This window comes from Amphibalanus amphitrite, unplaced genomic scaffold (assembly GCF_019059575.1).
Source record: "Amphibalanus amphitrite isolate SeventyFive unplaced genomic scaffold, NRLGWU_Aamphi_draft 000765F_arrow, whole genome shotgun sequence".
NCBI lineage: Eukaryota > Metazoa > Arthropoda > Thecostraca > Balanomorpha > Balanidae > Amphibalanus > Amphibalanus amphitrite.
The window spans coordinates 1-126,272 of record NW_024882259.1 but is presented as its reverse complement, the minus strand read 5'-3'; the positions used below and the strand labels follow the sequence as shown (position 1 = coordinate 126,272).

Here is a 126,272-nt window from a genome sequence, read left to right as displayed (position 1 = left end):
GGCCTGGATCACCTGAGTGATTCATCGGAAGCACCGCACCCTGGAAATCCCCGTATCAGGTACTGGAATATCGTCCAGGTCATTCCACGCAGGAAATACCGCGTGGATCACAGGATATTCATGAACTACTGTGGGCACACAGCGAACACAGATTATGTCACTGATTGCCCTGCGTGAGATATGACGGGAGTGGCAGAACATGTGGCCTGACTAACACAGCTCTGGAAGGCGTGCCAGTCCAAAAAAAAAGATCCGATAGGGTCATTTTATCAATCCACATGGTAAGTCGCGAATAAATTAAGTAATCACAAATCACAATGTGCAGCTTTGCATTGATCGACAATCCTCCTCAAATATTGCTCCAGGTTTTCAAGCCCAATAATCCACCACAGTAGGCAAATGAAAGAACAAATACAAATTTATTACTAAGCAATATCACAATCGCTCTTCTCGCGATCAAATATGCTCCTGCTGTGTAAATGCCACTACTTTTTCTGATTGTATGTGCCAAATATGTATCATTTATCCATCCCAGGCCTAAGTTTCGTCCTGTATCGGTGATCTTTTTGCGGTAAAACAGATCGGGATGCCGATAATATCTCAACCAGTCGCGAATTTACGGGACGTCCACACTGCCCGCTGGCCGCGGCCTACCACCTGCCAGATTGCATATCAAGTTGGTCGATAGTATGACAGATTCTGCAGCCGTACGCATAATTTTACTGAAGAGCACTTGAGTGGCATATTAATCACAAAATGTGTGATAAACACTTTAATGTGAAACCATGAGCTATGTAATATATACTGAAATTGCAACACGTTCATGACCATTTAGCCATCGGGTACCTATGTGCACTACCCGTTCATGAACCTATGTAATTTCTATGTCCCCTGAGGTCAGCACACTTTTTATGGAGAGAAGAAACTTTCAACTACGCAGTAGTCGGCCTTTGTTGTTTTTATACCTGTACAGGTAAGCTCAGGGACAGGGTATATTGGGTAAGCTTCTGTTTATAGCTAAAGAACTCTACAGCGATAAACAACTACAATGTTCAATTTACACAAACTGGTTACGCCAGGCTAAAAAGTCCCAACTGGGCTAAAAACCAGCTATAGATTGAACTACTTGCTGCCTACCTTCGGTTAAGCGAAAAACTACATCGCTTACCAGGTAGGTGTGCGTTTTTTTTTTTAGATTTGCGTAACATTCATGTATTTTGTCTCATCTCATTTCTTCCTCTGTAGAGAATGGAATTACCTCCTCCGCTTGTTAAAATGGGCCGACATTGTTAAGCTACCCTTTAGAAAACTTGACAAAGCATCTGAAGATGAACTTGAGAGCCAGCTCGCGAAGGTGACTCTTCAGCGTCCCAAGGTGTGGTGACAACGGCCGAGCGGCGGCGAGGCAGACAGGGGAGGCGCGGCATCCCGTCACCTCCCGATAATTCCAGGCGGCCGCGACGGGGATCGGCGAGCCAACCCACCAGGTCAGAGGTTATCTGTGGCACACGGCATGCATATTAACGGCCGGGTCTCCGGTGACGTCACAAAGATGAGCTCAGCGCCGCGCTGTGATTGGTCGGCGCGGTTCCGGGAGGCGCTCCTCGGCTGCGGCCTTGGGTCGGCCTTGGCTGTTCATAGGACTGACGGTTGGAGGTGACGTCACGGAATTGGAGTGCCCGCGGCGCCCGCGCTGGTCGGATCGACGGTGACTAACCTGCCTGCACCCGGGGGGTGTGAGGGGTGACGGCTGCACCCTCCCAGACACCCTTATCAGACAATGGCTGCTGAGGTGCCTCCTGTCTAGCAGATGCCGAGACCCACAACTAGATAGGGGCTCATTGTCCGGGTCCAGGTGACATCACGAGACTTTAGACCACTGATGTTACCTGGACGTATGATATTTCCTTGGATTGGCTTCCAGTCGCCAGACGTCATTCCAGTAGGGAAGCATGTTTTCAGATCTAAAGCACATTTGAGCAGAGCGAAATTTTCTTTGTCACCTGAATAATAAACAATACTAAATGAACCAGCAACCGAAAGGAAGCTTAAGACTAGGCACATAGAAGGAATCATACCCTCCCTTGCTGAAGCGTTTGCTTCGATCATCGCGGTCAGTCTTGAATTTGAACCCAAGCCTATGGTCTCAGCTAAAAGTTCCATCACCAAATTACGCAGGTTGTAAAATCCTGCGCCTTGTATGCTTCACCGAATTATGTGAAATTAGCATAGACATACTAATCAAGGAAGTGTTCAGTGTACATTCCTTCCACACAAAATCCACAGTCCGTCGCAGCATCAAAGGCAGCGAACGGCCCAGCCAGCCAACAAAGATGCCACGTTGGGCCGCCAACGGAAAACTGCTATTCACCCGTCCATACTACGCGACCTTGGCTCACGGCCGTCTGTTGATGACGTCAGAGGGACGTCATCATATCCCCCATAGCCAGGTGGATATGGTGGAATACCAGTGAGTAATGCATCAACTCAAACTCTTTGATGTTGTCATGAGGGCAAAATTACAGTCATTCATATCAATCATCTTGAATAAAAAGAATGAGGAACGAATGAGAAACGTTCAATCAAAAGGCATGTATCGAGCCGTGATGTGTTAGTTTTCTAATTCCTAGTTTTGGCCCTAAATGAGCGGAGCTTCACAAAAAAGCTCCGTCGGAATAAACGGTAAAAGAGCAAACAAAAGGCCCACAAGTTACATAAAATTCAGTCGAAGGGATGATCTCTAATCTGCGAAACAATGTCTCGCTAAGCAATTATCATGTGGCTCAGAATAGATATATGTACAATACATAATACCTATATAACTGATTCGAACCCGTAAGAACCCCCCCCCCCCTAGCCGTTGCAAAGGCTCTACTACATGACATGGCCACACATTGCATTGACTTTGAGGCAGACTTATCGCGGTTCCATAACTATTTATCTGAACATACCTACCATTTATCTCGCCACTAACGCAGAAGCACATACTAAAAGGCAGGCACTTCAGACAGATCACAAATCCGCTGATTTCAGCCAGACATGAGGTGGTATATGATGTCATAACTAGGTAACCAGGCACTGAAAGCAAGCCAAAATTGGAGTGGCAGTTTGTCCGAAGGATAAACACGAAGTCATACTAATTTTTAGCCCAATCTTAAACGTTTTCGAGATATTCACGAAAAAACTTTAGACGGTTTGCATTTTGAGCCCCCCCCCCCCTGGAGCCGACGAGGGGTCAAGTGACTGGTATAGGTATATGAATCATTTCATAATCAATTTATCTACGAACCAGGTCAATCCCATATGGCTGACAGGGTTGTAGCTTTATACCGCATTCAACGATAACCTGTATGCTCGTCGTCTGACATTCAGATTCTGAATCAGAATCAACACCGGCGACAGCCATTGTCCATCGTCCAATCAGTACTAAAAATCCATTGTTGCCTGTTGGTTTCCAGACAAAAACAAAAACAGGATTAGTAAAAAATACCGAATATTACCCTGGCACTGATAGACTCAGATTTCAGCAAACAATATCATTCATTTACAGTGTCATTGAACCGCTAACCAGCGGCCACGAACACATCGAGAAGTTAAACCGTCCGACCAGTTTGTGACGGTGTGACGTTGAGATCAGATCAGGCGCCGCTATTAGCCGAGTTCAGAGCGGACCATCTCACGTCCGGCCGCCTCGGGCCATGACCTACAAATCCCACTCACACACACACAGACCCGACCGTCACGCCACGCGCCGTGGACGGCCGTCTATTGACGACACCGCTACGGCCCGCAGGGCGGCCGGCAGCCTTGCGAAATCGCCTCCGACCGGCCACCGCCCGCAGAACACACGTGGCGGCGCGGTGGCGGCGGCGGCGGCCTTGTCGTCAGGTCACTGGCCCGTCCCGGTGCGGTCGGCGCCGGTCGGCGGCGGCATGTCAGCGCGGTTCGCACCGTCAGCGGTCAGCAGCACATCAGAGAGCCACCACCGAGCCTCATTGCACGCCGGATTGTAGCGCTGATTAGATCGGGAGGCTTTTAGAGCTGGCGGCCGCCCCGCGGTGGGAGCTATCGGGCTGATGGACAACGGTATTTTCGCGTTCATCCTTGAAGGTCGTTCGCGATGTGGCGGTTGCCGGTTGGTTGAATGTGATAAGGATGGGATCAAGGTCGCAACTAGCAGACCGTTCACGACTGGTATCAGTTACATCCAATGTCAGCCGTTTCTGATGAATGTGGTGATATGAAGTCTCATGGCTGTTTACTGTTCAGTGTTCATCGGTTATCATCGTTGCATCGAGGCATGCATTTAAGATGGATCCAATGTCAATAAGGTCGAGTCCTATAGCAAACCTAATTCATAAACCACGCATAACCCGCCGGCATCACAATCAAACCCGGAAAGCCAAGCCCAAGGGACCCAAAGCTCGAAGTTCAGAAGTCCACCAGAGTCATCCTCTATCGGCCACGCGCGGCCGACTTCCAGATCCGCCGGCGGCGGGGAGCCCGCCGGACCAGCTCGTCCGCCACCGTGCCGTCCCGTGCCGGCACCGGCGCCGGCGCCGTCATATCCGGTGGCGGCGGCGGCCGGGCGGCAGGTGACGCCGCGCTGCGGTGGCCGCGGCCGCGGCCGGCGCGCCAGCTAACTGTCCACCGGTCCCGAGCGCGCCGTGAGAGACGACCCCTGCGGGCGCGAGACGGCCTTGCCAGGCTCGCGGACGCGCCGCGGGCCGCTAAAGAACTGCTGCCCACGAGAGCGTTGACCGGCGGAGCGGAAGGCGCCAGTGAAGCGCAGAGGGGAGCGAGCAGGAGGGTGGTAATGACAGGTCGTGAGTCATGTTAATGATGTAGAGTGGCAATGACTTGTGCGAGTTTTTATCGCAAATGGTGGCTGAACAAAGCTGCACCAAGGAGCTGTAATTCTGATGAGCGGGGGCATTGATGCCTTTATGAGAGCAGATCCATATGAAGTGCCCTGAACCTCAAAACCCCAGGAGCATGGCGTTTTGCATGAGTCTTGCACCTGAGGCATGAAGGGAACAAAAGCATGCCATTTTGCAAGGGCCTTGAAGCATAAAACTCACGCCAGCGGTCGGAGGGCTGGGATCATCATTCGGCGAAGGAGCTGCCGGGCGGAAAGAATGGGCCCATCGACCTTCAGGGCGCTGGACAAAGGTCGCCAAGAACTGTTGAACTCGGTGGCCTCCCGAGAAGGAAGGAAAAGAGCCAAGGACGTGCTCTCAATTGCTGCAATAAAACATGTAGAACCGAAGCATGAAGGCTATAGTATAGAGTCACACAAGGAGACGGGTCGAAGGTTCGATTAGCTAAGAAGATCACCGCTATCTGAAGTCGGTTAATCCTCGCAAAGAAGTCTGAATCATGCCCGATAAATTTGTAAATGCCGGCAGTGCTAAAATTCCAATCAGTCGTGGCCCTCCAGGCTACCGGTCACGCCGGTAACACCAGATCACTATCATTGTCGCGGGTAGCATAAAATGCGCCGTACACTGTCACATAAGAGCCCGGCTGACCGATAAAACGGTGACTTCATGTCACCGCCGACCGGTTCCGACAGAAAAGTTACTACCGCCGCCGCCGCTAAGAGAGCCGTCCGCTCGGCAGCTGAGGTATCCGTGGGGTCCGTTACTCCCGACACGTTATCCCATACCGGTGACACAAATTTAGAAATACTCGAACCGATATATGACATTCCTGTCAGAGCACACTGTCTAGCGCCGACCTAACATGCGTCAGTTCTGATCCTGTCCATTAGGACCGAATGCCATCCCCAGAAGCAGCCTTTCAGTGTTGCTGTGAACACTGGAGAGGTATGCAAATGGACTGGCTACGGATGACTGTACTAACTATTAAGTGTACATTTGCATCCCGTTACATTTACAAAGTATGCACTATGCATTATACAAGCACAGGAGATGAGCTCGAGACGACTGATGAGGGCTGCTTTTGATATGACATTCGTGAAATGATGAATCTAAACCCACATATTTTGTTTTAATTTGACAGCTAGCGAGCGACAATACAGAAAGTTGCATAATGAGACGTTAAAAAATTATCGAACTTTTTGTGCATGCCATCATACACAAAAAGAGATATTATTCATGCAACGGAGCACGGACGTGAGCAATGAGCAGCTCCGTTTAGCTCTGAAGCACGACTACGTATGATAGCGAGATGGTGGGACGGAGACTTCAATCCGGAGTTGGTGTCTATCCCGAGATCGGGTGACGCGCGGTAGCGAAGGCAGGAGACTTCTTTACTTTGTGTTCCGCCGGATAATGTGACAGAATGTGTGCAATGTCTCAGAGGCTGCCCAGCCTGGTCTTGTTTGCTATTGAGCCAGCAGAAATTGCACTGACGCTTCGCACAGCCTTCGTCGTGTTTTGCCACGAGTCATGATGTTAATGAAGCTATACCATGCACATTGCACATATCCGCGGTAGACATCCAACAACATATTAGCATAATGTCACCGGGGCGATCTTGTGCTCAGATATGCAAGCTATGAACTTTGCAAACCTCATCTTGCTTTCTCCTATCCGTCTGTTCGACTGACCCGGAGTTTTGATCCAGATGTTGAATTTCTTTACAGGAATGGCCGGTTTGGTCACAGGGTGTGAATTCTCTACATGAATCTGAGTCTTGGGCTGCATTCAGAGGAGCGTGCTCGTGTCAATAATTACAGGCCCAGCCCGCCACAGTGTTGGCAACTGGTTCTGTATCGGAGCCTCGTCGTACCCCGGAATGTTTCGCGACCTGACCCGGAAAGCCGGAGTGCTGGCAAACTTTCCGCTCCGTCACTGTCTCACGGGCGAACCGGCGGAAGCCGAGACCGGCTCGGGTCAGGAGAGCCACAACAATTTTTAGCAGCTACAGCACGACGACAGTCGGGGAGTGATCGCATTTCCTGCAGTCCGAGATTGACCTGGGATAGTGGATATGCCTTGGGAAGATAGACAGTGGATATGACTTTGATCGAGGTCCATCACCACATCAAAGCCGTTGCTGCTTGAGACTTGACAATTGCCCGTTGCCCACCGACGACGGTCGATAGGATCTGCGGAACACTCTGGCGTAATTTACTTTGAACTATGCTTGCTGCTCTATCTGAACTGTTGCACACGCCGCCTTAGGTGTCAGCTTCAATGGCCACCATCCAGGCAATTTTCTATTTGGAGCCACCGACGGACACGGGCTATTCCACTGTCTATTCTCCAGTCGCGGGTTCGACTCTTCTTGCTCCTATCACGTCGCCCTTCCTTCAGCCATTCTACAGTTCACCGGGGAACTGCGCGCGGCGCGCCCCGTCGGCGCCTCGGCTCGGCTCGTTTTACAGCCGGCGCCGTGCCATGGCGCTTCACAGAGCGACTATTTATGGCCGCAATAACCGGCGGGCCGGACGACCGCCCGCGGCCGGCGCAGTAACATTGTGGGACGACGAGGACGGCTCCATAACCACACTGCCATGCAGCAAATAAACCCCGAAACAAGCCGCGTCGGTAAACCAAATTGCCATGAGCAGATCTAATGAGCGTCGAGTCACGGAGGTTTGTCTTTTTGTCCCATCTTGTTCTTCTGCTGCGCCGCCCAGAAGGAAGCGCAGCAGGGGCAACGAACTCACAAAGCCTGGCCATCAACTCTGTGCGTGGTTCGAAGAAGAACACGGGAAGATTGAGAGGCCATTTCGAAAAACGACGCAGGAGTAATCTTATGAAATCATGTGTTGTTCAGAACTGTGAAGTGTGAAACCTGTATTTTCGTATAATCGTCTATGGATAGAGATTTTGGGAAGAGAGATGTTTACAACTGTGTACATATGTTGTCCAATGTGACAATGGCAAGTGGTTAGAGTGGACTTACTGTCAGTGGGCTATAGCTCCGGAATCACAATCAGGGTACCTATGCAGTACTCACCCTCCAAAGCAAACCAGTTGCTGAGCCAGCAGCCAAAACGGGAAACGTTTCTCACGGCACACTTGCACGTCCGTCCACAATTAGTGGATACCTCTAATGACGTCAAACTCGGAAGTAGCCCAATCGGCAGAATAGGTGACCGAGATCCGCCGACATCGGGGACCCCATTGTCCAAATACCCACAGTCCGGGTGCAGCCGCTCTTCCGACTGGCGCCGGCAAATGTCAGGGTGTTCGATATATTCCCGTTGTCTAGCCTGCAGATGCATATGCTCATTAAAACCGATCAGAGCATTCCGAAATCGGTTAATCGGCAGCAATCGGGGCGAGTTGAAAATGCGGACAGACCGGCCAGAGTACCGGTTTATCCCGACTCCGGGGACCGTTTCTCACGTGCGATCCGAGTGGACAGTGTCTGGGCATCGAAGGCGATCCGTTATTAACTCAGACACCGTGATTAGATAAGTGCAAAAGCCAAAAGGTCCGGTCTACCAGCCAGATATCCAAACAAACAGCACCATTAACCATTTACATGTAATATTTCATCGCTTCTTTCGCTTTTTCTTTTAACCTTTCAGTTTTCTGAAGTTCATAGTTCACATAGGTCTTTCCTCACGGTACTAAAATAGCCTACCAAATGCGCATCTAAATAAGGCTCAGCAATCAGCAGCTAGCAGTTCCACAGCCACTAAAGATAAATCCTAGTTTGTCGTCTGACACAGTAGGGGCCCATTGCCACGTCAAGGATACATATCGCATAATAATTCGATTTATGAATTAATATGCAAGCCCAAGTCAAGGGCGTTTACTTGCAAAACCGAACAAGGAAGTGGCCCCAAAGCAAGTGAAAAGTGGAAATCGTATTGTGATGCATGCTCCTTTCACACAAGCGCACATACTAGCGTATGACAGCGCAGTATTCAGACAAATTTCATTGATGTAACGGCGAGGAACTGAACAGCCTCAAATATTGGACAATTTAATAGCTTAGAAACGGAATCAACCGCTTAGACACCCACGCCACATATACTAGCCCTCACACTTACAGGGTGTCCCATAAGTAAACACCTTATATTTTTCACATTGTTGGCCACTTCTACCGTTTTGAGAACTGCGAGAAACATGGTACCGTTATTGGCATAAGCCTTAGTATACCTCGTGTCAGAGGCAACCTTTTCACCATATCGCAGGCCATTTCGGAGGTGGCCATATAGGGTCATCAACCCTTCGCCCATTTTCAATCGTAAGCAAGGTCCCAAGAAAGGCCCAATACAGGAAAAGTACGCCGACTACGGCGGATTGAGGTCGACTGAGGGTGGTAAGAGATAGAGATTGGTTGCAAGAAGTTTGATGTACTCGGGACCGTGGCTTATTTTTGGTGGAAATGGCATTCTTGGACAATTAATCTGGAAAAGCAAACAGCGATCCGGCCCGCCATCTGCGGTGGCGAGTGCCGTGAAAATCGTTTGCTCGGAGGCTAAACGAAGACAGTGAGCGAAAATTTTATAGGCGGTTATCGGGGAAGGGAAACAAGTCTAAAAGTAATCTGTACACAGCTTTCCGTGACATAAACGGATTTTGGAACCGTAATCTCATTGGGTTCATATGTAACCATAGCACACAGCCGCTATCCGGGTTCAGAAGTGGCCAATACCCTAATTTTCGACAAATTTTAAAGCGTGATTTTCTCACATTGTCTGGTCGTAAATTGATCAGACTGTATAAAATATCATCCAGAAAAATATTACTCATTCTGGCACAGATTGGTGGACTCCCAAAGTACACCGTTTTGTTTTGCTCCGTGAGACCGAACTTGTGCTGCGATTTTCATGTAAATGTTGACGAGTCTCCTGTCATATTCTTTGCTTGAAAATGCGTAAGTAAGATATCAGCTGAACGGGGAAAATGTGCGGAATCCATTGGTAACAATCGTGCATCAAAAAACTACCCACTCAGTTATTGTAAGCTAATTGTTGCACACTTGCACAAAGCAGAAGGGCTTGAGGATTTCAATATTTACATAGGCCTACCAAAAAACGCACAGCGTCTTCACATCGAGACAACATCCATAACATATACCGTACAATTGTGATTCATTTGCTGAAAAAATTAGGTCGGCATCACACTGCCGGCAAAAGTTATTGCAGTTCTAGTGACGCTAGGTCGCCTCCCGGCCGACCCCGGTCAGGTCGGCCGGGCGGCGGCCGTGCAGCTGACGTCTGTGCGGTTCGGCAGCTGACCAATCAGCTGCGAGAGAGGAGCGCGGTCCGTCTAACCGCCCCCGGCAGTTGCTTGTGCCGAGGGGTGCTCGACGCTCGTGTCGATTGCATTTATTGGTTGTCGATTGTCGATTGACTTGTGGGTATACTTTCAGGGCCTCGTTTCATAAAGCGAGTCCGTAACTTACGGCGGTTTTTGGTCTTGTATTGCAAGTGCATGTGAAGCGATGGTGTTAGTTTGAATCGTTGAATTTATTCATCTTCCAAGCAAGAACAGAAGGGAGAAGGGGAAATAGATTTATCGCTTCACATGCACTTGAAATACAAGACCAAAAACCGGCGTAAGTTACGGACTCGCTATATGAAACGATGCCCTGGTGACCAATAAATGTACGTCGTCTTAACTGAATGTAGTCTGATCAAATTCAATAAAGCAAAAAGACATCCAGCCAACAGAACATCGTAAGAATGTCCGATATGATTGATAACATTCATAGTTTTGGGGAGCAGCCATCGACCAGAATGAACCTAATTGGCTTTTGTATGTAACATTTGCATTGCTTTTGGAAAGTTTCAGTCAGATATCTTCAGAAATGGCAATGCTATCGGCTTTTGCATTTTACCGTAGTCGGTTAATCACAATTTTCGATATTGTTAAGGCAATTTCAGTACGTTCTTTACATCGAAAACCAAAACGAATAGCATCATCGTGTTCCAGAGCTCAAATTGCATCCGATGCACATCTTTTTTGTTGAGAATGTTCAACTTCAAAATTTGACCTTTTTGACCTCGCCGTGACCTGACCTTCATTTGTGGAATGAAAATAGTTTCGAATCGGACGACCCAGATGACATCATTTTTAGATGCTTTTGCCGAAATGGACCATTAAAGATGTGTCGCATGACCTTAAAAATGTATACATTTCCTTCCATGACTTTTTCCATGACCTTTTGTGACCCATGAGTCCATGACCTTTCCATGACCTTTTGTGGCAAAGTTAGGTTTCGTTTGTCAGCTATTCCTATCAGAAGCCGTTTGAATTTTTAGTATTGAACGAGTAGTTTCAAAGACAACAGGGAAGCTATGCAGAATCCCTTCCCGAGTCACCCACGTTATGGGATATACCAGTCATCCGCGGATTACAAGCAAAAATATTTTTTTTACGGCAATGATGTATCAGCATGGATGCTCATACGTTCCCATATGTGACCTTACGGTTGACTTCACATGCAATAAAAATTCCTTGGCAAAATGTCAACTGGTTAAGGAGTTATCGCATTTTGGCCACTTCCGAACTGAAATAGCGGCTGTGTGCATAGGTTCACTAACCAGGTTTAGCAGAAAATCAGCGGCATTTTCAGACTGCACGTTCTGCAACATGGTGAATATAGCAGACTTTATATGAATTTGAATAAGTTATTTGGAGTGATGAATCAGCCTGCAAAAGCCAGAAATCACTTCACTCGTAAATATATCGTAACACTTAGGCCGAATAACGTGATTAAGTGTCCTCTGTCCACGCAGTGAGGAACACATTCAATACTGATGGCCAGGGGCGCAATGCATCCTTCTGCATCCTTCTGCTCTCTCCTGGCCCACTGCCTAACAGCCCTTCCACTAAAGCGGCATGGGCTAAGGTTGCATGCAAAATTTCGTGAATTAGCAATTGTCAGACACTAAAAAAAAAGAAAAAAAGAGAAATTTCAGGTCATATATTACAAACTGGGAAACGGTTGAAATTCAACAATGCTTGGACTGAAGATCCCCAGAGAGTCGGACAATGTTTGTATCACAGACCCTGCGGCATCCCAGGCTGCCATCGACCCCACGAGCACAGACTCACGTGCGCAAGGCATGATATGAACCACTTCCACTCTAGTACCGATGCACACACATTACATAAACGGTCCCACCGTCTTTCGGGCACAATCTCTCACAACACGCCAGCCGCAACGAGACACAGATCATCACACATTCCAGTCGTTCACTTTACACATCGGAAACACCAGTGAATACAATGTGTGAGGCCTTCCTCGTCAAAATGTTCACGAGTTTCAGCATCAAGTCTGAATGTTTCACGAAGAGTCTCAGCCTGACCCCACAAGCCGGGAAACCCCCAGAACACCCCAGAACAGAATCTTACTTCCAAAACCGTACGGCACCGCACCTGTGATCTTGTTTTTGCTGGTGTATCTCAGCTAGCCTGGTCAGATACCCACGTGTGAAACTCAGCCTAGCGGGATATGCTGGATTGCGTCATGGAAAGCCAACACGGTCACTGTTCACCGAATTGAGCGGAGAGCAGCGCTGTATGTTAGTCTAACGGACTGCGGCGGGTGACGAAAGTGACGCGTGTGACGTCGTGTGACGCTGTTTGCCCTTAGTGACGTAACGTGATGAGATCATTGCACTGTGAAGCAGGGACACTGTCTTCGCGTCAGCCTTCAGACATCCAGCCTCGTCAAACTTCAACCATCCTCTCCACTCAACCCACCACAGCAGTATAAGAGTACCCGACCGACGCACAAACGACCCCGAGACGACCTGGGTGACATCACCACAGCTGGCACCGGCAGTCTCGGAGGCCAGGGGGCCACGACCTCTGACCACAGAGTGACAGTCCTATCCGGTGCACAGTTCAGTAGCCCGCCACGTCATCCTCCTGACAGTCCTGACTGACTCAGGCCTCATCTGGCCGGTGAAACACGCTTCACTAATGCGATATATCCTCCTAAATTGACCCGTACCGGACCTCGAGAATGCCCGAGAAGAGCGGCCGATGGCAGGCAGGACTTCCGCAAGGTGACGTGATGTCGGTGCTGAGTTATGACGTCACTGACAGGTGATAACGTCACATGTGAACAATGACGTCAGCGGTGAATAATGACGTCGCCGGTGAATGATGCCGTCACTGGTGAACTCTGATTTCACTACTGGCTGGTTGATAACGTTCTTGGTGGGTGAAATATGACGTCATGGGTGGGTGCACCACTTCTACCCAATGAATGAATGGTACCGCTTCTACACTGATGAATTTCAGCATGACTGAAGTACGGTGGGTGATGAGTGACGTCACGGGTGTCTGGCGACGTCACGGTTACCTGATGACGTCACTGGATGACCCACTCGACGTTGAGTCCTGCCGGGCCGATGTGGATTCGGTCCAGCATGCCGCCGTGGCTGCGACGGACCGTGTACAGGAACAGCAGTAGGGTGTGGAACAGGTTGTTACGGCCCTGGAACACGGGGGTAAACAAAGGTCACGGACGGGTCACGGTGTTAGACGGAGGTCAGCGTATGTTGGAGGTCGTAAGGGTCACACAAGACTAAAACGTAGGGAAAGAAGTAGGTTTGGCGTAAAAAACGGCTGATATAAGTTATAGTTATATATATAGTTATATATAACTATATATATATATATATATATATATATATATATAACTATTCACTGAACGTCACTGACCTCTGAGATCACGTCAATTGACCCAAGATACGGGTTTGGTTTTCGCTAAATGACTTTGCAAAAATGGCCACAGTGAATAACGTCACTGAGGCCATTTCACATTCAGTGAATAACGTCACTGAGGTATATAGTTATGTTATAGTTTATAGTTACTCTTAACATAGGGTCAATAAGGGCTTACAAGGAGCCATTTGACAAAATCACCTGATTCCAATTAGTTAGCCAGGATCACAGACTTGGGTCAACTTAACAAAGTCGCAAAGGTCAACAAACCCACCATTCTACCGAGGTGACACACACACACGTAGGTCACCATCGCCACCCGCCTAGCGACCGCAGAGGTTTAGGGGCCGGGCCGCGCTGACCGCAGCGACCGCTCAACGCAGCCTCGCTAAGCCCAGGATTACCGCACAACTAAGTGTGTGGACGGGGCAGACGTTGAACGGCAGACATTCTTCAGGAGTTCAGGCTGATCGAACACTTATTGCTGACGACAATTTAAGCCAAGTGAGCGCGGCGGCGCACCCATCAGTTGCAATATCACTGCTGTCCAACTTCTGACTGATAAATTAGCAACTGAACGATCATAAAACGGTTAGTTGTAATATTTTTACTGTTACGACGCTTGTACTAAAATACTAGATCTTGTAGCCTAACAACATACAAGTTTAAGTTTTCCATGGAGCGAATTCGGAATGCAATTTTCCGGTCGCACCCTCGCTCGTCAACTGAGCCCCCACCATCCGCTCCCGTCACCCTCCCACCCTCCACCTTCCATCAAACCCCACCCCCGCCCCTCCCTCAGTCCTCGTCCATGAGTCAGCCCCTCCCCCACCCTCCACACCTTGACCCATGACCCGCCAGCCCCACCCCTCACAACGGCCGAACACCAACCGCCCATAACTCCCCATTTCCACACCCGTAACCGCCGCGCCAGACGGGGCAATTCTGGGTAGGACAACAGCAATTACCATGTTGGTTTTTGAATGCTGAATAATTGATACAAATGTTCGTAAATTAGTGGGGGAGATAACAGCTTCGCTGGGTTTATTAGCAACTACCATGTTTCCCGGGAACAAATGATTCCATCTTTGTTTACAATTCTTGGTATTTACAGGATTAAATTCCTTTATATTTTGATCAAGATAGTTTTCTTCCATATGTCTGCCGGGCCCAAGTGCCAGTTTATTTGGGATACAGTAATATTTGAATCCCAATATGTGAAAATTGCCTATGACTATTTTAGTTTTCATTGTTCCAAACTTCATATCATTCTGTCGGTATGCATTCCCGCCATTTGCATCTCCCTCCCCCTGTTCTCCTTCCCCATCCCTCCCTCTCCCCGTCACCCACCTTGGCGAGCTCGACGATCTCGGTTCCGTCGATGAGACAGAAGCGCGGCGGTATGATCTCGGCCTGGTGGATGACCAGTCGGCCGGGACCCGTTACCGGCTTGTCGGGCGCGCTGCTCAGGTGCTCGCTGCTGAACGTCCGGCCGTCCGGGTGGGACGGGTGCGGCGGCAGCCGGCCGTCCAGGTAAGCGGCCACCATGTGCATCACAATCTGCCGATATTAACCGGGGGTAGGGGGTGAATCCGCCGAGGAATGGGACTCTGAATCGTATAATCTGACGGGGAATGTAGCGCTGGATTGTAAATAAGGGTTTATGAAATTCATGGAAATGCATTTTGATTGATAAGCATGAAATGTTAATTTTAATCGCATCAATGAATGACACATGTTTGCAACTAGTTATATACAGCTGATGCGCATTGAATAAACGTCTAATGTTATTTTACAAGGTGATTTTTTTTTTACTTGTTAAAAAATAATGAGGTCTAGTGGCATTAAAATACAAATATATATTGCAAGATTATATACAAGGATGACAAGCATTCTGGGGCATTTTGATTTCATGCAGACACGATGTGAAGGAACGTCCATCGTGTATTTTACTTGTGCTTGAAGTTGCCCCCTCTCTCACCAACACGAATCAGCCCGCCTGAGCAGGTGTTGAACAGCACTATGGACTCACATACCCATTAGGCGGACTGAAAAGGCTCCTATCACCCATTTTCAGCTCTGCCAGATATTTCCAATGTTTTCTTGTTATATCTGCCATAGCTGGGTCCAGAAACTAGAAGTATATTAAGGGCATGTCGAGGATTTCGATACTGGCGACCCTGGTGGTGTCTGATTCGTTGTTTTTCCTGCTCCCTGAAGACTGATTCTTCAGAGGCTGCACATACGCCAGATGAACCGTTTGGAGGTTATTTGACTACAAGCTTGTTCGTGCATTATTTAAAGTCTTTCTGGGGTGTCTCCTCGATGATCGTATGCTTCGAACTGCCTCAATGCTTCAAAATCATCGTTTTGTGCCGTTCCTTACTGAACGGCGATGGACCATGCGTGCCCGATTGGTGGGACATTTTCAGGCTCCATTGGGGCCGAGGCCTTCGGTTAAAAGGGACAAATGATGACACCATACAAAATGTCCCAGATTTATCTATCACGTGCATTGCTTTTTTGCACGCGATTTTTCGATTTAGGGGCCACCATTGACATTTACTTTTTAACAGTTTAAAAAAATCACCCTGTACAGTTTCAAAATGGAATTCAACAAGCTCAATTTTAAATCTAACTTAAATGTGTCACCGTATAGGTACAGGATACTGGCGTCCGTAGGCCAGCCCCGCCATTACCATACCAAATCGAACGATTCCACACACACTCCCTCCCCCACACTATCCGTGAACGAGTCTCATCTCCAGCAGGCCCACCGGCGTCCTCTATTATCCGGGCGCCCCTCAGAGGACGTCCCCGTCACTTACGGCCGAGTCGGTGGGCAGGTGTTCGTCCCAGTCCTTCCCTCTGAACGTACCGCCGCCGTTCCAACGGAACTCCTGCATACAGCCGCCGCGGCTCAGCTCTGAAACACGGGAGGGGAAGCGGGGCTGATGGCGTGTGCGGGGTTTTAGGGGAGTGGAGATACAGCTGGGTCTACAGCACCCAATGACTGGGTCAGTGGGGCTAGGAGAGACATAACGTGGCGTTGCGTGCCCTCATAGGGACCCAGACCATAACAGGTATCAGCATTCAGCTTAGCTGGCCGCTCAGAGACATAAACGCCTTATAAAGCATGCAACGCGGTATGCGGGAAGTCCGGCGACACTCCGACAGATTTAAATGAGAACGGTCAGTGTCCCGATGAACTAGAAGCAACTAGCGACAGTACAAAGTTGAACTCTAAATAGCGCAAACACGATCCTATGTCGCGCGGTAATGACTAATGCCGCACTCTGGTTGAAATGGAATGCCATTAAATCATAGCGTAACCAGTAGGCAGTAGTATCCGGTTATGTAATTGACATCAACGAAAAACCCCTGGCGTAATCCCCACAAACGCGCAAACAATTTTCATCCGATTCCCATTGCACAACAGAATACAACTGGAATACCGCACATAGTAACGTGTATTTAACCTATACTCCTGAGACCAGGTACTGGTACAGTACCCAGGAACTCACATCTGATCCTGTAAATCAGCCACTGAGTACATTTACCTCTAATCCAGTACAGTGTACACCAGGTACTCCTGTACCCGGCCCCTTACCTCTGATCCTGTAGACCAGGTACTCCTGGTACCCGGTCCCTTACCTCTGATCCTGTAGACCAGGTACTCCTGGTACCCGGTCCCTTACCTCTGATCCTGCATGACACCAGGTACTCCTGTATGTGCCCGGTTCCTTACCTCTGATCCTGTAGACCAGGTACTCCTGTACACGGCCCCTTACCTCTGATCTTGTAGACCAGGTACTGAGCACCGAGGAAACTACCTCTGACCCTGTATAGTGTACAGTACCCGGTCCCTTACCTCTGATCCTGTAGACCAGGTACTCCTGGTGGGTGGACACAGAGAGGAAGTGCAGCACGGCGTTTAGTGACGGCACGTCCTGTACCATCTGAGCCGTCTTCCTCAGCTTGTCCAGCCCGACCTCGCCTGTGAAAGACAACACAGTTATACCAAAATATTACAACACGTTCACTCGTAAACACGCGACATATAGCTGTGTAAGAAAATCCATCGCTTGTGCTTCTAATGAGGCCGCAATTGGCTCCCGTCTAATTTAACCCTCGCATGTGTAGGGGGGGGGTCGGATGGACCCCCCCATGGTTTTTCGCGAATAACTCGCGTAAAAAGCGGCCGATCGCGACGAAACTTTCAGTACCCTCGCATTGATCAATTTTACACCTACCCTGAAAATTTCATGACCCTGACCCAAATGACCTTTGACCTGTGACCTCTTTTCCGAGACCATGTTTGGCCGGAATCGCGATTTCGCGTATGTCGGCTCGCACTAGCCGCGTGTTTGCAAGCTTTTCGTGGTTTCAAACGTTCAAACATGTGATTTGATGTTGCTCCCGTGTGTGTCAAGGTCACCTGAAGGTCAGGTCAGGTCATTGACCTTTCGTGACCTCGGGTGACCTCGGGTCACTTTTTCGAGTTTTACATGTTTCTAGGCTAGTTTTTGGAGCTGAATTCGAATTTAGCAACCATTTGAACATTTACGAAGTAGTTTTGGTGACTTCGTAACATGTTACGAAGCTGTCAGAGGCGGTTGACACGTACTACGAATACCCGTCACGACACCTACTGGTTGACCTGACCTGACCTGACCCGACCTGGTCTAAATGCTTCAAGACATCATCTGTGATAAAAACTAACACGATATTCGTGATCAGCCCCCTGAAAAACCCCTTAGCAGCCACACTTTACGACTTTCTAACAGGTCTTGATTTTCCCGACTTTGGGTCATTGACCTGACCTGGAAGGTCAACCAATGACCTAGGACCTTAAAATTGGGTATCATCGGCTTCCTCTCGTCACGGGCAACACGCTCGTTTTTTCCGCGAAGCTCTAGCTCGATCAGGGGCCAAACGGCAAGGGGGGGGGTCCAACCGACCCCCCCCCCCCCCTACACATTAGAAGCTGGCAAACGCCGCACACATGCGAGGGTTAACGTCTGCTCACTAAATACTGGCGCTGCATCGCTGCAGAATCGATTGTTGTGGGATGTGGTTTGACAAAGCAACAGTCTCGCCCAGTTCGTCCTTGCTATGCACGGTGGATGTTTGCGTGAAAACGTCAGTATATCACATTATTTGCATTGTCGTAATTGACTTGAAAAGCGCGCAGCGGTAGAAATGTAACTGTATCAATAGTCATCAAAACGAACTCCTCCAAGACAGCATTTGTAACAAGTGGAATTCTGGAAGTTCAGTCAGGTGGATACGAGTATTTACTTAAAAGATGTACTTCAACATCCCAGTTGCTTGCTTTTCTGTGTTTACATCGTTCTGTCTGTACTTACACTAACAACCAGGCCAAACAAGGTTCGTGAGGCCGTCTGTGACATCGTTTCGTTAGATAATCACCAGCAAACACGGCTACTGCCGTTAACAACGCGTCTCCATGGGCACAGACATAAACAGCACGCTTCAACGGTACTGGGAGCACCGTTATAAGCAACAATTGATCGTGTAGCAAAAAAAAAGGACAGCTTATAGGTTGACTCATGATACAGCAATGTCGGGAATTGCTCAAGACACCTGCAGTTTCTCATTCGACAAGTATGCTGAAAAATGCTGGCTTCAAGGAGAGGACAAACTACGCAAAAATATCAACTGAAGATAGGCACCAGACGATACTTTACGGGGAAAAGTAAGCAACACTTGTCGGCTTCGGAGGTGTGGCAAATAACACTCAAAGGGTGTTCGACGTAGGCAACGAGACTGACGAAGAACATATCCAACCGCGGGTTTTCCCATAGCAAACTCCAGTCGGAATCATGTCTTCAAAAAGTTAGAACTTGGAATCAGGATTAGAAAAAATAGGCATGGTACAGCGGCCTCTGCAAACTGCGTGGTAGGTATTCTTTTTTTCTTTTTTGACAAAACCGAGAATAACGCGAATACTATGCTATCGGTCACTCGGAAATCGTAACAGCAAGATGCGCGAGACTCTGCACCCTAGATTGGCATTATCATCGTATTCCCTTTCCACCCAGTTTGGGAACAACACCCAAAAGTTTATATTTGCCCCCAAAACAAACTTTTGCATTTTGTTGCCACACAAGGCGTATACTTCGATTAGTGATAGACCCAACCGAAGGAGTAGAGCATAGCGCATCTATTTGCAGTGAGTTCCGACCGACTGATAACATAGCCTTTGAGTTACTACCGGTTTTATTGGAAAAAGAATACCTACCACGCAGTCTGCTGAGGACTGTACATCTGAGCGTTAAATACAATGGGCGCAACTATGCCCCCCCCCCATCCCCCCTACCCAGGCATGAACTCAGCCACGTTGTGGGTCTGTCTCCGACAGCTCGCGCCACCCCGCAGGGAAAGGTGGGGTACGTGGTACTCACCCAGAGAGTCTGTACCACCCCTAGGGGAGGGGATACTCGGTACTTACCGATCTGCACCTCCGAGAGTCCGTGTCGCCGCAGCGCCGCGTTTACCGAGTCAATCTCCTTCACCAGCCGCACGAAGATCGTCTGACACAGCCACTGAAACAGGTGAAAATAGTACATAAATCCTAGCAAACATTTACGATATGTGCACCGAAACTAGAAAAATATACGCATGCATCCACATGTCGAATTGAAAAGTGGAAAACGTAGACATGAGGTCCCCGTCCGACTCGCAGAAAGATCAGACGACTGCATAACAGACCGAAAAACTGCAAGTGCATATTCAGTGAACTACCGACCGCGGCTGCAGGGCTGATAATTCCTCAGCGTCACACAAAACAGACTTCAAACACCTCACACTACGGAATATGCACAGACTCCTTTTTACCGTACCGCCACTCCTGTAACATGCCAACGGACGGTACCACCGGCGCCATCTACTGGGCCGTTTGTGATGTATCACATCCAATCCCGACAGAGGGGTCAGCACGGTCCAGATGATTCATCACCTCAAACTAATTCATCGTGATTGCTGTGATGAAGCCGTTCATTGTTCACTGCATCCCTCGTATTTCCCCTTCGACTCTCCATTTCATCAAACTCCCCATCGGAACCGTACACGCGAGTACTCACAATTCTGATGTTCTCCGTCCACCTGAACAGCGTGTCATTGCTGACATCCAGTTTGAGCCAGACGGGGTCGAACCCGGAGCTCAGCGTGTTGTCCTTCTCCTTGTCACCGCCCGGGCCGTCCTCGGCCTCAGACGGACTGCGGATCGACAGCTGACGGGGGTGGAGGGGTTACAATGTCAGTACAGGACAGAGGCAGGTCCTAGTGACAGCACAGGAGAGGTCACAGTGATAGCAAAGGTCAGGCTACATAAGCGTCATAAAAAGACCGGCCCTCAATCGTAGCAAAAAGTCAATGACAGTGAAAACTGTGCCGCGTTAATTGAGATGTTGGTAAACGGACACTGCGGAACATAACTTACGTTCCTTGCCTATACCATCGCCCGTCACTAACATGTTAAGCAGGACGCATCATTACTCGTATTCCCACCTGATAGACGTGTTTCTGGGGCGAGTTGGTGAAGAAATCCGCCAGCGAGAAGCGACTCTGGTTCCAGAAACTGGCACTCTGGTTGACTGATGCATCCGCAGACGCGTTCACTGTGGAATAAATCGTAAAATGTTAGCAACAGATCATTATTGAAACAAGCAAAACAAAGAAACAATGCACAGCATCTCATACACCATATGAGCTGCACTTCCAAAACTGAAACCTCTACGCTCCCTCCCCTACTTATCTCTCGGAGTACTCACGGGCACTGTATTTGCGCTCCCTGTCCTCGTACTGGCTCATGTACTCGTGGAAGCTGTCCATGTCTGTGATCTCCACATTCGGCCGGTTGACCGGAGTGCTGACCCGCGGCAGACCTGACAGCGCGGGGCTCGAGGTGGCCCCCAGCGGACTCATGGGGGGCACCAGACCGCCCTGGCGACAGGAGCACAATGAATAGATGTCAAACTTGACAAACGATCATTATCACTCAAATTTATTCACATAAACACTAAGGTTTGAGATGAGTTCGTTGCCTAGCCTTCAAACCGGACAAATATGTCTACAACCACTCACGGCACCAGCGAGTCTCTCGTTCCTCCACTTATCACACTGCTCTCTAACCTCCTCGCACTCTTCCCTCCACATCCTCTCACTCTTATCCTCTCTCCTCCCTCTCCCCTGACCCTCCTCCCTCTTCCGCTGACTCTATTCCCTCTCCCCCCTCCCGCTCACCTGGCCGTAGGGCGAGCCGCGCTGCCCCCAGTGCCGGCTCGCCGACCGGTCCGGAGTGAACGCGTGGCTCACGGAGCCGTCCCGGTAGTCCCACGAGGAGGCAGAGGTGGAGAGCGCGTGGCTGCGGCCGGCGGACGCGTCGCTCAGCCAGCTGAGCGCCGAGAGGTTCATAGGCGTGGCCGCCGCACCACCACCGCCGCCCGAGCGGCTGGGGCGAGGGGTCGAGCCGATGGCGGGATCTGAGGGAGTGAGAAAAGGTGCCTCAGTGTATGGATATCAGTGTGGGTTACCAGTCCCACCCCTCGGCCATAGAAACCCGTACAAAAACCGATTGACGTGTAACAACTAGGTCCAGAAAGGGTTAAATCTCGCGCAGAAGTACGGCCCTCCAGCAAAAGAGTGGTTGGTTAGCCTATGTGCTTTTGGTGTAATAACTTTGAATGACAGAGACACTCATGTAAAATGACTCAATAGAAATGAGAAGATGGTTCGTGCACACACTTCGGCAATGGTTATCAACAGCCATTAGACGTATTCATCAATGCAGATCGCTTATTGTGATGTTGGCAACCAACCACTTAATGCCTGGAGGGCCGTTCCATTCCATTCCAGAATGTTTATTGCGCATCGACAACCTATAAGTAAAACGATCGGAAAATGAACATGAATAACAGAGATAAAGCAAAATAATATAAGAGTACTTCCAAATATGGGCTATCGATCGGCAATCTGAATGTCAGGTCACTGACACCCTCAGCCGACCTCGTGTCTGACTATGTTAAACGTCACCAAATCGATGTCATGTGCTTTACTGAGACATGGCTAAGAAAAGGTGAGCCAAATGTCCCCATAGCTAATTTAACGATAGCTGGCAGAGCTGACCGGGGACGCAAAGGTGGCGGTGTGGCCATTTACTGTCGCAGTGATCTGACTTTCAGTAAGATCACCGGCCCTAAAACGTCACAATCTGGGCGTCTTGAATTAATTTGGGTAAGCGTACAATGTAGACACAACCGGACATTGGTTGTTGGTTGTGTGTATAGACCACCTATATATGACTGTATAAAACAGGATCTCGAAGCACTAGAGCTCTCAGTCCAGACCTTGCTGTCGGAGGGCAAGCAAGTCGTTTTATGCGGAGACTTAAATTGTGATCTCTTGCGACCGAACCTCCCACATGTTCGACAACTACTAACACTCATTGGCAATACTGGACTGCATCAGTGTGTGCAACTGCCGACCCGTATTGCTAGTTCCTCATCGACTCTCATTGACATTGTTCTTGTAAGTGATTTTTCTTTTGTGACAGGGTGCACTTCCGAAGATTGTATCGTATCTGATCATAACTTAGTAATAGTCAAAATGAAAGTTAAGAGGAAAAAGTTGAAACCGTTCCCAATAACGTTCCGCAGATGGAAAAATATTGATTTCCGATCCTTCTGCAGAGACCTGCATGACGCGATACCCTGGGCCCCCGGGGTTGATGTTTCTGATCCCGGCGAGGGTTGGAAATGCTGGACAGAAGCAGTCATTCCAATCATTGATCGTCATGCTCCGTTTGTAACTGTCTCACTTAAGCACAAATCCGGATTTGGAATTTCAGCTGCCGCCAGGCAACTTATCCGCTTAACGACGGCCCAGTTACGTGTTTCGAGACGCACCAACGCTCAGTCCGATATCACCCTCTATAAGGATATGCGCCGTCAGGTTAAAAAAGTCATTTGCTTTGAACGACGAGCAAAATTTGAATCTAGTATCAGATCGCATAGGTCCAGCAGAGACACCTGGAATCTAATAAATGCAACGCTTGGCAAATCTAAAGTCGCCCAGCCATTGGATGAAAACACGGCACGTTCATTCAATGATTTCTTTTGCTCAGTAGGTGGAAACCTCGCTAGCAAAGTAAATATCAGTGCATGTGCAGGTGAGGTGTTTTTTGGTCCCCCAAGAGTATTATCAACTAGATTCGACCTTCGCCCAGCAACATTGGACGAATTACGCTTAGTTATTAGATCCTTAAAATCACACACGTCATGTGGGCCAGATAGACTCCCTGCTTTTTTATTCAAGTCTTTCTCTTCCAGGCTTCTTGGATCGCTTCTACGAGTGTTTAACTCATCCATTACCAGCGGTACTTTGCCATCCTGTTGGAAAATAGCGGAAGTAGTTCCCATTTACAAGGGAAAAGGTGACCCAAAGGAGGCGTCTAGCTTTAGACCTATATCCCTTTTAAGCGTCGCTTCCAAAATTCTCGAGAGACTTGTCTCTCTTCAGCTAAGTATGTACCTAGATGACTGCGATGTGTTGTCAGAAAATCAGTTTGGTTTCCGACCTCGCTATTCCGTCGAGCATGCCCTGATTGCATTGACGGAATCCATCAGGGCTTCTATTGATAAGGGGAACATTTGCATTCTGGTATCGCTAGATCTGAGCAAGGCGTTTGATTGTGTAGATCATCGTATATTGCTAGCAAAACTCTCGCACTATGGTATTGAACAACCATGGTTCAAAAACTATCTTTCTGGCAGGCGCCAGTATGTGAGGGGTTGTAATGATGCGAAGGGTGATGTGCTGTCAGGTGTTCCACAGGGAAGTGTGTTGGGCCCGATGTTGTTTAACTTGTACATGAATGATTTACCCACCGTTGCGTCTGAATCAGGATCAATAATTCAATACGCCGATGACACTCAGGTGATGGTTTCGGGACCACCAAACGAGCTAGATACTGTGATACGTCGCCTTCAGACCCTTCTTCAAAGGCTTGGGGTGTGGTTTTCCCGGAACCGCCTTTCTGTAAATGCTGCCAAATCACAAGTCACTGTTTTTGGCACTAGATGTGTTTTGAAAAAGATTAATTTGAAGAGTGTACATGTATTTGATACTGTGGTACAAGTTAAGCCGTCTCTAATTAGTTTGGGCGTTACTTTAGACAGCTGTCTTACGTGGAGTAGCCATATCGACACCGTGGTTGGCAAATGCATAGGCATGCTGATACGCCTGAGTCACTTACGTCACATTATGCCCTTGAAAACTATTGCACTGCTTGTTAATTCGTTAGTTCTTCCACATATCCGTTTCTGTGTTTCTGTATGGGGGAATTGTGGCTTGACACAGGGGAAAAGGATATCTAAAATTGTAAAATTTGCTCGGCGTATCACGGGTCGCGAGAGTGCGAATGTGGCATGGCGAAGAGACTTAGCCTTCGAACATGACATTGCTGTATTGAATATAATTCGTCAGTGTCTGCTTTTTCCGGAGATTACAACACCATTGATATCCTCACTCTTTATAACTAGAAGATCTGACCGTGAGACGAGACAGTCGGATAACCTAGATCTGGTTGCTCCGCGAACAGATTTTATGAAATATTCACTGTCATATCATGGCTCTAAATTGTGGAATAGTTTGCCCACTAGAATGAGGAATGCCTCAAAATTTGAACTGAAAAAGTACCTCCTAGCAAAAGCAAACACTGACAACTGATGATCACGTTTCACCCAATGTATGCGAATGTACTCGTATGTGCCCTGCAGTGTACAGTTAAACGTACCTACCAACCATCACTGTTTACCGCATGTGAATTGGCAATGTTCCACTGTAACGCCCACCCGATGATCGTGGTTAGTGGAATAAACGATATAATAATAATAATAATAATAAACATACAACGTAATGAAGGTAACGTAGCGTAATCAAACAAAACTACCACTGCCGCCGCCACGACAGGCCACCGACCCAACCCGCGCTGACGTCACTCAGCCCACCGGGGACGCCGCCCACAAAACTGAATGAGGTAGGTAAATTAATAGGTAAATCTGGCGAACGAAGCAAGAAATTTTGGAAATGCTGAGCCACCGCACGACAGTCCCCGCCGCCAAGATCGTCGCCATGCAAAAGAACACGTAATAACCGTGTAGTTGACATTTGACCAAAATTTTCGCCAAAAATTTGCAACATGTCCCGGTAAAGTTCCTCTCTCTGCAAATTATAGTTGGGACACGCGAGAATGAAATGATGAATATTTTCTGTTTCAAAGCCACAAGCACATTCAGGCCGTACACACAATAAATTCACCATTAGCCACATCAAGACTGAGTGAGCAGTGACCGTCCACCCACCATTCTGGGCGACCGTCAGCAGCCGCCGCTGGCCGTCCGTGAGGTTCAGCACGCTGTGCCCCAGCGCCGGGTACAGGTACCGGGTGAGATGCACGGCCAGATTCAGACAGGTAATCACCAGCACTGCCAGCTCGAGTTTACGGACCAGCGGCGGCGTGACGCCGAACAGGTCAGACACCAGCACGGAGCCGTAGTACCTGGTGCGGGGGAGGGAGGTCAGCGAAGGGGGGGGGGGGGGGTCAGGGGTGTGGAGAGGCACTCCAACTCACAGTTACACAGCTCTGAGGGGTGGGGAGAGTGTGACTTTGACCAACAACGCCCTGCAGTACACATTTCACCAATGCAGATAGTAACCAGCATGAAGCTTTTGACTTTTGTTGTATTGGTAGGCTGCTAGTGCGAAAATGGAGTCTGACAATCACAAAACAGAATGATCCATGATCAGGGTATGGTTCAATTTCAAACCCCTGTTTTAGTTATAGTTCACGTTGACCAGTATTTGCATTTACAATTTATTGTAATCTGCTCAGGCTGCCTCATCATTGCCTGTACAGTGAGCAACTGATCAGTATCAGCATTGAACCATATTTCCAAAGATAAATTTATAAATGAGAATAGCATAATTTCAATGAAAGATAGAATACAGACTGAACAATAACAACAGGTATGTGATGTGAATGAACTTACATTTCCAGAGCAACAAAGATGGCCAGGAATAGGTTCACCATGATCCAGAAGGCCGACTGTCTGGACAAGCTGCCCAGGCTCTTCCGCATTAGTGCCTCCGACACAAACGGATTCAGAACCGCCATTGCAGCTGCTCTATTCTGAGGAAAACAGAACAGTAAATTAATATCAGCAGTCAGCAATGACATCAGTAGTGAGATCAGCAATTAGTTTCAACACTACAACTCAAGTCATAATGTACAGTCTGTTGTTTGAATTACCCTTCACCTTCAGTCATTGTATCTTGTAGGTATACATTGGAGCAGTCATAACATTATTAAGGGTCTAAATGTAATATGATAAATGATGAAGCTAATGCTATTCTTTTAAAACTAGATCAGCAACTGCTGCACAAAAGGCCAGGATCAGGATTCATAAATTGAAATGATACACATGGCATGATCCTAAATGGTGCATACTGCATCTAGTCACCGTAAGGCAGGTTGCAAGAGCAGGCACACCGGTGGGCGGAATCTAAAAAAGGGTGCCTGGGGCGATTCGATCGTGCCACGTGCGAACCATCCACCCCCCGGGACTCGAAACACGCCACTGCACGTGCGCGTGACGTCATCAACACGATGCGAAAATATACTACCGTGTTTATTACGAGCGAGCGAGCGCAGCGAGAGAAGCGATTAGCGAAATCTTTTCAATATAACGGAAAAATCTCAGTATGAGCGGCCCAGCCCGGCCGGCCTGTAACGCTTTTGGGAGGCTTATATCTCAGCAACCGCTGGACCGATTGGCCTGCAGTCTTTTTTGCTGGGTAGCCTTATCCCTTCTACCCCGTAATTGACTACTTTTGACACATCTCAGTGACCGTCGTGGCACGTGCCACGTGAAAAGTCAAGGGTGTTCAGGCTATTTTGCAAAAGTAGTGATTTTGAGAGGCTCATATCTCAGCAGCCGCTTGGGTGATTGTCTTGCGGTAATTTGTATAGGGTAGCTGCATCCCTTCTACCAAAGCTCGGATACTCTTGATCTATATGAGTGACCCCCACTGCACGTGCAAAATGTGATTTACACAAGCCCCATTGGAAGTACCCTCTCGCCCTTCCGCACGTGCAGGGCTCACCATCTCGCTCGCTCGTTCTTATCCCAAAAGGTGTTTTACTGGTATCAATAAAAATAGCTATGATACGCCAGCTGATTTTATCCAGTTTGAGTTGTTAGTAAGGCACCATTGGAAGGGAGAGGACTTCTCAACAATCACTTGACTAATATGCCCTCCGGCGCCAGTTTCCAATTCTACCCACTGGTGTGGATAGCCTCAGGGGACAGGGGTTACATTGTTCAGGTTTAGTTGGGGAAACTAGGAGGCGAAGATCCACAAAAAATTGCTCGGTCAATAAATATACTTTTGACGACCATATATGGGCATAAATGCAGCCCTCGCTACTACGGGTGATAAACGGTATAACGTGCCGGTACTTGCGGTATCGCGTCCACTAATCAGAGAGAAAAGGCTTCCAAGTTCCAACACCATCCGTTTCAATTCGCCACATTTGCCAATCACTTTTTGACCTTGCATTTCAAGTTGCAACTCTGCGATTCAGAGCCACCAGTGCATCGTGCACTGAATGAGTGTTGGTGTAGGCCTTCTGTGGTTAAAAACACTCTTATGCCTCATTTTTTCATTTGAATGCTAGGATGCATGGAAAAGATGAAGTTTTCTGATTTCGTGACCATATATGGTCATTGCCCCGCCCACTGCAGCCATTCATTGGTTGCTAAAATTTTAGTTTGGTGCCTCATAGTTTCAGTCGGGGAAACTATGGTAAAATCTGCTATTTTTAGCAGTCTGCTATTTTTAACAGAAATCTGCTAAAAATGGGTACGCATGTGACGTCATCGTACCCAAATATAGCAGATTTGGCTACGGCCCCATACAAAAAGTACATACAAAAGCAGATCTGCACCCTAATTGAAGCAAATGCGCATCAAATGCCTGGCAGATTCATGATGAGAATAGTGCTGAGAACGTCCTCTGATATTTTTGTTCAGATCCGACTATTTTCAAATAATGAATTTGAAAATAGTCGGATGGATCTGAACAAATATAGCAGAGATCACTCTCAGCACTATTCTCATCATGAATCTGCCAGGCATTTGATGCGCATTTGCTTCAATTAGGGTGCAGATCTGCTTTTGTATGGGGCCGTACCCAAATCTGCTATATTTGGGTACGATGACGTCACATGCGTACCCATTTTTGGCAGATTTGTTAAAAATAGCAGACTGATAAAAATAGCAGATTTTACCATAGTTTCCCCAACTGGTTTCCCCAACTGGGTTGCCTTCAGTTTGATTTGAAGGTCTTCAGTTTGATCATATACCTTGATACATGGCTGATTTAAGTGATTAAATGAAAATCATGCAATTTTCATAAAATGTCGCATAACTGCCTACCTACCTATTTTTAGACTTTGACTTCCCTTTAAATTGCAGCGACAGAAAAGACTTTAAATACCTAAGCCAACAGTAACCCAAATGTTTGGTTGGTGCTTTACAACCACATCAACAGTGAACAGTAGGTACACTGAAAACTCAATTAAATTGTCAAAATACATGAAAACATGAACAGGATCTGAATTCTTCTGAAACCGAAAACTCGACGACGACGCTACAACCATAGGTACTTTTACTTGCTTTTACTATGACTTCATACAAAATTCAAAAGATTCAAAAAGTCAGAGAATGTGCGCCAGCTTTGTAAAAACCTCGTATAAAAAGGCTCAGCATTCTGCTACCAAATCGCAAAAAAAACATTGCGCTTGATAAAGGAAAACCGTTACTAATGTGAAGGAAAGTAGCATTGCAATAATATATTCATAACAATTAACAAAGTTCCGGCAGCAGCAGGTCCTGATTCTCCCGAGTTGAGTCATTGATCTGACCCGGGAAGGTCAACCAATGACCTAAGATCTTAACCCGTGAGTTGCTGGGGGGGGGGGGCGTTAAACACCCCCACTTTTTCGCTGGGCCATAGCTGGCCTGAACGGCGCGCCGCAGCCGCGCCAAATTTTGGGAAGGTACCTGTAGGGAATTGATTGAAGTGTATTGTGACAAAGTTTCAAAAAAAATCGGTCGGAAAATTTTTGAGATATCGAGGTTTCAGTGACGTCATGATTTCTGAGTTTCCGACCAAAAACGGCACATGTTCAAAAAATTATATAAAGTCACAGAATGGACATACAGACAAGCCGCAAATGCCATTAGACTGCCAATACCATAAACAATCAAGTGGCTATCTTCGATTATTGATGATCGTTCCGCATTTTCCAAAATCTTGAACTGAATCTTGGCAATTTCTCGTGACTACTTCACGCCAATGCACAGTGGGGATTTTTCCGATCTAGCGCCTATTAATTCAAAAAATATTTTTTGGATTTTTGTTTATTTTTTGTGTCAGTAGGGCTAAGAAATGTCTGAATTTTTCATATATGGCATTGTTTTATATGTATGTCCACAGCAAAACTAGGAAAAATGCGCCCAAAGTTCACACTCATGCGTGATTACTCAATGGGCTCAGCAAGGCCCGAAAGTATAGCTCAATTTCATTGTCCTGTCCTGTTGGTTTTAATCTTGCGAGGTCTTAAAGTTGCATATCGTCTGAAAGGCACCTTTATTAGGAATGGAATTGCAAACAGAAAGTATGCCACAACCTTACTAAGGTCACAAAAATGCCCTTTACAAAAAAAACCCTTACAGACACCATATTGAAGGAATGGTATTCTAAATAAATGTAGGAAATCAACAATGTTCTCCACACTTTTCCACTCCGAAATATATCCTATCGAATTCGCCACTTTCTTCTGCACAAGACAACGCCTAGTTTGGCTGCCGAAACTTGCCTGAACACGGAATATTCACATTAGAGTATCTTAACACCCCACTCGAGGAGCGCTAGGGCAAACAGCACGATATAGGTATGTTCCGGACATAGGCGAATAATTTTACTTTGTGATTTATATGATGCATATTTTCTGAGACACATTCATTAGGAATAGGATGACAAGCGTAAATTATACATACCGTAACCTTATTAACCATCGCACTTGTGGGGAGGGGGAGGGGGAAGGGGTGGGATAAAACCCCATGGTTTTCCGCAAATTACTCGCGCAAAAAGCGGCCGATCGCGCCGAAACTTTCGGTACTCTCGAGATTATCAATTTTACATCTAACCTAAAAATTTCATGACTCTGACCCAACTGACCTTTGACCTGTGGCATATTTCTCGAGACCATGTTTGGCCGGAATCGCGATTCGGCGTATGCCAGCTCACATTATCCGCGGTTTCCAGTCTTTTTGTGGTTTTAAACGTTCAAATATGTGAAATGATGTTGGTGCCATGCATAATGGTGGGTGTCAAGGTCACGTGAAGGTCAAGTCAAGGTCATTGACCTTTTGATGACCTTGGTTCACTTTTTCGAGTTTTACTTGTTTTTAGGGTAGTTTTTGGTGCTGATTTCGATTTTAGCAGCCATTTGAATATTTACGAAGTAGTTCTAGTGCCTTCGTTCCATGTTACGAAGCTATCAGTAGTAGGTGACACTTCTATGGATGGCCGGCAGGACGCCATCTAATTGATCTAACCTGACCTGACCCGACCTGGCCTAAATGCATAAAGACATCGTCTGTGATCAAAACTAACATGAAATTCGTGATCAGCACCCCAAAATACCCCGTAACACCCTAACTTTGCGAAGTTTCAAGAGGTCTCGATTTCCCAACTTTAGTTGGGTCATTAAACTGACTTGGAAAGTCAGCTTATGACCTTGGACTTTGAAATTGGATATATTCGGCCTAATTTCGTCATAGGCAGCACGCTTGACTTTTCCGCGAAGCTCTAGCTTGATCAGGGGCCAAACGGCTGAGCGGGGGGTCCAATTGAACCCCCTATACTATGTTGATTATGCACATTTGCAGGTAAAATTCTCACCAGGACACACCAGCCAACATCTATGCTCAATTTGGCTACAATTCTACCTATGGTTTGCCCTCTACGAATAAATACGTGCTAGATCGGAAAAATCCCCACTGTGCAATGATGCATGCATTTCTGAAATTAAACTTTTTGAGCCAAACACGCACACGTATGATAAAAGGAATGTCACCATCGTGTTCTACGCCCCAAATTACCCATAAAACATGTGTCACAGGCTGCGAATATCAGTTTTGATTTTCGGGGATAGGTACTCTATCCGGTTGACCTGACCTTGACCCTGACCTATGCTTGACTGACCACTGCATGGAGCTGACACTCTTGTAGGCTTCATATGATGGATTGTGCACCGTTTTGACAGAGTTTATGACGAGAGGCGCCCATTGCGAAGTTCTGAAGTTCATGCTACTGAAAGCCCGATTTCAGGTGTTTGAACTGACCTTGACCTGACCTGTGACCCCAAAGATCAACTTTAAAGTACTCATCTGAAGCGTCTCGTCGCGTTCTTTCGTTTGCCGCCTCGTGCGTTTCGCTGCGCCTATTGGTTCTCGAGTTATCGGCTGGGGGCGTTTAACGCCCCCCCCCCAGCAAACAGTGTGTGGTGAAATACCCCAGCAACTGCCGGGTTAAAGGGACCCTCCCACCTTAACATTAGATTTGAGTTGAGATAGCCAAAATGGGGTCCCTGGCTCACAATTACCGGTTTCGGCACTCACAACACCGAGAAATGCCTTAAATCGGAAATATTGAATTTCAAAATTGCAGCATTTTGATTCAGAGGGGCTAATGCATAGGAATACCCCTCTGAATGTGTGACGTCATCGCAGATATCTAACGATTTTTAAATGTTTGATTAAAACGTTTTGTAGCACGCGGTGGTATATGCTGCTTTGCGCGCAACAAATGCCGCACTTTCAAATAAAGTCGCTATAGGAACAGCGGAGATCCCAAAAAGTAAACAAAAGTAAAAGTCTAATATCTTGAAAACCGGTGAATATTTTTCGATGAAATTTGGTAGATATTCGTTTTTGCTCTTTCTGAACCGAGCGACATCACTTTCATGTCAATTCATTAACTTTTTTGAAGGTGGAAGGGTCCCTCGCCCCGTTGGGGCGGCCAATTTGCCCCCCCCTGTGGTTTTTCCTGAATATCAAGAAAACGGCGGCGCGCAGCGCCGCCAAATTTTCGGTACCTTTCCGGGCATCAATTTGACACCTTCACATCGAATTTCAAGTCTTAGGTCACCTTAGGTCAGGAGTTATTGAGGTCAAACTGAGGTCATGTTCGAGCAAAAATGAGCAAAAAACATGCAATCTTGAAACGCTCACCAAATCTACAGTTACCAAGCAATTTAAAAGTTCTTTATATTATCTAGTAAACAAAAAGCGGCGCTACAAAATTGCTATCTCGGATTTTCAAAATGATGGGTTTTTGACCCCCAAAAGTTCAAAAATTGATTTTTTTAGAAAAACTAAAAAGATCCAAAAATCCCGAATTTCGATAAAACCGGAATACATGTGATAGTCCCTGTGCTCTTCTATATACATACCAAATTTCAGATCGATATCTCGTTTTTTGGCCAGGTTATAGCGAAAAAAAAAACTGTTCAAAAATGATGACGTCAAATTTTTGAACTAAATTTTTAGCGATTCTAGACCACGTAGGGAAAAACAAAGACCACCATTGAACTCCCCGTGACGAGTTGCATTGAATCGATACCCTTTTTATGCAAAATATCAACTTTGAAATTTGACCTAATTTGACCTGACCTTGACCTGACCTTGACCTGACCTTGACCAAAACGCGAGTTAAGCTGGCCCCAAAGGCTATACCTGACCCACATAATCGCATTTGTCATGTAAAATGGACCATAAAACATGTATCACACGACACTTTCATATTGTGACCCCCCAGTGACCTGACCTCTGTGACCTGACCTGGTATCAGTGACCTCAAATAGCAAAATATGTGTTTGAAGAACATTTCCCCATCGATGATTTTCAATGAAATGCATTTTACTCGATTTTACAACGCATTTCTTGAAATGACTAAACGGTGAAAATTCGACCTTTGACCTGACCTTTGACGTCATCGGTTTGACCTAGGTCAATAAAATTGGGTCACAAGATAGATCCCTGATAGTGCTATCCAACACCATTTGCCACTTGTCGCTAGGCTGCGTGGTTCTTGAGATCTTAGGGGGGGGGCAAATTGCCCCCCCCCCCCCCAGCAGGGCGCGTTGCTTGGCAGAGCCCAACGGGGCGCGGGTTAAAGTTAAGAGGTTTTACAGCCTTTAAATATCTGCGTAGGTAAAGCCTACGCACATTCAAATTCAGGCACCTACATCTCCAATTCGAATCTTCGCCGGGATCAATGCGCTTTGCGTGATATATCTAATTTACTCAGCACGCAGATTACCGGTGATTGCTCGAGTGCTGCCTGATAGCTGCAGCTTCCCTGAACATGTGCGACTGTCTCGGCACAACCGCACGTGCTGTGATCACGGGACATCAGCCATCACCATTCATCACGTCAATCCCGTGATGAATGCGTGACGCAATGCGATCGTTGCAGCGTCGCAATGTCACCGTCACGACACGAGCGGGAACAGCACGTGATGGATGTGATCGGGGACATTTGACTTCATACAGGAGATACCCACACGTGGGAAATAAGCAGTGACGAGCACCAAGCAGTGACCTCTCGTCACATAGCATTGTGTAATGATTCCAAAATTGGTAAGTTTGTGAAGCAGTGTCATTTATTATTGAAACAATATTGGTCCATGGCAGTTTAAGAATTTTTTCCCAGAAGCCTTTTCTGGACATAATTTGCCTGCTTTGCTTATCTAATCGTCTATCGTCTTGGCTAAGAAGAAACAAGAAACTGTCAGTTGGTACTTTCTATGATGCTTGCCGAATGTGCACGTCAGGAATTTATCCGGTTTTTATGACAGGCGTAAGTACGTACAAAGAAAACGTCCATTAATGAATTAAGTGTTATTCTTAAGTTTCGGCACCAGCATATTCGTGGGTAAAGGTAATTATTTCATTGAACACATGAGAAAACAGGAAAATCAGATCTTCTGTAAATTATCAGGGCAGACTTGGGCAAGACGACCCAGATACCTAAATTATTTTTCTAAATAACTTTTGCCCAGAATGAAGACCGAAACATATTTTATTGCCCGAGGCGATGCCAAGGGCAATGATGTTTGTCGAGGTCTTCGCCTGAGGACGAAACCCTTCGCACCAGCATTCAATTTATTACATGGCTCACCGGAACTCGCCTACAAATGCTGCTAATTATGTCGCCGCTAAAATGAATAAATAAATAATGAATATGTAAAATAATGAACGAATTAAATATAAATGTTATGTGATATCAAAGTAAAAACTAAAAACGCAACAAAAATAAGAAATAAAGAAGGAATGAAACACGCATGGATTGCCTGAGGTAATGAAGTCACTAACAAAAAGATACAACTGCGCTATGATGGAAATGTAATGTGAAAATTACGGTCAATAGTCAAAATCATATCACTACATCCAGTTTACATACGAGCAACATACCAATAAAGTTAGTTCGATCTAACTGAGCTATAATTGTTAATCGTTTATTATCTTATCGCATAATTGACACGGTGTAAATAATCGAATTATCTGTAATGCATCTGAATCTGCGTAGCTTTTATTTTCGCGAAGGAATAGTTGGCATGCAGCATATGATTACCTTTTGATTTAGAATGACGCTTTACTTTTGGACTAATTTTGAAGTTACGTCAAATGATGTCAGCCCCATAGGCGGCGGAACGGGGAGGGCACCGTGCCCCCTTTGATTTCGGCATTTTAACCCGCGCACCGACGGGGGTCTGCACCAACTTAGACCGACGGGGGGGGGGGGGCGGATGACCGCCCCCCCCTGAGATCTCGAGAACGAAGCAAGATAGCGACAAGCGGTAAACGGCATCGGATACGCACGGTCAAGATCTACAATTTTTACAGAGGTCATTTTCAGGTCAGGTCAAAGATGACGTCACAGGGGTCGAAAAAGTCAAAATGGCGGCGCTAAATATGGAGAGAGTTTTTCTCGAATAACTTTCGAATTAGTCAAGATAGGAACAAACTAAAGGCATCATCGTGATCCTCTCGTCAATCCGCATCGAATGATATATATGTTGACCTCGAGAGGTCAAGGTCAAAGGTTGACCTCAGGTCACGTGACCTCGAGGTCATCATGTATATCATTCGATGCGTCTTGACGAGCTGAACACAATGAGACCATCCACGCGTCTGTATCTTGTTCCTGTACGGAGTTATTGGCCAAAAACCTTTGGTGACCTTTGATGACGTCACATGACCTCACAGCTGCCCAACAGCAAAACAGACCTCAAGGTAGTGAAGGTTGATCGTATATGAAGTCATGTATGGTATATGGGGCCATTCCGACCCGTTTTAGTGGTAAAAACAGGGAGTTGATTTTTCCCCCATTGACTTATAATGGGGAGGTCGCGAAATTGACCTGACCTTAGGTCACCGATATCAAAATTCCGAGATATACAAATTGTAGCTACTAATGACCTTATAACATCCTGCGACTTTCAAAGGCCTCCGACATCTACTGTAGCTCTGGCACGGTGACAAAGTTGCAAAAAAGTGACTTGAGGTTGGGTCATTCAAAGTGACCTGGTGACCTGACCTTGAAAGGTAGGAGGTTCAAACTAGCACACCATGTGTAAAATTGATAAGGGAATAGTTATACCAAATTTCGCGGCGCTACGCGCCGCGGTTTTCCCGCTATTCGCGAAAAACCTCAGGGGGGGCGGATATCCGCCCCCCCCCGTCGGTGCGCGGGTTAACATTAGCCCTATGGGCGTTGCATGAAAAGAATGGGATCAAAAGTCGGCAGTGCTCCCCCCTCCTTAATTAAAGGTGTTTCGCCGCTACTGGTCAGCCCAACTTGACCAGTTGATTTAAAGCACCGAATATTCAGTGTTCAGTTTCCTACGGATAGGACTTTTGATAGCCATAAGTTGATTTATAGGCGTCTGACGGGCGCAATGGGTATTTTATAGTACACTTTTTGGGACTTTCGCGAAACGGAACCGGGTACTGCAACGACCTCCCAAGTCGCGATGACATCGGCAATCCCAAGGACGACAGCTTTGAGACGCTTCAATAAAACCTTAGCGGATACCGTCGCACGCTGGAATAATCCAGTGCTTCGCACAGTCCCAGGCATACTGTGCATCTATATCATACTACTAATGACTCGTGTGTGTCCTACACTGCGTGACATATTTTAGCGCGGCTAACAAAATCAAATTGTTAGGATACCTAGGTGCTATTTTCTCAGACTCAGCCCCTAACGGTTTACAATAGAATAGATTAACCCTCGCCCGTATTGGTGTTTTTCCAGCCGGGAACGTATAAGGGTAGGGGGTCCATTGGACCCCTCCCCTGCCGTTTCGCCCCGGATTGAGCTAGAGCTTTGCGGAAAAACGAGCGTGTTGCCCGTGACGAGAGGAAGCCGATGATACCCAATTTTAAGGACCTAGGTCATTGGTTGACCTTCCAGGTCAGGTCAATGACCCAAAAATCGGGAAAATCGGGACCTGTTAGGATGTCATAAAGTGTGGCTGCTAAGGGTTTTTTCGGGGTGCTGATCACGAATATCATGTTAGTTTTGATCACAGATGATGTCTTCATGCATTTAGGCCAGGTCGGGTCAGGTCAGGTCATCCAGTAGGGGTCCTGCCGGGTATTCGTAGTAGGTGTCAACTGCCTCTGACAGCTTCGTAACATGTTACGAAGGCACCAAAACAACTTTGTAAATGTTCATATGGTTGCTAATTTCAAATTCAGCTCCAAAAACTGGCCTAGAAACATGCAAAACTCGAAAAAGTGAACCGAGGTCATCGAAGGTCAATGACCTGACCTGACCTTCAGGTGACCTTGACAACCACCCTAATGCATGATGGCAACATCATATCACATGTTTGAACGCTTGAAACCACGAAAAAAACTGCAAAAGCGCGGCTAATGCGAGCCGACATACGCCGAATCGCGATTCCGACCAAACATGGTCTCGAAAAGTAGGTCACAGGTCAAAGGTCATTTGGGTCAGGGTCATGAAATTTTCAGGGTACGTGTAAAATTGAGCAACTCGAGTGTACTGAAAGTGTCGTCGCGATCGGCCACTTTTTACGTGAGTTATTCGCAAAAACCGAGGGGGGTCCGTTCGACCCCCCCTGTAAGGGCGAGGGTTAAAATGCAGGAATGAAAAAAATGAGTTTGGGATAGAACGGGAATGTCGTTCGATTCAACAGCTAAAAAAATTTATTTCACTTCTGATCCTCATCCCATGCCCTCATCCCACACACGTGAAGGTGCAGTCTTGGTGCAGTCAATCGGAAACCTGTCGTGACCGAACTCACGAAATCACTCCCATATCTACCCAGCCACGTGCCACCATCTGATGATCCTCCCGGCTCAATGACCTAACGGTGCCGGTATAGTACACACGGCGGATCCACCGGGCGACTGTCGTTCTGCAGGTCACGTGTCAGCCAGCGGCGCCTCTGATTGGCTCGTCAGGTGCGGCAGCGCTCAGTTGCATATAAGCCCTCCGACATGACTCGACGGCGCTGTCCAAAGAGTGAGTCGCCGGGGGTGGAGTCGGTCGGGCGGGCGTGGTGAGTCGGTAGAGTCACGAGAGTCGTGAGAGTCGGAGAGGCAGCGAGCCAGCGGAGGAGGAGAGGACCGAGAGTCGAGCTGCAAGAATGGCTACCTGGATGTTTCTGTGGAGTGCGACAATGCTCGCGGCGCTTGGAACTACTTCAGGTGAGTTTGAATAAATTAATTTACTTTGTACGTTTTTTAACCCGATTAGATTAGTGCACTGGAAGCTCATACCTGGGCTGAAGCGGGGAGGGGGGGGGGGGGCAAGGCAAACGCCAAATGGCCAAAGGCCATTTGGACTTGGAGTACATCATCGGACTACCCTGAATGCTTTTTTTCAGCTCCAGAAGTTTTGTACGTTTTTGAGTGTCTTGCTTTCCCTGTATCAGCGTATAATTTAAAATAACCAAATACCTACTGGTCTTGACTTTGACCTTGACATTGGCTTGTAAAATGACCTGAGGTCAAAACTTCTAAGGTTTTTAGAAACGTCTAACCGAAACTTTTATTTGGCACTCCCTGTATATTTTCGCAACGCCTCTCTTTTTATTAGTGAGTTTGGCAAGGGGAGCGCCCCTCTCAGTCCCTGTGATTGGGTGTTGAACCCAGCTGAACCATGGGCCCGGCCGATTACTACGAGCACACGACCGATGAAGGCTGACGGTCAGGTGTTCGTGAATTAGGCGAAACGTTAGATCCAGTCAATAAAAGTTCATTTATATATTGACGTAATTATCGATATCAATTGTGCCGGCTCTGTGACAGACTTCCTAACCGTGAGAGGAAAATGGAAAACTGGTCTGATCGCACATCCGACCACCGCAGCTTACAGTTTACCTCCGCAGTCAGGATATCAGGTGGACAGTGGTGACCTATATTGTGTTTCCGCGTCGTAATAGCAACTCCATAGAAGTTAACTGTGAGAATAAATGATTAGAGAAAACATTGTTTCCAAATGCAATAGTCGTGTGTTTGTTTTTGTCAATTCAAACAAGACGATGAAAAATACACCAATTTAGCTGAGAGAGTAAGAGAGAGAGTGCAGTGCGTAATGTATTGATATTACATAGGTACCTATATGTCGAATAATAGTGGCAAATGAAGGAGGTAATGTTTTTGTTTTAATTTGCCGGTTTTGTTACCAAACTTGAGATGAGCGTACATATATAAACGCTACACAGTACAATGTATAGTCGACTACAGAATGATGTTCCACTCCTCAGAAGCTATCAGTTGACTGGAGCGCTAAGTTGTGCCGTTTATCACGCAATTAACGTGTCGATTGTGAGCATTGGGACAAAGCTATAATTTGTGAACTCAGCCCGTGTGATGCGGCACAGCCTACCACTCCAGGCAAATAATTGCCTGTGAAAAGTGGAACATCATTATGTAGTCGACTATACATACATATTACATATGTGGCTCAGCATACCGTTCTCTGCAGTCAAGGGTTTACGATCTGTTTCGGAGCGCAATAGTTCCAGTATCACATAGGTCTGACTGCGATATTCACGCCTCAGGAGAAATCAATCACAGCGTGATTTTGGGGTGTGCCTTGGCCAGTAATTATCATAGTGTTGGCGCAATACAAAATGTGAGCATTGCAAGGGGCTATAATACCTTGCAATGGGACTTGGAAGTGCACAGTCAAACGGCTATGCTATCTGCAGTAATTACAAATGGGCTGGTGCAGTGGTTACTCATGCTTCCAATGGCAGCGGAAAATGGTGTATGCAGAAATAATTCTTGCAGTTTTATTGCAACATTGCAAGGCAAGCTTTTAATGTGCGTTGCAGCCGTAGCAAGTCCAACCTGTAAAACCACGAGAGGTGCTTTCCATTTGTCTCAAATCGGTCTTGTTGACAAAATATTGTGCAGGGTGGGTTTCAACTCATTTATATTTTGCTCGGGACTGAGACCTCATAGATATGGATTTAATGAAGCTCGCGCATACTCGTATATCAGTAAAAAAAGAAGCTTATTAGCATTAAGTAGGCCGCTAATGAGTTACAAAGATGCAGTGATCTGTACCTACTAAAACCCAGTAAGATCATAACGCAGTACCTAGTGAGACGAAATAGGACGCATGGTTATTTCTGCATCTCATCACTGAAAAGTGCAGCATCATTGCTGTTTGTCCCCGCTATCGTATCTTCATCCGGATAGGAAGTGACACACAGAGTGCGCTAATTTCGTCTGCGGAGTCTGTCCCGGATCCGACATACGTCACAGAGTCTCAATGTGACGCAGTGTCTGAACCTTTCGCGGTCGCAGTTGACATCTCCATCAACGGAAATGGTTGATTCACAGGGACGCAGACAGGCCAATAAATTGTGTTTATTGCGTTCGTCTTAGCGGCACTGCGTACTCATGCCTACCTGCTATAAGAAACATCACCAAGTGCAAGTTGCATCATTGCTTATTACATAATCTTAGAAGTAAGAGCACACAAACATATTTGCATGTTCAGTTTTGATGGACCTCTTCTACAGCCTGCCTAACAGAATTACTAAATAAATGTTCGAGTGTCATCCTCTTTACCATTACCTATGATTAATTTTGTTTTAGCCTTTAAAAAAAATCATTTCAGCGGTTGATTCTAAAGAAGAGACGAACCTACGTAACACCACTCAGTGCTCATAAAGATCATCATGTCTATATTGTATGTGATTGGTCAAGACATGTATCGGAGGCCTTGGCCCTTGCATTTAAAAAGGACGATCCCTCAAAGTCGGGCAAACATTGGGTGCAGTGGCATTTGTCCTGCAAAGTCCTGAATAGTCCATGACAACCAAGTAAAATTCTCTGAAAACCCGTCACCTAACTGAATTGATAAGTCATGAGCACCGATTTAATCCGCTGCACTTTTATTGTGATTTCTTGCGAGTGGTCTGTGCCGGCTGCGGCTGCTGTCGGGCGCATTGCTGAAATTTCCCCAAAGGCCGCACGCAACACGCCTTATCTGGGGCAGAGCGGTGCGGTGCGCCCGCCGGACGACCGACCTTCCCCTACCGGCCGATGACGTGTCCAAGTCGGTGACCCCTCCCTCCTGACCGGTATCTATACCACGGAGATACGCCAGCAACGACAGGGGGGGCGGCCGCGGGTGAATCGCTCTACTTGCAGCTCTGGCATTGATAGGAATGTTAAATCATCGATTTTTGCATATGACTTCACTATGAAGCAATCTCTACTGATGCAATTACCTGATTGGGTATTTATGACATAACGACCACAAATATACGGACAGTCAGTTAGTATGAAACAAGAACAAAATGTGGACAATGGAAACTGGTGGATTTTATTTATTATTATTTTTTTGTAGGCACATGTAGTGGTGAACCGTGAAGTGGCCAAAAACATATTCACAAATTGATCAGAAGAATCGTTGTATTGTATTTGGCTATTGTTTGGTGTGTATATGTAAAAATCGCCGCGGAAATAGATAACAAACAGGACAACAGCTATCGGCCGTTGTCTCCCTATTCTTTCCTTTCCGTATCCAGCGACCACCAGCGTTGGCCGTTTCCTTTCCCAGCAGCAGTGAGACGTGGAAAACCAGATCGTTTCCGGTCAGCCGAAGCCGGACCGGACCTTCCATATCGGAACGTCGACGCCCACTTCAGCTCAGAGCTGTCACCGCGGGGCTGGAAAGCCTTCCGCCCCCGCGCCAGGTCCCCTCTTACAGCCGTCAACCGCTGCAAACGTCAACGGTATTCCGCAAACGCCTGATGCATGTTTTGACCTTTGGCCACAATAGCGGTGTTTTGGAGATGAGAAAAGCATGGGTATTGGATAAGATGTCAGCGGACAGTTTGCTGTCTGAATCATGATAAGATGATGATCGCGTTTTGGGTAGGAAATGCGTAATGCACAGGAGCTTCAGGTAAATTAAATATCAGATGTTTAATGCTTGTCTATGGCGCTGGCTAATGCTTGGAGTAGATGTGCACTTTCGTATGCCCCTGGAAGGGGATCGGATCCTGCTGTGCAGCTGTACAGCCGTTTAGGTTTGCTGCTGCACCGCGGTGCTGCACTATATCGGCGAGGAGGAAAGCATGAACGACCTCGACTGTTAATGGCGTTGCAGATCTGCAACCAAATAATTGTATATTGCAGTAATTGACGTAGAATAATGCTGTTCTGTTACGTGGCTGACATTTGCCTGAATATCACACCACGATTGCCAACTAGAATTAGGAAATTGCACTCCCCAAAAGGCCAAAAAAAGCTCTAGATTTTTTATTCCGAATATAACTGTATAAGCCTTGGTAACTGTTCTGAAAGTTCCCCCGAATAACATTTTCCTATGCTGGCTCAACAAGGTACTTTTAGTTTCATTGAAGACACACAACAGCAAATTGTTCTCCAGCTAGATCTCACACTAATGACACTAACCGATAAGGCAAAGGAAGCCCTTTATGCTGGCTTCTTTCCACTAGCATCGCATGACACTTAACCCGTGTCGTGTGTATTTAAACGGTGAGCTGTAACCAACAACCGTAACCGCAACGAGTGGCTTTAAAACATGCACTCTGTGGTCGCACTTCCAGAGCACATGCCGCTCAGCCGCAGGTCATCACGAAAACACATGCTAACCGATGCTATACGGCGCATAGACGATCTCGGAGAGTTGTTTACGACCTGACTAAAGTGAGCTGGATGATACTTATCGCCCGCAGCACAGCTAAGACAGACACAGGAGTGTCCAGACTTGAGTGAGCGGGGGAGACTCAGGCGGAAAGGCCGGACGAAAGGTTGACCAGTGGGTGGAGGGTGTCCGTAGTTTCCCAGTGATTTGAATTTGGCCGGATGTTGAGGGTGTCGGCCTTCAGAGTGCCCGTGCGTGACACGCCCCGGGCTACCTGTGTCATCGTGTCAAGTGTCAGCTGTGTCAGCGGCACGGGAGTCGGTGCGGGGGCGGTACACCGTTGATGAGAGGTGGGCGGTGCCAGCGACATGCGTGGGCGGGATGGCCAGGGCCGTGGTGCCGCTAACCGGCCGGTGAAAGGTTGGCGTGGTCGAGTGAAGGGATTGGAAGGATCTGTGGTCGATCATTGTGGAGATTTAAAAAGATAGGTGGACGTGTACTACAATAGTAACAGATTATCCCGAGGTCAAAGAACTGCGAGATTATACAAGAAAGGCCATTGAATTAGCCATTTGAAGGTTACGAAATTATTCAACACTGCCATCCAGTTTTAAACCTTGGTGGAATGCCCTTCATTTAAAATGCAATGCTTAGTCTGCGTGATAACGCCTTTAAAAAGTTGACATAGTGAAAAAGCAACCTTAGACCGACGCCAGACGTGTGACCGGGACCACCCTGACTATAAGCCGCTGAGTCACCATATTGCTATCCAGCCACTGCAGCTCCGTCCCCAGTAAATCAGTCGCCGGGGGCACTGTGCAACGACCGAGGGATGACGAAGGTCCGAGAGTAGACACCGTCCCGATCCAGACTGAGAGTGAGACAGACACTCACAGACCACTGACCGGCGGACGAGCGCCGCTGTTCCGCGTAACACGGAGCAGGTTTTGTGGACGATGATTCATCAACCCGTAAGGTGCTCTGGCCACGTGACTAAGAGAAGAGCGGAGGGTAATGATTGTTGGTTATCTCGATCGGGTCATCGCATTTGTGATGCTACCATAGACTGGTGATATCCTTAGAAACAAAAATATTAGCACACAGGTACGAGGGCATCGCAGCTTATCGGTGACACAATTTAACAGGGCTGTCGCGTGACCACTACTTCTTCGATACGAACCGATGGTGATTGTTGAAAGAACAATAAAGGACGACACTGTCAAGGCCGTATTGGTGCAGCTGAGGACCTGTCGATTGTCATGAGCCACTAGCCAGGGAGCTGCCTATTTTTAAATAGAGCTGACAGAAGACGGCCCGGTGCGCCCGCTTTTTGGAGCACATTGGAGGAAAATGGCTGCAAAGGACATGAGAATCGAGGGGTCCCGCATGACATCGCGATATTTTTTGAAGATTTTAGCTGTTCACACTTTCCTTTACGACCGCAACATTGATTGACGTAATTTATATTTAAAATTTTTGATGATATCTGGCTGCGCCATTATTACAGTTTCGGAATATGAAGTCATACCTACATAATGCGAAATGTCAAGATTAGTCTGCTTCTAATCTAAAGGCATGCGATTTGTGGGCATGCTTTTGAGCTTTGGAACTTGGAAGTGAAAGGTCTGAGATAACATTGAGTTGAAAGTATTGCCAATTATCTGGGACGTTTTAGGAATGTGCACAACCACAACACCGCTGTCGCACTTTTATTGGCAATAGTATAACGAACAGTTACGTCGTTACGAATGTGACAACAGTCCGTCAGTGTATCCAACCGTCCCTGTAATTCCTTGGCACCAGCCGTCATTCTGCGCTCTCTCGCCCCCTGCTCCGCTAACACCTGCCTCTGCCTCCCGCAGCTGGCCACGGGCTCAGCTCGACCTCGGCCGGTGGCCACAAGTGCTGGTCTCCGCGCGGTGCGGTGGGCAGCTGCCAGACCATCAAGGAGTGCGGCCTGGTGAGCAGCTACTCCATCGTGCACGCGGTCCGCACCAGGCTCTGCTACTGGCGCAGTGGACAGCCCTTCATCTGCTGCCCAAAACCAGGTAGGTTAGAGCTTCGGCGAGATTGGCTAGCAATAGCAGCATTCAGACAACGACCTTGGTATTTAGGCCATAGACAAACAGGAGGATTAACCTATTCGTAGCGTGCGAGGAATATTTATCAGCGCGGTAACGGTCGGTCTGCCATTGTCTCTCGCTGACTCGTGATGTATTGTCGGGTGCAATTGCGCGCGACTTTCCTTCATTCCCCATTGTTTGGTAGCACAATCCTCCGCACAACCATGTTTTACAATATAATGTAGTAGAGCTGTTGGTAGCGTTTGTCCAGCCCCCAATGGTCATGACCTAACCAATGCGTCGCATTGTTTCAGTGATAGACCTATCGGCGAAGCGCCGCTTTTGGTACGGCTTCTTCCGCGGAAAAACCGTCACTGACGGCCTCGAGACGGGCACCACCGCCACCCCACCGGTGGAACCACCAACCTTTACCACCACCACCACAACCACCACCGAGATTCCCACCATCTTCCACCGACCTACGGTCCGTCCACCCTCCCCTTCCACCAGTCCACCGACCTCGCGTCCGCCGTCTCCGAGCATCACGTTCCCCAGCGACCAGTCTCTGGTGGGGGCCGAGTCCGTGCCGGTCCCCTCCAAACGCCTCCGACCTCCTCCTCCGCCGGCCGTCGCCGTCAACGTCAGCCTCGTCGAGGAGGAGGAGGAGGAGGAGGAGCTTCCAGTGGAGGCAGAGAAGGACATGCCGACTCTGGATCCGTTCCCCATGAACCACAAAGAGGTGGTCACCAAGCCGTCCGACTCGCCCGAGAGCCGCGACTCCGCTGACGGAGGTGAGTGGTTTGGTGCGGTTCTGTGGTTCTGGGTGTCTGTGGTTCCGTGGTTTTGGATGTCTGTGGTTCTAGGTGTCATTTCGTGACCTCGCCCTGCTGATACCATCTGCGGTCAGGGAGGGCTGTGGGATCACCTGGAACTATGACAGATCTCCGGTGATGAGCTCTGCGGTTGATGAGTAGCAAAGTAGCGTGAGAAGGACGCTGGTCTGATCCGACAGGTGACCGGCAGTAACCGATTCAACAGCCTTGAAAGTCCTTCTATTGTCCTTCGATAGCATGCGATCATGATTGATCGGATCGATGCGTAGCTAATGTGTCATGTCTAGCTGACCTATACTCGAGTGATCCGATGATGATCTCACCAAAATCCTCCGTAAAATAAGCTTATTATAGACTTTGATAAATAATGACTGCAAGGAATTTACCGAACCTGCCCCGCATTATCCAACTTTGACCCACGAAATGACCCACCTAACTGGGTCTGACCCGACTTGCCCACGGTCTATGATTGCTTCCACCTGAGCTGACCTGGCCCGATTTCCCTCAGTCTGCGGCCGCTCTGATCCCTGACCTGACCTGACCTGACCTGCCCTCCCACAGTCTGCGGTCGCTCTGACCCGGTGGTACTGGCCGACGAGCTGTCAGCTCAGGTTCTTCGGGAGGCGTTTCCGGAGGTGAAGCCGGTGTTTGCCGTGCCAGGAGGCGCCTTCGGAAAGGAGGCACGCGTCACCGGCGGCTTCGCCAGCGTCCAGGGACGGTGGCCGTGGATGGTAAGAAATTGTTGGCTGTTTCGCCGTCCTAGAACGAAACGGCAATTTCTGTGTGATAGGTTTTACACGTTTTACATAGACGCTCATCTTGCGTTTCATGTCAAGAATTTCCAGTCTGGACTCTGGCCTTCTCTATATAAGCGGCACCATAAGCGGAGGAATTTTGTGCGTATGACGCGAGGAGTTCCGTTTTCCTCATGACCGCCGACTCACCGTTTTTCTGCGCTCGACAGGCGATGCTGGGGAAGTTGGAGTCCTCCAACATCACCTGGCTGTGCGGCGGCTCCATCATTGACGAGTATCACATCCTGACGGCCGCACACTGCGCGCTCGAGAGGTGGGTTCAAATCAGCCGACGCAACGATTTACAACTCATTCAGTGATATGCTCGTAGATCGTAGAAATAATGCCTATAAATTAATATAACATGCTGGTGCCTGGAAAAGAAGGATGAAAGGCATTCATTCCCATCGGCATTATTTATTGGCTTGGCTATCTATGTCGTTAACGCTAAATTGAAGACGGTAACGAACTACCTCGCAATGTCTAAATAATGAATCGCTGAATCGCTTCGTTAAATGTCTTCCTATTGTCTAAAACCTAGCGTTTGGAGCCCCAGTAAAAATACAAAAGTACCACCATGCACGCAAACAAATGGCCTTGCATACGATTCCGACAAATCCATTGTACTTACAGGTCTTGGGTTTATTCTACTGACTGAGATAGGTACTTAGGACGGATAATCATGATAAAAAGATTATTATTACTTTCAGCATTGTTACATAAATTATAATTGATTTTTACGTAAACACGGCTTTGCTGCATACTTTGTGCCATTCTCGCACTCCTTTCGAAGTATCGCATGCGTTGTTCAAACACGTTCACCGTTTGTTGAGGTAGGCGGGGGAAATTCCAGTAACGCTCGCCGACTGTCTTGGTTTTGCTGTGCCAACCTAGGCAACTCAAGACGCCTATCGCTCACCACATTTACTTCCGACGCGTACGACCTTGTAATAATAAATCCCAGGCACAGTTCACATAGATGAAACCAAGCCCATTATAATATGTCTTGTATTCTTGTGTCTTTGTCGTCTGCATGTAAAAGCATTGTAAGAAATGCAGTGTTCGGAAAATTATTCGCTTCCATACCTATTCGTAAAATAAAATTTCGAAATTCGTTTGAGGTTTTATCAAGGACTCCAAATGATACTGAATGATACTGAATGCTAAGTTTTAACATATATTGATCAATCCATGAAGTGAAAGTGTCATATTCTTCGTGGCTAACATGCCGCTTTGCACGTTAGATGTTTCGTCTTTGCTAATTTAGTTAGCAGACTGAAATATTTGTCATTACGTCGCTGCAACTGCCTACGAGATACAAACCCGATCTGCCTCTTCAAGTCACAGTAGTATCTTTTAGTCTTTTTTGTGGACAGCCAAGAACCGCACAACGAGGAAATTTGCGAAAACCGCAAAGCGCAATGAATGCATTAATGCGCTTATCGGATCCCGGCATTGGAAGTGCACCACGTTTGAATTTCTTTAATTCCAACTAACTTTCCCTGTTTTGCACATTTGCGCACAGTTTCGCTCACACTGGTAGGCATAGCACTGCCGCTGCATTATTAACATTGTCCCTCTTCCAGGCCCAACATTGTCCGAGTGGGTGGCCACAACATTGAGCTGGACTTCCGCTCGGGAGACCGCTCGGAGCGACACGAGGTAGCGAAGCTGACCCTGCACCCGCAGTACCGCCCTCCGCGCTCCTACCACGACATCGCCATAGTGACCCTGCGCCGGTCGCTGGTCTACTCGCGCTTCGTGCGGCCCATCTGCCTGCCTCCACCAGACCTGAAGCTGCGCCGGGGTATGGCGGCCAAAATCACCGGCCATGGATACCAGGAGTTTAGTAAGTACCTACTGAGTAGACTGGTGGTTAGAGGGAGGGGAGAGAGAGAGAGAGAGAGAGAGAGAGAGAGAGAGAGAGGGGGGGGAGAGGGGAGATGGCGCTCCATGTCACGAGTCCGCTGGTTTTGGGTATAATCAGATTATCATAGGCGAGAGGGAAACAGGATTTCGTGTTTATTGTCGTCATTGAATGACTCATGTTTGTGGAACTGAACAAATTACCTAGCAGAGGAGCTTTGATCGATTCCCCGGGTGACCGTTTAGCCTAGGGCGGTACTTGTGGACAGCAGGAGACAGACGATTGTTCTCGGAAGAGCAGATCTCCCCTTACTTAGGCATGCCATGAGTCACCAGTGCCACGCTACCTGGTCAGTAATTTACTCGGCACAGTTTGACCACAGCCAGCAGTGGCGCGGGAACCGGGGGGGGGGGGGCTAGGGGGGCTGAGCCCCTCCAACTTTTCGGCTGGGGGGATGGTAATGTATTTGAGCCCCCCTCCCAGCTGGAGGAATCGAAATCGGAAATCTACCAACACAATTTCATAGATTCATACATAGGCGCGGGAACCGGGGGAGAGGGCAGTGGGGGAAGCTTGCCCTCACAACTCTGGGGCCGTGGGGGCGGTGCCTCACAACTTTTCATGAGGCCAGGAACCGTTGGGGCAGCTTGTCCTCCCCAAATTAGGGGTTGTGAGTCACAGAGGAAGAAAGCATGTGAGTGAAAAATCTACCTATTTTACTGACTCGGCAACTCATTTGGCAGCTTAAAACTTTTATTCCAGGTTGCCAAAACGGTAGTTTCTTCACTCAGCTGAGACGGAATACCTCACTTTTTTGCAAATATTTTCTTCTTCTTTTTCGTTGAAAAGGCCAAGGTCTGAAAAATAAGTGGCCTAAAACCGATGAGAAAGCTAGATTTGGGGGTACCCTAGGTTGATCTCTATGATGGTTCAGCCCCCCCCCCCCCCCCCAGTCTGGAAGAAGTTCCCGCGCCACTGACAGCCAGTGTGCAATTTAATCGATTTAGATAAATGTTGTGCTATATTTTGTACCCGGTCGTTTTAAAGACGGATACGAGGATGAAGTTTATGATAAGATAATTCGGCACCTTCAAACTGTCAAAGCTACTGCCGCAATACAAGTCTGACTGTTGATGCCAACTGTAGATTATAGATTAGGTTTTAATTTAGATTGTAATCGAGTCTTCCTGAACCAGGAAGTGACTTTATGACGATTCGATAACAGTACGACATCCATGTAATTACTGCAGGAAAACTGGCCACACGTCGAAATCTGTTCATGCGGCCGTACCAAATAATCAGCACACCGCATTGTCGCAGTAGTGATTTAATTAATTCCGGTAATGTTGTCCCTGACCGGATCAAAATAACATGTCTTTATACGAATATCCTGTTGACGGGGATGGGAATCTAGGCTGCTTCGCTTCGACCGCACAAATGTTGGCATACAAATTGGTCACGATATATCGTGTGCACTGTAAAAAAAAAAAAAATGAGACAAAACACACGATAACGTATTACTTGCATGAAGGTAAACTAAAACGTGGCCTGATATGGTAGAAAATAGAAATAGTGTTGCGGTTTTAAGTTGGAGTGTTCAGCGAATTGCGCCATACAAATTTAAACTTGATGTTACAGCTATCTAATTGTTACCTACAGTTATAGTAAAAAAAAATCCTTAGTATTTGCTTCTGATTTGCCGAATGACGAAAATATAGTGCACTTTTATGCTTATTTCTAAAACTTTATCTATAAACGACGCATCCTTATACCTAGACGCATTTTTGCGAACTGTGGTGTGCACTCATGGTTTCGTTTATTATTTCTCGGCCTGGTTTAATCGATTCATCTCGCCCTTCCTCGCCTCAGTGCACTGGCCGCTGTTACCGTTTCAAATCGTCATTAATTTAACCACTTGATGTATTGAATGGTCGGTTTTGCCATGATCAAATAATTAAATATGGTGATGAAATTGACCAGTAACATGGCAGTAAGATGTATTTTTAAATAACAAAATGAGGCCGAAAATATAGAACGAGCTTTCGTCTTACGACATCATCGGGTTCTGAACCCGATGATGTCGTAAGACGAAAGCTCGTTCTATATTTTCGGCCTCATTTTGTTATTTAAAAATACATCTTACTGCCATGTTACTGGTCAATTTCATCACCATATTTAATTAATTTAACCACTATCATTTCCCACAGACGCTGGAGAGCTATCGGCACAGCTTCGGGAGGCGCAGATTCAGCTGGTGCGCAGAAAATTCTGCAACGCCTCCTACGCCCGCCTCGGCCGGGCCTTCTTTGACAAGTACCCGAGCGGTGTGCTGAGTCACATTATCTGTGCCGGCGACGAGAAGGGCGGCGTCGATGCCTGTCAAGTGGGTGAAATTCAATTCAAACTTTGAAACACTGTTTATTTCCTTCTATACAAATTGAAATGAATTGTTATGCTCTCTCATTATCGTAATTATTGCATCATTAGTCATACAATATCCTGTTAATTTGCCGTTTAACCGTACCAGTTAAATATTTATTTCCGAGAGCGCAACAAACAAATGGTCCAAGTTGAGGGAACGCTCGTGCATGACTCTGACACCAATAGTGGCATCAGCGCAGCTCGTCTCACCACCTATCTGTCTCCCTCTGCAGGGCGACTCGGGCGGACCTCTCGTCCAGCACAACGAGGCCACCAACACCTACCACCAGATCGGCGTCATCTCCAGCGGATTCGGCTGCGGCAACCCCGAGTACCCGGGCCTGTACGTCAGCGTCAAACACCACCTCAAGTTCATCGCAGCCGTCAGTGCCAGCCACTGGAGCCACGTCAAAACGGATCCCACTGAAGCGATACGACCGAGGTCCGCTGAGCTAGTCAAAGCAGAGAGTGCGACTGCAGCGTCACCTATACCAGCGCAGACATGACGTTGAATGGTATAGAGGACGCGGTATATATGAGTTTTGGTGAGGCGCATGCGAGGTGAAGGGTGGCTCCCTTCGAGCTGTGCCGTATCTTGATCTCGAGTATGAATGAGCGAATGTGTGATACCGTTTACCTGCTGCCTATGGAAGATAATTATAGGGCAGTGAATGAGGTCAGGTGAGGTGGGCTTCGTGGTGACAATAATGACACGTTGACTGCTAAGTGCGCCAGAGCTGTGTTCGACAATTTGTCGAGTCGATTTTGTTAGCGATATAAAATAATATGCATAGGCTGAATTGATTTTGTGACGGGTATGACAAGTTACCAGTGACGTAAACATGTGTGAATTTGTAACAATGTTGTAGGAAGCGTGTACACTAATGACATGTTTTTTATGTTGCATAGCCTACTACCGATCGCATCGAACAAGAGCAGTGTTATGACATGTGTTTGCACTTTGTTTGAAATAAAGGGAGTCGCGTTATCATAGATAAGAGTGTTTTTTTTTTACATCACATAACTACATTTTTAACACATAACTGTACATATATTATACAATTCATACGCACATTTGTAAGCAGAGATCATATCACAAACAGTAGCTTATCGCTATACAACCCGTAGGATTCATAACAATGCCCTTTATATCAGTATACCTACAGATCACCGAAAGTACTTACTAATGGAGGCTCAGTTGGATGCACAGTTGGATAGGAATCACTTTTCGTTTTGTCAGATCTATAAGCAGGATGTAGGCAGATTTGGTTGATGTTCTGTCGGATCCAGTCGGTGTCAGTTGAGGTTCTGCCGGATCCATGGTCAATGTCAGTTGAGATTCTGCCGGATCCAGTCGGTGTCAGTTGAGGTTCTGCCGGATCCAGTCGGTCCAGTTGAGGTTCTGTCGGATCCAGTCGGTGTTAGTTGAGGTTCTGCCTGATCCAGTCGGTATACTGGGCGACGCGCGTGTACACGCCCGGCTTGTTGGGGCCGGCGCACGAGTCGCCCCACGACACGAGGCCCACCAGCTGGAAGGTGCCGTCCAGGCGACACGCCAGCGGACCGCCGCTGTCACCGCCGCACGAGTCGACACCGCCCTCCAGGTAGCCGGCACACAGGGTGCCCTCGGGGAAAAAGTGCCGCTTGGCGCCGTACACCTTGGCCGAGGCGCACACCTTCTCGGGTATGACGGCCACGCGCGCGGCCAGCAGCGAGGAGGCCAGGCTGGCGTCGTCGGCCGGGTCGGTCAGGCCCCAGCCGGAGACGACGCACTCGGTGCCGTCGGCGGGCCGCTCGAACGGCGCCGGCAGACACACGGGTGACACGCGCGCGCTGTACACGGACTTTTTGTTGGAGCCGGCGCGCAGCCGCAGCACAGCCAGGTCGTGCCGCTTGCCCGGCTTGTCGTACGCCGGGTGGATGATCAGCTTGTCGATGGCATACGCCGCCTCGTGCTCCTCGACGGCGTCGTTGGTGTGGTCGCCCAGCACGACCAGGTACTGGTCGCGGTCGTGTGTGACCATGCAGTGGGCGGCGGTGAGCACGTGCTGCGGAGAGACCACGGCGCCGCCGCAGTGGTGCACCCAGTAGCCGGCGCGGCGCACCTTGATGTGCGCCTGCCACGGGAACGCGCCGTACGGGGCGCCGCTGCCGCCCACGATCCGTGTCGTGGCCTGCCGCTTGCGGGGAGGCATGTAGAACACCGGCTGACTGCCACACTGCGCCGCGCGGGCCGCCCGGGCAGAGCGACGACGGCGCACTGGCGGGCTGCTTCGGAGAGACAGATTCACCTCGTCGGCTGCAGATGACGCGGCAGTCGGCTCGGGCAGGTCAAACAGGTAGCGGGCGCCTCGGGTGCCGTTGGTTTTGGTTGCCGTGCGCTGGTAGGTGGTCCACTGTGCGCCGAGCGTCTGCTCGGTGCCCTGGTCTGTGTGCAGCTGACAGCGACGGTACTGTCCGTGCCAGCTGAAGCCCTGGCAGCGGGGAGTGTTGTCGCAGAGCTTGGCGCAGGCGGGCACAGTCAGCGAGCTCCAGTAGACGCGGCTGCCGCTGCGGAGCGGCGCCTCGGCCGGCCGGTAGCCGGGCAGCGAGGGCTCGCAGCCGAGCTCGTCCCAGCCGGCGGCGCAGTCGGCGCGGCCGTCACAGAAGCGGCGCGGCGACACGCACCCGTCGCCGGTCGAGTTGCCGCACAAGTAGGAGAGCGTGTCCTGACACCGTGTCACCGCCGGCGTGTCAGTCGGTGTCACGAACACGGCCAGCTCGGTCTCCTGGCCGCCGACACAGCCGGCCGCCAGCAGCCACACGGCCCACACCGCGCTGGGACTCAGCATCGTGCTCATAGACGGCTGGCAGAGGATGTTCCAGCACCACGTCCCGTTCCCTGTTGCACCAGTCTAACTAGTCATCCGACTCCCGGCGCCGCTGCACCGTTTCCACAGCAGCCCCGGGCGCGGCTGTGAGTTCCCTGTGAGCCAGAGTCCCACTGCGCTGTGTTCATGGTCACGGTCGGCGTTATATACCGTCCGTCGGCTGCAGGGGCTCAACCCATCATCATGGTCAGTCAGGCGCCGCCGGTAGTGACCTTGTGCCCCGGCGCTACCCATTGCCACCCCGTCCCTCCCCGGCGGCAGGATGAGCAAGGCTGAAACGAACGCAGGAAGTCCGCGTTGGCTTTGACATGTTTTGATAATATTGGCACGGAATATGTATGTGGGAGGGTAGTGGGTGTTTTATTTTAAGCTTAAAGATCAGACCAGATATGACAAGCTCTTTTTCCATCGTGTCATTAGGTCATGTATGTAAGTGCTTATTATAAAGGCAGACTTCGTCGAGTGTGTCTGGAACGCTGATGAAAGAGGGCTGTATAGGCAAGTCTTTCATAATAAAAAAATGACCCTAAGTCAGGCCACGAGGTGGCTGATGGTGTCAAGGATGCTAATAAAAACACATGTTTGATTGTTTGTTGAAAAATGTGTACGGTTTTCGTCCGAAAGAGGTACAGCTCATTTATCTGTCTTGACTGTTAGGAACCGATTGTTAATTATGATGGGGCATCAAAACGCTTATTCTCCCCAGCTGGAGGAGCTACGATCAGACCAGTATAAAAATTACAGTGGTATATATCATATATTTTGTATGAAAATTATATATTTTACAACACAATACGGTTCGATTACAATACGGCCATTAGGAGGGATTTTTTGTAAAACATCCAAATAAATGCCAAACAATTGAACACAATAATATTTAAATGAATGGATACATGAATACAACGCCTGACGGTAAATGAACCCAACAGCACATGTTGTTATCCTGACACATCTAAGTACACCTTCGACCAGGTCCTGACCAGTGATCGGTCCTATATTGACCCGCGAGTTGCTGGGGGGTTAAACGCCCCCACTTTTTTCGCCGGGCCATAGCATAAAAACGGCGCGCCGCAGGCCCGCCAAATTTTGGGTACCTGTAGGGAATTGATTGAAGGCTATTGTGACAAAATTTCAAAAAAATCGGTCGGGAAAATTTTGAGATATCGAGGTTTAAGTGACGTCATGATTTCTGAGTTTTCGACCAAAAACGGCATATGTTCAAAAAATCATATCAAATCACAGAATAGACATACAGACATGCCGTAAACGGCATTTGACTGCCAATACCATGAACAATCAAATGGCTATCTTCGATTATTGATTATTGTTTCGCATTTGCCAAAATCTTGATCTGAATCTTGGCAATTTCTCGTGACTACCGGGTGTTCACTAAAAATTGAGACAAGGTTTAGCAGGCTGTATCTTCGGTAAAAATGTACCGATTTAAACAAACGAGGCATTGTTGTAATGCACATTGCATCTGCTGCAAGCCGTAGAGCGTCAACAGATTTGCCTGATCCCTGTAGGTCATTTTTTGGACATTTCCTTGGAAGTGTTGTCACAAGCTCTGGCACCAGTGGACCGTGATGCTGGCCAGTTGATGGTGGTAATGAGCAACCAGTTGATATTTTGTATGAAATCGAAAGACACCAACATACGTTATAGCTTTAGGCAAATCACATTAGATACTCATTTGTTAAATTTCAGGCGTGGAAAATGGCTTATCGGGTCTCGTTCCAATGGGAATTTTTACATCGGCCGGGGCCCTCAAGGCGCCCCTTGGTTAGTGTGCTGGCGCGAGGTCGGACCAGAAAATCACATTCTGGTTACATATGTTGTTGTGCATGAACCTCTAGTGCTTAATAATACACTTGGCTCAAAAAGTATCATATTGTAAAGGACCAGTCTGGAGGAATAAAGTCGAACTGTGATGATATTCTCTGAAATAAGACATACACCACGGCATCCAGCGTTAGCTTGCATGCTGACACTTAAAGGAAATAGTTCACTTTTTAACATGGGTTTTGAACTGGAATAGCAGTTCCGTAGCTTGGGCTGAGACGAGCATAAATCAGGAGCTTTTACAGCCCAACGATCACCCTAGGCAAAGATATTCTATTTCTCGTCCCGAAAAAGGTGTCTTGCGTTGAGGATGTGTGCCTTGCATATATTTCCATCCAGTATGAAAAGAGCATGGGTCCCGAACATTCTTCAGAAACTAGAGAAATTATCTACGAGAACTCTAGAGAAATTCTCGTACTGATCAATTAGGACATTCAGGGGAACATCATCAGATCGAGCAGATCGCCCAAATGCCGGTGGCTGCGATAATTTCTCTGTTTCTGAAGAATTTTCGGGACCCATGCTCTTTTCATACTGGATCGCGTGTGCCTTACAGAAACTGAAAAGTTCTTCCTATAGCAAAATATAGAAAAAAAAATATTTTGTTATAAAAAGGTTTTATTTTCTTTGCTGATTATTTTGAACATAAAAAATAATAAATCGTTGCAAAAAAAATAATTTCGTGAAAGTGAACTATTTCCTTTAATGGACGTTTGCCCTTGTATTATCGATCACATCACAACAGAACACTCCATTGTCTAGTTAATTGTCGCCCTTTAACTAAAAACATGATTTTCTACCTTAAATAGTTCAACTTTTTTCTGCATTTTTTGTCCCTTTTTTGACCATAGCATATTTACTTCTCTGGCCTTATGTTGTTCCCAGTCGAGAAATCATTTGCGCCGGTTGTAACTCAGCCTAGTCTCAGGTGTGATATATCTTCTTTGCTTATGCACAGTTAATACCTTAATGATCAGCAGCATTGCGCCGTGAGGTGTCAAAAAGCCCCTCCACGTGCATTTTCGGGGCCCCGACCCTTCCTCAGGTCAATATCTTCACAATTACACCACTTCAGCTTTTCGGACTCCCACACCCTCTAGAACTTTCGTCCCACTGTACGGTATGTAACTAATTTTGACATTTTAAGTTTTCATTAGGTATTTGTACGTGCCAAACTCTCCCATTGACGTGCTATTTTGGGAAAGCCTGCCAATGGGCTTTTGGTAGTCCTTGTTTAAAACGACCTCCAACGCCACTGTTTTCATTACATCCGTGAAATTTTATGCTCGATATGATAAAATCGTCCCTTTTATGTCTATGCTAAGTTGCATCGTAATAGCTTGCTTCACTTTTGATATGCAGCCATTCAAAGTTTGTGTCAATTTTTAGTGAACACCCTATACTTCACGACCATGATACATACCTTTCTTAAATTGAACTTTTTGAGCCAAACACGTACACATATGATAAAATGAATGTCACCATCGTGTTCTACGCCCCAAATTACCCATAAAACATGTGTCACAGGCTGCGAATATCAGTTTTGATTTTCGGGGATATGTGCCTAACCGGTTGACCTGACCTTGACCCTGACCTATGCTTGACTGACCCCTACATGGGGCTGACACTCTTGTAGGCCTTATATGATGGATTGTGCACCGTTTTGACAGAGTTTATGACGAGAGGCGCTCATTGCGAAGTCCCGAAGTCCATGCTACTGAAAGCCCGATTTCAGGTGTTTGACCTGACCTTGACCCGACCTGTGACCTCAAAATTCAACTTTAAAGTACTCATCTGAAGCGTCTCGTCGCGCTCTTTCGTTTGCCGCCTCGTGCGTTTCGCTGCGCCTATTAATTCTCGAGTTATCGGCTGGGGGCTTTTAACGCCCCCCCCCCCCCCAGCAAACGGTGGGTGGCGAAATACCCTAGCAACTGCCGAGTTGATATACTCGGTCCTATATAACGGATATGTTGTTGGGAAACTTAAGAAGCCCCAATTTAGGTATAACTGGATAGCTGAAGTCACTGTGACGTCATTTGACGTCACAGTGACGTCAGCTATCCCAGAACTTCAAATTTGATCGACACCAAATTTAGGCACAATTCGGATATCTATTCATGAATATTTGTGCAAACTTTCGTTTCTCTATCTCTCCGTATTGCGACGATATCGTCGGAAGAGAAAAAGTGTCCCCTCCCCCACCCACAGGCGGCTGGCGGTTGGCACGGAGGCCCAGCTGCCGCTGGGTCGACCGTCGAACGGTGCAATCGGCTAAAACGGTTGAGACGATCATACATATTTGACACGAGAAAAGACACGGAACACAAAACGGCCTAGCAACGACGGTAAAGGCTGAAACAGACTCTCTCCGCACAGTCAGGAAATCGCATGCGAGAGCCTATTCAAATACATTAACTCACGCTCGCATCAATCGTATCGCACCTCCCGCATGGGATTGATGCGGGAAGGATTCAGTAGCGGTGGAACACCTTCAATTAAGGGGGAAGGGGGGCACTGCCGATTTTTGGTCCCATTCTTTCCATGCAACGCCCATAGGGCTAATGTTAAAATGCCAGAATCAAAGGGGGGGCACGGTACCCCGGTGTCCTCCCCGTTCCGCCGCCTATGGAAGGATTGTAATATATTTGAATAGGCTCTCGCATGCGATTTCCTGATGCGGAAAGAGTCCTGTTTCAGCCTTAACGTGTACTATCGTCTGTTCCATGTCATGCTTGCGGCCGAAGTACTCTGCTTAAAGCTATGCGTGATTTCGGTCTCACATTTAACCCGGCAGTTGCTGGGGTATTTCGCCACCCACCGTTTGCTGGGGGGGGGGGGGGACGTTAAACGCCCCCAGCCGATAACTCGAGAACCAATAGGCGCAGCGAAACGCACTAGGCGGCAAACGAAAGAGCGTGACGAGGCGCTTCAGATGAGTACTTTAAAGCTGAATTTTGAGGTCCCAGGTCGGGTCAAGGTCAGGTCAACCACCTGAAATCGGGCTTTCAGTAGCATGGACTTCAGGACTTCGCAATGGGCGCCTCTCGTCATAAACTCTACAAAACGGTGCACAATCCTTCATATAAGGCCTATAAGAGTGTCAGTTCCATGTAGGGGTCAGTCAAGCATAGGTCAGGGTCAAGTTCAGGTCAACCGGGTAGGCACATATCCCCGAAAATCAAAACTGATATTCGCAGCCTGTGACACATGTTTTAAGGGTAATTTTGGGCGTAGAACACGATTGTGGCATTCATTTTATCATATGTGTACGTGTTTGGTTCAAAAAGTTCAATTTAAGAAATGCATGTATCATGGCCGTGAAGTAGTCACGAGAAATTGCCAAGATTCAGTTCAAGATTTTGGAACATGTGGAACGATAATCAATAATCGAAGATAGCCATTTCATTGTTCATGGTATTGGCAGTCTAATGGCGTTTACGGCATGTCTTTATGTCTATTCTGTGATTTTATATGATTTTTGAACATTTGCCGTTTTTTGTCGAAAACTCAGAAATCATGACGTCACTGAAACCTCGGTATCTCAAAATGACCGAATTTTTGAAACTTTGTCTTAATAAACTTCAATCATTTCCCTACAGGTAACCAAATTTTGGCTTTTATGCTATGGCCCGGCGAAAAAAGTGGGGGCGTTTAACCCCCCAGCAACGGGCGCGGTTAACCCGCGCCCCACTGGGGGGGGGCTATTTATAGCCCCCCTCCCGTTTTTCTGAAATAACTTCCAAAGCGCTTGACGTATCGACGCCAAACATTCAGTACCTTCGGCTGCATCAAGTTGACACCTTGTGTCAAAATTTGAACTTCGTACCTACCATAGGTCGGCCGGAAATGACGTCAGAGTGACGTCATGTTTGGCCGATTTCGACGCAAAACATTGAACCACGGCAATCGCTCCCAAGAGCTCAGTTTTCATGGTGTGTCAAAAGTGGAAATAGCCGGTGCACCGTCTGGCAACCCGGCAGCCCGCCGCCATAGGGAAATTCATGCTTTTTGTCGCTTTTTTTCGCTCCCTATGAGTCACTTGATCTTAGTAGAGCTTAACTAGGAACGAGGCGGGTCACTTGGACGTATTCGGGAGCCGAATACGGTGTTTTGGAGCCAATACCTGGGAAACCCTGTCCGCCCAATGCGAGTTTTTAAGAGTCTGCATGACCAAATTAACGTTGAGCGCGGCCGTTTTCGGTCGGTTTTCCCCGACCTTGTGGCGAAATCGCCTTATTTATTCAACCAGGGTGGGCTAATTCGCTTAACTAGGAATGAGGCGTTGAAGAGAATTGTTCAAGGAATAGAGCTGTGCAAAAATATTTTTTGTATTGTTAAAACTGTATCCGCCCTCGAACGATAAATATTGTTGGACGCCATTTAATTGCGTCCCAGAAAAGCTATTTCTGGCACCTAAAAGCTGACTCGCCCCAAAATTGGTCCTCAGCACCTATTTGGTGGATACCAGCACCATTCATGGAAAATGACCTTAATTAGCTGTTTCTGGCACCTATTCATCGGTACGCCTTACTCTTATTTCTGAATCTGGCACCTAAATGCTGAGCGTAGCACCAATCTAGTAGAAAAATGAACTACTGGCTGGTAGAATCATGTTGTTCTGGTATAATGACCCCTGGAGTCTAGCCTCAAGGTTGCCAGTGCAGCTACACTCTATGACAGCCCCGTAGTGATCTCAGCAGTGTATATGACGTTTAAGTAAGCAAATAATATTGATTTGTTTGAAAAAAACAATGTCATTTGAATATTTAAAAGTATTTATTTGTAATGCTTAAAGGGAAACATTTTTGTGAGTAATTGTCTCGATTTTGACCATTAAAACGGGTATTGTATTTTTTGACGTCATCAAATAGCTCCAAAAAAGAAATGTAATGTTTTCATTCCGTTCAAGGCCGCTGAAGAAAGGCGGGATCTTGCGTGGGACATTGTCCGTTGTTTGCCGCGCGGAGTTGTGCCGTGGTTGTGCCTTTTTCATCCGTTTCTTACTTATGTCATATGTGTGCATGAAGCTTTGATTTTGTTTTTGGTTATTGTGTGGCCGGTCAGTCAAACGCCCCTGTAGAAACCGGATGCTGCGTTTGATCGAGATGGAGTCAGACGATGATTGCCAAGTGAAAAGAGGGCCGGTTGCGTGGCATGTCTGTTCAGAGTTGACATTTTGCTTTACTCCAGTTTATGACCTGAGAGCCTGGCTGGAAGTGACGGATCCAAACTTTTCACGTTAAAATGGCTGAGGGTGCAATAATCTCTAGTCTCTACATAGCGGGCTGGTATAGGAGCGTCTTGCTATGCTGCACCATGGCTGGCTAGTGATTCTCTTTTGGCTAGAAATGGCATTAATCATTATCTCCACTGGCGAAAATGGCACCGAATGCAACGTCCATGTTGTTAGGATACATAAAATCAGGAAGATTACGCGAATTAGGTAGGCAAATGTGGAATAAAATAGGTGCTGGATGTTTTGGTTTTGGTGCTGAATCAGCAAACAGCAAATACGGAGTTCAACTAGACGATCTGGCAACTTTAGGCTGTGTGGAAGCAATTAGGTGCCAGATTCAGATATTAGGGTCGAATAAGCATTTTGGGGCTGATCAGCAATTAGGTGCCAGAAACAGCTTTTTAGGGACCAGAAACAAATATTCCCCAATATTGTTGACCTATCAGAAACACATCACCTGGAATGCGTTTGGACTTGGCTGGATCTAATATTAGCGAGTATCTGCTAATGCAGTTTCTTGGCTTACATAGTACGCACACAAGCATGCATACTTCCTGCCCTTGGTTATTCCTCACTTGAATGAAAATTTTGCTATAATAACTATTCCAAGCAATTAACAGGTTTTAGTGCAGTGCCTATTCGGAACCGTTCAGCGCCGCCAGTCTCCCAGGCGGCGCGTAACGGCTGCCGCCGGCCGCCGCGCCGCCGCTCTGGCAGGGTGTTTGACTTCATATCTCTGTTGCTAGAAAAGTTGTGGACCGATTTACTTGATTCTTGCATGAAAAGATTCGCCATTCAATTCTTAGCAGATAACGAAAATTTGACGTCAATTGCACGATCCGCTGCCCATATTGTGGTACTGCCATCTATTGACAAGGCTGGCGAACTAAAGCCGGGCGGCTATTTCCACTTTTGACACACCATGTTAAGCTAGATTCAATTTCTTTGCATGAGAGGACTCACAATAGACTGCGCTATCAAACTGATATCTCGGTTTTTCGAAAGTTTGAAAATTTTGAAAATTTTATATAATAAAATTCAAAATTTATATTTTTACATTTTTTTCAAAAACTTTTTGACTTTTCGAAACAAACCGGAATATATGTGATAGAACGCATTATAATGACTAACTCTAGCAAGTTTTAGCTAAATATCTTCAAAAATGGCCAAGTTATACGCATTATTGCAAAAATTAACAATTATTTATTTTTCAAATCATTTTTTCAGCACGAATTTGACATCGTACGCCAATATAAATAGCACCATCGTGTTCCTGAGCTCAAACTGCATCCAAAAGACAACTTTTTTGTTGAAAAATTTTAACTTCAAAATTTGACCTTTTTTGACCTGAAAGTGACCTGACCTAAGCTCAATTTGACTCAAAATGACCTTGAATGACACAGACGACATCAAATTCGAAATTTTTGGCCTAAATGGACCATAAAACATGTGTCACGTGACCGACGGATAATATATTATTTTCGTGACCTGTAATGACCTGACCTTGACCTGAAAATCAAAGTACAAGTTTGGTACCCTCAGAGTATCTAGAGCATCTGTTCACGAGTGTGTGAACCAAAAATGAGCCTGATCTGACTTGTAAGACGGCGGCCAGAGCCCAAAACGTGAAGAAGCCAAAATGCTAATAATTTTTACTTTGACCTGACCTGTGACGTCATCGGTGACCTCGAGGTCAATGAAATTAGGTTTCGTTCGACAGTTTTTCCTGGGCTATCAGACGCCGTTTGCATTTTGACGATCGGCCCAGTAGTTTCGGAGTTAGGAGGGAGGGGGGCTATGAATAGCCCCCCCCCCCCGCCAGTAGGGCGTGTTATACGCAGACCCCAGTGGGGCGCGGGTTAAAGACGCAAATTTTTGAACGGATGAGTGAAGTGAACTGCCGACGGAACTCCTACCGCAATGGTTGAGCTTGATACAGAATTAGACTATAGGCGGTAAACTCGCCTACTGAACCGTTTCGGCCGCTAAGCAGGAAATAGTTAGAATGATCATCGTACTGTGAAAACACAATTCGTGAAACGGTGAAGCCAGTTCGGTGAGCTTTATTTAGCTTTATTACTTGCCACTCAAATATGATGAGTCAGCAACTTGCTTTAAATGCTTACCAAGAAACCTCGCGGTGGTGTGTTGACAAGAGAGAGCTGCATGTGTGCGGTACCTATGATTTGACCAAACAGCCTATTATTGTACAGCTTAACTGAAATATACTTTGAATTGCACAATGCTTGCTGATAACCGTGTGAATAATTGTTAGTGTGATTTATCACCATGCCTGTCCCTATGTATTTTTGCCATATCGAATCGCCGAGTCCTCTGATGTCCACCAACTTTATTCAATTGATGACGGGTCAGGATCATAATTATTTGTTCCGGACATGTCGTTGAATCTTTCCTTAACAGTTATTTGCAATGGTTTCACCGAACTGCTCTGTTGCTATAATCTATTGCTGCGTAATGATACAATTCTGATTGATGCAACAATGATTTGTTCGAAGAAATTTGTCTCAAACTTGAGCAACAAAGCTACTCGAATTAGTGGATTCCAGCTCAGTAGCAGTGTCCCTTCGAAACTCTGTTGCTATGCGAGGCGAAGCTACCCGGTGCCAGCCACGAGCACCAATAGCATTATAATCTGCGGATGCAGTCTGCCATGGCTTGATGTCATTTAGCGCTCATGAGGAGCTTACACATCGACGGGCTTTCCGTCTTTTCTGGTATCGTCTAAAGGTCAAGCTACACGGGACACTTTTTCGGTTTTTGATTTTTCGGTTTTTTCGCTTTTTCGCTTCGATTTATCGCTTTTTCGCGTCGGTTTTTCGATTTTTCGATTTATCGCTTCGTGACTTGAGTTTTTCGAGTTTCATTGATTTTTGTTTAGTTGGAACGCGCTGTGCAACCGCCAGCTCTTTTTATTTTGTTTGCAACCAGTGCAATGTTTTGGTCGCAGTTTTGCCTAGGGGCTTTAGGGGTCTGTTTTGTTGTCTGTTTTAACAGATGGAAATTACTTAAACTACATAGATCTCGTCTGTTTTGTAGTAGGAAATTGGCTTGACTAAACTTCCAGCAGCTACTAACCGGCGCCCCGCTGGGGCTCCTGGATTTCTACGCCCTGCTGGTAGGGGGAACACCCCTTCTAGCTTGGCTCCTGAGCCACGTAGCGACACGCCGTAGGCGACACTTGAAAGAGCTAAAATATCAGGAACAAACTGCTTCGGCCATTTTTAGGTCAGGTGTAGGCCAAAGGGCAGGTCGAGGTCACCAAAGGTCATCGAAGGTAAAATGTCGCCAATATCTATAGGTCAAACTTCGACAATTTTCGACAAATCGGTCCATAGCTCAGGAATGGATAGAGCTATAGCGCCGCGGAGGGGCGCAATCAAACGTTCTTTTAACGTTCTTTCGCTAGCATGTCCTCAAATTTGACGTAAGGTCCACCGTATATCCTGCAGGGGCATAAACGTCCAAAATAGACGATTCTGCAAAAGCAGTTTTTCCGCAATAACTTTTGACTCTAAACTTGCACGAGCTTTCCTTCACCAGAAACGTGTTTCTCTGGTCGAGACGCATCGAATGAACCTTAGCTAACTGGACTGGTCTAGGTCATGACCTGGCCGGAAAGTTCGTGATGCATATCAGTCGATTTGTATCGTCCAGTGGAACACATCGAATGTGTTTTCATTGCTCTAAAGTAGCATGTCTTTATCGAAATTTATTACCGAAAATTGTGCATACCTTTCGGGACCTGATATGACCTCAGGGCATAACAAGGGGTCACGAGTGCCATATTCCGGTTTATTGTGTCATGTGTACCTACTTGCATAGGCGTAGGAACAACTGGAACATTCTGGGTGCAGAAATCCAACCATCGCCCGTGGAGCGGGGGGGGGGTAGGGAGCGGCACCGGTTATCTTGTTCTCTCTCTCTCTCTCTCTCTCTCTCTCTCTCTCTCTCTCTCTCTCTCTCTCTCTCTCTCTCTCTCTCTCTCTCTCTCTCTCTCTCTCTCTCTCTCTCTCTCTCTCTCTCTCTCTCTCTCTCTCTCTCTCTCTCTCCCTCCCTCCCTCCCTCCCTCCCTCCCTCTCTCTCTCTCTCTCTCTCTCTCTCTCTCTCTCTCTCTCTCTCTCTCTCTCTCTCTCTCTCTCTCTCTCTCTCTCTCTCTCTCTCTCTCTCTCTCTCTATTTTGGAATGTACATATATCGCCACCGATATTAGAAAACGGTTTCATGCTGGGGGGGGGGGGGGGGGCTCATTTCGATCTTCGAGGTGTGTACCTACTGTACGACGTCGTAAGGGTATCGGAGCATTGCATTTTGAAGTTTTGATAATGTCAATAATTCACGCAGTACAAGCGGCCTATTCGGGCCTGTTTTCAAGACACCGAGCTAAAACTTTCTAGAGTGGGTCATGGGTATGTGTTCTATCACATGTGTTCCGGTTTTTCCACCTGAGTCCAAATATGTAAATATATTTAGAGTGTTTAGAATGACGTTCGTTAAAAACGCCTTTCAGTTTTCAGTTTCTAGGCAATGGGGGGGGGGGGGTCGCAAATCTGGCGTGGCCTTGGGTTACCGATATCGAAATTATGTGCTATATATTTTGTGCATACTGCTACTCTCCTGAATTGCTGAAAGTTCCAAAGCCATCCGTTACCTGGTGTAGCATTGATAAGCATTGGAACATTTTCTGAGTTGGTCACTCTGACCACCTCACCAGGTTACCTGACCTGGTGACCTGACCTTGAGAGACCTTGGTCCTGAAATTTTCATAACATGTGTAAAAAAGTGTTTGATAAAACGTCACCTTTTTTGAGATACCTACCTATTAGCGAAAAACTGCAGGTGGTGTTCTCCGCTCCCCTAGCAGGGCGCGGCTAGAAGCATGATGAACAGGTTTTACAAAAGATGAAATAAATACGTGCATATATCTCGCATAATTAACCACTATTCAATCCTTTCACGTACGTGGATAATATGTGCATACATACACTGAAATACTATTGAGCTACATTCCTTCCTTTCCATTAGAAGAACCGAAATGTGAATCGTCGGAAACATGCATCAGTATTACCAGATCGTCACGTGCTGAAGCCGAAAAACTCAATATTACTTAGAAAAGCTTATTGTCGATCCAAACTTTTGGGTTGGACGAGTCGCTTCGTTTTTTCGCTTTTTCGGTTTTTAGAGTCGCTTTTTCGCTTTTTAGAGTCGTTTTTTTCGATTTTTTCGCGTCGCTTTTTCGAGTTGCTGATTTCGTTTTTTCGGTTTCGCTGCCGTGGAGCTACACCAATGTTATCAAGTGAAGTTGATCGTCTACTGAAGCCGAAAAAGCGAAAAAACGAAACGAAAAACCGAAAAAGTGTGCCGTGGAGCCTGTACTTAACGGCCTTGGTTCTTCTGCTCAACGCCGTATCTCCTGGCTTCCGTTTTCATTGTTTATCTGCTCAAATGGCAATATTTATGCATGAGCTTCGTGGGTATTTGGAGACTTGTGGTGGCTCAGTGTCTCAAAATCCCTGGATAAAAACCAACTTTGAAAGGATTGTGATTTTATCCGCATATAGGCTGATACGCATTATTTTCTGCATGCGGGATCTCTCGAGTGTTCTGCAAAATACGGATGAAATGATGAATTATTAACCCGCGCCCTGCTGGGGGGGGGGGGGTGTTTGAACACCCCCCCTTGTGGTTTTTCGCGAATATCTCAAAAACGGCGGCGCGGAGCGCCGCCGTTTTTGGTACACCTTATCATACATCAATTCTACACATGTTGTGAAAATTTCAGACCAAGGTCATTCAAGGTCAGGTCACCAGGTCACTTGAAGTGACCTCACCTCATAAAAAGTTTCAATGTCTGTCATAGCTACACCAAGTGACCGATCGCTTTGAAACTTTCAGCGATTGCTAAGAGCAATAGCATGTACAAAATGTATATCTCAGAATTTTGATATCGATGACCTAAGGTCAGGTCAATTTTGCGACCTCCCCATTATAAGTCAATGGGAGAAAATTGAAATGCGCCTCTTTTGGACGAAGGACATTATAAACACTCCCAAACACCGAATTACAAGTGGTTTAGACACACAGAACATGAAAATGGTGTCCGTGACCCTTGTTTATGCCCTGAGGTCATCTTAGGTCACGAATGTTATCTAACAGTTTTTCGCAAATAACTTTTGATAGAGGCGTGCTAGAGCGATGAAAACGCCTTAGATGTGTTCAGCTCGACGATACGGATTGACTGATATGCAACATGACCCTTTCCGGTCAGGTCATGACCTTGACCTGAGGTCAAATTTTCAAGTTGACCTTTCAAGGTCAAGTTATAGTTCATTCGATGCGTCTTGACGAGAGGAACACGATGCCGGTAAAAGTAAGCTCGTACAAGGCTTGGGTCAAAAGTTATTGCAGAAAAACTGTTTCCGAAAAAATCGGCTATTTTTGCAGTTTTTGCCCCCTGCTGGCAAAACCGTTGACGTTAGGTCAAATCTGAGAGAATTACTCAGAAAGGGCGTTAATAGGGCTATCGAATGCGCTTTTCCGTGGCGCTGTAGCTCTATTGGTTCCCGAGTTATGCGTTGGCTTCTTGGAACTTTTCGACATTCGACCTGGAAATCGGCGAAATTTTGCCTTCAATGACCTCTGGTGACCTGAACTTTGACCTGACCTAAAAATTGACCGAAGTGATTTCGTCATTATTTTTGACGCTCTTTCGAACGCCGCCTTCCGCGTATCGCTACGTGGCCCAGGAGCCGAGTTACAAGGGGGGGGTGTTCAAACACCCCCCCAGCAGGGCGTGGAAATCCAGGACCCCCAGCCGGGCGCGGGTTAACCCTATTCCCGGCGGGGGGCCTTTAAGGCCCCCCTTCAGGTCTTTCTTGTGCCATTGCCAAACGCCGCAAGACTAAAAATTCATACTCGGTGACTTTTTTTAAGCATTCATTGCGCACATTTTGACAAAAAAAAGTTGCCGGGTCAGGTCAGGTCAGGTCACCAGAGGCGGTTTGGTGACCCCACCTCAGAAAAGTTTGCAATCACGCCAGAGCTAGAGTTTTTGACCGATCAATTTCTTCTCTTCAGGTTTTAGTTAGGGTACCAGTATGTGCAATTTGTATATCTCAGAATTTTCATATTTGTGACCTGAGGTCAGGCCAGACTCGTGACCTTTATATTGCAAGCCTATGGGAAAATATTGAAACGCCTCCTGCTTCGTGTAAACGAGTCAAAACCACCCAATTCTCTCAGTGTTATGGAAGATTATCTCATCGGTGATGATCCTGGTGCCGCTAATTGACAGGAGCACCGGCAAAGGTCATCTGAGGTCATGTGACGTCATAAATCGTTTTTCTGTCAATAAATCACGACATGATGGTGCTAAAGACTTGTAAGTGGTACCAAACTGCTCGCCTGGTCATGGCGCGTCGTTTGGTATGGAGCATGACCATACCCCACAACCTCATTGATGAATGACCTGACCTTGACCTCAGGTCAAATTTCAAATTGACCTGTGAAGGTCATCACATACTTATTTCGCATCGCCTCGGCGAGAGCAACAAAAAATGTATTAGTTTTATGTCTCTATGTTTCTTAGTTTAAAAGTTATATAGGTAACTAATTCCAAAACATTTTATCGTTGATGACCTCTGGTGACCTCAATATTGACCTGACCTGAAAATGGTTTATGTAAAAGTTGTAGATCTTTAAACGACCTATCAAACGCCGTTTGCCGTTTGTCGCTGCAATGTGTAGTTTTTGAGATCTGAAGGGGGGCCGAATCGGCCCCCCCGCCAGTTTCTTGGCCCGGCGGAGTCCGCCAGGAATAGGGTTAAGAAAAATGCGATTCTCTCGAAGCGGGCCACTACGTTTCCATGAATGACGCTATTTCTGCTATCTGCATTCTTAACTTTCAAGGATGTCTTGCATAACATCTGAGCACTACGAAAAAGAAGGTAAAAAATAACATTTTACATCAATGAGAGTTAGGCCTTCATAAGATGCCCTGACTATTCGACATATTCTTAGGAATGGATCCTTTGAACTCATCGTATGGTGGACTACCTTGCGCATATGCTTATAATAGCTTAGCAATAAACAAAATCCGAAGCTATCTCGCGCAACTATTAAAAAAAGACATATAGGAAGATATCAGAATATTTGTATATCTGAAATATTCAAAATTTTAATGTACATTTGTGATTTAACCCTCTCTCGAGGTTTAACGGACGGAAGCCTGCGTTAGCCAGTTCTGAGATTATTGTTTACATTCAATATAAGCCTGAGTAAAACATTTAAGGTCTCCAGGCATCCACTTAGGCAATTTAGGCTCCATCCAGAGTAGGTGCCGCCGAACCCAGGGCTGACGAGTTGAAATATTTCAACTTTTCAGTGCGTAATAAGCGCTCAGCGATTAGGCGTCGAATACGTGCCTTACCAGTGGACAGCCAGCTTAAAACTTGTTTCTGAGACGTAATCTGAGTTCGATCACTGCAGCCTCAGTATTGAAAGTTTGAATCTGTTGGCGTTATGTAATGGCTATTGGCTATGACATAAGACTTGTCGAGGAATGAAACAATTGCGAATGACTGTCTGTAACGTCAGTTACGTACATTATGCTAAAAAATAATCTTACACCACAATATTTGTTTGTTTCGCCCACATTTGGAGAGATAAGTGACCTCATCCAAGGTCGTCCAGGCTCAGGAAACTATGTGAACGCACAAAACAAAACAAACTCTTCCGGCCGGCTGCCTTCCGGTATATGTAGACCCGCTGCGCAATTCGCTCTCTCCCTTCCTCTGTGCTCCAATGTTTCCCTGTTGAGGGACACGGAACAGGCCGCCCTGGGGCGCAGCGCGCGACCGACCGGTCGATAACCTTGCCATCGTCCTCGACACGGTTATCTGATGAACCTGACCCAGTTGCGCAGACAGTTTAGCGGGGAGCGAAGGGGGACGGCAGCCTGCAAACGGACGCGTCAATCAGAATGCTGTGCAACCGGTCGGATTAGTGACAATTAGTCGGTCGGTTGAAAAGGGGGTGAGGCCAGCGTCATACCGGGTGTTACGTACTCTGCTGTGCGGTAGGGAGCCACTCCGAAGGCTGTCTGAGCTGCGGGGGGATTTGGGTTTATCGACAGTGATCCGTTGAATTCGCCGGTGTTCCAGAGCCTGGTAATGGAGGAAAAGTGATCCATATGTAGGTATCGGTATCCATATTTTCTCCATATCGTTATGCGAATGGATAACAAAATTGTTCAAGCTGAATCGGTGCGAAAAATTCCATGAAGATATGATCACAAGACGGACTTTTGGCAATGCTGCTCCAACACATGTTGTCTATATATAAGCCTGCCATTCCATGCAATGGCTTCAATTAAAGTCATCGTCAGCGTACTGCGTAAATCGGTTTAATTCTCCTTGGGATCGGTACCACTCCCAGTCGGGTTTCCTCTTACATTATGACCAGAGACCAAGCCGTCTGGAAGCACCGACTTTAAACTACCGTCAGAGCAGACGGCGTGTAGCTGAATACGGAAAAACAAAATCGTCCAAACCGGTTCTGAGGAATCATCACAACCACCACGTGCTTCACAGGACGTCGAGCGACTATTATCCGACGCTATTTAAACCGCTGCCGGGTGGAGAGCTGAGACTCTTCGGTAAAGAAACGATTCCTTGAGCTTCAGAAAACTTCACCTTGACCCAAATTGATGTGACTTCCTCCTCTGCCGGCGTCCAGCGATGCGCACTTCAAAAATATATCGGCTTTTCTTTTCTCCCAGACCACAACTGGTTGACAACAAAGCAGACACGGCATATTTGCCGAGCTTTATCTCGGGAATCTCAAAGCTAACACCACTTGTGCTTACCCAGCCAACCGCAAAACGTCCAGCCAACGCGGACTTCCTGCGTTCGTTTCAGCCTTGCTCATCCTGCCGCCGGGGAGGGACGGGGTGGCAATGGGTAGCGCCGGGGCACAAGGTCACTACCGGCGGCGCCTGACTGACCATGATGATGGGTTGAGCCCCTGCAGCCGACGGACGGTATATAACGCCGACCGTGACCATGAACACAGCGCAGTGGGACTCTGGCTCACAGGGAACTCACAGCCGCGCCCGCTGCTGCTGTGGAAACGGTGCAGCGGCGCCGGGAGTCGGACAACTAAATAGTTAGACTAGTACAGCCGGGAACGGACGTGGTGCTGGAACATCCCCTGTCAGCCGACTATGAGCACGATGCTGAGTCCCAGCGCGGTGTGGGCCGTGTGGCTGCTGGCGGCCGGCTGTGTCGGCGGCCAGGAGACCGAGCTGGCCGTGTTCGTGACACCGACTGACACGCCGGCGGTGACACGGTGTCAGGACACGCTCTCCTACTTGTGCGGCAACTCGACCGGCGACGGGTGCGTGTCGCCGCGCCGCTTCTGTGACGGCCGCGCCGACTGCGCCGCCGGCTGGGACGAGCTCGGCTGCGAGCCCTCGCTGCCCGGCTACCGGCCGGCCGAGGCGCCGCTCCGCAGCGGCAGCCGCGTCTACTGGAGCTCGCTGACTGTGCCCGCCTGCGCCAAGCTCTGCGACAACACGCCTCGCTGCCAGGGCTTCAGCTGGCACGGCCAGTACCGGCGCTGTCAGCTGCACACAGACCAGGGCACCGAACAGACGCTCGGCGCACAGTGGACCTCCTACCAGCGCACGGCGGCCAAAACCAACGGCACCCGAGGAGCCCGCTACCTGTTTGACCTGCCCGAGCCGACTGCCGCGTCATCTGCAGCCGACGAGGTGAATCTGTCTCTCCGAAGCAGCCCGCCAGTGCGCCGTCGTCGCTCTGCCCGGGTGGCCCGCGCGGCGCAGTGTGGCAGTCAGCCGGTGTTCTACATGCCTCCCCGCAAGCGGCAGGCCACGACACGGATCGTGGGCGGCAGCGGCGCCCCGTACGGCGCGTTCCCGTGGCAGGCGCACATCAAGGTGCGCCGCGCCGGCTACTGGGTGCACCACTGCGGCGGCGCCGTGGTCTCTCCGCAGCACGTGCTCACCGCCGCCCACTGCATGGTCACACACGACCGCGACCAGTACCTGGTCGTGCTGGGCGACCACACCAACGACGCCGTCGAGGAGCACGAGGCGGCGTATGCCATCGACAAGCTGGTCATCCATCCGGCATACGACAAGCCGGGCAAGCGGCACGACCTGGCCGTGCTGCGGCTGCGCGCCGGCTCCAACAAGAAGTCCGTGTACAGCGCGCGCGTGTCACCCGTGTGTCTGCCGGCGCCGTTCGAGCGGCCCGCCGACGGCACCGAGTGCGTCGTCTCCGGCTGGGGCCTGACCGACCCGGCCGACGACGCCAGCCTGGCCTCCTCGCTGCTGGCCGCGCGCGTGGCCGTCATCCCCGAGAAGGTGTGCGCCTCGGCCAAGGTGTACGGCGCCAAGCGGCACTTTTTCCCCGAGGGCACCCTGTGTGCCGGCTACCTGGAGGGCGGCGTCGACTCGTGCGGCGGCGACAGCGGCGGTCCGCTGGCGTGTCGCCTGGGCGGCACCTTCCAGCTGGTGGGCCTCGTGTCATGGGGCGACTCGTGCGCCGGCCCCAACAAGCCGGGCGTGTACACGCGCGTCGCCCAGTACACAGACTGGATCCGGCAGAACCTCAACTGAACCGACTGGATCCGATGGAACCTCAACTGACGTCCGACACCGACTGGATCCGGCAGATCTCAGCTGACACTGACTGAATCCATGACAGCACCGTCTGACACCAATGACCTCTGTAATATCTACGACAGACATTTGCACTGATCAACCCTCTACGAGCGTTCGATCAAAACTTCGAGCTTGATATTGTTGCCATTATGTCATGTGTGTTTTGTTTTGTAATAAATACCTACATATATTGTGAAGAAGTTGGGCGAACATACTTTCTACCATTTCTTCTTATCACACCGCAAGAAACCCTTATTTTGTTTTCTCAGCATGCTATCAAATAACGATTCACCCTCGCCTGCCGAGGGGGGTGCCGCCCCCATAGGGTTTTTTCGCGATAGCTCCGAACACGCTGGAGATAGAGAGCTAAAACTTGGCATACCTGACCTTTAATTCAAGCCGGATCTTTTGACGCCAACCGCATTTTTGGGTCAGGTCAGGTCACTGACCTATGACGTCATAAGTGAACCTCTGCACGGTCTCCAGATGTCGCAGCTTCGCAACGCCCTCACTGCCAGAGGAGATGTCACAGGGAAATGAAACTTGCAGGATCTAGTATCCATTATTAGTCTCACAACTTGTATATCTCGGATTTTACGTAAAGGTCATATGAGGTCAGGTCATTTTCGTGACCTCACCATTATAAGTCAATGGGGAAAAATGAAAACTGCTATTCTGGCGCCGGGAACGATCTCCAACTATCTGAAGCACACAGAATCGTGATTTGATGCACTCCTTGCAAGGTTGGATGCGCCACTTTTGCAAAGTTGACCTTTCGTGACGTCATTTATGACGTCATCAAGCTCACATTCGTTTTTCGTCAATACCTCTTGATCAAATTGAGCTAGCGAGTCGGGAAAGCCACCAATGGACTCAGGAAGACCTGCCGAATCGAATGGTATGCGACATGACCTCTTTCGACGAACCTCGTGACCTGGGGGTGCTGACCTGACCTTGACCTGAGGTCAACACCCTAAGTTGACCTGACCCGAACAAAAAGTATATCATTCGACGCGCCTGAGCAAGGCGAACACGATGCTACCAACATCGCGTCTCTGCAGCCATTGTTGGCGAAGTTATTCACCAAAAACTGAACCGTACCTTTGGGTACTTGACCTGACCTCAGAGGTCATCGGTTCACCTAGGACCTTAAAATCGGGTACCAATCTCTGCGTCTCGTAACGGTGCACACGCTCGTTTTTTTTTCGCGACGCGCTAGCTCTACCAGGGGCGAAATGGCGAGGGGGGTCGTACCCGCCCCCCCCCCCTCGGCCGGCGCGTATGTAGAAAACCAATAGGTCCGGCGAGGGTCAGTAAGAGGTCAGTAAGGTCTGCTACTGTTTCAACTTACGACTGGCAGGGGTAATGGCTTGGTGTTGAGCGCTCTGCTCAAAACCAAGCCATTATGTCTGGGAAAGGGAAAATGGTAACTATTCGCTTTCAGATACAAAAAAAAAATGGCACGGTCTGATTTAGGTACAAAGTATCAGGTAAAAATGAGGTCAAAAGGAAGACAACCAAAGATCATCAAAATAAGAATTATCCCGATCGCCATTTTTGGCGCAATGGTGGGGATAACTCTATTATAGTTCGTTTTATTTCAAAAGGACGCTGGCTCCAAGTATGTTTTTCGAACAAGCTAGCAAAACGGGCAAAAACTGAACCTGAGAAACTCGAACGTCGCCTTATTTTAACATGTGAATTATTCCCGATAAATTCCATGCCTGCGTTTTGGAACTAGACATGAGAACAGTGGTGACGTCATGCTGTGGAACTTGCATTGCAATGCAACGCATAACTATCATGGAAAGAATCGATTAGGTACTCGATTCGGGCCTCGGTAAGAGCAAAAAACGAAGTTTTCCCAAAATTCGTTGGCAATGAATGCTTTCGTACGGACATTGGGTGCCAGCTGCCACCAGTGACGTCATTGTAGTATGCTAATTTTTGAAGTCACAATTTCCATGTATTTACCGAGCACAATTTGAAATCGATCATTTTTTCGGCAAGAAATTCTTAGCCAGACGCTGAAGTTGCCAAAACTCACGTGAGAGCTTCGATAATGCACTTTGAGCCAGCGTCCTTTTGAAAAAAAAAACGAACTATAGTTTCGACCACATTGTTTTTAGCATGCAAACTGTAGGTATTCGTAATAGATAGGTGACATTTTTGAATTAGCTTCTCATCTCTTCGTAGCGTCTCTCGACAAATACCTTATACCTATCGTGTTGGAGTACGGTGACGTGATCAGACAATAATGCGACTCATTTCTGCCAGCGCAGTCTACCGCAAGTCAGCCAAACATGCATGGAACATGTATGCCTGTCGATGTAATGCACCACGATGCTTGATATTCTGTCATCAGTGTCGACTAGCTGTAGTGCTTTGCGGCGGTACCCGCTGGTAATTGGCTTTTATTTAGGCATTTATAGTATAGCACCTGTGATTGTGGAGTCGGGCACTGCATGACCAAATACTTTTGAATGTTGAGCTTTAGCCTGATATCGTAGAATCAGATATGTCACCCTATAATCTTAGGACCAGAAGCGTGTTGATTCATTCGCCTTTTTTCGATGACAGTTGACACCATATCGGTAAACCTTGTGAACACCTCCAGTCATACGGTGTCTATCATCGGGCTCAAATTATCCCCGACTCTGACCCGAATCGCCAGCACACGCCCCGCCATCCCTCACGTTAGCGAGATTTACAGCTCATCCATTACTGCCAGTCCGGGGGCGGCAGCGGGCGCCGACCTGACCTGACCTTTGGAGACCCATCTGCCATGCAACGCGTGTACCCGGCCGGCAGCCTGTCCGTTACAGGTGGGGGCGGGGAGGGGAGGGGGGAGGAGGAGAACAGCTGACACCGCCGCGCCGAGGGTGGCGACGGCTGGGCCGTATTTTGAGCCGCCCGCGCGGATCATATGATCCACAACCACTGCAACAAAAAGGAGACGAGACAGGGAGAGACGACGGATTCCCTCGAGCGACCGGCGAGGGTTATGTTACGGGTCTTGTTAGTACTAGCCCCGGGCTTCGCACGTAGACGTATCGGCATGGTCTTTCCTGCTCAGTTTGTGGGTGGTAGAGCAGCCATTTAGGCTTAATTGGTATCTGCATGGACTCTTTCAGGCATGTACCTAGACTTGGGGCCATGAGGAATGACGTCAACGCTGCGTGCGTCATATGTGCTCCATTTATCCTAAGGGAAAAAGTGGTTAAAGACATGGATATTTTGGGATATATGCTTCTGCTCTGCAGTGTGACGTTGACCAAAACAACTAATGCAAAAATCCGAACCAGTGTTCAATATTTGACTTAAAACTGCAGTCGAGCACAACAACTTAATTGTTGAGAAAAAAAAAAACAAGACATGAAGCTGACCAAAAACTATAAGCTTTGGAAAATATAGATCAGTCTGGACACCCTGGCATGTTGAAGCTCTTATCATCGTGACAAAGCTGAGCCATATTTTAGTATGTGGGCCATGCTGAAGGTCAGCGGTTACTCACCATCTCAGCTCAGTGGACACTGAAGAATCGACTGCGAGCAAGAACGCCGACCGCTTGCATCGCGAACAAAGCCATTGGCACAGCAGGACTGCCTCCCACTTTTCCCAAGGCCTCTCGCTCTTTCCCAACAGAGCAGCTCCAAGGCCTCTTGTCCGACGATCGCTCACGCTCACACAGGAACAAACACGACAGACAGAACATCGGGATCCCAATATCACAAACGGAGACAACGGAGACAAAACAAAAACCCGCCGGAGAAAAACGTCCGGCCGGCTGACAGGAGGCCGCAGCTCGGACCTCGACCCAGCCGAGATGTGTAACTTGTGTGTGGCCGACGGCCGGCGCTCCGCTCTGTTATCCCGCCGACACTGTTTGGTCTTCTTTCTCCCCACTAGTCTGTGTTTTTTCGACAGCAGCTTCACTGTGGAAACGAAGTCCAATTCCAATGTACCCTGACAGCGAGTTGAATTCACTTATTGGACTTCCATTCCAAGTTCGACATCATTCAGAAGCGATAGCTGGAAGAAAACAACCTCTTAGCACTCGTAGTTTTATGTGCTGAAAAGGAAACAGGAAGTTGATTAGGCTGTCGATACGTTGATATGTCTGTTGATACCTCACGCCACATATTCTATGAATTTTTTATTCAGCTATTTATATCAATGATAAAGGTGAAGCATGAGTGAGATCTACGACACAAACAAGTTCAGCATAAGTCACCGAGGAATGGTTAGGACACCGGCTACTCAACCTATGTAAAATAATGTCGAAGTGCTATCAACCTATTCAAAGGGCTATAGATTCCATTTCCACTCAAGAACTATCACTCAGGAAAGTTTATTCATTTACCGGAGCCTGTTACCATCTCGGTTAGGTAAGTACTACCATTGATCGGAGCTTGAGCCACCAGGGACCGGTGCCCAGCCGCAAACCATTATCCCGGGCAGAGACTGAACTCTCTCATCGCCGTGCAGCCGCAACTGAATGCATGCAGTCTAATTGTGTATACGGTTCAGCCCTCCGACGCTGAATCCTGCCGTTAATAAACCGGCTCGCTACCGTTTGTGATGTGTTTGTGTGCTGTGTGTGTGTCGCCGATAAGCCGACTTGTGGCCTGCGCGGACCTTCTTGCGACTCTGGCCCGAGTCAGCCACCTGCTGGAGCTTATTGCGGCGGTCGCCGACTTCTCAATATGATGGTGGGGCTGAGTCGACCCTTGAGATAACGACATATGCTTTGCGTTTCAAGCAAGCTCACTTGAACACCGAAAGCTTGGAAGCTTCAATCATGCTGGCAGGGGCAAGACCACGTGTATAGGTAATTCCTGGTATTCCGTAGAGGCATGAAGTCATATGGTTTGCATTTTATTCACGGGGAAAGACGGTTATATTAGTTGGATGGGTCATAGCATGGTGTGCTCAGACCAGGGAAATAATTTCTACATGACTTGTCCTGTATGGACGAGATACACCTAAGGCACGCGCATTTGGATGTCATTCCTATCTGTACACATTCCCTATGGGCACTGAACAATGAGGATGTTGAACGATATAAGTGCATTTTGCTTGCATTTGATTTGAACAATAGCTACGTTTTGTCATTTCCCGCATTTTTTATGGCAACTTTTCTTTAAAAAAAAAATTTCCACTATCAACTTTGCTCACATCTATGTGAAAGTCTGCTATATTTATTAGAATGTGTGCATTTCAAGCTAGATTTTGTGATACGTTGGCGACAGAGAGCTCACTTTGACGGCACATTGCCAACAATAAATGGATGATGAATGACCAGGAAATGTTCTGTGAAATGTCAACCATTTCGCACAATGAGCTCAATGATGCTGTAAATTGATTGGATGGGTGCTAACAATACGGTCGGAGGACGCGCACTGTGATATATGCACTAGAGATACGCTTTTTTCACTGTGCAGTGTTCATGTGCATGACGTGCATAATTTGCATATAGCTAATCAAAGCAGTTGATAAGAAATCACTCATGGGGCAGAATGTGGCAAACCAGATGTGATGCATCACTGACAGTGAATGCGTTTAGCTCACTAAAATAAAATCACTTACTAAGTCAATGTATGCCGTTTATAGTCAGGCAATATGACAAACGATCCTCAATACACCATGTAATTATTTTACGGCATCAGCGCATTCAGTTAAGATGCTAATTCGATATGCAGCTCGCTGATAGCTGACCCCTGCCTCCTGCTCTCCTCTGAGAGGCCCAGCGTCGGCGCAGGGGTCCTCCATCTCCCGTTATCCGTCGCTCTGCCGTCCACCCGGCCATCGCCGCGGGCTGTGTCGGGTGTGTCGCTTACACAGCCGGCCTGGCTCGTTAGCGACGCGTCGTTTGCGACAGCACGGCGAATATGACCGGACACAGAGAGTCGTTATCGCTGGCATGATGGTCATGACGGACTGTGACAGTGGCTCTCATCTGGCATATGCTAGATCCCGTGGCGAGAGACTGAGCAGCGATTGTGGAGAAGAGGAATGGCGGAATGAATGCGACTTCTGTACTGCCGTTGTTGTCTGACATTTGGGGAATGCAGTAGAGAGAAAAAAAAACGACCATAAAATTTCACACATTAGATATGGTAAGCTTTAGCTACATGACAGATGAAAGCCTTTATACTGGATATGATACCATAATGTGATACAATGATGCCAACGAAAAGGTAAAATGTTTAGCAGCCTAAAAGCACCTTACTGCTATCATATACATAGGAGCGAGAGCAATAACTGAAATGAAAGCCTACCAAATTCGTTGGATTGACTGCAGAGAAATAATGAACCGTAAACAAATAGATAAATTTATCGCTCTACATTCAAAACTTTGTTGACGCTCAATACCTACACCAACCCATTCGTATCTCACTTTCCTCTATCACGGGAGTTCCCCTATCGGCCGAGTGTGCCGGGAGTCCCTGCCGATTGAGGTGGCCGGCGCGGCGGACGCTATTGATGGGTGTTGGCCGACGAGCGAGATTGGAGCGCCCTCCCCTCCGGGGGAGGGGCAGGGGGGCTGGTGGCGACGCCCGACTAGGGGACGTCAAAGGTAGGAGTAGCGAGGGAACCAGTAACGGAAGGGTCGTCCACCGGTCGATACTGGGGTGTACCCGACAGACGGCGGACCTGCTGCTCGTGCCGCCTCGCTCGCGTCAGTGGAGAGCGAGCAGAGACCGTGTCACGCCTGAGTTGAAGTCGACGGGGGACCGACTGCGCTGACGTCACCACTGCCAGACGCAGTTAGAGACACTGACATTGACAGACCCCGTTTTGAGGCGCAAGTGGTGACGTCGGCGGTAGTAATTACGGTCAGTCTGCCGGGCCGCCAGGGCAGAGACAGCCCTGCGGTCGCAGAAATGTCAGCGCCGTATCATTTTGGACCATGGTATGGTTGGCCGTTGGGAGATATTCGTTGTTTAGGGACTAACTAAGTCTCAAACCAATGGTGTGAATGTTTTGTTGGATGTCTTGGATTTCAGCCAGTTCTGTGTTTTTTTCCAATAAAAGGAATTGCATAGCAACTAAATTAGTATTATTCCACGCTTTGATTTTTTTTTTTTTTTGCATAATATCCTAGAGCCTGTCTTACAATGTGTCCAGCAACGACACCACCCTTCTAGGTCCGTCAGGACCACCATTTGTATGCAGGCGACGGACCCATTCTCGGCGAAATGTTAACGAGGGCAATTAACACTGATATGCATTTAATACCACATACATCGTCTGTCAGACGACTCGTAGTTCCCTTCCTAACCAAAACAAATGCCTTCAACACTAAATAAGCTTCTGTCGGATGTGGGCCGATGCGCTGTTATTGCGGCGGCGCTGTTGTTTTCTAGGAGTTTGAGTCCGTGGTGCCGCGTCCCCCAGTGCTCGTTTCCCCTTGTTTCTCTCTCTTTCCCTCGCTTCTCGCTGGGATCTCGGGGAGTGCATCCCTGCAGTCCAGCAGCTAATTGTGATTACCAGAACGGTGGAAAATGAAATCGAATACGCCAGCATCTATTGCAAGCTTTTGAAGAAGTCTGGCCAGAGACGGCAGGAGCACCCATGGCTGGCTGAGCAGCGCGCAGCCTCAGCAGCCGCCTGCGGCTCGTAGGGATGCTGTGCCGCAGAGCACCCATGTAGTGCGGCACACCCAGACAGCCTCCTCGAGTCAGCTTGCTGTGGGGCTGAGATGGCAGGCCCTCTCGAGACGAGAGCGTAAGCTTGCTTATTAAGTAGGTGAAACATCCAAGGTGAGAGTATGTACATACATATTTTAACATGTTCATTATAAGCAAATGCATCGGATATCTCCCGTTCGTCTTGACAACATTGCACAATAAAATCACTGTAAAAGATGGCCCGCAATATATTGATGAGACGGAGAAATATCGCAGACTGTAGTGGTTCTGGGAAACTTAGCGTTAGAATCGGTGAAGCCCTGACTATTTCGACGAACACGTTAAATGCGCTCGAGATGGAGGAGATGTGCAGTTGCTCGTGGGCTCGTGGTATTGCGAATGCGGACGCATTTGATATCAGCACTTCTAACTATATACTACAGCTATCTTCTTCTGCTTTGAAGTAATCATTCCTCATGAAATACAGCTTGCGATTAATCATAAAAACTATTCGAAATTAGAATAAATAACGAGAGGTGTTTTGATTGTCGGGTAGTGGACACTGGACAGCCTGCGGCCGGCCAAGTAAGTATACACATTTTTTTTGTAAGACACTTGTGCCCAGCATTTTATGCTATACCTACTCGGATGGTCACGCGTGTCTACATGTTATAACATAAAGATGTAGTAAAATTGTTATAACATGTTAACACGTGTGATTATCCAGTTCTGCAGGATGCAACAGAGACTTGCACTGCCTTGCATTTGGAAAAAAAAATGGAAGCCCATCCAGTGCGTCTGATATATTTATACAACGAAGCCAAATATATTGTACATACCTTGGTATGAGAGCAACTGTTCGAGTTGATAGCTTCTTTTATCAACACTGACCATAAGCGCATGCCAGAAACGCTGCAGAAACGCATGCGATGACAGTGCTTATGTATACCGTGCCGGGCGGAAGGCGAGTCGCAGCCGGCATGGCGCCCTCACTGCGCGGCGCACGCGAGCCTTGCACTCTACACGCAAACCGAACTATGCGCTCGACCCTTTCGCCATGTGAAGAGTCCAGCTGAGAGCATCCAGCGGCCGTCAAATTGCGTACAGCACGGCAACAGGTTAACGGCCATTGCAGATTTAACCTGATTATTCTATAACGATGTCATGTTATAAAGAAGAAAGGGTTTTGACGAATGGATATTTTTCCTTTCTCATAAGCAAGTTTGCAAACATATCCGTGTCTCTCCCTCCCTCCCTCTCCCCCTCTCTCCCTCTCTCTCTCTCTCTCTCTCTCTCTCTCTCTCTCTCTCTCTCTCTCTCTCTCTCTCTCTCTCTCTCTCTCGCTCTGTCATGTGCCGCCGTACCTTCACGCAGCGCGCTCCACCGAGCCCCGTCGGTTTCGTCGGCTGCGATAAAGTAATCGACGCGCGCGACGGCAGCGGCGACGGCGCGACCTGTTGAGTGGCGTCGACGGCCGACGCTCCCGACGTTCTGAGTCGAGCTGCGGCCGTCGGCGCGGAGGGTGCGTCGAAAACGTCGGTCCGCGCCGGCGACGACGGCAGGACGGTGCGGTGGAGAGAGGCGTGAGGTTGGGAAGGGAAGGAGACAGAGCAAGTGAGAAAGAGTGAGAGAGCAGCAGGTGACGCGTAAGGAGAGAGATCGGCGATGTGAAGTGAGGAGAGAGTTGAGGTCTGAAAAGTGACAAGTGACCAAGGTGAGGTGTGGAAGACACCGCCGTCAGTGCGTTGGTAAAGGAACCCATCCGTGACCCCGCCGGTGACTGAGGGGGCAGAGTGACAGTTTGCGTTTGAAAGAAGAAGCGCGGTTTGTTGTCAGATGATGGATAAACACTGTGACCAGGTGAGTTGTGGCAGTCAACACGTATAATAGTTTTATATGCCTTTTTAACAGGTCATAGCCCAACTTTTTCTTAAAAAAGAAATATCTCTAGGCATAAATGTCCAACAAATATCAAAATAACTTTTACCTTGAACTCACCTCATCACGATGCATCATTACCGGCGTTTCGATTGAAAGTGCGATTGGTTTTCTTTTTTCACTCCTCGGTTTTTCCTGTTCAATATTTTTTCTCACAAAGACTGTCAAGAAAAATCAGCAGTTCATTACAGTTGCAGTTCAATGGCAGTTGCCCTAGGTGGCGTCGTTTTTACTGACGTGGAATAACCAGAGCTGTCCAAACACATATTTGACAGCTTTTCCCAAGTTTGCTGTGCGTGCCGTTGCTGAGATCTTAGGCTTGTCTCAGCCCCACACTTTGTAAAGATTTCGACTCCGTACTGGACGACTCGAGCACAAAAGGCATGTTGTGCTCTAGACTGCTAAACTGCTCATGCTCAACTGAAACACTTGGATGCATGAAGGCGATCCATTGGCAGTTGATTTTGATTGAGCGCGCATACCGATGGGCAGTCTCGCTCCACCGAGTGCAGTAACACTACTCAAGAAGACGCTGTTTATTGACTATTATAATTATTGCCATCTCTCTTATCCAACTGTCGACATACTTACCTATTGAACAATAGACGTATATGATCAATGCCGCCTCTCCTTGTCCTCGCACGATTGCATTCCAGGGCAAACAAAACAGCAAAGTCCGCGCTTATGCTGTTCTTTTTTTAGTTGGTTCCTGCTGCATCGCTGCGCAGTTGGTTCTATGAATATCCAACAATGGGTGTCAAGGCGTTGTACAAAGGATGCCTATTATAGTGTGACCTTGTACTCACATACAGCTGTGTGTACCGGACTCTCGAGCTTTGACACTCATGAGCACTCATGACTATGGGCTGGGCTTATGTGATGGGATATATGCGTAAAGCGATCGCCTAAGCATCTTTGCGTGTTTTCACAGGACATGTGCTTTAGTGAGAGGTTTAACTCAGTAACACTTAGGTCTGGAAAAAATAAAGCATAGATGCTGTAGCTACAGTGTATTTATGGTGCCTCATAAACATTGCAATTTGCAAAAGTTATGCAAACCTTCAGTGTCCGTTTGGGTCAACTTAGGTACCTATAAAATATGTCTATATGTCATGCCTAATAGCTAACAGTTAACAGCTAACAGTTTAAATCGCGAGTATTTTTAAAGAGTTATTTCTAATATGTAAGCTAGCATTGCAACACCAATATTGCGAACACAACCGCTTCAGCATTGGTATTGACATAATACCTACCATTTTATCAGTGTATTTGTTTCTTATGAAGATTTCCTATTAAGTTACAGATTTTTGAAACTGCTCGTTCAGCATCGCAGTTATTTCTTTGCTGGCCGACAACACTTTGTCTGGTCCAGTCACAACAGATCCATTTCGGCCTCGGGCGGGCGCAGATAACGAGCAAAAAGAGCAGCGCCTCGGACAGACGGTGCAGGTTGGCCAACGGCAGACCACTGGTCAGTGCCTCCGCTTCCTCCTCAACGCACTAGGCCCCTCCCCCACCCTCCCCTCCACGCACCAGACCCTCCCCCACCCTCCCCTCCCCGCCGGAAACCCGGGGGCATTTGTCCCCTCCCTCCCGTCTCTTCTGACGGCACGAGACGCCGACTAATGAAGCTGGCCAGCGACCTGCGACAACCGTGGCGCACGCGGCGAATTAACGGCGCACCGACGCACAGATGACGTCTGGCGCGCCGCATATCGCCTCAACCGCGCCACACATTGCCGCCGCTGCTCCGGGATTTGTCGTCGACCTGGAGGCGGATCGATCGCCTGCAGGCAGGGCTGCCAGGGGTGCCGAGCTCGGATATTCTGTTCGGCGCTCGGGGTTCGACAGCAGAGCGCCACGCTCGCCGTCTGTGCGCCACAGGCGCCGTGACACCGCGCGGCGTCTGTGTATTTGTGTTGGGTGTCGCCTCTCGACGAACCAAAACACTGGGAGGCGGCCGAGTGTCGCAGCTGCGGTTAGAGCCCGGCGCCGGTCCTCAGTGGCGCTATACCGCCGCGCCGGGAGAAATCATGGCGAGGAAATAATAGAGCCGGCTACATCACAGCTGACTCATGGATGCCTGGTAACTTATAAGTATATGTTCAAATATAGAACACAACCGGTGAGATGCGAACAAAAATAAGGCGATTATCCACTCACCCTTCAAAACACAGATAAATAAATGTCTCACCCTAATAATCTCTACCATGAAACACTTGTCCTGATTCATAGGTGCATTAGATACCCTCTGGTGTATTGCGAGCTGTATAATGATTTATGACTAGAACAATAGTACAGGGGGCGAAAAGAGGTGGAAAGAGCTACGGATGGGCCTATCCTATAAGCAGGAGCCATTTGTCCTATCCCAACTGCTGAGATGTCTCGTGTCTGACAGGGCTGATGAATTCATGACAGACAGCATCTAGCATAGAACCGTCTGAGGCCATGCCAGCCCTCAGTCACATTCAAACAGGGCCAGTTATGTCAAAGCCGGGTGAACATGGGATGGCTAAGGCAGACATGCTCGTAAATCCGGCAGACCAACCGACTGCTATGGTAGGTAACTTGTGGACTGGCTCTAACACGACATTGCACAAGTTAATGCGAAGGACAATGTGGACTTATTTATGGCTTCTCTTGACCGGAAATATACACTAACTTTATGTAGAACATGACCCTGCTCATTGCATGGATGTTATTTTGGTGACCCACACACCGGCTGCCCATTGTTTGTTATTCAGTCACCACAGAGGTGTCTTGTAACCTGTCCGTAATGCATCCTGAGCGAGCGATGTTACAAGATCGGGATAAATATTGTTTTTGACACACGTGGAGCAGAAAAGCTACGCTTCAAAACTGCCCTAAATGTTCTTTACTGGAAATAATGGGCGGTTGTCGTCGAAAGGTAGATCTCTCGTAGCACAGCGCTGATAACTCGTATAAGCTATGTGAACTTGGGTTTTTTTTCAAGAATATTAATGTAATCCAATGAAGGGAATTCTATCTTACGTGAGATACGTAAGATACGTAGATACGTAATGCACCTTGCCAGGCACTTTTCATGTAACACTTGTACATACATTCGTACAACTAACCGTCCCACTTTTCCCGATTTTGTCGCTCCACCCAAACAATCGGCAGCATTAACGTCAGCTGCGTCCCATTTCTCGACATATATGGCCCGGTTCGCTCCGTAACCAGTCTGTTGAATACAGACGCTGCACCTGCAGAGCAGCACAGGTGTTGTGTAAAGCCCTAGCCGTCGGTTGTCGCCACTCGACGTACCCCCTTTGTTCGGCACAAGTGGTCGGCGTCACCGCGCTCCCACTAACATGCCACTGGTGATAGCCCTCTCCTGGCTGACAGGTGGGGCTAGGTGAGCATGCACAGCAAGAACGTCGAGTATTACGAGTAGTTACTACGCTTGTGGCTGTGATCCTCAGATAGATTTTTCGGCGTAATATATGTTCGTTTTTGGGATGCAACTGCAGTTACAGTAGCGTTTTGGGTGCGATGCTGTCAGAGTAGGACCTTTAGCCAGAATGATTAGTAATTCTGTTTTTCATGCGATTATAATCTGACGCTCCTTTTTATGTAAAACATAATATGCATTCGCCATTTTGTTCTCAGCACAGGATTTGTCACGCGTTTGCTGTTTTTTTATATTCCCAATGACGTCATAAGACGGTGGCTGCTCGGTGACGTGCCGTCGGCCGGAAGCCCCGAGGCCGCCTGTCTCGCGGCGGCTCCTAAGCCGTTGCCATGGTAACGGCAGACTCCTGGCGTGACCCTGGCTGACATCGACAACTCTGGGGAGGGATGCAGCCATTACCTACTCACAAAGTCAATACAACCACACAGACAACCGTAAAGAGAAGGGATAGGTCCTTTTAAAACAGCTTGTTAGGGTAAAATTGTTATATATTCGTAAGTACATGGTATACCTACAGTTGACCTTTTTAACCGTGACCCCCCAGGTCAGGTTTAGGCGCCTTGACCCTCCAGGTTAGGGCGCCTAAATGTGGGGCTGCCTAAACTGCTGATGCATGAATAACCAAGCCGTAGGCCACACAAACTTGCCAAACACCTTCCCTCGTCAACTGTCAAAATAAGGCGTAAAATCCACCATGAACCAATTGTGTACCGCAATACGGTGCCAACAGTGGCGTCCCAATTTATGTTTGGTTGTCGTATCCTGTCATTCGCCTGGTCAATAACGGGGCGATGCTTCAAACTGAACGACGGCATCACGGTGTTTACGATCTCCAGTAACGGCCGCTCAGTTTGGGGCTTTGTTATCTATGGCGGTGTGAGCACAGGGCAGAGGGCCGGCGGGGGTTTCTGAGCGGCGCGGCTCGCCGGTCCCATGGCACAGCGCAGACACACCAGCCGCCAGACGAGCACCATTTCAGGAAGAGCCGTGACGTCAAACTAATGATTGGCTACCGCTAAAGGATGCGCTTCACGAGGCCGATCAATACCGGAGCCTCGGTGCCTGCAGTGCGCCGCCCCCACAGCACAGGCACATATTCCTGCATTACGCTCAATACTCATCAGCCAATTTCCGGCAACCGGCACCAGCTTTGAAGCTCTATTGATATCAAACAAGCATATTTCGTTAGGTTAATGTGACACACATGCGCCCATTAGAAACCATGACATGCTCTTACTCTGTCATGAGGTCTGCGCACCGCCTGCCCCCATCCGTGGGTGGTCTAGTCTGGGCCGTCTCCGGAAATTCCGTATTAGCGCATCCCTCCAGCCGTCGCCGAGGCAAAGATCGGCCGACGGGGCGGATCCCCCACAAGAGGCGGCGTCCGCGGGTTTTACACCCACACCAGGCGGCGCGGACCGTTCGGCTGACCACTCCTCGCAGGGTCAGCTGCTATACCCAGCGGTAAATAGTCCGGGGGAGTATAGAGCCCATCCGAGGCGGCGGCTTGGAGCTGGTGCCGGATGAGTGTCGCCGCTGCTTGAAGAGGATTTACGGTCTAATTTGCTGCGGAGGGCGGCCGGCCGCGCCCGGATCCCGCCCGACCGGCTCAGCTTGTCTGGCTGGTGAGGGAGCTCAGTGCTTGGCTTGCTGAACACATCCGGTGATTTTAGGGTGGTGTAAACATGTTTTGGTCCTCTAGGAAATTATTTCTCGAACGTTTTATTGCCATCAACTCTAAAGAGATCCCCAGAAATGTGAAGGTATGTTCGCAGACAAGCAGTAAAGATAAATAAGCTAATCATTGTTTCCATTTACAAATAACGTTGGCGTTAGCGTGAGTCAATATGCCGAATTGTCGACTTTTATAATGTAACGTCGACAATTCAACACAAAGTCGTAATACCAAATTAAATTACAATTTGGTATTACCAAATTGAATCATATAACTAGAAATATAGGTAACGCAACAGCAAAACGATCCAAGCACAATCACCCAAGCTCATCAAAATAATGGCAGTGAATGTTTAGCTGGACGACCAAAGTCGCGATGGGTTCGGCTCATTCTCCGACCATCTCTGTCCACCACAACGGTCAGCTCTATATGTTGCCGTGGGACACCAACGAGACAGCCGACTGAAGTCGACCCGATGTCGAGTGACCGCTGACCTTTGACTGACCCCATCCCGCGGTCATTCTCATGGCAGCGGCGGCGAGTCTGCCCCAGGTTTTCCAACTCAATGTCTGGAGCGGTATGTCCAACCATTAGTCCAAAGGATATGGCACCTGTGCACGCTTCGGCTTGACTTCAGCAGAAGCTCATTTACTGGGAAATTAGCGGTGCTTTTCCTACCTGCAGTGGTCGCAATTGGTTCGCTCATTCGATAACATTTAATTAACATTTAACACATGATTAACATTGACCTTTCACCCCAAATATGACCTTAAATCTATACTCTGCTAGTCAGCTCTTTTTTCGGCCGTGTATTTTGGCACGTTCTAGCTAACGTTCGCCGGAAAATAAATGACACCGCTATCTCCAGCACAAGTGTAATGTTCTCATTACTGCTGTTCATAAATTACGTAACGTGATTTACGCCGACAGACCAAATAAGATTAGATCGCCTGTTTTTCTCACTATTTGCCACCTGCTACAAATGCTTTGGCGTCATCGAGCGGGCGGTTTTCTGTGCCAGGCGATTTGGCCCTGGGTGACCGAGTGCTCTACGGAGCTACACTGAAAAAAAAGTCAGCCAAATTTTGGTCTCAGAGACCAGAAAGCGGTCTTTTTTCCCCTATTCAAATCAGACCACACTTTTTGAGCCATTCTGCGCGGTCTTTCTGAAACCCTTTTAGAGAGCTTAGAAACCGGTCTCGCGAAACCATTCAGTGGTCTCACAGAGAAACAAAACTGCCAAAACTGGTCTCCAAAATGCTCAAAGTGTGTTCTCTTTTGAAACTCTGAGCTGGATGAAACCACGTTCTGGTTTGCGATAATACCGCTGGACTGTCTCAACATCAGCCACCATTGGATTAGACCAGAAAATGGTCTCATAGAAGAACTCAAGCCATTCTCGTTACGAGCCTTCTTTCTGGACCCTCGAATGTAGCCGCGCAGCCCCGCCCTGCCGCGCGGCCATATTGCCGCCCAAAATACAACCATGTTTTCTTCTCAAAATGTATTAGTCTCGTATTAGTCGCGTCGTGCCGCGCGCTGCCGGCCCGGTCGACACAGGCCCAGGCCCTCTCAAACACAAATTTCAGTGCAGTAGCATATATGCGGAGACAATTGGCAGTCCCGTCGTGCCACGCGCTGCCGACCCGGTCACAAAAGGCCCAAGCCCTCTCAAACACAAAGCTAGTTCATGCAGTAGCAATGGGCGCGGCGAAAGCAGTCGCGTCGTGCCGCGCTGCAGTCCCCAACCAAAGAACACTCGTCACTCACCCCGGCCGCCGCTACACCGTGGTGAACGCGCGGTTGTGCGAAACGTCTTCTCCTAGAGAGCGAAATTCCTCGGCCGCCACTGTCTCTTGGTTCTTCAATTTGTAGAGGTCGGGAAGATCGTTACCTTCTTCAGAAGCCGAAGTCACTATGACATCTGCCCTTCCAATCTTGATTTCAACGAAATCTTACTGTAGCGAAAGATTAAAAGATTTCTGACCATGACTGATGAGCAAGTGTGTTGTTTCCGCTGTTATCATGCACAATATTTTATATATGGCTAAAGAATGTCTCTACTTATAACTTGCTTGCTTGCTGGGTTAGGACGCGCAGGCTCTACTTATAACAATATAACTCCAAGCGCAGCGCACACCAACGCACACAATTTGCAAATGGCGCCTGACAATGCGCTGTATGTAAACAAGTCCAGAGACTGCACTTATCTGAAACCACCACGCTGCCTCACACCGACGCAGGATATGAGATGAGACTGGCAAACATTCTCACGGTTAGTCCTAAAAAGAGTCGCACCCATGATGCTTCAAACGCTGTTCAAAACGAGACCAACTATCAGGCTTGTCAAACAGGAGACTCGGACAGCCCTAATAAATGAGGTCAAGCAAGCACCATTTCACTATATAGACCACCTCGTGGTTTCACATGAAACCCAATCCGTAACCATTCTCATTTTGTTTTTTCAGTGTATCATCGCTGTGAAAGGCCACGGCGAATTTGTCATCGATATTTTCCAGCTAGACGAAGGTCAAACTGGACATCTATGTACTTACAGCGCAACAAACAAAGTCGTATTTCACATGCCGTTTTCGGCTGCGTACAATTACATCGCCTTTATGGTCTTTTACGTAACGCGCACCAACATCAAACATTTCTTCAATTACAAACGTCGGACCACTTGCAAGCCTCTCATCTAACTAGCCTTCTGCAACAGCAAAATCAAACCTGCCCACATCTTTGGGACAAAGAGCGCTCCGAGCGTGACTTCCTTGCACGACCTGTGAGCCCTCAGGACCTTCTTGCCAGTCACCGCACCACCGCAGTGGGTCCCCTCGGTCGTTTAGCCGTTAGCAGTGGCCCTCCGGAGACCGGGGCAGTAATGGTCAGTCCAGAGACTGTCGCTCGGACAGACGGCTAGCTATAAGACGGCCGGGCCGACAACGACCTGGGAAGCCATGCTTGTGCGTGCTCAGCACCGAGACCGCGGCGGTGTGGCGGTGGACGGAGGCGGGCGGTGGGAGGCGGGCGGTGGACGGTGGACGGTGGACGGTGGACGTAGGCGGGTGGTAGGCGGTGGTGCAGCGCGGTGCAGCGGAGGAGGCGGACGGTGGGCGGTGGGCAGTGGGCAGTGGACGGTGGACGGTGGACGGTGGACGGTGGACGGTGTGCGGTGGGCGGTGGACGGTGGACGGTGTGCGGTGGGCGGTGGTCGTAGGCGGGTGGTAGGCGGCGGTGCAGCGGGGAGGCGGGCAGTGGGCGGTGGACGGTGGCGGATGATGGGCCGTGGATGGTGGACGGTGGGCGGAAGGCAGTGGCGGTGCCGCGGCGGTCGGGCGGTAAATTAGACGGCGCCGGGCGGTATGTAGACGGTTTCGAGCGGTGGGCGGTGGACAGAGGCGGGCGGTGGGCAGTGGACGGAGGCGGGCGGTGGGCAGTGGACGAAGGCGGGCGGTGGGCGGCGGTGGATTGCGATGGTAGGCGGCGGACCATAGTCTAAGGGCGGTGGCGCGGTGATCGGGGGGCGGACGGCGGAAGGGAGCACGGGCGGCTGATGGGACGCCCCCCCCCCCCCACCTCCGGGAACGGAGATGGTCGGTTACGGTCACAGAGATGCAAATGTAGCACGTCCGTCCCGCAGCCAGAGGGGAAGAGACACAAATGGACGCCGCCGACGGTCGCTTTGTGTGACGACGTCTATCGATGGTCTGTCTGCCAGAGATCGTAAGCGCAGAACGGACGGTTAGGGGTTGACGATACATTTGTTGTAGCTAGTACTAACAAATGGTGGTTTTATTAATGCAAATACTATAGTATTTGCATTTTACATATATGTAAAACGCATCGTAATTTGATCGGGGCAGTAATCGCCACGCCATGCGTGGATCGCCCACGATCGTAAATACATAGGTACATACTTACATACATACATCAGCATGGCTGAAACAATGATAAATCTTCGTTAAGCTTTTACCCTGGCAGATACAGCTGATAAATTTTGAAATGGCCTAAAATAATAAGTGGCATGAGGAACCGAACTAGCTTCATGAACTATTCGTTTCCGCATTTATAAGTTGCGAAATGACCGGCCATCTTCTTGCGTGGCGTTTTTAGTCAGATGCTTACCACACCGGCACTGCTTACCGGCTATAATGACAAAGTTAATGAGAATGTTCAACAACGTTAGCCTCGCAGTATCGGATCAAACGTGTTGAATATTCAATAATGACCTGTTTGATCTGGATTATGGGAATGACGGGCATCAGTAGTCAGTTATGCCGTACCTAGAGGCTAGGACAGATAGCCTGCCGTTCAGTAATTGAGCTGATGCTCATAGATGCGAAATGCGGCGGGAAATTACAGGACAGGCCATCAAAGAAACAATCTTTAGGCACGGCATGTTTACATTGTGATTACTTCTGATAGCGTAGCATTAATCCCATAGTAACAGAGAATAACAGAGAAAGCCAATGAGAGTAGGAAATTAGGTTTAGCTGCTTTCAGACGCAGAGGGACAGCATAAGCAAGGCCGGTGTTGTCGCCATTGAAGTAAGTTTTAACCTTCGCCCCAGTGGGGGGGGGGCATATGTTACCACCCTGTCGCGTTTTTTGCGTGTAAATAAAAAACCGCGGCGCGTAGCGCCGCGCCGCTTGGGGTAGCTTTTGGTACATCAATTTTGGACAATGTGTGAAATTTTTGACCCCAGGTCATGTCAGGTCAGGTCACCAGGTCAATTTTTGGGTCACCAGGGAATTTTTTGACCAAGCCTAAAAAAGTTCGCAATCATGTCCAGCCAGCAGTGTTTGTCGGAAAGGTTTTAAACTTGGTGGATTGGATGATGTTATGGGCGCCTACAATTTGTATATCTCGGATTTTTTATATCCGTGACCTAAGGTCAGGTCAGTGGCGTGACCTTTCCATTACAAGTCAATGGAGAAAAATGAAAATGCCTCTAGATCCGTGTGTACGCATAGGAACAGTCCAAATATTTCAGATTCACAATGATTTGGACCACCCGTGATGACCAAGGTGTCATTTTTGCTGATAGCCTCTAGAAAGGTCATCCGAGGTCATTTGAGGCTACAAACAGTTTTTTTGCCAATAACTCAAGATTGGAAAGAGACAGAACGCTGGGGATGGTCTCATTGTGTTTGTCTTGCCGAGACGCATCGACTGATATGCAACATGACCTTTTCCGGTCAGGTCATGACCTTGACCTGAGGTCAAATTTTCAAGTTGACCTTTCAAGGTCAAATTATAGTTCATTCGACGCGTCTCGGCGAGAGGAACACGATTCTGGCAATAGAAATGTCGTGGCTTTTTGTAGTCGAAAGTTATTTTCGAAAAACACTTTTCGTAAAAACAGCTATTTTTGGAGTTTTTGCCCTCTGGAGGCTAAACCGTTGACCTGAGGTCAATTTTGATAATGACCTTATCAAAAGACGAGTTCAAAAGCTATCAATTGCTGTTCCATGCGTTTTTCTAGCTACCATAGTTCCTGAGATAACCGCATGTTTTCTGAAAAATATAATAACCATTGGCAAATTTTGACCTTTGATGACCTCTGGTGACCCCAATATTGCTCTAAGATGAAAAATGACCGAAATACTTTCAAACGTACGCATTGAGAGCTATCGACTGCTTTTTACCGCGTCTTTCTATCCCTCTTAGTTTTTGAGTTAGAGGTGGGTGGTAACATATGCCCCCCCTCACTAGGGCGAAGTTGGCTGAGACCGCCACTGGGGCGCGGGTTAAGATGGTCAAAAATTTTTGCACACAGTGTATGTAAGTAGGTACATTTATTATTCAACGTCCTTTGTTATTTTTCGTAACGGGCTTTGTGAGGCACAGTTATAAGCTGTTGTCCAATTTGGTCTTATATGAATGTATATTTCCTTGCCATTCCTTTTTTGCGCGCATTCTCACCATCGTCATCTTACCTCCAACACGAATAAGCGCATCACGCACAGCAAGTAAACAAGGTTCTCCTGGCGGCACCTGCGCCCCTGTTTTATTACCCTCGGCCGCAGCCCGCCACGACAAGCTTTGCGCTTCCTATTAGACGTATACCGACGATCGACAAACGGTGCGCACCTGCGGCCTTTCCGACTCGCCGCCGCGCCACTGACCACTACTGTGTGAAGCTGCCGCGACATGCACTGTGTCTGACTGACTGGCGCGGGTCTAGGACCGTCGAACCACTGTCGACCCCCGGCCGACCCGACTGGAGGTCATGCATCAGAGCGGCAATCTCGTCCCAGAGAGCGCCGCTGTGCCCGGGTGCCGAACCGTCGGCCTATTATTCATGGCGAATGGAATTTGGAGGGATTGGATCCCGCTGCTGTAGCTGACAGGCTGAGTAAGGGAGATCTGAAATCACCGGGGAAATATGGCTGTATTTTTGTTTGTCATGGATAGGGTTTTGATTGAAAGTGTGAAATAAACAAAATAAGCATGTTTATTGGAGCTTAGCTGCGATATGTAATTTGCTGATAGACATTTCCTCTATTTGGGGTAAACTAATAATAGATAAACAGAACATGCTATGTTCCCAAACTAGCTTTTATTAGCATTCAAAACACTGTTGCGCGAAAGTAAGTGCAAACATTCTGTATAATGCAACGTCATCATAATGCAAACATGCAGTTATCATAATTCAAATATGCGAACATGCACAATCATTATAATGGCACAATGAAAGAATCGCTAATGATGTGGGCATTATCAATTATCAACTGACAACGTTTGTGTTCAAGAGAGTCTTCCGATCTGCGATATTACCCCTCTCTTTGTCGGCGATTGGGTGTCGAGGTGGCCTTCCATGCCACTCGACCGACGCCCTCACCTCAGCCGCCGACCAATAACCCTTCGGGCAGCCCCTCGGCTGACCTCATATATCGCTCGGAGCGTCTTCATATAAGGGAGAGAGCATTGTCGGGTATGAGGGAGGGACGACAGGGGAGCGGATAAATCCGTAAATGAGGGTATTGGGTTGAACAGGAAGAGAAGTCTGAGGAGATGCGATGCGTGATGTATCTGTGTAATGCCTGATGCCGTATGTATTTTGTTTTTATCCCTATCCACAACCCACACAGACGTTAAATTGTTTCATTGCCTAGTGAAGGGGATTATAAGAAGCTACGTATTATACAGTGGCATGCAATTTTCTCTGATGGATGCATACATAAACTACTCACACGTGCGGTAAATTGAAACGGAAGGCGCTGTGAGTACCACCTCGCCGCCTTTTTCTGCGCCATTCCGGTGGAAGTACGCTGCTGTTTTGCCACATCCGAGCTCAGTTTTGTATTCATCTAGGCACCATCACACACCTAACGACCCCAGTAACAATGCCACCGCAGTGGTGACCGGGCCGCAGAGCTGAGCGCAAACGGCAGTTGGTTCTGTATTCCAGTCGAGCCCAGGCTCTCAAAGGCTCCAGCGAAAGAAAGCATAACAGCGCTGTTTTGCAGCAAGTTCAAAGCCAGAGGTAATCTTGTTCCAGGACTCGTTCAGGTGGAACAGTGTGGCGTTTGGTGCGTTAAGTGAAACTTCTGTAGTGTTTGTCACTAACTGAACATGAAGTCTGGCCCCAGGAGGACCTTTGAACGTCGCGGAAACCTTTACCATTAACCCGCGCCCTGATGGGGTCTGCCGAGCAACGCGGTCTGATGGGGGGGGGGGCATTTTGGCCCCCCTAAGATCTCGAGAACCACGCAGCCTAGCGACAAGCGGCAAACGGTGTTGGATAGCCCTATCAGGGAACTACCTTGCGACCCAATTTTATTGACCTAGGTCAAACCGATGACGTCACAGGTCAGGTTAAAGGTCGAATTTTCACCGTTTACAGGCATTTCAAGAAATGCGTTGTACAATCGAGTAAAATGCATTTCATTGAAAATCATCGATGGGGAAATGTTCTTCAGACACATATTATGCTATTTGAGGTCACTGATACCAGGTCAGGTCACAGAGGTCAGGTCACTGGGGGGGGGGGGGGGGGTCACAATATGACATTGTCGTGTGATGCATGTTTTATGGTCCATTTTACATGACAAATGCGATTATGTGGGTCAGGCAGCCTTTGGGGCCAGCTTAGGTCACGTTTTGGTCAAGGTCAGGTCAAGGTCAGGTCAAATGAGGTCAAATTTCAAAGTTGATATTTTTGCATAAAATGGGTATCGATTCGATGTAGCTCGTCTCGGGGAGTTCAATGGTGGTCTTTGTTTTGCCCTACGTGGTCTAGAATTGCTAAAAATTGAGTTAAAAAATTTGACGTCATCATTTTTGAACAGTTTTTTCGCTATAACTTGGCCAAAAAACGAGATATCGATCTGAAATTTGGTATATATATAGAAGAGCGCAGTGACTATCACATATATTCCGATTTTTCGAAATTCGGAAAGTTTTGATTTTTTTTAGTTTTTCTAAAAAAAAACAATTTTTTTGAATTTTTAGGGGTCAAAATCCCAAAATTTCGAGAATCTGAGATAGCAGTTTTGTAGCGCCGTCTTTTTTCTACACAACCACATAAAGAAGTTTAAAATTGCTTGTTTACTGTAGATTTGGTGAGCGTTTCAAGATGTCATGTTTTTTCCCATTTTTGCTCGAACAAGACCTCAGTTTGACCTCAATAACTCCTGACCCAAGGTGACCTGTGACTTGAAATTTTGTGTGAAGGTGTCAGATTGATGCTCGGGAAAGTACCCAAACTTTGGCGGCGCTGCGTGCCGCCGTTTTCTCGCTATTTAAGAAAAACCAAAGGGGGGCCAAAATGCCCCCCATCAGGGTGCGGGTTAAAAACTCGCACTTTACTGTCCAGTGTCTATCTCGGAAAAATGCCAGTGATGTGTAAACATATTTTCGCAATGTTTTTTTTTCACTCCCGTTAGTGATCTCCCATTATTAACCAGATTCCAAAATGTATGTACTTACGTATCTATTCCCCCCTGCCGTGCGCCCACTCCCTTTTTAGTCCGTCGCCGGCCAGCCGGCCGCGGTGGGAGCCAGTAGTTCCGGCGCCGCTCGGTTAGGCCGCGGGCTGACAGTTGGAGCCGTTGGCCGTGTCAGCACGTGGGCGCGCTGTCCTACACCCCACCTCTCGGCCGATGACCGATCCGCTGGCGGCGCGACCCGCCGCTGGCCGAGACCCCAGTTCGCGCTCCATTTGGGACGACAGCTGCCAAAGCGGCCAATCAGACGGTCAGACGGTTAGACGGTCAGACGGTCAGACGGTCAGACGGTCAGACGGACACCCAGCTGCCAGGTGATATCGCTGCGGCGCCAGGTGTCGCCCTAAAGACGATAGATCGTTGGATATTCTACTGCTGAACGGGAAAAGCTTCGTGTCGTTGTAATCACTTGGCTTGACATTCTCATAGACAGCTCGAAATGATTTACGTAATACCACCGTCACAGTAATTTCCTTTCCTCCGTAAGAGTTCGGCTAGAGAGGTTTCAGCTTCCTCTCATGTTCAGCCGAGCATGAAGAGACTGGATGCAGGCCATAGCACTAATTTAGATGCTAATTCTAAACTAATTACAGCGTTCTGACATCAGATTAGCAATTTGCGCTTACAGCTGAAGAATTCCTATCGTGATACAAGCAGTACATTAACTTAAATTATTCGTTAAACACACCGATTACATGTTTTAATCTTGAGTAGAATAGACATTATTGGCATAGAGAAAGTGTAATGATTATCCTCGTATAAACAATTATGTTTGAAATAGATGAGTCATTTATACGATATAGTCTTGCAGACTGCCTTCTAATGACTGGTTAGCAAAGAAATTAGCATTACCTTATTCGTAGTAGCATTAAAACATATTATTTCGATGAAAGTGTCCACTGTTCTCTCCGCATGAGTCAACTTTCCAGCGAATGTACTTACATACCTACTCGTACTCACGCGTATTTGCCAATACGAGCCGGGCTCCCTCAGGTCTGGGGTAGTGACCACCCGTTCAGGGCGTCGGGGCAATGTCGACCCACAACTGGTCCGTTGGCAGGAACGACAGCCAATCCACCTGCCATAGAGACGGTGCCAATTGTGCTAAAGGTCGCGCCGGCCAGAGACCTCATTTGGTCCGAGCACAGACACCAGCACCAACGACCGGTGGAATGGACTCATTGCAAATACGGGCGCGATGACGCCCAATGAAATTGCTGGGCAGTTGAAAATGCCAACAGATAATTGACTGCACCTCCCAAGTACTTTGAAAATGCAATTCAATAGATGGATGTAGTTGTTGACCTTCCATACTTCCCAGATACTGTTCATTAAAAAATATATCGAATAATCGCATGGTGTCACAATACAAATGTAATGTGTATTTTCAACTCTTGAAACGCATAATCAGTACCATTGCAAAAAAGGTTTCATTTCCCACCTGCCGTGGCACGCCAAAAATTTTTCAGCAGTTCTGCTATTTCTTCTTACCTGTCTTCATTACTAAATCATCCCCAACATGTTCTGTTCCAGACACAATGAAAGAAGGGCAATCTGCTGTTTCAAGACAACAACATCGGACAATATAGCCCACCACCGGCTCAGTCGCGGCACCCGGTGAGCCGCGGTGACCTGTGGTGACCTGCAGTGACCTGCGGTGACCTGTGGTGACCTGCGGTGACCTCTGCTGACCCCGCGGCGCGGCCACCGCCGGCGGGCGGTCCGTCATCACGCCGGCCATCGGGATGCCCAACAGAAAGGGCCTTCTGGCTCCACAAAACACCTTTCTTGACACCATCGCCACCAGATTCGATGGCACCCGTGAGTACACTCGATGGCGCTGTGAGTAGGATGACCTAAGCTTGGATGACTATATTTAGTTTTTGCCGAGATTCATCCGAGAGAATGATATGAACTTATATCTGTTTGTTAGACTATTTGACGGTATGCCAGTCAATGGTGTCTGACTTTTATTTCATGAGATGATGAAACGAAAGAAACTGATGAAGCCTTCGTAAAAATAAACTTTGAAGCACGACTTTTTGGGAAAAAGCAAATAACTGTAGCCACGAAGAAGAAATTGTGTGGCTAACGCGAGCCATTAAATTTCAACTGCCTTGCGTATTTGCCGTGTTTTGGACGAAGCCTTGCTTTACAGTTGGGACACACGACTCAAATTGGAACATCAGCTCGTTAGTAATGATACGGCCTTATCCACCCACTTCCTTATCGTCTTCGGTAAGGATGACGCCTCATTAGTAATCCGTCCTTAACCTGTTGACGATAATTGACGCGCAACATAATGTCGACTAGCTTTAGAAGGAAAATTGGACCTTGATCAGCGACTCGCTTTCGAGATGGATTTCCAATAGCGATGTGAGCTGAAACTAGCTGTTAACTTGAAACTATCTGGAGTTTTAACCCTCGCCCGCACATGGGGGGGGTGGTTGCCACCCCCCCCCCCCCCCCAGGCAGTCTTTCTGCTCTGCATTCAACATTTTTAGAGCTAGAAGGCTGATTTTTCGTATAGCTGCTCGTCTATCCTTTCTTGATGTCCACTGAAAATTTCAAGTTTCTGTGATTTTTGGTTTCGGAGATATGACCTTGTTTTTCAGGTCATGTCATGACCCAAATGGCCAATTCTCAACATCATGCGTTTGCCATGGGCCTTGTGAGCTTTTGACACCCTGATTTCGGCCTTTTTTGCCAGTCTTACCTCCCACCTATCATGGAACATGTTGTTCGACGATGTACAGGGGTCAAGGTCAGGGTCAAGGTCAACCTAGGTCATCTAAGATAATTGCGTTTTAGGCAAGCTGAATTTACTTTTTGTGAAGTTTTTTGACTGCATTTTTGGTAAAAGCTTCTCAGATCATGATTTCATGTGACATGGACCCAAAAACAATCGGTGCACACATCAGTATACACACAGACACACACAGACATACAAACACATATAATTGACCTTGACCTAACTTGACCTGAAATGACCTCAGCAGCAAAATTCTGGTCGGATAGTGTGACAAAGAGGTTCTAGCTGGCTTGGCACCAGAAAACAGCATCGTCATCGGTATTTGATAAGCAGCGCACTTGATATCCAACGGTGACCCAAAACAACAACATTTTTTAGTTTGACCTGACCTGGAAGGTCAATGACTGACCTGAGAAGGTAAAACTGGGTATCATTGGATTCGTCTCTTCCCAAAGAATCTTTTTGGTCTTTACTGCTAAGCTCTATCTCCAACAGGAACGAAATGGCGCGGGGGGGGGGGTGGCAACCACCCCCCCCCCCATGTGCGTTCTAGGATGGGAAAATGGCATGTGCGGGCGAGGGTTAAGGATAAGAGGTTCAGCGCTTGTCTTCTCCAGTCAAAAACGAGGCATTCCCTACAACAAGACATTTGATTACACTATTCAGGTGATATTGATTCCCGGTGGTCTGTAGATGTTTCAACTGGAGATAAGGTTAAACCTATATACGTCCTTAGGTATAACCTTTTAACCCGCGCCCGGCTGGGGGTTCTAGATTTCCACGCCCTGCTGGGGGGGGTGTTTGAACACACCCCCCCCCTTGTAACTCCGCTCCTGGGCCACGTAGCGATACGCGGAAGGCGGCGTTCGAAAGAGCGTCAAAAATAATGACGAAATCACTTCGGTCAATTTTTTGGTCAGGTCAAAGGTCAGGTCACCAGAGGTCATTGAAGGCAAAATTTCGCCGATTTCCAGGTCGAATGTCGACAATTTCCAAGAAGCCAACGAATAACTCGGGAACCAATAGAGCTACAGCGCCGCGGAAAAGCGCATTCGATAGCCCTATTAACGCCCTTTCTGAATAATTCTCTCAGATTTGACCTAACGTCAACGGTTTTGCCTGCAGGGGGCAAAAACTGCAAAAATAGCCGATTTTTTTCGAAAACAGTTTTTCTGCAATAACTTTTGACCCAAGCCTTGTACGAGCTTACTTTTACCGGCATCGTGTTCCTCTCGTCAAGACGCATCGAATGAACTATAACTTGACCTTGAAAGGTCAACTTGAAAATTTGACCTCAGGTCAAGGTCATGACCTGACCGGAAAGGGTCATGTTGCATATCAGTCGATCCGTATCGTCGAGTTGAACACATCTAAGGCGTTTTCATCGCTCTAGCATGCCTCTATCAAAAGTTATTTGCGAAAAACTGTTAGATATCATCCGTGACCTAAGATGACCTCAGGGCATAAAAAAGGGTCACGGATACCATTTTCATGTTCAGTGTGTCTAAAACACTTGTAATTCGGTGTTTGGGAGTGTTTATAATGTCTTTCATCCAAAAGAGGCGCATTTCAATTTTCTCCCATTGACTTATAATGGGGAGGTCGCAAAATTGACCTGACCTTAGGTCATCGATATCAAAATTATGAGATATACATTTTGTACATGTTATTGTTCTTAGCAATCGCTGAAAGTTTCAAAGCGATCGGTCACTCGGTGTAGCATGACAGACATTGAACCTTTTTATGAGGTGAGGTCACTTCAAGTGACCTGGTGACCTGACCTTGAATGACCTTGGTCTGAAATTTTCACAACATGTGTAGAATTGATGTATGATAAGGTGTACCAAAAACGGTGACGCTCCGCGCCGCCGTTTTTGAGATATTCGCGAAAAACCACAAGGGGGTGTTCAAACACGCGCCCAGCAGGGCGCGGGTTAAGCTCGCAAAGCATCTGGCCCTGAATGAGTTAACAAATATGAAATATGATTCCGAATCCGATAACTTCATGCTGAGCTGGGTAAAGTGACTGCAAAATGGAATAGACGGTACCTATTCATTGGTTTCGTGCACCAGGCCCAATCTCGTAACGGCTTCCTGTCGCGGTTACCGGAAACATGCAACGCGCTTTTGAAAAAAGCGCCAGGGACTGATTTCTTTTACTCACCATCTTCTTTTAGATCTCAGGTTTTTAAGTTCGCAAACAGTGAGGGTTCCTACTGATGTCCATGGTTGAGGCAGCGGTGCTATCTACGTATGCTTAATCTACGCTGTCTAGTCATTCATCTTTTATGTTCGTGAATCTTTTATGTGCCCCATGTATGTTATGTGACTGCAGCCGTAAGTGGGCCTGGAGCCTGTGGTTGTTTCGTGCGTAATAAACAATAAACAATAAAGGTTGTGCTACCAAATGGCGTACTATCATTCCACCCCACTCTATTTACGGCACCCTATTCACGCAATCTTATAAAGAGAATAGTATGGTAATTCTATTCACGCCATTTTGCCCACAGTACGAATCAACGCCAGCAGGAAACACGCAACGTGATTGGTCAATGTCTTGTCGCCGTCGCTATTGGAAATTATGCGTACTGTTTGCGAACAGCAAAAGTTATGTGTTTTAATTTTTATTGGGCATTTATTTCTTTTAGAGACACACATATGTGTAATGAATAAGTTATTTATGGGAAACGTGATAGCAAACTATGGAAAACACAAACATGCTTGAAGAATTCTCCTGAAAAGTGGATTGCCGACCAAATAAATTTCAGCGAGGGCATTCTCGCGCTCAGAAATTCGAGTGAATAAAGTGTTTCTTCTACTTATCATTTGCATTTATTTGCTGTTGAGGCATTGCAATAAATTTGTTAAAGAATTATTTAAATAGTTATTTAATTATAGCTCGGCTACTGTTTCAGTAATTTAAGTAATGCCGTTGACAATGAAGCTCCTACAATTTGAGCATCAGGATACGTACATTAACTGGATCAATTCAAGATATAGCTTATTTTCCTTCTTGTCATAAGCTCTTGACATTTTCCTTCTTGAAGATAAACTACTAAAATTCGAAGACTACGTACATGAACTGAATTAGGTCAAGTTACAGCTTATTTTCCTTCTTATTCAAGCATAGGTACCTGTTACCTAACCTAAAGCTAAAAAGCAATTCCTCAAAAGATTGAAGAACCCAGTCTACATATCAAAGCATATCAAGAAAAATACTCGGCTCAGAAGTCAGATCGAGATGCAGGAAGAGAAACAACACATTGATCCTTAACTGTGCCAGACAGAAAGTGAGGAGATACGAATAGTGAGTAGGAATTAACAATTTTTTAACAAACTAAGGTATATCATCATTAATTTAAATATCTAATCAGAAGCCATGAAGTGCCCGTTATTTGTGTCATACGTGAGACGTGAGAATAGGCTAAAGACCCATACCGATTCTATAATGCAGTGGCTGCCGAAAATCTATGATGGTTACTGGTGCTAAAATCCTCTTAAAAATCCCCTTTTAATTTGAAAAATAAATCCATATAACGATGAACACTCGTTTTTATGTGTTTAAGTGTGCATTTAGTTCCTGAAAATACATATTTTGAAACTGATCGTTGTCTGTATAATAAGCATCATTATAATAAACCATGAGTTAATATGTGGAGGATGTTTTAATCTTAAAAATATCATAACGTAAAATATTGCATACTTATATCATAAAAACATTGAATTTATCTTAAATGAATTAAACTGTCTGAGAAGCTCGTCAAAGTACGCCACAAATTCTGGGCCCTGTTCATGAACCCCGGCGGTCGCTGCGGCCGCTGCGGCCGCTGCGGCCAGCCGGGTTGTTACGTCACAAAAAGGGGCGGGGCTCTTGTAGTATGACGAATGTATGACGTCATCTTGCTGCGGCCGCTGCGATCTCTGCGGCCGCAATCCAGCGACCGCCGAGCCTCAAGAAAACTAATTGCACTGAACTTGGCACACTGAAGTCAAATAAGCGCAAGCCGTGTTGTCATGGAGACGATTTTGTAAACAAATTATCTACCGGTGTGCTTCAGTTGTAAACAATTGTCGGAAACTATTTCGGCAGCAGACGCTGTTCATGGAACGCTGCTGCGGCCAAGTGAGTGATGACGTTTCAAAAATGGGCGGAGCTTAGAGCCTGCGGCCGGCCGCAGCGGCCGCAGACTTCATGAACAGGGCCCTGACGTGAAATAGGTGCCGACGATGCCGCAATCAGCTGATTATTGTTTGTGTTTTGAGATGTGCACAGCTGCTCACGGCTGAAATCATTCTACGGCACATCCAAAACTGGCGGTTACCAAAACCGTAAAGAGCGTGCCGTGTTTTCGATTTCACAGAGCTTTATAAGATTGCGTACTATATATCCAGCCTTAGAGTGCTGCCATATCCATTTCACGGCGTTTATTACGGAGCGAGCGAAGCGAGCGTAGTCTTTCCTTAGATTAACGGAAATTTCTGAGTATGAGCGGCCGGCCGGCCGGCCGGCCGGCCGTGGTCACGCTTTTGCGAGGCTTATATCTCAGCAACCACTTGACCGATTTACATGCGGTAATTTTTGTAGGGTAGCTTCATTCCTTCTACCAAGTATTGCACTATTCCCGATGCATGTGGGTGACCCCTTATGCACGTGCCACGTGCAAAACCAAGAGGTGTCACTTTTGTAATTGTTGCAATATCTCGGTAACTACTGGGCCGATTGCGCTGAGAGTTGGCATGTAGGTAGGCACCCACTAGGCAATGCATATCCATGTGCCAGAGTTGGGGTGCTGCTGCACGTGCGCACGTGCAGGGGTCGTTTCCAGATCTCGAGAACGGCTGGACCGATTGCGCTCAAATTTGGTACACGGTTACGGAGCAGTTAGTAGGGTGCCGTGCACAAGTCAGTTGGGACCCATTTTGCACGTGCGCACGTGCAGGGTGCCGCTTCCAGATCTCGAGAACGGCTGGGCCGATTGTGCTCAAATTTGGCACATCGCTAGAGACCGGTTAGTAAGGTGCCGTGCACAAGTCAGTTGGAGGTACCCCCTCGCAATTTCGCACGTGCAAGGCCCACCCTCTCGCTCGCTCCGTTAGTCGCCACAAAAGGCGTTATACTGGTAAGATTGGGCCCAGCTGCGTTTTTACGGAGCGAGCGAAGCGAGCGTAGTCTTTCCTTAGATTAACGGAAATTTCTGAGTATGAGCGGCCGGCCGGCCGGCCGGCCGTGGTCACGCTTTTGCGAGGCTTATATCTCAGCAACCACTTGACCGATTTACGCGCGGTAATTTTTGTAGGGTAGCTTCATTCCTTCTACCAAGTATTGGACTATTGCCGATGCATGTGGGTGACCCCTTATGCACGTGCCACGTGCAAAACTAAGAGGTGTCACTTTTGTAATTGTTGCAATTTCTCAGTAACTACTTGGCCGATTGCGCTGAAAGTTGGCATGTAGGTAGGCACCCACTAGGCAATGCATATCCATGTGCCAGAATTGGGGTGCTGCTGCACGTGCGCACGTGCAGGGGTCGATTCCAGATCTCGAGAACGGCTGGACCGATGGCGCTCAAATTTGGCACATGGTTAGGGACCGGTTAGTAGGGTGTCGTGCAAAACTAAGTTGGGACCCATTTTGCACGTGCGCACGTGCAGGGTGCCACTTCCAGATCTCGAGAACGGCTGGGCCGATTGTGCTCAAATTTGGCACATCGCTAGAGACCGGTTAGTAGGGTGCCGTGCACAAGTCAGCTGGAGGTACCTCGTCGAAATTTCGCACGTGCAAGGCTCACCCTCTCGCTCGCTCCGTTAGTCGCCCCAAAAGGCGTTATACTGGTGTACCATTTCCTGAACTACACATAACATAATAGCATACCTACTTACGATCTTTCCATCCAAGTCCTCTGTATATTTTAGTCACAGTTTTTAACCTGGATAAAGTCCGCCATCAGTCTGAGCTTCACTGCCACATGACTCATGCGACTGCGGCTGTGGAGTGCTGATCCATTCGAAATGCATCCCACAGTGCACCTCAGTCCCCCACAGTTCCACTGCTGTGCAGTCCCACAGTCCCCACAGTCCCATGCAGCCCCTTACAGTCCCCACAGTCCCACCGACCCGATTTGTTTAGTCCCACAGTTTCCGAGTCCTACAGTCCCACTGTCCCCTTCAGTCCCATTGTCACCGCAGTCCCGCAGTACCACAGTCCCATGCAGTCAAACTGTCCCCCACAGTCCCACAAACCCCGTGCAGTCCCACAGTCCCCACAGTCTCACATTCCCAGTCCCCACAGTCCCCTCAGTCCCACTGACTACTGTTCCCCCACAGTCCCCACGGTCCCCACAGCTCCCTCAGTCCCACTGTCCCTCACAGTCCCCACTCTCCCCTCAGTTCCACTGACTATGTTCCCCCACAGTCCCCACTGTCCCCCGCAGTCCCACAGTCCCACAGTCCCTCACTCCCACAGTCCCCTTCAGTGCGCCGCCAGCCGGACAGGCCGAGTGACTCAGCCGGACCACATTAAATCGATCGGTCGGCGTCCACCCCGGCCGGTCCGGCCCGCCTCGGCCACTCCGACCCACTCGGGCCGGGTTATTTCCGGGTCTGGCCGGCCCCGGACTCTCATCATAGACTGCGTGTCGCCAGCCGGCCGACTGTCCGGCGGTCCACAGAGACCGCGGTCCGGGGAGCTCTGTGAGCTCAAATCGGACGGATGATCTTGCTGTGAGCCGTCGACTTGATGTGTAAGGAAAATGGTTACAGTTTTTATGCCTTGCAAGAATATCTCAGCAATGTTTATGGCCCCGCGAAAGGTCAGCCTGAGCGGCTGGTTTATAGCTTCATGTCCGAACAGACTATGAATTGACTTGGGACTATATAATAAATTGTTTCGACTATTATTCTGGAAGACAGTTCTGTTTATTTCTACGCAGTGGGGTGTGCTATGCGCCGGGTAAATACGAACAATGATTTTACAAGAGTAGCGCCGTGCCTCAGCAAAGATCTCTCTGTTGAATCATACAAATAAATAAAAACGTAATGCTTGTAGGTACCAAATCTGTTGGCATTATTTGTTTTTGTGTGTAATTTTATTTAACTGAAGAAATTAATCATGGGCCGAAATGGCATTAAATTACAAAACAAAATGACACCGTCTCTAATAAAAATGTTTCTATGGGCATATCGACTTTCATTTCTTTTCAGGCAGCCCCAATAAGACATGCTTCGAATGGCACCCTCAGGAAATGGAATTAGCCAGCGCCTTCCTGGCCTCGCTGTATAACACGGATCACCAACTGCCTTGGCTTGCTATAACGACGCTCCCAGCAGCGTGGGCTCAGGTCCCGGGCGCTTCTGAAGGCCCCGGCACCAATAACTGGGCGACGGACGTCGCTCGGACGTGATTGTTTTACACAACGCGACGCCGAAGCCTTTGCGTCATTTCCACTTCGGCAGATGAGAGGCCCCGTTTACTATGCACCACCCGTGCTCTCGGGAAGGGCCGACTGCACACCTCTGAAATTCGGTTTGCTGGGATTTTCGCTGAGGATTGATCTACTGGCAACCACTTTTCATCATTGGATGATACATGTTTTATGTGCACTTCGGGATATTACCTAGATTAACAGTAGAGCGCGAACATAAAATATCCCAATACTGACGATAATGGTCGATTGCAGCACCTCACATGTCCTGGCATTTGCAGGACTAGGGCGCTTCTGGTAGCGAGGATACCTGTAATGTTTGTAAAGGTCAAATTGTACAATATATTTTGGTTATCCAAATCCATAGAGTAATGAATGATAAATATACGGACTGTGCAGCTAATAGCTTCAACCAACAATAGCAAAAGTATCAGCAGTTCAAGCACATAGTAACCCACTGTTAGTATGTACATCAAACAACCGCACCCGGTAATCGGTATCGGGAAAGAGTATGTATACGCCGCAAGTTCAGGGAGCACACAAACATCCAGTCGATTGTTCGGTCCATTTGGGTGACTGAAACCACCACTAACCTGGCGCGAATCGCCACAAAAACACCAACCATTGGCGCAAACAGTCGTCGGGCGCGAGTGATTGTCGATGTTTTTCGCGCCGCATTTTTCGCACGAGTGACCGCGCTCTGGTCGGCCTCACCCGGGGTGTGACTGGTCAGTGGTGCGGAAACACGCCTCTCCGGGATGCCCGGGAAAGAGCGCCAGGGTGGCTACTGGCCAATGTCGCAGCCCAAGCCCTTTCTTCGCCGGTGTTTGGTTTTCTGTCAAGCATCAAATACTGGGTTTTTCATGAGGCTTTGTTTCTTTGCTTGTTTTTCTTCTGGTTTCTTTTTAATTGGGTCAAACGTAATGTGTCTTTGACATATAAAAACTCAGCAAGATCAAGTAAGCCTGGAGATGAACCTGGTATTTTTGGAAATCACCTCACTGGCCTCAATCAACCGCCGCAACGCCCGAAAAGCAGGCGGTGAGACCGCACACTGGCGATCGCCTGCCGCTCGACTCAGGCGGTTAGACTGCACCGCAGTACAGCAGGGTTCAGCGGCACAGCCGGACGCCGTACTGACTTGCCTGAACAATACGCCTTACAGGCAATAGAGAAGGCTTATGTTTAAAAGCTGAATCACCACTTGTGTATGTACAATAAGAATGACCATTGATTGTGAGGCTGGGATGTGGGTTCTTTGGAAATTTGAGATTGTAAGAAATCGCCCGCTGAAATTTGTTGGTACATAGACCACTATGGTTGGTACGTAGTAGTCTATGGTTGGTAGATTAGAAAATGCATATCGGTGCACAGGCCCGTCTAAGTGAGTTGAAGGCTATTTTGCATTATTTTTTTCTAATTAAATTTTTATTTACATGTGCCTGACATGACAAAACCAATCCAGATCACTTAGGTCTTCCTCACTTATACCCTTCAACTCGCCTACAGAGCCACAAAACCGCATTGAGGTCGCTCTGATGAACGTCCAGACGCAGTTCCAATCTTTTCTCTCTCCTCTCCAGCCAACTGTTACGGCGTAAAGCTAAATCTCTTCGAATCAACTTTTCTTTAGAAAACTTTTTGGGATGATGACATTCTGATGGCTCCATCGAAAGGCAGACGTACTCTATCTGAGTCTAGCTCAAGGAAACAACTTTATTCAACCTTGAAAGAAAACAAATATCTTGAACTCAAAACAAGAGCACTGAAAGAACGATCGAGATATGTGATAAAGTTCGGCGTCTTCTCATAGTGAGAAAACATGGTTTGAAAAATAATGATGAGGCTACTGGTTAGGTTTAGACCCTATGTGCTAAGGCATCAATCATAGCATTGAATGCATTGTCTTTGTTTTGCTTATTGCACACGCCTCATCAACAGAACAACAATCCATTTTACTTTCAAACCATTTACGTAGCATCTATGCTCTGCCTACGAAACGGCACAGCAATTAGCCTCAACACGGGTATAGCTTGCGAACTATTAGCAGCATTTGAAATAAAACCACATAACTACATGCTGCGAATAGTGCAGCATATCTGATGACACCGTCTGGAATCGATGACCTTGTTACGCGTGTAAGCGCCCCTGGGAGCCGAGAGCCGGGGTCGTGTTTGATAACGGTGAGCGCGAGATTGCCTGTCAACAGTCGGGCCGGGGTGAGGAGGAAGTTCAGAGGCCAGAACAGAGCGGAGACGGCGCCGGTCTACCGCTCGGCGGTCGATACAGCTCTGTGTGCCAGCTGCAGGTGCAGTGTTCCGCTTCCCGCTCAGAAAACCGATGTGGGGTATCCGATAATAACTAAATAAATGTCAGCAAAGAAACAAATGTTGGCATGGCAATCATTAGTCGCTATGATTCTAGCATGATTGCAAGCGGTGTACTTCTTAGAGCCAACTGTTGTGCTTCCCATCGATTAATATTGGCATTTGTAAGGTTGATGTAATTTTATGATTACGACGGCATGCGTGTGCCTGTCACTGGCCAATATATTATCCGCTATGTTCCAGCTCTGACTGATGTATGGATAATTTGCTTATCTACACTACACCTGAATAGACGTCGTTCAAAGTAACTGTCTGAGTCCAGATTAACGGACCCTGCCTCGTTTAAAATAGAGCAGACCTGACCATTTATCATGCCTGTGAAGCGGTTCGGAGTTCGTTCTAAAGCTCAGTTCACATGGCGCCGTTCTACCGTAATTCCACTCTGGCCTGGATTTTGTATGTCAGAACGGAGGCCTTACGAGGAGTTATAGTGCTGTCAGGACCTGTCTGAAAGCTCTGTCGTAGTGTGGTTCGAAGGCGACGATAGACCCCCACCGACATGACATGACAGGCACGTCTACTGATGTTTTTCATCAGTGTTTTAACACTGATAACGAATCCGATAATAACTTGGCATATGATTACATAAGTTGTTTTCTTTGTTGTCGGAACAAGATGGATATTGTATATTGCGATTCCACATGTCTCTTGTCATGCCCTTCATTTGGCTATTAGCGTGACTGCCGTCTCCATTCTCGCGTTTTGGCTCAGATTTCTCTGCTGCTGAGTACTGCATTAGTCCAAATCCACCGCGGTGTTTCATGCAGAGTGCAAAACCCTAAGGGTCCATTTGTCCAGTCTGAGATTTCCATTCCGCTAAGATGACGGAGACCAATGGAGCCACGGATAAGAGCAGCCGAGTCCCGCACTGGTAAGCAGTTCCTCTCAGTCACTGCCGCCCCGCTTCCGTCTCGCGTAGTCTCGACTTTCACAACAAAAACAGTGAGCCAGTCGGGAAAACCTGAGAGATCAGATGGATGCTACACTACATCCTACTGTAGCCTCGACGCTGACGAGGCGGGATGGACCGACCTTGGCTAGCGGAGATGTGATTGAACTTGTTCCCGACAAAGAATGTGCCGCCAGACAGGAACAAATGCGCTTCACTAGGGATGGACGTAAAAGAAAAGAAAACGAAGGAGGACGAAGTCTTGTGACGCAGGTTTTTTTACAAACGGGACTAGCATGATGACCGATGAATGCATTGAACTTTGAGGTATTTCATACTTACAATAGGTAAGTTTCACTAAATATTTATAACACAAATCAGAGGCAAGGATTGGTGCTGTTGAACATTAATGCCTTTCTCGCACACAAGTCATACCTATTGCACAGTTTTTCTTAACTTTGTCATTTTAGAGCTTATTTATTGCGCACAAGCCAACACGACATGGCTTCACTTTTCGATGATATTGATCAAATTACCTTAATCCGAATCATAGATAACGATTCATGTTATCTATGTCCGAATGCATCTCCACTCTTTTGTCATCACGTGGCATCTTTTCAAATCCTGTTTCGAAATGTTCCGGTCCAGCAAAGCAGCATTCGTATGAATTTCTGGCGCACATTTTTCACTGTCGCCTCCTAGGCCAATCTCGTAGCTCAGCGCTCAACGTCTTGTTAAGTAGACGAGTGACGCTGACAATGTCTCAAGTATTTCTCTTAAAAAGCACGGCCAAGACCAGAAAGCAGGAGACGCAAAGCCGTCCCTATGGATGCTGAGAGTACGGCATAAATTATTTACATTTTCAGGCCATCGCTGATTTTTTCCTTCAACCTTCATTCGTATTCCCGGATTATTCATTCCGTTATTGAAGTCCTACTGTTGACTGTTCTTTCAAGTTGAAAAATGTACAGGTCTTGGACATGCAAACAGGTCTTGGTCTTGTAGATAGCTTCCCCGATGCTGTGATGAACTGTGCTGGAGAGGCCGGAAATCGTGGCTGAGGCACTATACAACAGCTGAATCACAGTTGGGAATTGACCGACATCATTGCACCCACGGCGACCATAGCGCAAACCCTACTGCCTGTTTGTCTGGAATGCTCGCCGGCTTCTGTTAATTTAAGTTCGTTTAAAGGCAAAAGTGTGGCTTCCTTGGTCTCAAGGGATCCGTAGGAACAACGCTATTTTGAATAAATCTACTAGTTTTCCTATAAGGACAGCACTTTTATTACATTTTTTGTTGCTAAGAAGCAGCGTATTTTGTCAGAACGGGGCACTCCCGCTGTCAGGCAAAGTAATTAAATGAATTTCCTGTAAGTTTTTCATAACGAAATTCCCAGAACGCCTGCAAGATTTCTACGCTGTGAAAATGTCCATACTGCATACTTATATCGTCACATAAAAAAATGAACACTCTGGGTAACGATTGTTTTATTTCATTGAACACATGTCCAGGAGATTTAAGTACAGCATAAACGATGTAAAATTCATATTTTTAATAGCTCGAGTGGCATCTGAACTCCTCTCAAATGCATCTTGATGTGGTTACTTGCCTTGGAAATGAATTGTGTGCAACAACAACCAAAAGCATTTACCTACATCGACAGCCGATATCGCAATATTAAAGAGAAGGCAATTGGGTGGCGTAAAATTGCATTTAAGGCAGTAGTGGCGGAACACCTTCATTTAAGGGGGGGGGGGCACTGCCGACTTTTGGTCCCATTCTTTCCAGGCAACGCCCATAGGGCTAATGTTAAAATGCCAAAATCAAACGGGGCACGGTGCCCCGGTGCCCTCCCCGTTCCGCCGCCTATGATTTAAGAGTTCAACGCTGCGTGGTCGACTGCCCAATACCCATATCCAGCCGAGAGTGTCCAGCGCGACCCTCTGACCTGCACCGGGTGACCTATAACCCTGGCGCAGCGAGCGTAAGCCGGGGCTTAGCGCCACTCTGCCCGGTGGCCGGCGTCCGATTCGGTCCGGCTCGGATTACGGCGGCGCCCGGTGGCCTCCGGGCCTGCGGCGCCCATCCCGTCGGCATACCAAGGAGAGCGCCATCCCCGTTATCGGCCCCGCGGGCCGTACCGGCCGATTGATTCCGGCTGCCCCGGCTCGCATCCCATTATCGCGGCGCGGGTCAGCGCGGCCGCCGCGCCCACAATAGCGTCATCTCGGCGCGCTCACATCGTCCGCGGCACGCCGGATGGGTTTCAATACCGACCCCACTCGGGTCGGCGCTGCCCGGCGGCCGATCCCGCCCCCGGCCGCTCTGTCGGCGCTCGTTCGGCCGTGCAGAAGGTCCTCAGGTCACGGCCGTCCAGACGGCCGGCCGTGTCCGGCGCATGGCCAGCTCTGTTTACCGCGTCGGCCCGCTTTATGCTCGTCGTTTATATCCATCGTCGCGTCGACAGCCGCCGTCGAGAATGGCGGCCGTGATGGTCGCTGGCGACGCCATCGGCGGAAGATTACCGCCGATAACCGTCGGCGCGGCGATAACAGCGCCGCGGCGACGACGGCGACGCACTGCAGGCGACACAGAAGCGAGGAGGGGCCGGACCCAATCTTGAGAAAAGGCTGGTCGCCTTTGGAAGAGACTGGGCCAGTCTTGAGACAAGGGCTGGGGGAGACTGGATACCACTGGGTGTATTGGGGTGAAGCAGTATAAGGCAGGGCTGCACTTATAGATATCGCGGTTTTGGTTGTAATGGCCAGCAGAGATATTGCCAGACGGATAATGGTAGCGCTTCAGAACTTGAAATTTGACATGATTCCTAAAACGGCTGCTGATAATCGTCCATAACACCCACCGCGAGGGTGATTTGCGGAGCTATAAAACGTAATTGAAAGTCACGCACGGCGCTACAATTTGAATTATTAATGTCATTTTCCCGTAAGTCATATCTATCGAGCGTCCTACCACCCAGTGATGGATAAAATTCACACCGCTGCCCCAGTGTAGATTGTCGACTGTCCCCAGCCCAGCGGCGGGTCCCGCGTCCTGTCCACACCCTGGGGAGCAGGTCCACTCCCCTGACTCGTCCATCAGCTCGTGGCCAATATCTGCGCTCCCGTCACCCAGTCAGTGGGTGCTGCCAGTCCAGTCCAGCCGCGGAATGCGCCGACCAGTGGCGTTTGAGTGGTGGTCAGTCGGCCCGCAGAGACCCCGAGCCGGATCGATCCAACCGGCGACAAACGCCGATCGAACGCTGTAAAGCGGGTCTGTAACTGGGCGGATGGTTAGCAGGGCGGGAGGGGCGCTGGGGGCACGCTACCGAGGTTATGTCATTAGCTATATTGAGGCAGTGAGGAATGTGGGAAGTGGTTTATTGGTATGGAAGATTGGAATCGATTGAGTATGTCATGGAGACAGTGCGATGACTATTGCAATTAATAGCCATGCACCACTTTGCAGCGTAAATGTATAGATGCATAGAACGTGCAGACTGCACCGTATTGAATAACCGTTCGGACCTTCTTATCGAATGTCAAAGCGGGACAGATCAAAATATCTCAATATCTTTCCCAGGGTTATCGGTAAACGGTCTTTTCTTTTCTACCTTCTGTGTTTTACCTTATCTACATAGGCAGCTCTTTTTCTTGCAGAAACAGCTAGAAGCGAACACGAATAATGTTGTAACCATGTGTATTTTCTTTATTTGCCCAGTGGATAATCAACTACACCTTCTGTGCCTGTTCTCCCGCCTGCCACTGCTGTAAATGAATGAATATTGGATATCGGAAAGCTGATTGGCGCTCCCACTGGTGATTGTTCTCCGATACACGTTAATTTTCTGTTGTTGCTGGGGGCCGGCATAAACATTCGTCAATATCGTCAATATCGAACATTTTAACATAAGTTGATATTTATACATAATTAAACGCGAACACGGTTAAGTTCAGTGACAACATATACAGGAGATCGTGAAAGCCATGCCAAATACTTATAGTTATACCATTGAATGCAATGGCATGAGCATCTGTGTAGCTCATTTATGCTCTTGCCTATTATTTTGATTTTATTATCTGTTGATTCTATAAACACGGTCAAATTGTATGCTTACAGTTTACTGCCCAATTGCTTTAATGAGGTTCCTAAAACTGAGCCCCGGAATTTTACATCATTAAGGGATGTCCCCCAAAGGTAAAATGCAGCAACTTCTGAAGTTTTTATTGAAATTTCTTCCGTGCCAGAGAGTCGTTCAGCGGATTCATCATCAAACTTGACAACACATGTCGTAACCCACTGACATTTATGTTTATAAGGAGAGTTATGCAATATGCATGTCATGATTTGTCAGCCGTGTCTGTATTTGAGCGCCCAACATGACTGTCAAAAAGTTGTAAAATGCAAAAAACTACAAGTTTGTAAATATTAACCCGCGCCCTGCTGGGGGGGTGTTTGAACACCCCCCTTTGTGGTTTTTTCGCAAATATCTCAAACACGGCAGCGCGGAGCGCCGCCGTTTTTGGTACACCTTATCATACATCAATTCTACACATGTTGTAAAAATTTCAGACCAAGGTCATTCAAGGTCAGGTCACCAGGTCACTTGAAGTGACCTCACCTCATAAAAAGTTTCAATGTGTCATAGCTACACCGAGTGACCGATCGCTTTGAAACTTTCAGCGATTGCTAAGAGCAATGGCATGTACAAAATATATATCTCAGAATTTTGATATCGATGACCTAAGGTCAGGTCAATTTTGCGACCTCCCCATTATAAGTCAATGGGAGAAAATTGAAATGCGCCTCTTTTGGACGAAAGACATTACAAACACTCCCAAACACTGAATTACAAGTGTTTTAGACACACTGAACATGGAAATGGTGTCCGTGACCTCTGTTTATGCCCTGAGGTCATCTTAGGTCACGAATGGTATCTAACAGTTGTTCGCAAATAACTTTTGATAGAGGCATGCTAGAGCGATGAAAGCGCCTTAGATGTGTTCAGCTCGACGATACGGATCGACTGATATGCAACATGACCCTTTCCGGTAAGGTCATGACCTTGACCTGAGGTCAAATTTTCAAGTTGACCTTTCAAGGTCAAGTTATAGTTCATTCGATGCGTCTTGACGAGAGGAACACGATGCCGGTAAAAGTAAGCTCGTACAAGGCTTGGGTCAAAAGTTATTGCAGAAAAACTGTTTCCGAAAAAAATCGGCTATTTTTGCAGTTTTTGCCCCCTGCAGGCAAAACCGTTTACGTTAGGTCAAATCTGAGAGAATTACCCAGAAAGGGCGTTAATAGGGCTATCAAATGCGCTTTTCCGCGGCGCTGTAGCTCTTTTGGTTCCCGAGTTATGCGTTGGCTTCTTGGAAATTGTCGACATTCGACCTGGAAATCGGCGAAATTTTGCCTTCAATGACCTCTGGTGACCTGACCTTTGACCTGACCAAAAAATTGACCGAAGTGATTTCCTCATTATTTTTGACGCTCTTTCGAACGCCGCCTTCCGCGTATCGCTACGTGGCCCAGGAGCCGAGTTAGAAGGGGGGGAGGTGTTCAAACACCCCCCCCCCCCCCAGAAGGGCGTGGAAATCCAGGACCCCCAGCCGGGCGCGGGTTAGTACACTTATGGCACACAGGCTGTTTTTAGGCATGGTCTGTTTAGTAAGCACAAACGCCGTCTGAAACATTTGTCAAGCCTGCCCACAATGCGCCCTCCTAGAAAGAGCTTGAGAAGTTACATACCTACAGCCTAAGCTAAGTGCCTAACGACTCCACCTTTCTTTTTCAGACAGCAATTTTGTGCTGGGAAATGCCAAGGTGTCGGCAACATTTCCGATCGTCTACTGTTCGGACGGGTTCTGCGACCTCACGGGGTTCGCGCGCGCCCAGATCATGCAGAAGGGCTGCGCGTGCCGGTTTCTGTACGGCGCAGATACGGCCGAGGACCACCGTCGACAGATCGAGCTGGCCCTGCAGGAGAAGACCGAACTCAAACTGGAGGTCATGTTCTACAGGAAAAACGGCGAGTGGCCAGCAGACATGGCATGTTTTAATTTATTATCTTGGTTCAACCGTCATAAGGTGGAACAAAGCTGGTTTGTTTCAAATACACTGAGTTGAGCATGCATTTCTCAGTTGATCGAAAAACTCAAGAACATGTCTTGATGTTGTTACTACAGTGCTTTGACTCATATCGCATTGTCCCGTCTCAGGCTCTCCGTTCTGGTGCCTACTGGACATTGTTCCGATCAAGAACGAGAAGAGGGAGGTGGTTCTGTTCCTGGCATCGCACAAAGACATAACGCCGACCAAAGTGGCGCAGATGTCCACGCTGTCGTACGAGGATCAGGACGACGATCATCTGTGCGACAACGGAGAGCGAGGTAGGTCACCGTGCCCCTGTTAGGCCGGGCGGTAGAATACCACCCGTCCTAACGTCATCGGTATTCATCATTGGTTACGGTTAGGTAGTTTTTCTTTTTGTTGAGACAGTCGCGGACAATGCGGAGCGTAACGAGTAAGGCAAACTGCGGCTCACGCGAAAATTACTTATCAGGTGGGGCGTTCCACGACAAATCGACAAGTGCCCTGCACCCTCATATTTTATTTTTTGCTTAGAATTGGTCTAATGGGTTGTGATGGGCGGAGAAGCCAGCTGTGGCAAGGATTTTTTCTTCGAACAACGGTTTCCGAGATATAGCCTCGGGCAATTCTTGGAGTTCGCGCTGCAGCCCTATGTTTGGCGGCCTATAACTCAGAAACTATTGGCTTTTTACGATAAAAACTTTATATGGTTCAACTCACAATCAAGCAACAAACTATCTCTATCTCGGATTTTAAATTTTTGAAAATTTTGATCACGTGACCTTTTGTCCTATTTCTCGAAGAGTGACCTTGACATTTTCCCCCACTGAAAGTTGCAATTTTGTCTGATGACGATTAAAGCCTTATCAATTGTCATTCATATGCGATAATAAAAAAAAGTGGTTATCGCCCTGCGTTGACCTCAGGTAAGGTCATTTTATGACCTGTCCATTATTACGAGCGGGAGCGACAGCGAGATCTCGAGAATAAAGCAAGATAGCGACAAGCGGTAAACGGTAAAGGGTACACACGGATAAGGTCTATAATTTTTACTGAGGTCATTTTCAGGTCAGGTCAAAGATGACGTCACAGGAGCTAAAAGGAAGTCAAAATAGCGGCACTATACATATATATGAAGTTTTTCTCGAATAACTTTCAAGGTATCCCAGCTAGGAACAAACTAATAGCACCATCGTGATCCTCTCGTCGATCCGCATCGAAACATATGTTTGTTGACCTCGAAAGGTCGAAAGGTCAAAAGTTGACCTTAGGTCACGTGATCTTAGGTCAGGTGTCTATAAAGGCAGTCGATAAATCACAGATATTGTTGCTACAGCTGTCCATGAGCTTGTCGCTATATGCGGGTTTCTCGTATTATAGAAAAGAAGTAGTGATGGCACCAGAAATATCGCAGGCATTCATTCTACGATAGCTGTTTTCTGAGCTTGAATAGGCGGCAATCACGCACACATTCATGGAAGAGTGTCACCCACACGCTATACTGTTGCGAAGCTTAGTCATTAGTGAGGAGCGCTGGCGATCAAATTCCTCCAATCTACACCGCAGATGGAAAGCGTCGCCTGATTAGCTGCCGCCTTAGCCTCGAAAATTGGTTCGCGCGTTGCCAAAGGTCGGCTCTATACATCCGACAAATTGGAATGTGCTCTCCTGGGCTTCTCTCGGGGTTGGTTGGTCTTAAATGAATAACCCTTTACGTTGCTCTTACGAGATGTGTCTTTGCGTAATACGATTTAATGTTATGCGTATTTTCTACGTTGTAATATAGTGCAAATGTTCTAATCCATTTCGGTAGGTCACTCTGGTTCGGCCATGTCAGTTCATCAGTTCCCTGTTTGTCCAAATCAGTCAGTTCCTCTCCCCAGCTCACCAGTTTGCCGTGTTGCTGTCCCCTGCTTGTCCAATATCAGCTGGTTACATGTTCCGGTTGGCACCGGTTGGTCGGACGTGCCCTCTCTCCTAGTCTGGGCGTCACCGGAGGGGCCTGGTGTCGATGTTTGGATCGGCGAACCGCTCGTAAATCAGCGGGATCCCCGGCCGGGAGCACGGACCAGAATACTGATCTGCCCGGCGGCGAAATGGAGAGCCCTGGCGGCAACGGATGATCGGCCGCGTATTGTTTCGGTGAACGCCGATCGTTCGCGTCAGGTCGCTGCAGAAAATGGCCTGTTCTTATCGTCCTGCCACGAACTGAAGTTTGTATTACAGTGTTTTCGTTACCGAACCGTTATGCAAAAGTATTGAACTTGTATGCAGACTTGAGTGTATGAAGTCACGGTGAATCAAACGTGCAGGTGGCATGCGTTTTAGTGCCATACTCCTTTCCTGAAAGTTCTCTCATATTCCTTAGATAATGTTTTGTGTAACAATTATTTGTGGATCTTCTGTTGTATAACCGCAGCATTTTGCTTTTTTGATGCAACAAGCCTTGTTTATAGTGCAGTTCTATTGCAGAAGTTAGCTTTTCTACGAATGAATATAACTTCGTTGCGTTTTCTTTTACATTTCTGACATTATGGGTTCGCTTGGCACAATGGTTACATAAAGCATACTCTTATATAATATCACACGGGGCCGGTAAAATGTTTCATTCAGGACCGAGGGATTTGTTGAGTTTTCCGCACGAGACCGAAGGTCGAGGGCGGAAAATTCAACAAAGCCCGAGGTCCTGAATGAAACATTCCGGCCCAAGTGTGATATTTATTTTAGCATATGCCGTTTAATTTCCATATTTAAGCTTCTTTAACAATTGTACATGCTTGAAAGAAGTGAAAAAAAAACAAGAACGAATATCAAGAACTAAAAAATGTACGTATTTCCTGACCTTAAGATAATAAACCAAGCCGACTCAAGATCACTGTGTTCCATCCTTGTGTCTGGCTCTGAGTTGGATTCATATCAAACCAAGAACATATGAGAAGCTAGAGTAACGTTCGTTTTCAATGTTAGAGAAGAGTGGAAGGTATACCATCCTGTGAAGTGAGCGCTTGGCTTTTTACCCATGTCAGTATGAATAAAGTTTTTACTGATCAATGTGAAATGCGTTTTTTTGTCAATTCATTGCAGTTGTAAAAGGCATGAAATTGACGCCATAAATGTAGGTGATTAACTAATATATCTGTACATTAGGATTTGAAATATGTTATTGAAAACCAACATTTACAATCTGTTCAATAGTTCAAAGCAACCAAATGCAACAAGTAAGTTCACGTTAGATTTCTATCAGTTAAGCTCTTTTCCAGCGCCTTCCTCCGTCTCAGGAAATGCTTCAAAAGTTCGCTGATAAAATGTTTTGCCCATGGGCCGAAACCTTTGACCAATTGCCTTCAACACTGGTTTAATCCAGGTTTAATCCAAAAAGCTTTTACCGCACGCTCGCGCTAATGCTAAAGGCATACTTCGGCATATGCTAAATCGCAAGATTAACTTTCCAGTTCAAACTAATATATGCCCTGAGTCTGATCTTCATAAATTGTTACGAGCTCCGCTGTTCAATCAATTATATTCTAATTTATCATATTCTCCTTGGATGAAGTTTAAAGGTAGTGTGCCAGCTTTCTTGGACCGTATGGAGTTAATGGCCCAGATAAGGAGAACCGGATTTTTAGAACTTATCCATACCTTCAAAACTCATGGAAACGTCTTAAATTCTTCAAATTTTGAGTACCCCAGTGCGAAATTCGCCCCGACGGGTTGTCGGTCGTACCCCAACCACATTTCACACCACTATGAACAATAAATGCACACACTGAAATCGCTATTACCGATATGCTCATCCAATCAAGTTTCGATAAACCCGTTCATCATCATCTCCTGCGGTTTCGAACACGCCTGTTAGGTGGCTTCTGATGCTCGTCGAGGTCGGAATTTCCAAATACGCGTGGTGCGTCGGGCCGCGCGCTCTGACTTCGGCCAAGAAAAATGCGTCAGCTGATCATTGTCATTTCTGCCACTTGCGTGTGGTGAAATGGGGTCATAACTTATAAGACGGCTTTTTCATATCAATTATTTTACATAAAATCATATTTCAAACCATAAATAATGTTCGACAGCCAAATAAAAGAAACAATACCAATACGGGCTTACAGTTTAACCCGCGCCCGGCTGGGGGTCCTGGATTTCCACGCCCTGCTGGGGGGGGGTGTTTGAACACCCCCCCCCCCCCCTAGTAACTCGGCTCCTGGGCCACGTAGCGATACGCGGAAGGCGGCGTTCGAAAGACCGTAAAAAATAATGACGAAATCACTTCGGCCAATTTTTTGGTCAGGTCAAAGGTCAGGTCACCAGAGGTCATTGAAGGCAAAATTTCGCCGATTTCCAGGTCGAATGTCGAAAATTTCCAAGAAGCCAACGCATAACTCGGGAACCAATAGAGCTACAGCGCCGCGGAAAAGCGCATTCGATAGCCCTATTAACGCCCTTTCTGAGTAATTTTCTCAGATTTTACCTAACGTCAACGGTTTTGCCTGCAGGGGGCAAAAACTGCAAAAATAGCCGATTTTTTTGGAAACAGTTTTTCTGCAATAACTTTTGACCCAAGCCTTGTACGAGCTTACTTTTACCGGCATCGTGTTGCTCTTGTCAAGACGCATCGAATGAACTATAACTTGACCTTGAAAGGTCAACTTGAAAATTTGACCTCAGGTCAAGGTCATGACCTGACCGGAAAGGGTCATGTTGCATATCAGTCGATCCGTATCGTCGAGCTGAACACATCTAAGGCGTTTTCATCGCTCTAGCATGCCTCTATCAAAAGTTATTTGCGAAAAACTGTTAGATACCATTCGTGACCTAAGATGACCTCAGGGCATAAACAGGGGTCACGGACACCATTTTCATGTTCAGTGTGTCTAAACCACTTGTAATTCAGTGTTTGGGAGTGTTTATAATGTCTTTCGTCCAAAAGAGGCGCATTTCAATTTTCTCCCATTGACTTATAATGGGGAGGTCGCAAAATTGACCTGACCTTAGGTCATCGATAGCAAAATTCTGAGATATACATTTTGTACATGCTATTGCTCTTAGCAATCGCTGAAAGTTTCAAAGCAATCGGTCACTCGGTGTAGCTATGACAGACATTGAAACTTTTTATGAGGTGAGGTCACTTCAAGTGACCTGGTGACCTGACCTTGAATGACCTTGGTCTGAAATTTTCACAACATGTGTAGAATTGATGTATGATAAGGTGTACCAAAAACGGCGGCGCTCCGCGCCGCCGTTTTTGAGATATTCGCGAAAAACCACAAGGGGGGGTGTTCAAACACCCCCCCCCAGCAGGGCGCGGGTTAAGGCTCGACATTGTGTTGTCTACGATTAGACAGCTGATAACTCATTCCCGTACGTCGTATGGTCGTAACACTATAATGACCTTTGCTTATTGTCACAAGTGCGCCGCATTCGCGATTGTTGCCCGACGCCTGTTTACAGGTGAGCCCACTACAGTTGTTATACATATCTAAAAACCGAAAAACTTTTAGGCGAAAAAGGCACTATTCCAGGCCCATTTTTGATTTTTTTGCGATATTTGGTAAAAACAGAAGCTTCTTATCCTAGGAAAAATAAAATGGGAAATCTTTCAAAGGTGGCACACTACCTTTAACCCTCGCCGGCCGAGGGGGGGGGGGGCGGGTGCCGCCCCCCCCCATAGGGTTTTTTCGCGATAGCTCCGAACACGCTGGCGATAGAGAGCTGAAACCTGGCATACCTGACCTTTGATCCAAGCCGCATCTTTTAACACCAACCGCATTTTTGGGTCAGGTCAGGTCACTGACCTATGACGTCATAAGTGAACCTCTGCACGGTCTTCAGATGTCGCAACTTCGCAACGCCCTCACTGCCAGAGGAGATGTCACAGGGAAATGAAACTTGCAGGATCTAGTATTAATTATGAGTCCCACAACTTGTATATCTCGGATTTTCCCTTAAGGTCATATGAGGTCAGGTCATTTTCGTGACCTCACCATTATAAGTCAATGGGGAAAAATGAAAACTGCTATTCTGGCGCCGGGAACGATCTCCAACTATCTCAAGCACACAGAATCGTGATTTTATGCACTCCTTGCAAGGTTAGATGCGTCACTTTTGCAATGTTGACCTTGCGTGACGTCATTTATGACGTCATCAAGGTCATATTAGTTTTTCGTCAATAACTCTTGATCAAATTGAGCTAGCGAGTCGGAAAAGCCACCAATGAACTCAGGAAGACCTGCCGAATCGAATGATATGCGACATGACCTCTTTCGACCAACTTCGTGACCTGGGGGTGCTGACCTGACCTTGACCTGAGGTCAACACCCAAAGTTGACCTGACCCGGACAAAAAGTATATCATTCGACGCGCCTGAGCGAGACGAACACGATGCTGCCAAAATCGGCGCTCTGCGGCCGTTTTTTGCGAAGTTATTCACCAAAAACTGAACCGTACCTTGGGGCACTTGACCTGACCTCAGAGGTCACCGGTTAACCTAGGACCTTAAAATCGGGTACCAATCTCTGCGTCTCGTAACGGCGCACACGCTCGTTTTTTTCCGCGACGCGCTAGCTCCACCAGGGGCGAAACGGCGAGGGGGGGGGGGGGTCGTACCCGCCCCCCCCCCTCGGCCGGCGCGTATGTAGAAAACCAATAGGTCCGGCGAGGGATGACAAGCGATGTTGGACTTCGCTCCGGCTCGAAGAGTACGTATATCCAGCAGGGGAATGGAAATGATTCTCTCCTTTTTATGTCAGCAGGCACAGACACATTTGCTTCGACGTTTCTAGTATCTATCCGGCATACTCCATCTGAAATCGTCGAAGTGATTTCTTTTAGTGTCAGTTTGACGTTTCCAGGACAAATCTCCCCTGAGCGCGGGGCCTCACAAACCTTTTGGCTTTGAATCATACTCTTCAATACTTTTGTCTCCTATACATATATGGCACAGAAGAAAGCGGCAGACCGGAGATCTATAGCACTCCCACGTTCAATTTGGACATGGATTGCTGCTTTCATATCTGCTGCAGGCATTCTTTAAAGATTCCTTTTTGTCAATGTGTCATATTTGTGATACCGGTCGTGTCCTTTCAGCCGGCTCCTCTGTTGTCAAGTTGAGTTACTGAGATCATACGCAAGCGCAGGATGCCTGGAACGATATAAGTAGAATAATATTGATTATTGACACTGAGCTCTCTTTGAACCTTTCAATAAACCAAGCTGTCTTGTCAAAAGGATGGACCTTTTGAGATATAATTCGGTCATCACACCAGTTCCCGGTCTCTCCCGTCGTCACCGCCCCTGACTGATCGCCCTCTGCTAACCATCGTTGACCAACCCCCTTCGGTCACTTTCTCTGACCAATGCACCATCTTGACCGACCGCCCTGACCGACAGTTACCCCTTACCGACCGCCACCCCTGAATTCCCCCCCCCCCGCCCCCAGATCCGAACGGCAACGAGCTAGACGTCGAGGCGCCCCCGATCAACTACCAGCGGCGGCGCTCGCGAGCCGTGCTCTACCAGCTCTCCGGCCACTATACGCAGGAGAGAAAGTCCAAAATAAAGCTCAATAACGTGAGTACCGCACTCGACACACACAACTCGAGTGGCAGCGCCGGTGGGAGTGGGGTCGGGTTGTCTTTGAACCTGGCGGCAGTGGTGCTCAGAGGGTAAAATTTATCGGAGCGAACTTCTGTATCAAGGATAAAAGGAACTATCTAAGGTTATTTCCAGAACAATCATCAGAGGATAACCAAAGCTATAGACGTTTTCTAAACGGTACAATGTGTTAGACGTGTATTATTGACTAGCATTTTAACATGTTTTTTTTATTAATACACTCTTTTATGTACCCACAAGTAATACTTACGCTTCTCCATTGGAGGTAAATGTATGTAACTGTTGCATACACTATATTGCATTCTTCTTTCGGGGGCTAAATTACTACTGTTGTTTTCTAATTTAGCATTACGCGTTCAAATGCTGCACATCCGCTTTTTCCGCTCGAATGAGGGTGTTTTTTTTTAGGAAGGATGCAAACTCGAACGCCTTTTTTTGCAGTCGCTGCTCCAGCCTGGATCAACGGCGCCACTTCCCGAGTACAAAACTGTGTCTGCCAAGAGATCCAAGTTTGTTCTGTCTCATTATGGTAAGTGCCGTGAATTCAAACATATCTTTTAGTCAATACAGAATAGAACAAATTCGGACATAGGAAATATGATATGATAAAAAGCAAGTGTTTGTGCATGGCTAACGCATGCTCTATTTGAAATACCACAGTTCCATGAAATTATGCAGAAGTAATGTAATATTCTCAGAATGCCTCACCATAGTATTAACCCTCGCACGACCAGGCCATTTCTCATAACACGAACGACCAGGGGGGGGGGTTGTTATGACCCCCCCCTGGCGTTTCGAAACGGAAGGTCGTAGAGCTTAGCGGAAAAAACCAACGGATTGCTCTCAACGAGATCTCGCGATTGGTGGTATATTTTTTGGTCCTAGGTCAACATTTGACCTACTTATGACCGGTCAAAGGTCAAATTTTCCGAAAAAATCAAACTTTTTCAACTTTCCGCGGCGATTGCGGCAAAACGGTGGGAGATATCGACTTGAAACCTTCACTATCGTGTTCCTTGATCAATTCTCTATCGTTTGGTATGTATTTCGTTTCCCTAGCTCTAAAAATGGCGCGTTGGGAGCGCCGGAAGTCGGCAAGGTCACAGTCGGCGGCAGAAATTCGAAAAATCAAAATTTAAATTTTTAAAATCTGATTGTATTTTTGGATTTGGGAGGTCTATTTGCTCCCTATAGAAGCTAATATTGCTGCATATTCCCATTGAGGTGACAAGAATTAGCAAAATAGTGGTTCGGGGCGCTTTTCAAAAATAGTACCGGACGCTGTTCCTCTTGTGACGTCATAGCTCCGTGACCTGACCTGACCTGACCCGGTCAATTTTCTTGCACCACACGATAGCCAATGCTTGCCCCAACATGCATGGGAAGTTTCATCATGATCCATCAAACAATGTGGGTATCACCGGCAGAAAACCTAGGGAATCGGCGCACACGCAAGATACCTATAAGAAACAGGTAGATCCGATGTTTGAAAGTAAAGCCCAAGTCACAAATTTGACGCACCTGTGACATTTCCTGACACCCACGTGACTATTGTATTAACTTTTGTGTTTTGCGATGTTTGACCTTATTTAAAGTACTGAAAGCTCAAAATGAATAATTAATGTTGTTTAAAGCAACATATTAATAATTATGTTTGTAAATTATCGATAAGCTGCTTATAGTAGGTCACGTGATTGCTACCAGATTATGTGCTCAGAAAGCATCTTTCAACTTCGATTTTGAACAATTTTTACCTCCTTTGAGGCCAAATGATGGACGGTTTGAGGCACACGATGAAATGCTGAATCTATTGATGCCAAAATTTGTTCGTTTTTTGCATTTTAAACTAGTATATCCTGGCTCAAACTTTGACCAGTTTGTGTGTAAACCCTATGGTGAAGGGAAAACTTCACGCCCAGCAGACGTCTTTACAGTGCTGCCAAATCGTGTTTGGTGGGGGTCGCGCACAACGTTTGGTAACTGTCGGCCGGAGGCTGTACCTCTTATGACGTCATAACTCCGTGACCTGACATGACCCGATCAATTTTTTCGGCAAAAGATGCGCAAAGGTTGCCCCAGAGGGTATTGAAAATTTCAGCCCGCTACGACAAGCCGTTTAGCGTGCACTTCGAAAAAACCTCAGGGGGGGGGTTGATACAACCCCCTCCCTAGGCGTTCTAGGGTTAAAAGCATTGACATAATATTACCCGTGATTAGAAAGTCTGGACTGTTTTTTTTTCTTCTTCTTGGAAGTACTAAGCACATTCAGTGCACCTTTGTCACGCTTGCGCAGATGTGTTCAGCAAGTACTCGAGAGAGAGAGAGAGAGAGAGAGAGAGAGAGAGAGAGAGAGAGAGAGAGAGAGAGAGAGAGAGAGAGAGAGAGAGAGAGATAGAGAGAGAGAGAGAGAGAGAGAGAGAGAGAGAGAGAGAGAGAGAGAGAGAGAGAGAGAGAGAGAGAGAGAGAGAGAGAGAGAGAGAGAGAGAGAGAGAGAGAGAGAGAGAGAGAGAGAGAGAGAGAGAGAGAGAGAGAGAGAGAGAGAGAGAGAGAGAGAGAGAGAGAGAGAGGAGAGAGAGAGAGAGAGAGGAGAGAGAGAGAGAGAGAGAGAGAGAGAGAGAGAGAGAGAGAGAGAGAGAGAGAGAGAGAGAGAGAAGAGAGAGAGAGAGAGAGAGAGAGAGAGAGAGAGAGAGAGAGAGAGAGAGAGAGAGAGAGAGAGAGAGAGAGAGAGAGAGAGAGAGCGAGAGAGAGAGAGAGAGAGAGAGAGGAGAGAGAGAGAGAGAGAGAGAGAGAGAGAGAGAGAGAGAGAGAGAGAGAGGAGAGAGAGGAGAGAGAGAGAGAGAGAGAGAGAGAGAGAGAGAGAGAGAGAGGAGAGGGAGATAGGAGAGAGGCGAGAGGGGAGAGAGAGAGAGAG

At 47.6% G+C, this 126,272-nt stretch overlaps 5 protein-coding genes across 10 annotated transcripts; 3 read left to right on the top strand and 2 right to left on the bottom strand.

The window, feature by feature from the left end:
• Window positions 1-11,847: 11,847 nt before the first annotated feature.
• Window positions 11,848-29,414, bottom strand: LOC122365825 (transmembrane protein 209-like). Of its 6 annotated transcripts, none has more exons than XM_043337402.1 (12): window positions 29,397-29,414; window positions 26,690-26,829; window positions 26,003-26,199; window positions 21,885-22,123; window positions 21,413-21,584; window positions 21,150-21,259; window positions 20,723-20,872; window positions 20,092-20,185; window positions 17,488-17,613; window positions 16,445-16,542; window positions 14,967-15,176; window positions 11,848-13,386 (listed from the first exon to the last, which is right to left on the bottom strand). In XM_043337402.1, exons 2-12 carry the CDS (start codon window positions 26,812-26,814, stop codon window positions 13,261-13,263), a joined length of 1,647 nt encoding a protein of 548 aa, XP_043193337.1. In that variant the 5' UTR covers window positions 26,815-26,829; window positions 29,397-29,414; the 3' UTR covers window positions 11,848-13,260. The 6 variants fall into 6 exon arrangements, with proteins under 6 accessions (XP_043193337.1, XP_043193335.1, XP_043193332.1 ...); XM_043337400.1 differs by having other exon boundaries at window positions 29,368-29,403; XM_043337397.1 differs by lacking the exon at window positions 29,397-29,414 and adding an exon at window positions 29,378-29,395.
• An 8,813-nt stretch (window positions 29,415-38,227) lies between these two features.
• On the top strand, window positions 38,228-51,915 carry LOC122365824 (serine proteinase stubble-like). The gene is made up of 8 exons (XM_043337396.1): window positions 38,228-38,515; window positions 44,807-44,992; window positions 45,322-45,798; window positions 46,402-46,571; window positions 46,805-46,908; window positions 48,221-48,483; window positions 50,709-50,884; window positions 51,156-51,915. Exons 1-8 carry the CDS (start codon window positions 38,455-38,457, stop codon window positions 51,426-51,428), a joined length of 1,710 nt encoding a protein of 569 aa, XP_043193331.1. The 5' UTR covers window positions 38,228-38,454; the 3' UTR covers window positions 51,429-51,915.
• Window positions 51,916-52,343: 428 nt separating this feature from the next.
• LOC122365818 (serine protease 33-like) lies at window positions 52,344-53,753 on the bottom strand. The gene has a single exon (XM_043337384.1). The coding sequence runs from the start codon at window positions 53,751-53,753 to the stop codon at window positions 52,344-52,346; it is 1,410 nt and encodes a 469-aa protein (XP_043193319.1).
• Window positions 53,754-71,109: 17,356 nt separating this feature from the next.
• LOC122365817 (serine protease 33-like) lies at window positions 71,110-72,725 on the top strand. Its single transcript, XM_043337383.1, has one exon. It carries the CDS (start codon window positions 71,110-71,112, stop codon window positions 72,526-72,528), a length of 1,419 nt encoding a protein of 472 aa, XP_043193318.1. The 3' UTR covers window positions 72,529-72,725.
• A 9,010-nt stretch (window positions 72,726-81,735) lies between these two features.
• LOC122365831 (potassium voltage-gated channel subfamily H member 8-like) lies at window positions 81,736-123,890 on the top strand (the record flags this gene model as incomplete). Its single annotated transcript, XM_043337409.1, has 6 exons — window positions 81,736-82,067; window positions 97,742-98,029; window positions 115,458-115,691; window positions 115,882-116,052; window positions 123,186-123,316; window positions 123,803-123,890. Coding segments are annotated over exons 2-6 (700 nt in total), but the record flags the coding sequence as incomplete, so codon positions are not given.
• Between the last annotated feature and the right edge of the window lie 2,382 nt (window positions 123,891-126,272).

What these genes read in the sequence shown, in the direction of transcription:
- LOC122365825 (XM_043337402.1), bottom strand. Translation starts at nt 26,814, where the DNA reads ATGGCGGTTCTGAATCCGTTTGTGTCGGAGGCACTAATGCGGAAGAGC. An exon ending in GGAGCGCAAATACAGTGCCC is followed by an intron (nt 21,260 to 21,412) that starts GTGAGTACTCCG and finishes TTTATTCCACAG; the next exon opens with TGAACGCGTCTGCGGATGCA. An exon ending in AGATCGTCGAGCTCGCCAAG is followed by an intron (nt 13,387 to 14,966) that starts GTGGGTGACGGG and finishes CCCGTGTTCCAG; the next exon opens with GGCCGTAACAACCTGTTCCA.
- LOC122365824 (XM_043337396.1), top strand. Translation starts at nt 38,455, where the DNA reads ATGGCTACCTGGATGTTTCTGTGGAGTGCGACAATGCTCGCGGCGCTT. An exon ending in GGCGCTTGGAACTACTTCAG is followed by an intron (nt 38,516 to 44,806) that starts GTGAGTTTGAAT and finishes TGCCTCCCGCAG; the next exon opens with CTGGCCACGGGCTCAGCTCG. An exon ending in CATCTGCTGCCCAAAACCAG is followed by an intron (nt 44,993 to 45,321) that starts GTAGGTTAGAGC and finishes GCATTGTTTCAG; the next exon opens with TGATAGACCTATCGGCGAAG.
- LOC122365818 (XM_043337384.1), bottom strand. Translation starts at nt 53,753, where the DNA reads ATGCTGAGTCCCAGCGCGGTGTGGGCCGTGTGGCTGCTGGCGGCCGGC.
- LOC122365817 (XM_043337383.1), top strand. Translation starts at nt 71,110, where the DNA reads ATGAGCACGATGCTGAGTCCCAGCGCGGTGTGGGCCGTGTGGCTGCTG.